At 43.4% G+C, this 144,179-nt stretch overlaps 1 non-coding gene across 1 annotated transcript; it reads left to right on the plus strand.

Annotated features, from left to right (window-relative positions):
• Positions 1 to 7,447: 7,447 nt before the first annotated feature.
• LINC03041 (long intergenic non-protein coding RNA 3041) lies at positions 7,448 to 86,106 on the plus strand. Its single transcript, XR_009211168.1, has 4 exons — positions 7,448 to 7,530; positions 74,217 to 74,344; positions 74,833 to 74,896; positions 86,000 to 86,106. It is a non-coding gene; the product is annotated as a long intergenic non-protein coding RNA 3041 (transcript).
• The last annotated feature ends 58,073 nt before the right edge of the window (positions 86,107 to 144,179 follow it).

Consider the following 144,179-nt stretch of genomic DNA (forward strand, 5'->3'; position numbering starts at 1 on the left):
ACGGAAAGCAGGGAGTGTGGCAAGAGGGAATCAGCTCTACTTTAAGGATCATTTCCCAACAGAGCTGGGTATGAGCTCCAGAACTGGCTCAAAAATACCACGGACTTACATGCCGGTCTCTGGAAATCCTCCCCTAATGGAATCACATTTGAGCGGGCGAAGAGTCCACAGCAGGCAATGGGGTGGCAAGGCAGGACTGGGTGAAAAACTGCCTGCCGCCACGTGCCTCTGTGGCCCCAGCCTCCTCGTCTGTCAGGGACAGGTGTGGGACTGCGCCTCCAGAGACTCAGTGAGTCCTAAGGCCCACCTGAAATTCCCAGTCACTGTGGATGTTTGCGGGATGCCCCGTGTGGTGAACACTTTGCTGGCTGGCACACCTTCTGAAATGCTGCATTCTACTTTGAAGATGAACAGTCTTTGTTGACTGGTCAGTTAAAAACTCATCATACTATATATGGAAGCTCGGTATGATTCTAGACAGTTTTTGGGCTCAAAAATGATTTCGTGTTGCAGTATTTCACAGGGTTTTCTACCTCAGGATAAGTCAAGAAGCACCAGATGCCTTAGGTGCGGAAGACCCACTATCACCCGCTGAGCGCCTTCTATTGGCCAGGTGCTTGATGTACGTTTTAGGACAGTTCTATTCTCCTTTTCCCTTTTTGCCTCTTGTGGTCTGTAGACACAAGGCAGGGATACCAAAGGAGACTTTTTTATTTTTTTTTTTTTAAGCAAAATCCTGGTGTAGAAGCGTTGTGGATCTGGGCAGGGTGGAAGGCCTGCTCATATTGCAGAAACCACACTGAGAGAGTACCCTGCCGTCTTCCACCTCCTGCCCAGTGTTCTACTTTCTCAACTCATCCAGAAGGACACTAGACCAAGCTGAAGGACTAAGCAAGAGAAGAGGAAGAACCCTAAAGAAAAGACGAAAAAGAGGAAAAGGCTGGAAGGCTGAGAGAGAGAGGCGAAGAGGAGATGGGATGTCCGGGGTGGAAGACTTCTTTGGCTAACCTCCATGGCTTTGTGGGCTCTCTAAGGGCTGACAGCTAAAAACCCCAAATAAAGAAGAAATTGGGGATAGGACAGTTAGCAGGTTAGACTGCAGAAACTCTCCTGAATGTTTATTCTTTGTGGTATCTGTAGTACTTGGAATGTCCAATTAAACCGACTATAAAATCTATTTTTTAGAGCATTCTTCTAGACCAGGGGTCAGCAAACTTTTTCTGTAAAGAGCCAGAGAGTAAATATTTTAGTCTTTGAGTCCTGTTGCAACTACTCAACTCTGCCATTGTAAGTGAAAGCAGCCATATACAACTCATAAACAAATGGGCATGGCTGTGTTCCAAGAAAACTTAGTTTACTAAAGCAAGTAGCTGGCTGGATTTCGCCACAGATCGCTGCCCCCATTCTAGATCAGAGCTTCTCAAAGGTTCATGCACACACTCATCACTTCAGGATCTTGCTAAAATGTAGATCCTGGACCGGGACCAGATTCTGCATTTTGAACACACTCCCAGGTGCTGCTGGGGCAGAAACCACACTTTGAGAAGCAAGGGTCTGGACATCTCAAACTGCAGGGGCCACAGAAGCCAGAAGTGGATGTGAGTGAGGAGGTGGGTGTAAGGGCAAACACTGGCTGAGATCTGGGGTCTGTGGGACCTGGAGTGAGCTTGCCTGTCTAGAGGAAGCAGCTCCTCATCCTTGCAGGTCCTGCTGTCTGTTGATCTGTGGAAATACTGTCATGTGTGCCCAGATACTCGGCTTCATCTAGAGGAACCGGAAATACAGGTTTTTATGGGAAAATGTTCTGATTTTTGTGCAAGTCAAATAAAACACCTAGCTGGAATGGCACTCACCCACAGACTGCCATTTTGCAACCCTAGTTTCAGACCCTTGAGCAGTTACCCAGGACTGCACTGGGCCTGCCTTCCAATGATAGGAGTGTGGTGTTTGGATTATGCACACAGCACCTCTCAAGCTCAAGTCTTTGAAAAGAAGGAATGATCTTGATTTTCCAGATGTGGCTGATGAGCCTTGAAGAAGTCAGGAAGAGGGCTGCAATTCATGCTTATGGTGACTGAAATTAAAAGCTACATCCTCAGGCCGATGACTTTAGAAAATGCACCTCCTCTGGACAGACAAACTGTACAAAGCCCTCTTTGGCAGGGCAGAAACTCTACAACTGATGGTGGTAAATGGCAAGCAACTTTTCCAAACTCCTTGGGCTAGCAGTGAAGAAGCAGGGATTTGAACCCAGGCCTTTCAGACTCCAAATTCCATGCTTCCTCCACTACCACCCATTGACTCTAATTTGATGGATATTTGAAAGTGAAAAAGTTCAACCTGTCATCTCCCCCTAATCCCGGATCTAAGCCACATTTGTAAGATGCAGGCACAGCCGATGTGATATTTTTATCTGAAATATTTACAGGTGGAAAGGATTAAAGCAAGTGATGGACTATTGAAGGTTAATGCCATCTTTTAATATGGAAAAACTACTCTCTCTACAAGAAATATACTTATGGGATAATCTTGAGATATGTGTGTGCGTGCTCAAAATGTCAGCTAGAGTTTCATTAATTTCAGCCTCCCCCAAGAACACTATGTTATGGTTCTGAGGCTGCGTGTTAGCGTGCTGACACAGGTGGGACCCACAGCACCCGGGCCTCAGGGGTAAATTTATGGTATGATGTGTGAGGAATCCATCATGCAATTTGGCCCATGCCCCCAGCTGCTTAATCAGAGATGAGGGATGCAAGACAAATGTTGTCTCCTGGCTTTGGGTGCTGTGTCTGTTTCAAGCTTTGACCCATCAGGACAAACACTCCCACTAGGAAGGCCAATTAATAAGATGGCTCATTAACAGCCAGCCTCTCAGAACACGGAGTGCTTTGCCCTCAGCTTCTTCTGGGCTATTATTTAACAATTCTCTAGGCTGAAGGATCATGTCCTAGAGTTTTTAGGCAAGCATAGGCCTTTGTGAGGTATCTAAAGCATAACCTCATTTACTCTGAATGAGTTGTGAAGATCATGCTTACAACTGGACCACAGCCAGTGTGTAAAGATGCTGGGTCCAGCAATCCCGTCACGGGCATCTACTTTACAAGCCCATTTGAAGGGCTGATCTTCCTCCCAGCAGAACAGAGATTAAGAGGCAGCCTCAAGGGGCAGCTGGCCTTCAATTCCTCTCCCAACTCTTCCAGTTGTAAGCTGAGTAAATTGTGAGAATACACAAGCCTTACTTTCTTCATCTGTACCATGGGGGCAATAGTAGCAATTCCTACTTTGCAGCATGGTTGGGAAGACTAGAGACCCTGTGTGGTACTTTGCTAGTACCCAGCAAAGTACTTGACCCTCAGTAAACCATTGCTGGGTTGTGTCCTAGGTTTGGAGGTGTCCCTTTCTATGGTTTTGCTTCTGTGTAATGTCCTGGCTAAAAGGACCCGCTTTGGGGCAGCTGGACTAAGGTTAGGGGTTCTACTGTACCTCTTTCCAGCTGTGCAATCTGGGATGAATTATTTAATCTCATGAAGCATCACTTTCCTCATTGGTAAGATACAGATAAAAATAGTTCTTACTTTGGAGAGCTAGGGTTAAGATTGGATGGGCAGTTGTATGTAAAATGCTTATGTTACATTGCTTGGCATAACCAGACACCTAGTAAAGGTTGTAAATAGTAGATAGGATATGTACTTTGGAATCTGTGAAGGCTTTGGCTACATGGAAAGATGATATTTCTGCCCCTTATCCAAAATACAGTTGACCTTTGAATAGCATGGGTTTGAACTGTGTTGATCCACTTATAAGTGGATTTTCTTCTGCCTCTGCCACCCACGAGACAGCAAGACCAACCTCCTCCTCCTTCTCTTCCTCCTCCTCCTCCTCCTTCTCCTATTCCTCCTCCTCTGGCTACTCATCCTAAAGATGAGGGAGATGAAGACCTTTACGATGATCCATTTCCACTTAATAAACAGTAAATATATTTTTTCTTCCTTCTGCTTTTCTTAATAACATTTCCTTTTTCTCTAGCTTACTTTATTATAAGAATATAGTATATGATACACATAACATAAAATATGTGTTGACTGTTTATGTTATTGATAAGGCTTCCATTCATTAGTAGGTGATTAGAAGCTAAGTTTTGGGGCAGCCAAAAGTAACATGTGAATTTTCGGTTATGCAGGGGGTTGGCATCCGTAACCTCTGTGTTGTTCAAGGGTTGAGTGTATATCAAAGTAATATGGAAAGCCTAACCAGCCTCAGGAACTTTGATCTGTAAATTCTGACATTGTACCAAGTGCAAACCTACTTGCACTTACTGGGAAAATAACTTTCTAGGGTGCAGAAGGCATCTTAAAAATCATCAACTGCAGCTCAGCCCCTCTTTCTGAAACAAATACATGAGCCCAATGAACCCAAGTCAGAGTTACTACTTTTTGGGCAACTATACTGTGTGGCATGCGGAGCCGGATGCTGGGTAAATGCTCAGTCCAGCAACCTTGGAAGGCTACTTTTATTATTCGTATCTATGCCGGAGGAGCCCAGGGCTCAGGGTAGATGAGTAACCAGAGCTCAGAAGTGAGAGAGCTGGGACTTGAACTCTCTCACTCCAAACTCCATGGTAATCACCTTTGTCAGCTGTCCTGAGGCATTCAGGAGGACAGGTGTTCGTGTTTCTCTTTTGTAGAGAAGAAAACCGAGGTTCAGAGAGGTCAAGTAACCCACACATGCCCACACAGCTTGGGCCAGCTCCTTGCCCAGAACCTGGGTGACTTCTCCTGTAACCCACTCACAGATGCGTGTGCGTGCTAGCGGAGGGTGATTCTTATCTGGGTCCCTTAAAGAAGTGACATTTTCCCATGATTGTTTTCCTGCTGGCAACCCCTGTCATCTTCAGAGGAGACCCAGAGACTGTGGGCAGGGTGGTGATTCCCCGAGTCAGCCACGGAGGGCAGAGTTCCCTGTGATGCCCAGACAGTGAGCCTGTGTCTTGAGTACACATTTCTCACTATAAAGCAAACAACCCGACTGGCAGAGCACTGTGGGGAAAATGACATCACTGCAGAATTTTAGGGCTAATCATTTAGCTGGATTAGCCCCAAAGTGCTGTGTCTAAAATCAGCATCCCTGCCTCTTTATGTACTCCAGATGAAACACATTAGCAGAAATATGGCAAGGGACACTCACAATACACGGTTCTACACTCTCAGCAGTTTTTGCAAATCTGCAATTAGTCTAAAGGGCCTGGGTAAATTAGGCCTCTTGATAAATGAAGCACCTAGACAGGCCTCAGATTTATTGGATCCCGCTGTCCCGCTGTCCAGAGCCCTTGTCAGCTCCACTGCAGAGCGGGGACTGTACAGGGGAAGAAAACGGAGCCAATTCAGGCTCGGAATTGCCCCCAAGTCTTTGAAAAGCCTGTGTTTGAGGCTGCTGCCTCGGTGGCCTTCAAAGTTTCTGCCGGGAACATAATAGGTGAAATAGGAAGCCTTTGCCAGGAAGTTTGTGAGGGGGTAGAAGAGGCCTGTTATAAACTCCAGGCAGAAGGAGAGATGGGGGAAGGGTTTTTGTTATAGGCAGGAGGGAGGGGGCCACCAAGAGGCCTGCATGTGTCAGCAATTCTTCACCCCATCCCACCCTGGGCCTCTCCAGCCTCCTCATGTCAGAGATTAGCAATGGGCATCGACGGGTATCAATGGGAACCACCAGCCTCTCTCCCAGCACTCCAGGTCTGGGCTCTGGTTGTTAGTTAACACACTCCTTTCCCAAATGCAATTTTCCACATGCTTCAGGTATTAATAATAAATGACCTGGTGTTTTGACAACACAGAAAGGTTACAGAGATTCTGGAAAAGCACCCTCACCTTCAAAGTTGGGGGGTGGGTGTTTGTAATGCCTTAAAGCAAGCGTCCAGGGGCCAGAAGGCTGTGAGTGGTTGTGGCTTAGGTACAGGGGACATATGGGAAGGGGGTAGTATGGGCCTGTTGTTCTGATTTATGTCTCTGAATCCTGAGAAGCGGTTTGCAGCCATATTGGGGTGACACCTGCTAACTTTGCTGCTGGTGCTGCTGCCGCCGCCACCGCCGCTGCTGCTGTGATTGCTGAAGTCAGCTGAACCAGGCCAGTAAGGGGCCAGCAGATGCGCAGATGTTTTTGGGGTGGCGAGAGTTATTTTTTGTTAAGTCTATCTTATTTATTTATTTATTTTTGCAACATTTTCTTTCCTGATTGCTAAAGTAATTGCTGTTTGGGGATAGTGGGGACATGGTCTGAATTTTTAATTTAAAAAGTAGTAAAGGACAATTTGTAGTAGGAGACAATTTGAAACGGAGGTCCCTGTTTTGTCTGTGTGTGTGTGTGTGTGTGTGTGTGTGTGTGTGTGTGTGTGTGTCTGTCTATTTCTTGCTCCCTCCCTATCTCTTTCTGTCTGTATCTTACAATCTTAGGTCCTCTGTCTGTCTGCTTTCTTCTGTGTGTATCTCTCTGTTCTCAGTAACCCAGCACAGCATGTTGTGGCTCTCTGTACCCCCAGCACTGTCCCCACAACTGAGCACTTTGCCACTTAACTCTTGGTGGCTTGGGCAGCTGGGTCCACGGGCTCCTTTGGGGTTAGGAGCACCCCAGGGTGTGAGCTTTCCAACACCACTTTCTCCCAGAGGCTGCAGGAACAGCCTCACTGCCATGCTGCCTTCAGCTGCTGTGATTCAGTGTCTCTGGTCTGCAGATCAGCTGGGCGATTCTCCTGTCAGCCCATATTGATTTTCCTGTAGATTACATAACCTCCAATCACAAAAGAAATTGTGCTCCTCTCCTGGAGTGTCAGGGCAAAATGAATAGCAAACATTTTCCTACAGGCAGCTCAGCTCTCCTGTCAAAGGCCACTTGAGCAGGCAGGACACTGTCCTTGCTCCCCCAACCCCCAAATCTTTTCTCTCCAACTCAGTGGAAAAGTTTCTGGGATAAGGTGGGGCATCAGATGCAACTTGGAGCACACAAGATACCCAATTGTGCCTCAATGAGATCCTTTGGTATCTGAAGACCTTCTAAATTATGGAATTAAGAGGGTTTAGAGGGGGAAAAGAGCGGGTGACACCAGATGTGTTAAGAATTTAGAATGTGCTTTCTCATGTATTAAAAAAAGACTCTTTGAATATCATCAAAGAGATTGAGCAATTTTTATTCCTTTTAAAAATACTGATTGGGGTCTCTGGTCTCTGGCTGGTATGTGTGTGTGTGTGTGTGAGTGTGTCGGGGGGACTGTATCACAAGGGCCTCTCTTCCTACGCTTGGTTGGTGCCAGGTCCACTCTCTGAAACCCTGGCATGCAGGGCGAGCCTTGCTTGTGTGGGCAGCTTTGGCATGGAGTCCTGGCACGGTGGATGAAGAGAGGCGTCAGCACTTTTCAAACAACTGACTAGCAGCAGAAGGCGGGCGCCAATCTCCAAAGCGGGCTTTGTGGGAGAGAGGTCTGTGTCCAGCCAAACAACCTGCTTGTAGAGGCTGGAAGAGGAAATGGCCAAAGACACTTGAAAAGTAAGAGAGAATCTTCTCTAGGGACACTGGGGGCCACATAAACACACATTCCTGCCCCGTCGAGCATGGGTTTCTGTGTATCCCATGTGTGTGTCATGAGATACTTATAGCAAGAATTTTCACTGATAACTTAGCCAATGTTTATTGAACAACAACCATGGGCCAGACACTGGGTCAATGCTCTACCTATCATTGACCTCTCTTTTCACTTGTCATCTAGATTGAATCCTTGCAGTGGGGAAGGCGGTATCATCCCTGTTGACGTGATCTGGAAACAGTGCATTAGAGAGTATAGGAGACTTGCCAAGGTATTATAGATTGAATTGTGTCCCTGACCCCAAGAAATGTGTTGAAATCCTAACCTTCCCCACCTGTGAATGTGACGTTATTTGGATAAAGGGTCTTTGTGGATGATCAAGTTAGGAAGGAGCCATTAGGATGGGTCCTGATCCGATATGACTGGTAGAAAAACCAGGGAGATTTGGACACAGAGGGAAGACCATGTGAAGACTCAGGGAGAAGAAGAAGGACAACCATCTGCAAGCCAAGGAATGCCAGCGATTGCTAGGAGGGAGCCCCAGACGAGATCCTTCCCTCACAGTCCTCAGAAAGAGCCAACCCTGCCAACAGCCTGATAGCGACCTTTTAGCTTCCAGAACCATGAGACAGTGTATGTTTGTTGTTGAAGCCACCTAGCCTGTGATACTTTGTATGGGAGCCCCAGCAAGTAACTACACAAGCTCACCCAGCCGGTGGGTGGTGGAGCTGGTGTGTACGTATCCAGGCCCTGCCTGTCCCCGCGGTTATGCAGTGTAGCCTGCACACTGCTGGTTTCCTTGATGAGTGCCCAGCCAGCGCCTGGATGTGTTCCCGTGGGCCTTGGATGTTTAGGAGTTGGTATGTTGGGATGGTTTGGGGGCAGAGGCCAAAGGGAGACTTTAGGATGAAGCTAGCGTCTTATATATACATTTGCTTACAGGTCTAGGAATCTGCTAATTTTATCATTTATGTAAAGAACTTTAAAATGTCTATATCTTTTGACCTATCGCTAGAAATCTATTAAAATAATGATAAAAATGGTGACATATTTCTGTAGAATTATATATCATAGTACTACTTATGAAACAGGTAGGAACGTTCCACATCCCAGGAATGCATGAAATGCCACATTTCTATATTTTCTAAAGTGAAATGAAATCTGATAGAAGTCGATACTAGCCAAGGGTGGTGAGAAGAGCTCTGAATTCCTCTACCCCAGCTGGGTCGGCAGAACCTCTCTAGCCATAGTGTGTGGTGTCAGCCCGTAGACAGCCACGTAGCAGTGCCCGTCTGAGGTCACCCAGAGCATCGGGCTCAGATAGGGCCATATCTCCACCATAGGTCACAGTTCAAGTCTTATTTCTTTTCCCAGTCTTGGGGAGTCATTTAGCCAGGGAGGAGCCCATCTGTTAAACGTCTGCAGCCCACATCCTTCAACCTCTTCCTTGGACGATGTAGTCTACAGGTGTCAAGGGCCTCTGTCTTTGAAACAAAAAGCCCTCTCACAAAGTACCATAATCTCCTTTAAATAAGCAAAATAACCTTTCAGAAGTACATTTTCTGTCTCTCTCAGGGAAAGAGAGCAGAGCAGTTGTTGAGAAAGATGTTTCATCTTTCTCTCATGTGACCACAGGAGTCAAAACAAACACAAATAACAAAACAACACAACTTCCAAATAACATATCCCTAACACAAATAATGGCTACATTTAAATGCCCAATCATTCAGACTCATTACATTGATTATAATCCAAATACATACATTAGACATAGACATTACATTTTTAGTTAACATTAATAGGAGACAAAGTTCAAGTTGTAATGTGAAGTGAAAAAATAGAACATTATATTATTTTCTATTGCTGCATAACAAATTATTGTAAGTTTAGCCACTTAACAGCAACACCTATTTACTATCTCATGGTTCTGTAGGTCCAAAACCCCAGCAGTCTTGTTTGCATTTTCTGCCCAGGGTCTCATAAGACCAAAATTAAGGTGTTGGCCAGGGTGTGTTCTCGTCTAGAGCTGGGGTCTTCTTTCAAGCTCATTCATATTTTTGGTAGAATCGAGTTCCTGTGGTTGAAGGCCCAAGGTCCCTGTTTTCCTTGCTGGGTGTCAACTGGGGGTTGCTCTCAGGTCCTGGAGGCTTCTAGCATTCTTTGCCATGTTGGGCTCTCTATCTTCACAGTCACCAAAGGAGACTCTTCCTTGTTTCAAGTCCCTCTCATGTTTCGTATCTGTCTCCAGGAAAAGCTCAATCTCTGTCAAGACTCACCTGAACAGGCTAGACCAACCCAGGATCATCTCCCACCCTTAAAGTCATGCCATGGAACATAACCACATCATGAGAGTGACGGCCCATAATAGTCACAGGTCCCACCTGCCCACATTCAAGGGGGAAGGGATTACATAAAGCCATGTGGATTCCGGGATCATCTTAGAATTCTGTCTAATACAGACACCAGTCGTAGATACAACCAGATCTCAGCCATGTAATGTTTATGAGCTCAGAAGAACACATGTATGATATAAACCTCAATATTAATAAGACTTTTCTGTGGGGTAGGATTATGGATGACTTTTATTTTCTTCTTTATACTTTTCTGTATCTTCTAAGCATTTTATAATGAGCACATTACATTTATGATCAAAGAAAACACCCACATTATTTAGATAAAGAAATAATTGGGCCTCAAGCTAGGATAGTAACGCATGACTAGTAGGCATTTGCTCTGTAAAATTAAGTGTGTGTAGCCGAATGGTTTGTTAGTTCATTTATTCTTTCGTTCATTCATTCACTGGCCCCCTTGGGAAGAAGGTGCAGACAGATTGCATTTTCCTATAGGACTGCATGCTGATGGGGTCCCTCTGTTCAGAATATCTCTGGAATCGCTTCACACTTTTCAGCAAAAAAAGATTCCAAAAGACAAGTAGTATTTCTATTTGTTATTACTCCTGGGGAAAAAATAGCAAAGGAAAATTACTCAGACTGTTTGAGAAATACTTTGCAATTTCTATTTTCTCACCAGTATCCTCATAGCTTGATAATGTTTAGGTTTTGAAATTTCATATTGTCTTTGTGAGCAGAAAATACCAGCTTCTCATAAATAACTGAAATGAAACAACAGAACTCTTGGCTCGAATTCACTTTTCAGCCTGACGCGTCAGAAGGAGCTCAATGCAAAAACTCTCTCCCGAAACAGAAGTGTGGCCCAGGGAGACCAGCAACACAAATGATCCAGAAACCCTTATGGTGGGAACTCCCTCCGCTAACAGAGCAGAATTGCTCAAGGATGGGAACATCAGCATGTGGCAAACCATCAGAGGGACATTGACTGGCCATCTCAGGCCATCCTGTGCCAGTAGCAAGTCTAGGGGCTCAAGTCCAGTGAGAGCGTGAAGTAAATGAGGTTGTGCAGAAGAATAGGGCAAGGCTGCCCTGTAGCAAAGGGTGATGTTGGCATGATTTGCCTTTGGACTTCCTTGTCTCCTCTTCCTTCTTCATTCATTCCCCTTCCCTTCACTGGTGCCCACTCCTGCCCTGGTGCCGGCTTCCATCTCCCACCCACTTTCAGTTAATGAAGATCATTAAGGGTTTTTTTTTTTTTTTTTTTTAATGCGGATACTCTCAGGAGTATTTGCATTTTAGTAAGGAATTATAAAAGGTGAAAAGGCCTTGAAGATAGCAAAGAATAGTTTGCTAATAGTGGAAGGACCAGTAAGGAGGTTATTTTTGCTTAGGGGCCCTGCCCGATGCCCCCAAAGTCATCTTCCAAATACTATTTTTTGTACAGTGTTGACCTGGCTCAGGAACGGGCTGCAGGGATTCTATTCTGTCAGCATTAAACGGGTGTTGACAGCTGGAAGAAAGGCATCAAAATATATAGGAAACAGCGTTCTTGAAATGAGAACTAAAATATCTGCTGTGTGTCTTCCACACCGTGTCATGGGGAGAATCAGATGAGGTCATGTATGTGACAGAGTCTCATAAGAGACTCAGAAATGAACACATGCAGAGTAGTATCAGGATACGTGGCTTATGTGGTTGTCCCCAGCACAGTCAGAGAAGAAAAGCCTGGGTGCAAAGATGATCGGGCTTTTGACACGGTCGCCTGCCTTAGAAACTGACACTAATTCATTAGGCCCTTTCTGCAGGTAGTCATTATATGTAAATGTCATGAGCGAATCCACTGAGATATAAAGGAACATTCGCCCCTTGAGAGTTGTTCTGGGTTCCAGAGACTCACCTCATACTATGCCTCAGTTTCTCATTTGGTAGACCTGAAGATGAAAATAAGTATTGGTCTTCCCTCAGCAGAAATAGGAGAAGTGAATGGGCAGCTGGGGTGAAGATCTTTGAGGCCTCCCTGAAGAAGGGGGAAGAAGCTCTTCTTCCCGAGACGGGGTATATTTGGGCAAAGGTGAAATTGTGTTGGTTTTAGTTTTTTTTCAACTTATCAATTATTTTCTAAATATAAACTTACAAACTATGAAGCATGAGAAGTAAATGGAGAGCCATGAAACTTCCACCCACTTAACGATTAATAACACCGCCACCCTCCACTCCATCCCAGGGTCTCTTCCTCACGCTGGGCCCTTCCCTTCCCATCACCTGAATACATGGCAAGGAACCACCATCTGAATGGTGCTTTTATTTTTTAAAGCAATATTCTTTATTCCTATTTCGTATCACAGTTTGACCACATATCCATTAACCATATATCACTTAGTCCTGCTTATCTTTTAAACTCCATATAAATGCCATCACCAGGTATGTATTCTTTCGGGACTTGCTGTTTTCAGCCAACGTTATGTGTTTGTGATTTGACAGTTTTTATGCCTCTAGGTTTGGTTCATTCATTCTCATTCCATTGTGTTCCATTTATGAATATACCACAAATCAGTCGTCTCTTCTCTTCTTGATAGCACAGCTTTAGTCTTTGCATTTATTTTAAACACGCTTTCACTGTAGGATTTAGGGTGCTTGTCTTAGTTCAGGCTGCTGTAACAAAATACCAAAGATATAATCTTTGGTTTATACCACAGAAACGTATTTCTCACAGTTTTGGAGGCTGCCGGTCTGAGAGGGGGGTGTCGGCATGGCCGAGTTCTGGTGAGGGCCCTCTTCCACTTGCAGACTGCTGACTTCTCAGTGTGTCCTCACATGGCAGAAAGGGGCTGAGTGAACTCGTGGGCTGCCTTGTCTGAGGGCATTAATCCTACTCACGAGGGCTCCCTGCCCAGACTTAATGACCTCACGAAGGCCCCACCTCCTAATGCCATCATGTTGGGGGTTAGAATTTCAGCATATGAATTTCAAGGGCAGAAACATTCAGTCCGTTACAGTAGTGTTTATTCCAGCCGAGGTAAAGCCAAGGTGTGGTTAAATAGGACTAGGTGATTGGGCAAAGGAAGTAGGAAACTAACTGTTTTTTTTTTTTGAGACGGAGTCTCACTCTGTCGCCCAGACTGGAGTGCAGTAGAGCAACGTTGGCTCGCTGTAACCTCTGCCTCCCGGCTTCAAGAGATTGTCCTGCCTTAGCCTCCTGAGTAACTGGGATTATAGGCATGCGCCACCATGCCCGGCTAGTTTTTGTTGTTGTTGTTTTTGGTATTTTAATTAATAGTAGAGATGGAGTTTCACCATTTTGGCCAGGCTGGTCTCAAATTCCCGAGCTCAGGTGATCCGCCTGCTTTGGCCTCCCAAAGTGCTCAGATTACAGGCATGAGCCACTGCGTGCCCTGCCAGAAAGTAACATTTTGAAGGTAAACCAGGACCTAGCCCCCAACTCTCCTAATGGTCTTCCTTGTACATGTTATCTCACCATTCTCAGAAACACTTTTTCAGTAAAGAAGTTGAGTTGGATAAGCTTCAGATTCTCTTCTAAGGCCACCTCCTAATTCAACGAGTTGTTCACTCACTGAACACATAATGAACATCTATTTGCCTCCATTACTAGATTCAGTAGAAAACAAAATAGGTACATCACAGAATTTCAGACCACAGAAGATATCAGAGAAAAAAGGAGTAGGCCACTAAAAAGTTTTTTGTTTTTGCTATTGTTGTCTGGTTTGTTTTTAAATTAGAAACTGTAAGTACTATTGTAGAAACACCCATGGGTGAGGATACAGAGCTCTGGATGGATCTATTTTAGGTAGAATTGTCGGGAAAGGCCTCCAAGAGAATGAATAGCTAAGCTTGAGAGGCACCAGCCACACATGGTCAGGAGGAAGAGGATTCCAGTCTCAGAGAACTGCCTGGGCAAAACCTCTGGGTAGAACAAGAGCTTCGTATGTTCTAGAACTTGGGGGAATTATGTGAGAGGGAAGCATGCCTCCAGGTGAGCCCTGACACTTCAGGGAGGGGCTCTGTGGGCCATCAAAAGGATTTGAGTTTTATCCTAAGTGCAAATGGAAGGCGTTAAAGGATTTTTCAGTAGGGGAGTGACATGGTCAGATCTGTGTTTTTTAAAGATTACTGCGACTGTTGTGAAGAGAATGGGTAGGAGGGGGCTAAAGCGAAAACTGCAACTGTCGGGCCTCGAGGGAGGTGACGGGGCTCAGGTTGGAGCGGCAGTCATGGAGGTGAGAGGGAGGGGACGGGCTGGGTCCCAGGATGATGTGGAGCCAAGCAGGGGCATTGCCACGATGTATTTTTAATTAGAAACATAATCAACATTGGGGATAAATGGGGAAATAATCAGAACCAAGCTCACTTCACTAGAGAAGAGAAGGTTCAGAGAAAATGGGGTTGGTCAAGATAAGGAAGTTGGAGGAAGCTGTGATTCTTTAGTAATGGGACACTACAGATCCTCTGCGCATATGCCTCCTTCCCTCCCTCTCTTCCTTCCTCCTTTTCTTCCATCTTCTAACTACGTTGTCTGAAGACTGTCTCTAAAACTCTTCTCAGTTTGAAGATCACCTTCTTTACCAGAATGGAGCAGACAAGAGCCACCTCCCCAGTCTTCCAGAGGAGAGGGGACATCCAACCCCCCACCACACACCCACCTCTACACACACATCCAGACCCAGGACAATGTCCTCACCAGCACTGCTCCACCCCTCCCAATCCTTCCTGGCCAGAAAAAGTGCCTGAACCATTGTGTCAGATCCCAGTCTTGGCACAGGCTTTATATCTCCCTAACAATATACTGCCCATTTAAAGAACCGTAAAACATGACCGAATGGGGAATAGCAGTGGCTGTTTAGTATGCTTTAAAATTCTTTAATTTGCTGTGCCACAATAACTTGCACTTTAATAAAAGCAATCTCTCGTCTTAATAGCTACACAATAAAGAGTTATTTATATGAGTCAGTGTGCAGGCCCGAGCCTTCCAGGTGTGCCCCAGATTTTAAGCACTCCGAGCGATTTGCAGGCTGGCGCTGCCTGGTGCAGCCCATGGAAGGCTCCTGACACTGCCATTTTGCAGTGTCACAACTCCAGGGCCACGGCCCGCCCCAGGCTCCTGGCCCTGCACAGCCCACTCGGCGCGCTGATTTATTTTGGTATTACGTTTAATTGTTTCCTTCTTGTGGAAGCCTTAACATGCAATGCTTGTAAATCTGACCCAAATCCTCCATATGGCACTCTGGTTTTCCATTTTCAAATGCATTCGCCCTGGAATAATGACTGTGGTATAACTCAATTTGAGTTCTGCTGCTGGGGACTTTATTACATAATGCTTTCTAATTGACCCTCATAGTTTAATAAGACAGAACATTTCACCAGAACATTGACAAAAGTTATTAATTTTCACTTCAGCAGAGACCCATGTCCCAATTAAATCCCCTGATAATGCCTGACTGACTGACCTCGTTATGGCTAATGCTTATTAGTCCTGCGGAGGGGATAGCATCACACACTGTTAAAATGCCTAAGTGAGCACATACAACCATCCACTGTGATTACAATTTACATACACGACAAATTTTACTCCCTAATCCTTGTCTGGTGCAATGAATGTGGCATGCTGCTGTCATACCACGGGATCGGCCATTGAGGGTCCGGGAGGTGTAAAAATGCTCTGCGAGTGTGCTAAGCTACACCCAGTTAAATTCTATCTGCCTTTCTAGGAAACTATTTCAAGTGTGTGGGCGTCTTGAAACAGGGAGATTGACTTCTGCCCTTTCCTTTTTTAATGAGAACAACTAGTACTCATTTGTTTGTTTGTTTTTAGCCGACTTCAAAAAATAGAAAACCCACCAGCAGCAGCAGCAGCAAAAGGCTGTGATTTCAGCCTTCCTGCTTGGGTAGCTCATACTCCCTGAAGTGGACTTTTTTCCCTGAGTTTAGTTATATTTTTACATTTTTTCTGAGCTTTCATTTTGCAGGGGACAGTGGGTGGGGGCTTGTAGACTCAGCTTCCAGTTGAGGGTATCGTAGACACCACCCCATTTAACTAATGACAGGGCCACCTACTCAAGCTAGTCCCGTATTGGGGGACAAGCTGTTGGAAGGTCATTTGGAAGAAGAATGTATATTTGCACGTGCTGATAAAATGGAAGCCTCAGACTAGCAAGAAAATGAAGGCGAAAAAGCCTTACAGTGTCTGAGGCTTCAGATTGTTTTTCGACCTTTCTTCTTCTGGTCCACACAGCAGTGTTTATCTTTGAGGCTATCTGACCACGGCTCGATGTCTGTTTTTCCTGCGCAATGTAGTCATTCCCCTTGGGCTATATGATTTGACACATGACAACAATCTAAGAGCAGAAATCAAACTTCTCAGACTCGTGGCAATGTGACAAGTAATGTGTATTGACACAGCAAAGTGCATTCTGGAGATACGAGTGGTTGGGCGGGCACAGCCCCTTGCTCAGCTAGAGATAGCTTAAATCATAGGCTTCAGTTGCCCACAAAGATAAAGCCAAAATTTAAATAATAATAATAACCAGCTGGAAGCTGCAATTCATTGAACTCTTTTCTGTCTCTCTTTTTCTTTTGGTACCATCATGTTGAAAGCAGAAATTTTGTGGGAAAAACAATAGTAATAGTAACAAAAGAAGAAAGTGAAAAAAAGAAATGAAACTAAACCTCCTTAGGGAATATTTTAAAGTACTGCATATTCTCCTCCATCACTCATTCTGCAGATGTCTACTGAGTAGCTCCTTCGTGTTGGGCACTGTGCTAGGTTTCCAAATACTAAGGTGAATGACCTAGAGATAGGGCACATCATACCTACTCACAAGACACCCTACCACGTGATGCTACAGAGGTTTATGGGACTCCCAAGAGGGGGCATGTAACCCACATTTGGTAGTTCGTTCCTCCATGCGTTTGACACATGGGCATTTAGCCCTACTATGTGCTAAGTGCTATTGAGTCTGTCTATTCCCAGTGCTAAAGAGTGACTCCTAGTGGTGACCCAAGGTGTAGCGGCTTCCTCAGTGAGACAAGGATTCAATAGGGCATTGCTTATGAAAGGCTTTCACTGCCTGTTTGTGGCGTCAATGATTGATGGCACATATACCGAGGAAAAGTGAACTCATTTGCCCAAAACAAGATTTTTTAAAACACTGCTGTGGGAGAAGAATCATCACAGAGTTGTGTAATCGCAGGGAAAAGAAGGATCCATTTGAAGGATGGAGGTAGGTTTAGAGAAGATGTTGTGAAGGAGGTGGTCACAGAGTTCTGGGTATGGCTTTGGTGCTTAGACTTGAACCCACATCCTTTTCCCCTGTTGGGGTCTCCTGCTGTTGTGCTGGAGCCAGGTCAAACTGGCCCAGAGAGCCAGTTATGCCTAACTCTTTCCTGCTGCATTTTCAGTTCTGTCGCATTGGTAGCTTGAATTTAGCCATGGTGGGAGTATTTACACCACAGAAATTGGCCAACTCTACAAGCCAGAACTCTTCTTCTGCAGCTACCCCTGCCCCCAGAACCACTTGTTAAACACTGATCAGCACACCACTGTCTGCACACAAGAATCCCTAGCTGTATGAAAAACTCAGCATTGATTTCATTAGATGACTGGCAAAGGCTTATACCACAATGCAAAGCTCTGGTAAAAATTCACATCCATGCCTTAGGCTTGGGGCCCCTAACTTCCATGAGGGCAGTGCTGGGACCCTATGTTCAGGTTGTCCACAGAGAGACAAGAAAGACTTCTAAGTCTGTTGAGAAGATTCTGAGCCAATTCCCTGAAGCAACTGCATGGACGAATTACAGAAGTGGTGTGAACTGGTCAGGACAGGCTGCTGCCCTAGATGACGGATGTCCCACTCAAGGGCACTTTACTCAAGGGAGCAGCTGTGAAATAATAGTAATGGGGATGATCCAGGGCTTCTCTGCGAGAGCCACAAGTGGAATACACCATGCTTGGGGATTTGTGTTTTTCAACTCAGTGACCCCACTCTCTAGGAAACATGACTCACTTAAGGCTGGGCTCTGTCTTCTCAAGCTGAGCACCTTGTCCCATGGAGTGGAACCCACAGGGAATGGGGAGGACTCAGAAGTGTGAGGAAGGTATGTCTCCTAAGGGTTGAGGAAGAAATCCGAGTTGATAGATGCCTCTTCCCTCCCCAGCAATGAAGGCTGAATAAATGGCCACCGATGGGAAAGGCAATAGGGCACTAAAATAGCGTGTGGAAAGGCATAGCATTGTGGGCAGAGGAAACCGTGGAGATTTCTGTGGGACCTACGGTGTGTTCTCAGGGGAGAGGGTGATGGCAAGAGGAGGAGAGCATAGAAAAGAAGATGGGACCCAGACTGTGTGGGCTGTGGTGTTTGTTCTTTATTCTGTAGCCAACAAGGAATCAACACAGATAGTTAGAATAGGGGAACGATATGGTCCAATCTCTTTTTAGGGACATGGAGGGTAGAGAAGTAGGGGAAGAGTTTGATGGCTGGGGGACCAAGACCAGGCTGTTGCAGACACAGTTATTTGCTTATTCAGTATCAGTTCTCATTTTCTTCCTTCCTAACAGAACCTCAATTTTATTCAGAGAGGCAATGTGTGCTGCTTGCGAAAGAAAACAAAAGAAAGAAAATAATACCATTCCCAACCTTCCTTGCAGAGGGAGAGGTCAGACAACGCAGTTCTGGCCAATGAAATGTCAAGTGATATTTCCCTGGGTGGAGCTTCCAGGAGAGCTCTTTGAAAGGGGTCAGATTCAGGAGGCAGTTGCTTCTTCTCCCTTGCCCTTCCCTTTCTTCTAACCTGGAATGTGGATTTGGAAGAAGCGCAACCATTTTGCGACCATGAGGTGACAAGCATACTGAGGACAGCCATATGGCAAGAGTGGCTGATTGGAAAGATAGGAGGCATGCGGGGTCCCTGGAGGCATTGTGGGGCTGCCATATTGGCTCTGGATCTCCTACATCTGGATTTCTTATTGTGTAAGGAAAAAATCATACTCTATTTGGTTAAGCCACGGCAAGTTCACCTTTCTGTTACATCAGCTAAACCTATTCTTAACTCTTTCTGGTACTGTTTCATAGGTCCAGGTGACAGCCCCTGAGTACCTGAACTACACAGCAGCCAGTGGCATGAAGAGGTGAGGAACAGCTCTCAGGTAGACTTGGCAGCAACATCTTGTTAGGGAGAGTGAAGCCTGAAAGACAGTGTAGCTCCTGAAACTGACTGAAATATAGACGGCAGAATCGGCCCACCCCAAGGATTCAGGTTTAAGGGCTGGGTAGGACACATGCCAGAGACGATGAGCTCAGTCAAGGGCAGAATGAGTTTGAAGTGCTCAATGTGCAGTGTAGACGGGGCATCTTCTGGGCCACTGGAAAGGCCTTTCTGCATTCGGGAAAGAGGTGGGGAGAGTTCTGAAAAAGAGATATGGCAGTTACCGGCAAAGCGATGGTGGCTGGATCCATGGGAGTGGACAGGATTACACATGAGACAGATGTGTGAGGAGAAGAGGGGCAAAGAGACAGCTTTAGGGAACACCACCAGGCAATGGACAGGCGGTGCTGGGTTGGGGGATTATGGGGGATAGAGAAGGAGAGTGAGAAGGGCTGGGAGAGAGCGGGGAGAAGAATTCACAGAGGCTGGGTCCCAGAAGCCAAGAGCAGAGATGGTCTCGAGAAGGAAAAGAGCAGTCAGGAGTGCCAGATGCAGTGGAGTTGTCAAGGAGGATGAGGAATGAAAATTAGCCTATGGATTTGGCAATTACGATGTCAGTTTTTCTGCTAAAGCTGCTCCCACTGAGGTCACTAATGAAGCCAGAGAAATAGAATGATTTGCCCAAAGTGACATCGTTAGTAATGAGTCTAGCATTAGAAACTGAGGCTCCCGACTCTGGTTAAGTGCTCTTTCTCTTTTATTACACATACTTTTAGGCCGCCCCAAATCACAAAATCAGGTTTTCATTGAACAGCTTTTGGGTATGATTTATGGTTAGGTGCAAAAACCTTCTAGCCGTCTTTACTGATAAGTTAGTTTAAATAGGTGTCACTTTGTCCTCAGATTAAAGTATCTTCTTAGCTAATATTTTGATGTGCTGAGATCTCCTAATGGAGAAAGAAGCAAGTCAAGACAGGCACTGTCCACTCCCCTGCTTGTCACTCAGGGCTCTCAGCCCTGGCTGGAGGCTGTCTTCGTTTCTCGGTCCATGTCCTGCCCCACAGCCAGAGGCTGAAGAGAGAGTCCGAAGTATTGCCTGGCAGAGGAGTGCTGTTTCTTTCATCTCAAGCAAGAAGGAGCCTTTCCAGAGACTGGCCCATCCTGAGCAGACTAGTATCCAGCTGGACATACAGCATTGACCCCCGTGGGGACCAGAAACAGCCTGGGCATGTGAAGCCAGCGGGCAATATTTTAGCCAGAAGTTCTTACTCTATTTCCAGACCAATCAACATGAAGGTCACAGTATCTATAAAAAGCCTGAGCTATCTATCTACATGAGAGGTGGGGTTCAGAGAGAGAGGCAAGAGAGGCCATCTTGAAATTCTCAAGGCTGAACTTGAATCTGTCTCTCTGTCTTTTTTTTCTCCCCTCCCCAAAGCAGAGGTCAGAAAGGTGTCACAAGGTGAGGACAAAGTTGTCAGAACCCCAGTGTGTTTCAGCCCCTGCTCTCCCAGGCGATCACACACCTATCAGTACTGAGGATAGCACAGTAGGTGCACTGGCAGAAACCCCTCTTGCAAAACCTTCCCTCTCCGACAACAGAAAGTAAAGCAAATAAACATCCTGAGGCTGTGAAACTCTCCAATCGCCACCCCCCCGCCCCAGGCTCACAGGGGGCGAGTCAGCAGCTTGGATATATAGTGGCGGTTGGCAGGAAATCCCGGTGGGCTTGCTAGGGGGGCCCTGCAATCCATAAAGGAAAATTGTCTCAGCAGAGCAAGAGGTTTTTGTTGTTGTTGTTTTTCCTGAGCAAATGAGCACTGGTGTTTTCTCCCATGCAAGAAAGCTGCTACAGATCTGGAGTCAATTTTTCTCCGATGGACAAGGTAGTGAGGGCCTCTGGCTGATTAAAGAGAGTAGCTACCATTCACTATTTCTCAGAAGAGGGAACATAAAGACAGAGATGCAGCCAAAATAAACAGATGGCTGGATCGGGTGGAGGATGCTGTCACGAGCACACACACAGGTAGCATGGGCCCCAGGCAACCACACAAAGCCATTAAGAGGAGCCAAAACTCAGCAAAGAGTTCTAGAACCCTGGGAAACAGATTGTGCCCTGCCCCAGGGGGGTCGCCTTGGAATTGTCACTGATCCAAAGGTAGTCAAGTTTGCACTGAGCAAGCAAGCAAGCCCGGACACCAGGAGGACTGAGAAAAGACAGAACTGAGAGTAAAGGGGTGAGGCAGCGAAGTCAGTGTAAACTCAGAACCCCTCAAGTGGCTGGAAGGTTGAGCAGCAGACAGGATGGTGTACCGACTGGCGGGCTGCTTCCAGAACCAACTCAGGGCCACTGAGGCAATTCCGCAAACATTTACTGAATGCCTTGTAGGTACCAGAGCTCTGCCTTTGAGGATCTTGTGGTCTGGGAGTGAAATGTTTATAAACATATAAATGACACTGCAATACAATGATTATGAACAGAATCCTGAAGGATCATAAGGAAGAGAGCTGTCAGGGAAGGCTTCAGAGAGGAGGTGACACTGAGGCTGGTTAATAAAGACTGAGCACGGTAAAGAAGGAAAAATTGTACCAAAGACTATAGTTGGGTAACCACAAGACTATCATAATGAAGGCTCTGGTTGCAGAGAAAAAAAGTTCAGTTAAACTAGCTGAAGTTATGAGCAGCATTACTACAGAAGTACAACAGAGACTCTTACCAGAAATAAGAGGAAAGAAGTGCTGTGGGTTGCCATGGGGACTGGACCCAGGAAACCATGATCCAGTGTCAGTTCCTGACAGAGGCACATGGACTTGCATCCTCCAAGCTCTGTGCCTCTGTCCACTCCCCGTCTTCCTGAGGTCCATTCTTCTCTGCTTACATGTGGCCTAGGAATCCCATATCTTTGCCTCATAGGCATTCGTGCCTTGCTCTGGCAACAACTTCAGGACCAATTTCCTATGACCTTTCAGGTAAAGTGCCTATCATCCTGTGGGCACACCTGACTCCATCCCTCAGTGTTCTACTTCTCAGGACAGAGAACCCAGTTGGCTCTGATTAAGTCATTGATATCTGATTGGTAAATTGGTGCCCGGAGCCAGAAGGGGTAAGTGCAGGTTGTATATAATGTCACCTTTCTTTCTTTCTTTCTTTCTTTCTTTCTTTCTTTCTTTCTTTCTTTCTCTTTCCTTCCTTCCTTCCTTCCTTCCTTCCTTCCTTCTTTCCATGTTTCTTTCTTTCTTTCTTTCTTTCTTTCTTTCTTTCTTTCTTTCTCTCTTTCTTTCTCTCTCTCTCTCTCTTTCTTTCTTTCCTTCTTTCTCTCTCTCTCTCTCTCTTTCTTTCTTTTCTTTCTTTCTTTCTTTCTTTTTGACAGGGTCTCGTTCTGTCACCCAGGCTGGAGTGCGGTGGTGCAATCTTGGTTCACTGCAGTCTTGATTTCCCAGGCTCGGATAATCCTCACACCTCAGCCTCCCAGGTAGCTGGGACCACAGGTGCCTGCCGCCACACCTGGATAATTGTTTTGTATTTTTTGTAGAGATGGAGTTTCATCATGTTGTTCAGGCTGGTCTTGAACTCCTGGGCTCAAGCGATGTGCACACCTCAGCCTCCCAAAGTGCTGGGATTACAGGCATGAGCCAACACAGCCAGGTGAATGTCACCTTTCAAGGTGTGAGTGGGCGTGGACGGGGAGGTGATGACTGGCATATTTACTAAGGTGCATGTACTCGTGTGAGCACTCTGGAAACACAGGGTATCTGCCATAAGTGTCCAGGATAGACTTTTGGCTCTCTGGGCTGCAATTGTACAAACCTTTATCTTAACACCGAAAATATTATAAAAATTTATCTTAATTTATCCTTTATCACAATTTAAATCTTAAAATAAGGGTAAACACTTTAATCATATGTATTCATGTTTACCATTGCAATTCCAGAAAATAACATAGCATCAGGCACCTGTAAGGCTGAATAAACTTTGACTGTCCCGGTTATTTCTGCCGTCATCTTCATTCTCAATTTTCCATTCACTGTAATCCTCTGTTACCTGCAGCTTCCTATGGTGGGAGAGAGGCATACTCAGTATGCTATTTCAGTGGAAGACTGAGAACAGAGATTTTACAGATGTCAGAGCTGGACTCAACTTGTGTCCAAATTCCACATGTATGCAGAGGGTCCTAAACTGTGACCACTATAGAATAGTATCTTAGTCTGGGCTGCTCTAACAAAAGTACCATAGACTGAGTGGCTTATTTCTCACAGTTCCAGAGCAATCAAGGTGCTGACAGATCCAGTGTCTGGTGAGGGCCTGCTTCTTGGTTTGCAGATGGCCATCTTCTCATTTATCCTAAAACAGAGGAGAATAGAGGGAGAAAAACAAGTGCTCTCATGTCTTTTTTATGAGGGCACTAATCTCATTTATGAGGGTTCCATCCTCATGACTTAATTACCTCCCAAGGGCCCCACCTCCTAATACCATCAACATCGAGGGTTAAGATTTCAGCATATGAATTTGGGGTAGATGCACAAACATTCAGTCCATAGCTTATAGACATAGCTAGGTGTTTTTACCCCGAGTCTTCTTGCAGGAGGTACCAAGGAGACATGTGGGAGAACTCATTCTAATGGATGATAAAATTGGCAGATGTATGTCACCTCAATGGCAGAGAAGCAGACAGTGTCTGAGTGTACCTGTCTCAAGCTGCATGGACTCCTGTCTGAATACTAAGAAAGGGGAGCTGGAAGTTAAAACAAATCAGGGTGCTTCACTGAAAGATCTAGAAAACGTGTGGCATAGGGCATCACTATCTTGGCACCTGAGGATAAAGAATAGTACGGAAGGTAAAAAGGCTCCTACCTTCTACCTTCATGGTGTGGCTTTGGGATCTTAAGAACTGCAGTCTGCGCCACGGCAGTGCAGGTGTCTGGCAGCACCTAGGAGGTGGTGCCAGCCAATGACAATACTCAGCAGAAGTGGCAGCAGTGCCCAGCATCAGTACTAGTGCCAAGTGGTCAGAGACATCCAGAAGATAGACATTGGCTGACGAGTCCAGAGGATACCATTCTCATCTGACTGTCTTGTTAGTGGGATTCACTGTCTGAGATTCACTGAACTATGTAGAAAAGTATTTGGTAGGGCTTGAGGGCCTGGCAGTATCTGTAGAATATTACTGTAAGGCGATTCCATTTGTACCCACAGGCAGTCTGACCCAGGGAAACTTGGGTGACATGTAAACTGAGGCACCTAGCTTCCTCTTGACCCGTGGTCGAATGTCAGGAGTTACTGCTTATTCCGTTATGGGCTGAGTTATGTCTCCTTAAATATACATGTTGAAGCCCTAACTCCCAGTATCTCAGAATGTGACTGTGTTTGGAGCTACAGCCTTTAAAGAGATGATTAAGTTAAAAATGAGGCCATTAGGGTGGGCCCTGATGTAGTCTAACTGGTGTCCTTTTAAGAAGAGGAAATTTGGACGCAAAAAAGAGACACAAGGGATGTGCTCACATAAAGAAAAGTCCATGTGAAGAGGCAGCAACAGGGTGACCTTCCAAAAGCCAAGGAGAGGGACCTCAGAGGAGACCAACCCTGATGGCACCTGGATCTTGGACTTCCAGACTCCAGAACTGTGAAAAAATAAGTCGTTTAAACCACTCAGTCTGTGGTATTTTGTTAGGGCAACCCTAGCAAATGAATACACACACCATATAAGGCTCAGCAGGCATTAGGACCCTCTTTGAAGGACATGCAGGAGATCCCAGATCAAATAAAGTAGTCAGCTCCTACCAAGAAAAGCCAAGGGCGCGAAGAGATTGAAAAGAACAGCCGCCGATGGAAGAGTGTAATCAGAGAGACATGAATAGAAACTGCCCAAAGAAAATATGTGCTACCTAGCAACAAAAACACGAAGTGTAGAGAAGAGGCCAGACAAATAGCTCTAAAGAGGATGTGGTAGTGGTGGGGGAAGTAATCAAAACTAGGAAAGCGAGAAAGTATGAAAAAAATCAAACAGCGATTCAGCTAGAGAAATTATAGCGCAAAGTTAAGAAAGTGCAAAAACATGATAAGGAAAGCAAAGGTGAGGAATGAAAAGAAGATTGCGAGAGAGGTTAAGATAAATAATAAGGCGTTTTTCAAGTGCAGAAGGAACAAGAGGTCAGTACAAGAGCCAATAGGGCCTCTAAAAGCTGGCAGAGGCAATTTATTGACAGAACATGAAGACATCGCTAAAAAATATTAAAGGGCTCTCCCCCACTGCCGCTCCTTGCTTCTCTTTTCACAAAGGAAGGTGGGGACATATGCCGAAGCAGACATACATTTCCCGGGAGTGGAAAAAAGACATATTGAAGGAAATCAGGATCGTGTCAGCACAGGTGATCAAGAAATTAGGACATCAGAAAAATTGCCTAAAGTCTAGAGCCAGGCCAGAGCCTCATGGAATGAGGGACCCAGAGGCCAGCGTGGCCCGAGGCCAAGGCCAGGGAGGGATGAGTACGGGTCCCGGTGCACAGGCGCAGAAGCTGGTGCAGGAAGCAGTCTTGGGCCGCACCTGCAAGTTCATCTTGTAGATGAGTTTTCATCTCTGGTAGGGGGAACGGATTCAGGGTTGAATCAGGCTTTTATACCCAAAGCAGCTGGCATTTGATCATCTTTGATGGGGCCCTTGTTTTTAAGAGCACCTGCATGACCTAAGTTTTGGGCAAAAGTTCACTCCCCTTCCCAGATCATAGTCGGAAGACCTGGGTTCAAGTCACGACTCTGCTACAGACCTGCCTGTGATTTCAGGCTAATCGCTGAGGGTCACAGAGATATAGCTGCCTCTTCTCTAAAAGGAAGGTGAGCATTCCCTTGCTCCAATACGACAAGTAATCTTGAGTGCTTTTAATGTGCCACGCATGTTGTAGGTCCAGGGAGGGAGGAGTAAAGACAGATCCCTGCCCTTGCATAGTTGACATTCTTTTGTGGGGGAAAGAGAGAAATAAACAGAAAAATAAACAAGGTAATTTCAGAGATTGAGGAGAGCTTGGGAACAAATGCATAGCTGTGCAAAGCCCTGCCCCTACTGGTGGTCAGGGTAAATGGCATTGAGTTGAGGTCTGAACTAGGAGGAGGAAAGATCTGGGACAGAACATTCTAGAAAGAGGGCAGCAGGCTTCAGTCCTAAAGTTAATGTGTAAAGGCATTGTTTAGAGCATACGGTGTGGCCAAAATGCTGGCTCTGAGTGACGTTATCAAGAGCCTTTTCTGAGGCTCAGAATTTGATATTTCTCTTCTGTCCCCTTCAATCTGACTAGACTGTAAGGGTTGTCAAATCAAGGCAAACTTCAACAAAACAAACCTGGCAACAAAGAAGTATAAAGCGTACAACACATATAACACTGATTCCTGGAGGAGCTGGGAAGGACACCCTTTTTCTTTGCAAACATAGAGCCTCCCTTGTCACAGGGAGACTGAGGCTATGGTCACTGCTTGTGGCCTGCCAGGAAGTCCTAGACAAATAATCGGTTTCAGGTATATTGCTTACCTTGGGCTCTACAGATTCTGTGTAGTGAATGGGGTAAAACATGAAGATGCGTGGATGTGCTTGCCTGCTAAAAAGGACCAGCCCTCCTTGAAATGGATTCCTTTCCATTCCCACACTCTGCAATATTGTGATTGAGTCATGCAGCAATTAAAGAGAAAAATGTCACTATTGTGCTTCCAAATATATTATTTAATTTTCATAAAACAAATCAAACTCTTGGTCTTGAATGCTGAGAGAAGAAAATAAATGGAACCACAAATCTCTAACATTTCATGTTAACACAATAGTTCAATAAGAGAGAAGTTGAATTTCCTTTCACAAATGTTTACTGAGCACCTACTAGCTTCAGGGCATAGGACGCAAAATAAATACTACCTGGTCCTTGTCGTACACTAACTCATGGTCTCTACTTTGAATCACACTCTTTCAAAATACAGTATCTATTGGATCAAGAGAAAAGCTTTTATAGTGATTTTTACAAAGAAATAAAGCAGAAGCAATTATACTTCATTTAGGAATACTGAATACTCACAGGTGAACATGTTTTCAAGCACACAAACCCCCAGATTTTTGTCTCTAGTAGAGCCTTAAAAGGAGTTCTACAGGACAAGAAGATGGGATTTATGCTCAGACAGGCCGGGACTGAAAGCCTAGCTCATCTCCTCACTAGCGGTGTGATACTTGGCAAGATACATAGCTTCTCAGTTTCCTCATCTATAACATGGGACTCATGGTACTGACCTCATGGAGTTGCTGTGAGGATAAAATAAGATCATGCATTTAGGCTGAGAGCTTGGCTATTGTAGGTGCTTCACAATTGCCCCTTTCGCTTTTTAACTGGGGTCATTGAAAAATAAGCAATTAGATGGTTAAAAGTGTGCAATTGTTTGTGTCTTCCTTTTTAAAAAGGAGCTAATACCAGCTCAATGTTTTGGAACTGATGCCTACAATGTGTTTCATGTCTTTCTGTCTTCAGAGAGAATAACTCGTCATTTGATAGCGTAATCCTCTGATTCTCTGGGTCACACCAGCCTGAGGCAGAACAGCAATAGCAATAGCTCAGCGACAGAAGAGACACTGCCCCTGCTTGTATTGAGGGAAACACCCTTCCTAAAATCCTCCAAGTGGTGCTGCAGTTTCTAAGTTTAGTCATGATGCAGTTCACCGAGTGCCTGCTAGGTGCTACTGAGGATAAAGTGGCAAAAAACAAACAAACAAACAAAACCCATGCAGCCCTTGTTCTCAAAGCACTTGTACCTTGGTTGCTGAGCCACATGACCACACAGATGCATGTTGGTAATCATTTGACTGCAACTTCTTGCAACTGTGGCAGGTCTTAAGAAGAAGGTGTACGTGGTGTTATAGGAATCTTAAATAGGGAATTCATCTTAGGCAGGGAGATGAGAAGGCGATGCTTGAGCTGAGTGGAAGGCCAGGAAGAATGAAAAGGAAGAGGAGAAGGAAAGCATTCTAGTCAAAAGAACCAAAGGAGGCAAGTGCCTGGGGCTGGAGTACAAAGAATGGTGAGGCTGGCACCATGCACAGCCTGGTGGGCCTCGCTGTGAATTTTCTGGGCTTAGGAGCAATAAAAATCTCCTGAAGAGCTTTGTGTAGGTATGATTAGATTGGAAAGATCACTAATGTTGGAAACTGAAAAAGAAGTATGTAAACCTATTAGAGGGAGTTATGAGTATCTCGAGAAGAGTTGATGGTGGCTTGGACAGGGTGGTGGTAGAAGTTGAGAGAGGTAATTTTATAGATTTTAGGTTTATTTAGGGGATGAAAATGAGAGGAGCTTGAAGATGGTTTGTATGGAATTGGGGAGGAGGAAGGCAGGTTGAAAGGTGAGAAAGCCTTGAGAGATTCCTAGAATTCCACCTTGAAAGATGGATGAGAGGGGACGGGAGGGAGGGGGTCACTGAGCTGGGGAACACTGGAAGGCACTGGGGACATGGAAAGATCACGAGTTCTGTTTTGGATGTTTGATCTTGAGACTGCCATTGAGAAATATGAAAGATGTCGAGGAGCAATTTAGATTCTTGGATCTGGAGTTCAGAGAAGCCTGGAATAGGTGTAACAGAAACCATTATTTTTTTTGGAGGAGGTCCTTAGAAACACCCTGAGATGAGGGGTCATGTACAAGTTACTTATTAAGGCTGTGTTCCCCTGGGAGACTGGTCAGGGAGTGGGGAGTGGAGCAGGCAAAGGGAAGAAGCTGAGCACAGGGTTATCTCAGGGTAAGGTATTATCAAGGGGTAAGCCCTGCAGAGGACAGGCTTTTGCCTGATCTCTCAGGGGCTCTGGTGAATAAGCCACAGCTTCCCCAACTATTGCAAAGGAACCTCACTGGGAGGGGCTGTGCAAACTCCTGGGCAATCCCTGAGGGCAATATTCTTCCACCTCTTCCTTCTCCAATGGCTGCAGGTGCAGCTGAAAGCACACCACAGCTGGTGAGGGGTGAGGCACAGAAGCCCTAAAAAGAGATCCCAGGGCAGCTGGGTGGAGTGCTGACATCTTCACTATCGGGGTGGACAAGAATTGCCTAGGGAGATGGAATAAGAAGAGAGATGGTCAAGGCTGCTTTACTGAGGCCTTCCAAAACATACTGACTGATTAGAATAGAAGCTTAGAAAGGAGGCTGAGGACTACCATTTCACAACCACCCTGCAAAGACAGCAGCAATATAAGTATTATTATCTCCATTATAAAGATGGGAAAACCAAGGCTTGGGGAGCTTAGAAATTGAACACAGAGCTCCTGACCCTAAGCCTCGTGGTCCTTTAAACCCAACAAGGGAAGGTTTCCCAGCGTTGGAGCGCCCGAGTAGTGAAAAGAACTGGTCCCCTTTTGAAAGTGTTTATAGACGCCAATGCTCATGATTTAATACTCACCTTGCCAGATTTCAAAACCTGGGGAGAAAGGGAAGCTGGGGGGGTGATTTACAGTGAGTTTTACAAAGAAATAAAGCAGAAGCAATTATACTCCATTTAGCAATACTAGACACTCATAGATGAACATGTTTTCAAGCACATGAACCCTCAGATTCTCATCTGGCGTAGAGCCTTCAATGGAGTTCTACAGGACAAGATGGGCTCTGTGCTCAGGCAGGCCCGGATTGAAAGCCTAGCTCATCTACCCACCAGTTGTGTGATATTGGGCAAGATATGTAGCTTCTAAGTTTCCTCATCTGTAACGTGGGACTCATAGTACTTACCTCATGGAGTTGTGTGAAGATAAAATGAGATCATGCCTTCAAGCTGAGAGCTTGGCTATTATAGGTGCCCCTTTTCCCTTTTAACTGGGGACATTAAAGATAAGCAATTAAATGATTGAAAATGTACAACTGCTTGTGTCTTCCTTTCTGAAAAGGAGCTAATACCAGCTCAGTGTTTTAGAACTGATGCCTAGCAACGTGTTACATGTTTTTGTCTCTTCAGAGAGGTGGGGAGGGGAGGCTGGAGCCATTCTCCTGCATCCCCGGAGACAAAGGTGAATGCGATGAGGGTTTGAGGCAAATGTGTGGGAGTCTGAGCTGCCCAGAGCACAGAGCCCAGCCTGCTTGCTGTCTACCAATGCTTTGAATTTATTTTCTGCCTCTGGGGAAGCTGCTGTTGACTTTGTCCATTAAGCAGGCTTGCAGGATGTCTGCTGACCCCAGGTTCCTTCTCCCCTGAGGAAGCCCCACTGCCTCAGAGATCAGCAGAGGTATGCTCATTCCCAGGGCTTCCCCAATCCAGAGGGAGTGTGTTGGGGGTGAAGTGAGCTCTGGGCTGGGACATAGGGGCATGCCTCAGGGACACAGAGCACGACCCTCTGTTTGCCAACTCTCTGACTCTCTGGCCTGAGGAGCAGTGAGGAAAATCAGAACTAAGAATACCTGCCCCCTGAATAGTCTGGGATTAATTAGGAGACTGATAATGCGCAGTGTATGCCTAGGATGAAAATGACTTATAGTCTCGTTACTAATATAGCTGGGTGGATGATTAGTATATAAAACAAGGCCACTTCTCAATAAGCCAGAGGTCATTAGGTGTCCCCATAGGGTGACTTAAGCCAACCTTGTATTTGTGAGGAATTCCCACGGATTTACCAGGGAGTAAGAGCCAGCAAATCAAAGATGTTTTGCCCAGTTTAGTAAATAAAATGCAAAGACCCTGCATGATGCTTGTGTTTGTTTGTTTGTTTGTTTTTTCCCTTATAGAAAATATTTTCCATGGAATTGAACACCAACATTAAAAGTAAAAAGGGGGTGGGAAGAAGAAACCTAAAACCAATGTAAGTTGGAAGCAAACTAGTATTCATTTCCTGTAGAGGAATTTTATACTTTTTAATGGAGTTACTGTGGCTTTTTATTTCAGTATAAGGTGAAGAGTCAAAGTACGAGGATTTAAGGCTTCCAAGTGTGTGCAGTTATATGAACAGACCCTTAAATTTGCCAGCACGCCCCAGGCACTGCTCCTGCATAACTAATGTCTCCCTCACCAGGTCCAGGGCGGAGGGCCCTTTGACTCCCCTGGAAGTTATGCAGGGATAAGGGGAGTGTCAGGAATGCAGGATTAGGCCTCGTAATTGAAGCTGTCATTAGCTGAAGAGGCAGGCGGGCTTGTGAGCCTTTCCAAGTTTGCATTTGTTATGAGCTGAAGATATGGCTCCTTTGGTATAAAGGGGGTAGAGGGAATTTCTGCAAGGCGGCAATATCTACCCCCCACCACCACCTTTTTAAGTTGGTTTGTTCTACAATATTCATTATGCTCTTCTTAGTAGATCCCAGAAAAATCATCATTTAGAGGATTTTCCTTATCTTTTGAGGAAGGCCAGCTGGAACCCTCTGAAATGATTCCCATTCAGGGTGCAGCCACAGACAGTACCAATGGTAAGGATGAAATACTATTTTTGTAAAGTACATGTGGATACAGCAATGCCACTTAATTAGACACTCCTTATTAGATGATGAGAATAGAGACCATGGGGCTGAGCATCCTCTATGGCATGAACAAGCCAGGAAAGTGAAAGGTCTTAAGGCTGTGGAGAGAAGAGATTACTGTGACCATTCCTCATATCCATGCAGGTAGCACTCTACGTACACCTGTTCTTTTTCTATTTAAGTTTTTTTTACTGTGGTAAAATATAAATAACAAATTTAGCATTTTTAGATGTACAATTCAATGGCATTAAGTACATTCACATCATTGGGCAATTATCACCACCATCCATCTCTAGACCTTTTCCATCTTTCCATACTGAAACTCTACTCATTCAACAACAACTCCTTCCAGGCCCTGGTCCCTGTATCCCTCCAGCCCCTGGTAGCCTCTATTCTACGTTCTGTTTCTATGAATTTTACTCCAGGTACCTCATATAAGTGAAATCACACAATATTGTTCTCTTTGTGCCTGACTTATTTCATTTCATATAATGTCTTCAAGGTTCATCCATGTTGTAGCATGTACCATTCTTTTTTAAGGCTGCATAGTATTCTCTTGTATGTATATACCATATTTTCTTTATCCATTCAGCCATCTATGAACACTTGGGTTGCTTTCACCTTTTGGTTATTGTGCATAATGCTGCTATGAACATGGGTCTATAAATATTTCCTCCAGACTCTGCCTTCAATTGTTTTGGGCATACACCAAGAAGTAGAATTTCCAGATCATACAGTAATTCTATTCCTGATTTTTTGAGGAGGCTCCGTACTGTTTTCCATAGCAGTTGCACCATTTTACCTTTCCACTAACTGTGCAGAAGGGTTCCAGTGTCTCTACATCCTCACCAACACTTGATATTTTCAGCTGGCTTTTTATTGTTGTTAGTAGCCATCCTAATGGATGTGAGGTGGTATCTCATTGTGGTTTTGATTTGCATTTCCCTAATGATTAGTGAATCTGAGCATCTTTTCATGTGCTTGTGTATAAATATTCATTCCAGCCCTCATTTTCAGTTCTTTTGGGTGTATACCAGAAGTGGAAGTATGCACCACTCAAACGTTGGAGCAGCCCCCATAAGACTTGCTGGGCAATACTTTGAATGGGTTATGACAAACCCTGAGGGTATAAGAAAACTTTAATCAACCAGGATTGTAAGAGGTAGAGAATATTCTGGCTAACAGAAGATTTATTAGATCTTTTCATTTTTGTTTCAATCATGCTTACTAAAATTCTTCCCAAAATATTTTATTATGTTTCTTAGATGAGTTCCACAACCTGTCCTAGAAGAATTTTCATTATCCTAGAGGAATAGTATAGGATGACCACCTGGGAACTAGATGCTTAATGTGCTATCCTGGAGTTTTAGAAGAGAAGCATCAGATACGTTTAGCCATGTTATAGGCCAAAAGGTAACTGTTGTATAGGATTGTGAACCTGAAGTCAGTTAAATATTTGGGGTTGTGGTTTCAGAATAAATGGTCTGTAGCTCTTCTTTCTGGCAGTGACTGGAGAGCAGGGCCTGTTGTCTATTAAGGCCACTCCTAGTTCACGAAAATAAAACCATGTCAACTTCGTATAAAAGAATGTTTATCTTTCTGTTCTCCTAGGAGGGAATTGGAGGGGCCAGGCTGGGAAAGTGTCTTGTTGATCCAAATGTGGTAGCATATCATTGATGTTTCAGTGGAAAAAGAAAAGTGCGTTCAGAATTCATCTTTTGTTTCTCCTCATTGCAAATGAGAATTAAGGCGGTTCTGCATGTATTCATAATGATATCCCTAGCACCAGTCTAGTGCCAGGCCATAGTATATGATCAATAACTATTTATTCAATGATCAATGGTGCCTGCTCCTTTAAAAGACTGCCCTGCTAACCCCATTCTTGTGTAATGTCAAGATGGTAGTTCTCTATCCGCATTGGAATAGAGCCTTTGGCTGGCCAAGCTGGGTCCCAGGTGTTGGTAGTGTAGACAGGCCCCCTTTTCACCCCTTATTTGCATCTGTTTGTGACTGTTCCTCTAATTGCATGGGTAACATTTTCTTTGGGAAAGAGGCAGAAGGAAAAGGGAGATATTGGGTAGAATGCAGGAACAGCTATTTTGAGTCTGGTCTGGCAGATAGGGTTTGAACCCACGCCTAGAAAAATGAGAGTTGGAGCACAGGAGAGCTGTTCTCCTGAGAAGGTGAGATTCTGGCATGGATCTGCTGCTTTGGGGCCCAGGTGATCCCATAGCCACAGAAGCTTCTATTCTTCTCTTTCCTGCAAGGATCCACAATCTGCTCTGGGCACATAACAGATGGCAGCCTGGGTGGGAAATGGCACTCTGGGGATGCTCACTGTCCTGGGGCAGCAGGGGCTTCTTTAGGCAGCTCTATGGGAACCATAGAGGAAGGACAGGAAGGAGATGCAGGAGAGGAAAGAAATGCGGGTACCTGGTGCCCACTGAAGCTCCAACAACAAACTGCAGGCTCATGCAAGCTCCTTTCTGGAGCGCATGCAGGGTTCAAAATCATAGCTTGTTGTGTGTGTGTGTGTGTGTGTGTGTGTGTGTGTGTGTGTGTATGATCACCAGCTGGTGAGACCTGGGGTATATTTATTTGTGCTCCAGATTACTACCTTTGTACCTACAAGCAAACAAGCACAAAACAGATACCCACTTTGGTAGCTAATAGACAAGGAAGGGACAACAAACTCCACACCAAAAAGTCATCTATAATTCTAAACAGATTTATTCACAGCTTGGTAGAAAGAATGGTCTTTGTGTCAAATAAAAATCCCAGGTTTGAATAATGATAACAATGATAATAACAGCAGACACTTTCCCACAGTGTTCCCTGTGTGAAAGGTACAATTCTGAGTAATTTATATGTTTTAAATAATTTAATCCTCCCAACAGTCCTATGAGATAGGATATCTTAATACAGCCACTCTACAGAAGAGGAAACTGAGGCACAGAGAAGTTAGGTAACTTGGTCAAAATCACACAACCAGTATGCAGCAGAGTTAGGATTCAAACCCAAGAAGATGGCTTTATACCATCGTGAGATATGGTAAAGATATCATCTTTATTGAGGTATAATTTACATACCATAAAAATCACCCTTTTAAAGTGTATAATTCAGCAATTTTTAGTATGTTCAAAGTTGTACAACCATCACCACTATCTAATTTTAGAACACTTTTATCACCCCAAAAGAAGCTTGATATCCATTAGCATTACTCCCCATTCCTCCTTCCCCCTCCTCGTAACTGCTAATGTACCTTCTGTCTCTACAAGTTTGCCTATTCCGTGTTGCACATAAATGGAATCGTATAATATGTAGTCGTTGTGTCTGGCTTGTTTTTCACTTAGCAAGATCCTTTCAAGGCTCAGCCATGGTGTGGTATGTATCAGAATGTCAATCCTTTTTATGGTCAAACGATAGCCCATTGTATAGATACAATATTTTGCTTATCCTTTCATTAGTTGATAGACATTTGGGTTGTCTCCACTTTGTGGCTCTGATGAGTAATGTTCCTATGAACCAACTATGCTATATTGCCTAACAAAATTGTATTTAAAAAAATAAAACCAGAATATATTTCACATATGATAACTAATAAGCTAATTTTCTGGGAGCTTCAAGGATTGCCTCTCTAAAGCCAGGCAGGCACTCCTGTACCTATCTGTATTTAAGGAGCTGATAAAGGTGGCAGAGATTATGCCAGATGATGTATATAAAAGTGTTTTCTAAAACTTTAAAGCATCAGTCCAAATATTGGTCATGAACAACATGAGCTTGTCCAACAACTTGAGAGTTCCAGTTAGAGGATAGTTAGATGACTAATTGAGGTTTTATTGTTAAAAACACTATTTATTTTAAAAGGTTCTGTGCTGTGTTAACTGGGAGGCAGGAAAAGGGCCCACTTTGTGTCCATAGCCAGTCACAATGGGCTGTTCCACAAATGTCACTGTGGGTCCCAGGGATACTAGTTTCTCTGCTACCATATTCCTCTTTCCTATTTGTTATTCACTTTTGATATCTTATTGATCATTCCTCATATAAAGAAAAGGAAATTTTTAACTCTCTAATCCAGTTACGAATATGTTTAGCTGCATATAACAGAAAACCTAACGGTGACTTAAACAGAATTGTATTTTCTTACATAACAAGACATCTGAAGGCTGCTTTGGCATCCGTGGTGTCGGGACCAATGTCTCTGTGCTGATTTTAACCTTTCTCTCATGTTCACAAGAGGCTTGCCTCACCTTGAGCGGTCATGACTGTGGTCAAGACAGAAAAGGGGCTTGGGTAGGGGTGGTGTCAGGAGAGCTGAAACCCTCCAAGAAGCCCCCAGCTGACTTGTGCTTCTGTCTCTTTGGCTAAGAGATCACCAGAGAGGCTGGGAAATACCATATTTAGATTTTCCAGCTGCTATAGTAGAGAGAGGTGAAGAAAAAGGGGGTTGGAAATAGGTGCCAAGTTATTTTTTTAAATGTGTTAGCCACACCTGCCTCTCAAGAGAAGTTAGGAAACCTAGGCAGGTGAGAGGAAGAGGCAGCAGCTCTGAGCTCTGAAGGAAGAGGCTGGCATGGCCCCCTCGCTTTTCCAGGGGTTTTGCTCAGTGAAGTTCTTCATTTGCCATTTCTGCTTTCAGACTTGTGATTTCACTGAAACCACTCATCTCCCCACAGACACTGGTTTGGCTATATAATGGCTGAAGGCATGTCTGGATGTTTTAATGATGTGACCATACTGCATTGTGACATGATGTGGTCCGGAGACACTGTAGCCAGAACCAGTCTGGCTGGCTGAGCCATGTCTAAATCTCAGCAAGTTTGTCCAGGGTTGAGGGGCCAGCTTGGAGTGTCACAAGTGTTCTGCCACAGGCTTTCTGAATCTGTTCCTCCTCATTAGGATTAAGATGCTGGAGGACAGGACCCAGGACTCACAATTCTGTTCTATTTCCCTTTCCCTGCTACCCTCCCCCACTGTACTGGAACACTCCTGGGCACGTACGCGGGTCTCAATAAATGCTTGGTGGATAAACTCACATTCCTAGTGACTGGTCAAAGATGTGTCACTTCTTATAAAGTGTGCCAAAAAAGTCACTCACTCACTTGTCCAGTAAGCACTTTAGCAATTTCATCTGTGAACCAATTACTTCAATACAGTTTCCAGAAATAGAGTTGTTCATCCTTTGAAGTAGGTTAATTGTCAACCGATATTTTATCTTTGTTGATTCATCTGACAGACAATTAGGGCTTCTAAAGTGTCAGGCACGGTGCTGGGCACAGAGGAGCACAGAGAAAATCATAACACTGCCCCGGAGGCCTCAGAGGGGAGTGGGCTGGACAGGCATGTCAGCAAGGCACCCAGGTCTCTGAAGGGCCGCATCAAAGCTCTGTGGGCCAGTGGGGAGAGTGATTCATGGCAGGGAGGAGTTGTGGGGTTGTGAGGTTAGATCGGCTGCTGGAGTCTCCTTCCTTAGACATTCTAAGCTGACTGCTGGCCTGGTTCCACCAAGGGGGTCCGGGTGCATGACTCTGTCTGCCTTCCCCACTAGATGGGCTCACTGATGAGAGCACACTGTTTTCTGGAGCTTGTCCACATATGCTCCAAGTTGGCTTTTTCAAGAAGCAGGATAAAGAAGAACATTAAGGAGAGTCAGAATGAGGTTTAGGAAGCCCGAGGCCCAGGTCGCCTCTCTGAGGGAAGCTGGTGGCTCTAGCCTTCTTCATTCCCCAAAGACTTTGGAGGGATGGGGTGAGGTGTTGGAGGATGTCTGGGAAGGACTGTCTACAAGATGCTCACTGGTTAAGACACTCTGAGGGTGGAACACTACAACACAACTTTCTTCACAAAAAAATCAATTTAGGAAATAACATCAGTGTAGTTTTGGAGGCATCTTACATTCTCATTCAAATGAAATGGCTTTATGGAGTCCTATGTGGAGGGTGGAGGGGATGCATACTCTTGGGACTTGGATGACCCATTTATGTGAATACTGGAACAGCACTGAGAAAAATGCCACCGCTCTGTAGCCTCTAAAGGGTTAACTTCAGGGCATATTTGAAACTTGGCAGCCAAAGGCAGCTATGTGACCTTTTATTGTGAAATCAGATTGGAAGCTGTAGCACAAAGCTGGGGGTGGAGAGTGAAGCCAGTGGCCCTGAAGACTGCAGGAGCGGGACCCTCACACCATGTGGTTAGTGACTGAGTTCGAAAACCAAGCCAGAATGAAGCCTGTATCTCCAAGGGGCATTTCCAAACCAGTAGTTGAAGACTTTTTACAAATTAAATTTATACTTCTTGCTATCCTTTAATTTTTAGTATGCAATAACAAGACAGATTTGCTAAATCTGGAAGTTGGTAAGCAAGCATGTAATCATTGGTAACTCCTTATCCAAGAATCTCACTGAATATTTCATATGCTGCCTCATTAATGCCTGTCCCTGCCCATTGATCTCTGGCAACTCTAGGATATTGCTTACTCCTATTTTACAGATGCAGAAGATGAGGGAGAGAAAATTAAATACCTTCAAGGAGAATTAATCATGCAACAGAACCAAGAGCTCTAAGTGTTCTGGCTTCCAGTTCTTGGCCTTGACAGTAAAACTGAGCTTTTTTTTTTCTCCTAGGAACAGCTAGAACTTTCACTTTATGGAGCTGACAAAGAAAATCACCATTTGCTGAAAAGGTAGTGAAATGCCAATTCTTTGCTCTCTGGTCAAGGCAAGTTCCTTGAAAGTGCTTAAAGGAGGTTGATGTAAGCCCGATCCAACCGTTTTGTCTCAATTGCAGTGGTGGCCCAGCCACAACTAACCAAAGAAAGGTGGGGGAGCAAAATCTAAGCCTATGACTGAACTGAATTCCCTGTTTCTTTGATTGAATTGACTCTTCTTTAAAATGTTACTGAAGTTACTGGCCAATTAATTACAAGAGTTGAACTGGTAGTGAAACTTCCGTGGAAGACTTGCATCCATGCCTTTCATGTGTTTGGCTTAAAAATCTATACAATGCATAGAGCTGGGTGGGGGGTAAAGTGAGTCAAAGAGAATGCTTTCCAAGCCATATGCTTGTCCTCCAAGGTGACCCCTAGCTACCTCCAAGCTCTCAGACAGTGGAAGGCCATAAAGAGTGAAGAAGTGAATTCTGAGAGTGTTAGAAAAAGCTGGGAGACTGCCTGATTCCTGTTGAACTTCAGACCCAAAATGTATGGCGTAAGCAAGAAACTAGAAATTGGCCTAGGAGGCAACGGGAATCATTTTTGGTCAATTAAGCCTAGAAATAAGCAGAGATTTAAAAAACAAAAATTAGACTCAGAAGTAAGCTGTTAAGAGGCTACGGCCCTAAACCAAGGGGTTTGTTCTTTGTCTGTTGAATGCTGTTAGGTTGGTGCAAAAGTAATTGCACTTTTTGCCATTAAAAGTAATGCCAAAAACTGTTATTACTTTTGCATCAACCTAATATTTAATAAAAGAGAATATTTTTGAACTAATATTTTGTACCAGACTTGGAGCTAAGCCTTCATATACATTATTTCACTTAATCTTCACAACAAGCCCAGGAAAGAAGTACTCTGATTATAATTTATTTTTTATGGAAGAGGAAATGAAGCTCAGAGAGATTCAGTCACATCTCTAGGGTCTCAGAAATTGTAAGGGAAATAGGCAGAATTTGAACCCTGGTCTGCCTGACTCCAGGGACCACACTCTTAACTATTTCTTCCCTGTTTCAATATTTATTAAATATCCACAATGAACAAGGTGCTTCTAATGTGTTGTACAGCTATATGAGCCTCTCAACACTGCCTTAAATGTGACCGTCTGATTTTTTGTCTTGGGCTACGTCACGAAAAGTCAAACATTACAGTCGCTGAGGTATAAGAGACAAGGACCCTGAATTAAGACATTTTTTGCTGAGAATGAAGTGGAAGATTCCTGGAGATCCTAAGGAAGAGAGGGTCTCAACATGACAAATCGTATGAGTACCTTAGGCTTGAAGATTAGGAGTGGGGAATGAGAAAGAAAATGGCCTCAGGCAAAGACAATAAAACTTGATTGCAGTTTGACATGGTGGCAACTTTCCTTAAAAGAAGGAGGGGCTGGGAGAGAGATGGTGGTGAATAGAGGGAAGAAAGTATGTTCAGGTTTTGTGTGTGTGTGTGTGTGTGTGAGAGAGAGATAGAGAGAGAGAGAGAGAGACAGAGATAGAGAGAAAGACATTCCCTGAGTACGCTACAGTTAAAAGTGATGGAATAGAGGAAGTCTTCTAGAAACAAAGTGCAGAGGTAGCACAGAGCCCCAGGGAAGAAAGCGTGGCTGTGGAGGAGGTGAGATTAATCAGATTCCCCTAAGGCAGCCACCATTAAATAAAGGATGCAGGGGGAGGCGGGGAGGCATTCTGGAAAGGCAAGGGTCAGCAGTAGTTTCAGTGACAGCTATTCAGGGGCAAGGGAACAAAGGTGGGAAGACAGTGGGAGGAGCCCAGTTGGCAAGAATGCAGAAACAAACACCAACCAGGAAATCAGTGGAGGGACAAAGGCAGGAGAAGGGCTGTATTCCTCCCTAGCTGGTGTTTAGGGGCTGGAAGTTGCAGGTGGGAGGGTGGCAGTTAAGGCCTATATGACCACAGGAGGCAGAGGAAAGCTTGGGGCAATCATAAAGAGGGTACTTAGATGCCTCTCTAAAAACTGAAGTTCACTGTGGCTATAAACTGTGAACAAATGTGCCCCAGGCATGTACAGCTTTGGTCCATCTGGCCAGCTCAGTGCTTACCACACAGACACCTGATCTGGTCATTAGAATGGCTGCAAACACCAGCCCAAGTCTACCAAAACCTGTTTCTGGGAGTTTGCTTTCTGATGGAGGAGGCATCTGATAGACATGTGTGAATGAGGGTAAAAAAATTAAATGCTACAAGAAATGGCTCGCTTTGTAAAGAAGTCCTTTTTTTTTTTTTTTTTTTTTTCCAAGTTGAAGGCCCAGTGAGCTTCACTTTGCAACCGGGTGGAATAAAGGGGGAGGATGTGGGTTTTGGGTCAGAAAGCCTGGGGATTGTGACCTAGTCCTGCCACTTTTGAATTGAGCCTGGGCTGTGATGTCCTCACAGTTCTCATCAATGGACCCTGTGCAGAGTCAGTGTCCAGACAGTGGCTGGCAGCGGAGCGGGCCATGCCTTTGCTGTGGGAGTGGCAGGGAGGTGTGAGGGCAGAAGAATCTGGTAGGACTCAGCAAAGTTCCCAGAGCCCGATTTTATAATGGTGTTGAGTAATAAAAAAATATAATTTTATAGTTACCCGTCTTTTCCATATAGCCAGGGAGGACAAATCATATCTTGTTTCAAAATAACAGATGCCAAATTTTAGGAGTCTGAGAGCTGGGGATTATGTGATAATAATATGAGGGTCGATCTGTTTTTTAAAAAATAAGTTTATCATGGCATATTTATTTATTATTACAGTTATTCATCTCTCTTTAATCTATCCTATCCTATCTGTCTATCTAGCCATCCATCCATTAATCCTGGCTGGAGACACTTGGCAAACTGAGAGACTCTTATCCCTACCTTCTAAATATGCAAGTGTGAGCTTACGAAGTACAAAAAAAGTCGATTTTATATCTGCTTTTAGTGCCACATTCAGACTGTAAAAGCTGCTGTTAAAAAACCTTTAGGTAAATATTTGAAATATTCTAAAACTGACATTCTGAATGATATTCTGATGCCACTTCAATAATGTTTTATAAAATTCAGAGGAAAAATAGAATTAAGTAAATTTGAACTTTCCCTTTTCCGAGACACTTAAAGGCCGTACTATTTGCATATTCTAATGTGGGATCACTGTAGCTGGAGGTACAAAGCTTCAAAAGAACTGTCCCTAGCAGGCCAAAAGAGCATGAGCCCCTATGGCCTCCAGCCTTTCATCTGTATAAGACAAAAATCAAAGTCTTTCCTTTTCAAAGTGGCTTCTGTGTAACCACTCACCACAGCCCATGCTTTCCAGAGCTGTCTTTGGAAGCACAATTAGAAGGTTTAAAAACCAGAAACACAAGCTCCATCCTATTTACACATTTAAAGTAAAGGTCATTCTCAGAAACTGGGCTTCCCAGATTTCTCCCCCTGAAATCCCTTAAGATATGTAATACCAACATAAAGGGAATCACAAATCCAGTTTTCAGAAAATGGCATTAAATATAGATTTAAACTTTGACCTTTAGTCCCAAGTGAGAGGACAAAAAATTCTCTTTACAGTGAAGGGCATGTTGCTACTAAGCTTCAATGAGTAGGAGCGAACCGGCCTGGTAGTAGCCAGGATTAAGAAGCGCCAATCGATTTACCTCCAATGCAGGTGTGCTGCAAATCCGCTGGGCCCAGATGCAGCGCGTGATTGGGCCAGGCTCATCTATATTCTAGAGTTTGTAGAAGTAGCTTCTGGGAAACGGGGGTCTTCTCGGCTTGGGGAATTGACGTTTCCACGGCAATATTTGAAATGCGTTTGGAGTGAGCAGGAATAAGAGATGGAATACACAGGGTCTCCCACTCCACATTAGGGTCATGAGTAATAGTGGGAAATCCATGGGTAGCAGAGTGACGGATTGGGCAAACAGGGAAATCATGGAGACCCAGAGCATTCATATTTTTACATTCCTTATTACCCTGATTGCTCTGCAGGTGCTGACCGGGGCCCCAGGCTGCTGACCCACTCTGCAGCTCATCTCCCTGCTACATCACTGACAAGTTGATATGGGGGCCCAGGTGACGGCAGGGCAGGGGGGTGTGGATGATGGGCAGTGGGTAATGGAACTTATTGGAGAAAGGGACTATTGGTTATGTGCACACCCAGAAACAGAAGGAGAAATAGTCCCTGACCATGGGCTTTGCTAGAACAATTAGGTAATAAAATATACAGGAAAGAGCACTGGACTGGGAGTCCATTTGTTTTGCTTCTAACTAGCAGGGTGAACTCAAGATGACTAAGAAGCACATTTTTTCATTTCACTAGAGGCAGTGACCTTTAGCACAAACCTGATCTTGCTGATCTTATATCCATGGTTGCCCGCTCTGTGCCTGCCTAATATGGGGTACTTAGCAATGTTTGTTGATTGGATAAATGAGGGAAAGAAGAAAATTATTTGTTGTGTGTGGCCCTGGCACTCATCCATTCTCTTTAAAGAAATGGAAGCGTGAAGAGGTGAAATAACTTGATCGAGACCCCACTACTTGTCAGTTGCAGGAAGAAGAAAAAACAAGGTATGCTACAAATAATAACAATGATGATGACGAGGGTTAAAATAATCAAGCACTTACTATTTGCCAGGAGTTGTGCTGTTTGTGTTCGTGATTTCCTCTTCTGTATCCAGGGCTGGGAAGCCTGAAAACTACATCTCCCAGACATCCTTGCCAGGTTCAGTTCCATTCTGTTGATGGGAAGCACTCACAGAATACAGGGAAATGGGAGCAAAAAGTCATTATTTTGATATTTTAACTGATCTAGTGTCTTGTGCTGGTGGCTGCAGCAGCAGCAGCAGCAGCAGCAGCAGCAAACAACAGCAGGTGACCATGGGGCCCCTAACATAGCTGGTGAGTGATAATGCCGTGGGGTTTGTTGAGCTCCTGGGCCCCTGCAATGACCACAAAGGCCCAGGTCCTTGCTTTTTCATCATGGCAGCCAAGGTAACAACAGCAGAGGAAGTGGAGGCACCACAGCAGCCCCATGGGGCAGAGCTTGTGAGCTACGGGCAACCGCACCTCCCTATGGGCTCCTGTCCCAGAGGGCAGGGTCTTCCTGTAGGTACCTATCTCTAAACAACACTGCCTTCCTGGTTTTACTCCAGCAGCCCTTCCAAAACATTCATACCCAACCCCTTGTATTAAACTTCCTTTGTTGAAATACCCAGGGTGGTTTCTGTTTCCCGACAGGACACTGACTGATAATACTTTTCGTGGCTTATCTCACTGCATTCTCATAGAAGCCTGGGAGAGGTGAGCTGTTAAATCTATACTTCCTATTCACAGATGAGGTAACTGAGGCTAAGAGATTCTAAGTGACTTGCCCCAGGTCACACAGCTATGTGGTGGCAGAGTGGGGACATAAATCAGGTTCGTCCGATGGCTAAATCCATGCATTTAACTCTGCCCCTCAAGAATGCCTCTGTTCCCTGACCCTGGGTGAGTTTATCAGGGCCTTTCTGGTATTCAGGGATGGGGGCTTCGTGCCTGCGCTGTGTGAGACTGGCTTCCGTGGACCCTCTCCAGAATGCCCTTTCTCCAGGGCCCTTGTTTTCTGCCTCTTACCCTGAGCCTCAGGATGTAGTCATTTCCTTCATAAAAAATGTTATAGGGACTGGTCCCTCTTTTAATGCAAAAATAGCACAGGGCATGGCACTTGTTGGCAGGAGAAGCAAGGAGGTTACTTCAAGTGAGGGTTGCGGGGAGGAGGAGGGAGGAGGATGAACAGGCTTAGGGTTATTACATCGTCAACAGGGGCCCCTGTTCTGTCAGGGCAACACTGAGGGCCCTGGGCCCTGGGTGGGGGTGGGGGTGAGCCGAGGGCCAGGATGGAAGGAGCTGGTTCATAGATATTGTTTAGAATGGTGTCGGGCTGTGAGTACTTAATGTGGTTAAAGAAAGAAAGAGCCATGAGGCATTTAGTGCTGCAGGAGACACCAGGCTCAGGGGACACTTGGACCAAAAGGGCTGAGGCAGTGCATACCTGCACTGGGAGGGAAGAGCTGGGGAGCCAGCACAGACATGCTGTCAGGGGTTCCAGGGGGCTAGAAAGGGATAGTGCAGGCTCTGGGCTTTGAGCAGGCTCTGGAGTAAGGGGTAAGATAAGAAGTGGCTGTACGGGAAGGAGCAGGAGAAAGCACAACTGGAGGTATCTTCAGACTAAATTCTAAACTCCCAGGATAAATACTACAAGACTTCCTGTCTCCCTTCTAAATGTCTGAGAGCCACTCTGAGAGCCTTCAGGTGCCGTTCAGCATTGAAGCTTCCTCCACAGGAGACAAATCCAAGGAATAATTTGGCATCCTCTGTATTAGTCCATTTTCACGCTGCCGATAAAAGACATACCCACACTGTGCAATTTACAAAAGAAAGAAGTTTAACGGACTTACAGTTCCACATGGCTGGGGAGGCCTCACAATCATGGCAGAAGGCAAAAGGGATCAAGTCACATCTTACGTGGATGGCAGCAGGCAAAAAGAAGGCTTGTGCAGGGAAACTCCCGTTTTTAAAACCATCAGATCTCGTGAGACTTACTCACTATCATGAGAACAGCATGGGAAAGATGCGCCCCCAAGATTCAATTACTTCCCACCAGGTTCCTCCCATGACACCTGGGAATTGTGGGAGTTACGGTTCAAGATGAGATTTGGGTGGGGACTCAGCCAAACCATATCATTCTCCTTATTCTTTCCAGCCTCTCTCCATCTCTCCATAAGTTCTGTCCACCTCACCCAGCACCCCTGGCCCAGAGCTCAGGACTCCATCTCTGCTGTGACTCAGTAAGGAAGCTCCTTTACATCAGAACCTTGCTGAAGGAACCTCCCTCATGCCCAAGTCCATGTCTCCTCTCCTGTTCCTCTAGCTTCCTGCCATTGGACTGAATAGCTATCTTGATAAATGCTCTTGAATTTACAATATCAATGGCTTGTTATAATTTAAAATGTTCCCCTTCCAAAAAGCATTTGTATTTTAATACAAGCCTTCAGCACTTCATTCAAAGGAGTGAGTAATGTGGAATTTCAAATGTCATTGACATGAAATTTATATCAGTTAAGAATGCCTTTGGCTGTAACAGAAAGCCATACTACAGTGGCTTAAAGAAGTAAAGGTGTTTATGATAGACACACATTCACACCCACACCCATACCTACGCAAATTGTTGATTTGTCTGTCCAGGGCTTATATGGGAGCGCTATCCCATCACTACTGGCCAAACTTCCCTCTCTCTTCCTGCTTCATCCCCATGGTTGCAAGAAGATCACATGAAGTATTACAACCACGATGGGGCAAAGAGGATGGAAAAGGTGGAAGACACAGAGACGACCTCCCTAGGGACTCCTGCTGACATCTCATCGGCTAGAACTGAGTCAAATAGCCAGCCCCCAGCTGCAAGGGAGCCTGTGGAAGAGACCTTTTAATTTTTATTTGTTTTAAATAATTTGGCATAGTGACACTCAAAATCAAAAAGGAGGTTCTTTTAGTAAGTGGAAAAGAGAATGGATGGGGAATTGGCCATAACAGTGTCTGCCATAAACAGCAACATGCTGAAGAGACCTCAGAGAACATGGTGTCCCACCTTCTTCCTCTATGGAAAAGGTGCAGAGGGACGTGCTGAGAAGGGAAGAGATGGACCTGTGTGAAACCACACCAGTCTTTGCCTCTCAGCCCACTGCCTACTCCATCACCCCACGTCTCATCTCCTAGAGCCAAGGGGTGTGCTTTAAAACAAGGAAGAAGAGGTCTCCCTTTCTCCCGTGGCCACCCGCTCTACCCGTTGCAGAAAGCCCCCCCTGCTGTCCTCTGGTACAGTTAGAATGGCTTTGGTTTTTTACATTTTTTCTTTGCCATTTTAACCATTTCTAAGTGTACAATTCAGTGGCATTGACTACGTCTACAATATACTTCATGTGCAGTCATTGCCCCTATTCTGTATTTTGCTTTTCATTGCTAATGTAATGTTGGGTTTTCCAGATGTAGGGTTTAGAGATGGAGATTGGAAATAAAGGCAGCGAAATGTTTAATTCATTCAAAAACACAAAGTGCTTTTACTATTAGATGTGTCTAACAGTTTAGAAAGACATGTAGTTTCTACCTGGGAACATGTGGTTTCTGATCTGGATTATTTATTCCCCTCCAATAAATGTTATGTGTAACTCTCTTGCACAGAAAGCTGGCATCAGGGCCAAGCTGCCCCATCTTTTATTCAAGGGCATCAGTATCAATCCCCTTGTGTTTGTACTCAGATTCTACAAATAAATTATTTTCTTTGAATGTTCTCGGGGCCATTTTGTGATTTGGGGCAGATGAACATACCTCTGGATTCCTAATCCCTATGAATTGGGCCATGACCAGAAAATGATGAGAAATTTGGGGGAGGTAAACAGAGTTTCCAGCCCACAAACAACCTTCCACTCTTGGAAAAATTCCTCTGAGTCTCACGGGCAGAAAATGGAGTCCTGTAACTTCAGTAGACGGTAAGACTCTGGAGAGAGACAACTGGTGCAATTTCCATCTCTTGAAACATTTAAAATGTATCTGATCAAAGGAGGAGAAAATTAACCACAGTGTAGGAAACTGGCAGGGGGACCGACAAGATGACCTAATTTGCCTTTCCCATTACTAATTTCAGTAGGAGTCGTCTCTGGGAATTCCACGCTGAAATTCCAAGGCAAGAGCTCCACAATGGGAATTTGTGGCTTCGGAAAATGACACTCTGGACTCCTGATTTTCGAAGCCTCTGCTGTTGCATCCTTTGGGGTTTAGCGTCGAACTAAATTCTTCTCGGATATACACATGAGGCTCCATTCTTATCTACATAATAACTTTGGAGAAATTTTCCCTTTGGGTTTCAAAGGATGTGATTTAGGCCTACGAAAGTTGGGGCTATGCAATGAATTCATTACTTGCTGAAATAAAAATCAACACAAATATGTCTTTGCCTTAATAAAAAAAAAAAGAACCCATGCCACTTAGTTGCTTTACCAATCTCTGGATTCAATTAATTTTTAACATGGAAGTAAAGTCCCTTTTATTTTTTTTCTCCTTTCAAACCAGACATTTATTTTTAACAAGGGATGAAATCATCTGAGAACAAAACGGGACATCTGTTACTTTATATCTGTTTATTTTAAGTACTTAAATCTGAGTTTGATTTCACACAATTTTGACATTGTTGCTTCATTAATAATCCTTACGTAATTGCGACCTCAGAGTGAGCCCTGCGATTGCAGCATTCACTTCTCATTAGCGCAGAGTCTGATAGGAAAGCCAGAGTCACCCTGGGATGGGAGAGGCTTCCATGTTCAAAGCTGGTCCACACGCCAACCCCAGCAACAGCAGGAAATCACCTCAAAAGGCACAAGGAGAAGGCCTCTGATGGAGCCCCAACATGAGAAAATGATGGCCTGTAGTCTGCTGTTCATGTTTGCATGGTCCGATTTTGCAGAAGTTGTTAGACGGGCAACCTAGTGGCAGCAGTTGTTGCAAGAAAAATACAAGATTGCATACGAAACACATAGAACTAACACCTACATATGTGTACACAGCAGTGTGTTGGAACACAGGTACCGCTTCATCTACCAGATCAACCAACTGCCTTCCAAGAGCCCTGGGATGCAGAGTGGTGTGCAGGTAGGAAGTATGAGAGAGCTGCAGAGCTTCACAGAGAGGGGCTCTCTGGCCACAGTGTGGCTGGCAGATGGGTGTGGCCTGGAACCTGAGGCTGAGAATGGAGAAGTGGGGCTCAGAGATGGGAATGTGAAATAAGGGCAGTAGAATTTTTAATTCATTCAATTCATTAGTAGAACATATACTTACTGAGCCCTATGCCAAGCACTGGATATATGTGGTAAACAGATGATCCTTCCGCTTATGAAGGTTAAGAGATTAGGGAGCTATGAGAATGACAGAGGGGTCTATTTGAGATTTAGTCATCATAGAAGGACACTCAAAGAGATAAAATTTAAGCTGACACTAGAAGGATGGGAATGAGCTAGAAACAGGAAGAGGAAGGGAGAGAGAATTCAAGCCAGAGGAAACAGCCTAATGGAAAGCCCGGAAGGGGAAAGAGATTGGCATGTTGGGGAGACAGAAAGGGGGCCAGTGTGGCTGGAGTACAGTGAAAGACAGAGAGGGAGTGGAGAAGGAGAGGAGGGAGAAGACAACAGAGATGAAGATGGGAGTCATGCTTGGTTTTATAGCCCAAGGCGAGGTGTTTGGATTTAACTGTATATACGCAAGGGAACTTACTGGTAGTTTTTAGTAGGCAACTAAAATGATTGGGTTTATGCCTTCATGCTGGCCACAGAGGAAGTGAATTACAAGGAGCAAGAGCCAAAGCAGGGAGGTGAACTTCTTAAGCTGCTGTTGTGGTCTAGGTATGGCTCACTGCCACATCCAGTCCATCAGCATTCCCAGTGAGGAAGTGTCACAGGATCCTTAGGGTGTCACTTCGCCAGCCAGAAACCTCTGTTGCTGGTGGTGCCTTCTGCCTGAGTATTGCTCGTGCCTGCTGGAGTTGTTCTGACCACTTGGCCCAGCAGGCTGTGCACTACTCACTTTGCACTACTGGCCAGGATCCCACACCTGCCAATCAGGAGCCAGGTACAGAGTGGCAAGGGGTGTGTGGGCAAGCAAGCATGTGGTCCAGCCACTGTTCACAGCTAAGCACACTGGCTGCTGTGGCAGGGCAGGCAACTCCAGGTACCAGCTCTGTGCAAGGCTGCAGCTGGACCAGATATACTGTATGTGGCTTCCTCTGAGGGCACACATTTCTGGACGAGGGGAATGCAGTGCTACCTGGAAGCACGGAGATGCCAGGAACCACAGAAACCCGAAAAGGTGTCACAGCCCTGGCTTGGGGAGCCCATAGGTCTGGGCTCCAAAAGGGCCACAGCTCTTCTTTCCTTGTTGTCCACAACATGGTGAGCAGGGGGACGGCGTGTTTCAGCCCTGTTTGTGTTACAGCTCTTTTAGTCCCACCGTTTGGTGGGTACTGAGTTCCTGTTCTGTGTCCAGGAAGAAATGAGGTACGTGGACAACTGGAGGGTAAGCAAGGCAGAGAAGAGCTTCACCGAGTGGCACAACAGTCCTCAGGAGATGCAAAGTAGGTAGCTCCTTTCTGCAGGCAGGTTGTCCCCATGAGTGTCCAGCTCTCAGAGGAGACGAGACCTGCAGTGGGTAGCTCCCTCCCACAGGCAGGTCACCCCAACATCTGTGCAGCCCTCAGCAGAGAGGAGACCTGCAGTGGGTAGCTCCTATCCTCAGGCAGGTCATCCCGTTGTCTTCAACCCTCAATGGAGAGGAGACCTGGAGTGGGTTCCTGTTCATAGGCAGAACATTCTGTCCTCTGCCTGAGTCTGGCTGAGTCTGGGGTTTTTATGAGCTTCCGAGGGGAGAATGTGTGTGTTGACTGGTCCATGGGTGCCATAGGTGGGCCCAGAAAAAGCACCATAAATTCTCACTCTGGTCCACAGAACTGACACCCTGGCCCTCAGGCTTCAGGCTGTCCCTGGCTTGAAGGTGGGACTTCAACAGGGGCCCACCTCTTTCCACCCAGGAGCCTGTCTGCCTCTTGTTGCCATCCATATGTCATCTACAGTGCCCATGGTCCCCAGGCTGTTCATGGCAAGGGGTGCCTGCAGGCCCATGCCAAGCTGCCCTCAGCCTCCTCTTGGCCTCCCTTCCATGCTCTTTGGTGCCCAAAGTTCAGAGGGGGCCAAGGTGGCAGAGGGCTAGCATATTAGCACTGCCCCAAGCACATGCACACCAGGCCGGGTAGTGATAATGCCTGGGCTCAGTCACAACTTTGCTCTGAAATCAGAGCAGGTGCTGTGAGTGGGGAGAAGCCAGGCAGCAGGAGCAGACACTTTGAGCCTGCAGGGACAGAGGGGTCTCCCTGCTCCCCTAGAGCACAGGGATGCCTGGATCTGCAGCCATGGCTGGGTGGCTGCAGCTACACCTGGGAGGGTGGGGCTCCCACCCCTCCAACTTGAGAGGGGGTAGGACTCCTGCCAGCTCCATGGAGTGCACTGCCCCAGCCACAAGTGCCCCACTGCAGTTGGTGTCATGTCAGCAGCCACTCCAGACAGGCTGTCACTGCCATCAGAAAGACGAGGGACCAGGACTATTGCACAGGTTTCTGAGTCAAACATCTCAGTGAACAGTGGTCCTATTTGTCAGGATGAAAAAAGTGGGATGGGGTAGGCAGGGAACTAGGTTGTTGGGGTAGGTTTGGGGATGAGAAACTAAATACTCCATTTAGGACATGTTGGAATTGAGATGTCAAATTGTCAGTCAAATATTTGAGTCCAGAGTTCTTAAAACAGGTCTGGCTTGCAGATATAAATTTGGAGTTGTTGACAAGTAACTGGTTTTTAAAACCATGGCGATGAATGATGTTACCTGGATTTTGAATAAAAGTGAATAAGTATTGTGCTGGCTAGAGGTCCTCCAGAGAAGGAAGAAAGGTGCCATATTTACTTCACAATATGTTTTGGAATGTTTTAAAGTAAATTATGGACATGATATTTCACTCCTAAATTCTTTAGTGCACATATTCACAAAATAAGGACACCTTCCTACTTAAGCACAATCCCAGAGATGACATTTAGGTTCATCAACTCAGTGCCAGCTCTTGCCCTGGGCTCAGCAGTGTCCATTTATATTTTTCTTCTAATTCTCACAACAACTCTATGAGGAAGGTATGACTGGCCCATTCTGTCAACAAGGACACAATGGCTCAGAGAGCATTTGTAACTTATCCAAGGCCGGGTAACTAGAGATGTGTGCGGCCAAGATTCAAAACCAAGTCTGGCTGTAGAGCTTTCCCTCAGTCACTACTTAGCTGCAGAAAATGGCCTAGAAACTCATCTGCATGGAAGGCATATGATCTTTCTGCCCCTTGGGCCCCATCCTTGACCTGGCATCTTTGTCTTGGGAAACTGTCTTTTCCTTGGAGCATTTGACAGACCCCACAATTTCCATTTTTTTTTTCCCAAGTTCAGAAGGCTATACTTTGATTCAGGCCAGGCCTAGCCTAATGCCCTGAAGGCATTAGGAATCTGGTTGCCCAATGATCACAGATTTTTTTTTTTTTTTTTTTTGAGACGGGATCTTCCTTTATCACCCAGGCTGGAATGCAGTGGTGCAATCAAGGCTTGCTGCAGCCTTGACCTTCCAGGCTTAAGCAGTCCTCCCACCTCAACCTCCTGAGTAGCTGGGACTACCTGCATGCACCACCACACCTGGCTAATTAAATTTTTTTTTTTTTTTTAAGAGATGGTGTCTCACTATGTTGCCAGGGCTGGTCTCACACTCCTGGGCTCCAGTGATTCTCCCACCTCGACCTCCCAAAGTGCTGGAATTACAGGCCTGAGCTACTGCACTTGGCCTTGATCACAGATTTTGAGAAGCCAGCTTTAATTCCTTCTTGAGCTGCCCACAGCAGTCAAGGGATGGCAGGGCAGGCAACAGCTTCTCCCTAAAGCTTGGCAAGGGAGTAGAGGTAGAGTGAGGGGTTCTGACAGTGGTGACAGGATGGGGCAGGATGCATTACCATTGTGTATGCTGTAGTCATATCAATATCTCACCCTCCCAGGCCTACCCTCCAGAGGAAAGCCTGGGGTCGTGTCCCTGAGGGACTGCCCCAGCTTCCTGAAAGCCGTGACAGCGAGGGTAGGGGGTGGGTGGAGTTGACTCAAGTGTACTGCCAGTTCTGATCTCCCTAGGAAGGGTGTCCTTAGCTCACCCCCACCATCCTCCTTATTGTAGATTGTGTAGACTTCAGGTGTAGAGAGGCCTGTACCATTCAAAGGAGGGTGTATATGCACCAGAGTGCTCATGGTGGCCTCCCCATCACTCTCCAGCCCTTACCCTATTTTATTTTTTCTTCATACCATTTATCAGCATCTGCTGGAAACATGTTTGCTTACTATCTGTCCCTACTATAATTTAAGCTTCCCGAGCAAAAACTTTTACCAGTTTGGCTCAGAATTCATTCTCAGCACCAATAAGAGTGCCTGGCACATAGTAGGCACTTAATACATGGTTGCCGAATTAATGATTTTAGCAATCAGTCATGCAGAGCTATAGACATATCTAAGTAATGACCAAGTAGATTCAAAATAGTCCATAGCAGACTTCTGTCTACCTGCACCTCACCCTGAAAAGCTTCAAAACACTTTCCTGTCTCACAAATCTCAACAGTCAAAAGAATGGGAAAAGGAAAAGAAGGAAGGAAAGTGCTAGAGGAGACAGTGAGTACAGGCAACACCAGAGCCAACAAGAGGGAGCCTCATTCAGAGCAAAGTGGAGAACCCAGGCTGGTTTTCAAGGCCTCCAGGTGGGGCACAGGAAGGTTGAATTACTCTGAAGCCAGAAAATTCAAAGAGCTGTAGCTTTTGATCATCAACTTATTCCAGGCTGGCTTAGAGGGCTGGGGAGGACATTCAGGTGCTCTGAAATACAGCGATAATCAAGAGAAAGAGGGAGTCTTAAATTGAGGATGGAGAGCAATATACTCAGGTTAATGGAAGCACTAGCAATATTAAATGAAATTGCTCTACCACTTCTTCATAAGGCGGCACTGGGGAGCCCGCTCTTTGCATAAGCAGGGAGGGTCCTGGGATTTAGCAGGAGGGCGGAGAAACTGGGGAATCAGTCATGCAGCAACCATTACGGTTCATGGGTGCCCAGCTCGCAACCCCTCGGCGCACCTGCCGCATATTTACTCAGACCCACGCAGGAGCCAGGCAAATTTGGGCAGGATTTCAAGGGAGCCTGGAGCCAGGGGAGCCTGCTTTAGTCCAATTAAATGAAGCAGTATCAGGTGGAAAGTAATTCTGAGTATTCACCATTATGGGGAGTTTTGTGTTTAAGCCCCTCAATGGACTTTCTTTTAATGAAGAGCTAAATGCGGGGTCTGGAAGTGGGCAGGAGGAATTGCTCCAACCAGCAGAGCTGAATCTCTCCCTGAGGAAGGCACACAAGGGCAGGCAGAGTTTCCTAAGGGCTACATCTCGTGGCCCCCACTAGACACTCCAACCTGGATCCCGGGACACCTCTATGGACATGTTACTTCCATTTTGTAAAGATAATCGGGAAACCTCACCAGGCCTGGGGCGCTAAGAACCTGATTTGAATCATCACAGGCGGATCCAATGCACTTAAATCTTTGGGGATCTTCTTCCTGCTTCCTGCCTGTCTGTCTGCCTTCCCCAGTGTTGGTCTTCCGAGGCAGTGGAAGCCAAACGAGTGAAGATGAGCTAACAGGGTTGCAGAGAATCAAGAGTCTTATATAACCGTCTTAGGGAAAAACAAGCCCACTAGTGTAGGTAATAAATGAAAGAGGAGGAGAGTGCAATTCACGAATTCGAATAGCACAAAGAGGATGAGCTGTTTTTAAACTGTTGATACCAGAGAAATCTCTCCGTCAGTGTACATTTACAGAGGACTTCAGGTGTGCCAAGCACCTGAGGAGACGGGGGTACCATCCAGAGAAGCACAAAACAGGATTTTGGCCCTCAAGCAGCTCATGATGACAATGCCCTGAAGGTATCTGTAGAGCTAAGAAGACAAAGCAAAATTTCGTTAAATGAAATAACCATGCATAATTTAACTACACAAACAATACCCAGACCCTTATTTCAGGCCCTAATTTTTGTTGCCTGCAACAGTACTCCAGGCATATCTGAGTATCCAGTCCTGCTCACCATTCCCATGACTTTTTAGATGTAGACCTCAAGGATGGGGCAGCCAGAGCTAAAGGCCCCAGTATCACGGTGTTGTTGGCCAGATTTTTATTATCACTGTACACCACTGATTCTAAAAAAAAGTCAGTGATAAAATATGCCTCCACTACCCCCCACAATCCTCTGGTGGATAACGTTAAGCAATTGTTAAAAATTTCTATAGAGTGTTATTTACATATGTGTACATTTTTATTGTTTATAATTTAATAAACTTCGTATTCTACGTGGAAGTTAATTGATAAATTCTCATCCATATGGTCTCCGATACAGGGAGACACATATATTTATCTTCCTTTTGAGAGTAAATTCCTGAAGGTACAGATTATTGGGGTTTACTTTGGGTACAGTATTTGCAGGGAGTCCAGGTTTGTATCTTCCACTCCTGTGATAGAACATACCCCTGCTTTTAAACAACAGATTTTCTTCTTTTTATTATTATTATACTTTAAGTTCTGGGATACATGTGCAGAACAAGCAGTTTTGTAACACAGGTATACACGTACCAGGGTGGTTTGCTGCACCCATCAACCCATCACCTACATTAGGTATTTCTCGAAATGTTATCCCTCCCCTAGCCCCCTACCCCCTGACAGGCCCCAGTGTGTGATGTTCCCCCCATGTCCATGTGTTCTCATTGTTCAACTCCCATTTGTAAGAACATGCGGTGTTTGTTTTTCTGTTCTTGTAATAGTTTGCTGAGAATGATGGTTTCCATCGTCATCCATGTCCCTGCAAAGGACATGAACTCATATTTTTTATGGCTGCATACTATTCCATGGTGCGTATGTGCCACATTTTCTTTATCCAGTCTATTATTGATAGATATTTGGATTGGTTCCAAGTCTTTGCTGTTGTGAATAGTGCTGCAATAAACATATGTGTGCAGGTGTCTTTATAGTAGAATTATTTATAATCCTTTGAGCATATACCGAGTAACAGGATTGCTGGATCAAATGGTATTTCTAGCTCTAGATCCTTCAGGAATTGCCACACTGTCTTCCACAATGGTTGAACTAATTTACACTTCCACCAACAGTGTAAAAGCTTTCCTGTTTCTCCACATCCTCTCCAGCATCTGTTGTTTCCTGACTTTTTAATGATCGCCATTCTAACTGGCGTGAGAGGTTATCTCATTGTGGTTTTGATTTGCATTTCTCTAATGACCAGTGATGATGAGCATTTTTTCATATGTCTGTTGGCTGCATAAATGTCTTCTTTTGAGGACTGTTTGTTCATATCCTTTGCCCACTTTTTGATGGAGTTTGTGTTTTTCTTGTAAGTTTGTTTAAGTTCTTTGTAGATTCTGGATATTAGCCCTTGTCAGATGCATAGATTGCAAAAATTTTCTCTCATTCTCTAGGTTGCCTGTTCACTCTGATGATAGTTTCTTTTGCTGTGCAGAAGCTCTTTAGTTTAATTAAATCACATTTGTCAATTTTGGCTTTTGTTGCCATTGCTTTTGGTGTTTTAGACATGAAGTCTTTGCCCATGCCTATGTCCTGAATGGCACTGCCCAGGTTTCCTTCTAGGATTTTTATGGTCCTAGGTCTTACTTAAACGTAAGTCTTTGATTCATCTTGAGTTGATTTTTGCATAAGGTGTAAGGAAGAGGTCCAGTTTCAGTTTTCTGCACATAGCTAGCCAGTTTTCCCAACATTATTTATTAAATAGGGAATCTTTTCCCCATTGCTTGTTTGTGTCAGGTTTGTCAAAGATCAGATGGTTGTAGATGTGTGGTGTTATTTCTGAGGCCTCTGTTCTGTTTCATTGGTCTGTATCTCTGTTTTGGTACCAGTATGTGCTGTTTTGGTTACTGCAGCCTTGTAGTATAGTTTGAAGTCAGGTAGCATGATGCCTCCAGCTTTGTTCTTCTTGCCCAGGATTGTCTTGGCTATGCGGGCTCTGTTTTGGTTCCATGTGACGTTTAAATTAGTTTTTCCAATTCTGTGAAGAAAGTCAGTGGTAGCTTGATGGGGATAGCATTGAATCTATAAATTACTTTGGGCAGTGTGGCCATTTTCACGATATTGATTCTTCCTATCCAGGAGCATGGAATGTTTTTCCATTTGTTTGTGTCTTCTCTTATTTCATTGAGCAGTGGTTTGTAGTTCTCCTTGGAAAGGTCCTTCACATCCCTTGTAAGTTGGATTCCTAGGTATTTTATTCTCTTTGAAGCAATTGTGAATGGGAGTTCACTCATGATTTGGCTCTCTGTTTGTCTGTTATTGGTGTATAGGAATGCTTGTGATTTTTGCACATGATTTTGTATCCTGAGACTTTGCTGAAGTTGCTTATCAGCTTAAGGAGATTTTGGACTGTGATGATGGGGTTTTCTAAATATACAATCATGTCATCTGCAAACAGGGACAATTTGACTTCCTCTCTTCCTATTTGAATACCCTTTCTTGCTTTCTCTTGCCTGATTGCCCTGGCCAGAACTTCCAATTCTATGTTGAATAGGAGTGGTGACAGAGGGCATCCTTGTCTTGTGCCAGTTTTCAAAGGGAATGCTTTGAGTTTTTGCCCATTCAGTATGATATTGGTTGTGGGTTTGTCAGAAATAGCTCTTATTATTTTGAGATACGTTTCATTGATACCTAGTTTACTGAGAGTTTTTAGCATGAAGGGGTGTTGAATTTTGTCAAAGGCCTTTTCTGCATCTATTGAGATAATCATGTGGTTTTTGTCATTGTTTCTGTTTATGTGATGGATTGTGTTTATTGATTTGCATATGTTGAATCAACCTTGCATCCCAGGGATGAAGCCAATTTGATCCTGGTGGATAAGTTTTTGATGTGCTTCTGGATTCTGTTTGCCAGTATTTTATTGAGGATTTTTGGATTGATGTTCATCAGGGATATTAGCCTGAAATTTTCTTTTTTTGTTGTGTCTCTGCCAGGTTTTGGTATCATGATGATGCTGGCCTCATAAAATGAGGGAGGAGTCCCTCTTTTTTCTATTGATTGGAATACTTTCAGAAGGAATGGTACCAGCTCCTTTTTGTACCTCTGGTAGAATTCGGCTGTGACTCTGTCTGGTCCTGACTTTTTTTGGTTGGTAGGCTATTAATTACTGCCTCAATTTCAGAACTTGTTATTGGTTTATTCAGGGATTCGGCTTCTTCCTGGTTTAGACTTGGGAGGGTGTAGTGTCCAGGAATGTATCCATTTCTTCTTTATTTTCTAGTTTATTTGGATAGAGGTGTTTATAGTATTCTCGGATGGTAATTTGTATTTCTGTGGGATCGTTGGTGATATCCCCTATATCATTTTTTATTGTGTCTATTTGATTCTTCTTTCTTTTCTTCTTTATTAGTCTGGCTAGCGGTCTATTTTGTGGATCTTTTCAAAAAAGCAGCTCCTGGATTCATTTATTTTCTGAAGGGTTTTTTGTGTCTCTATCTCCTTCAGTTCTGCTCTGATCTTAGTTATTTCTCGTCTTCTGCTAGATTTTGAATTTGTTTGCTGTTGCTTCTCTAGTTCTTTTATTAGGGTGTCAATTTTAGATCTTTCCTGCTTTCTCTTATGGGTATTTAGTGCTATAAATTTCCCTCTACACACTGCTTTAAATGTGTCCCAGAGATTCTGGTACATTGTGTCTTTGTTCTCACTGGTTTCAAAGAACATCTTTATTTCTGCCTTCATTTCGTTATTTACTCAGTAGTCATTCAGGAGCAGGTTGTTCAGTTTCCATGGAGTTGTGTGGTTTTTTGTTGTTTTTTTTTTTTTTTATTATACTTTAGGTTTTAGGGTACATGTGCACAATGTGCAGGTTTGTTACATATGTATCCATGTGTCATGTTGATTTCCTGCACCCATTAACTCGTCATTTACCATTAGGTATATCTCCTAATGCTGTCCCTCCCCACTCCCCCCACCCCACAACAGTCCCCGGAGTGTGATGTTCCCCTTCCTGTGTCCATGAGTTCTCATTGTTCAATTCCCACCTATGAGTGAGAACATGCGGTGTTTGGTTTTTTGTCCTTGCGATAGTTTACTGAGAATGATGTTTTCTAGTTTCATCCATGTCCCTACAAAGGACATGAACTCATCATTTTTTATGGCTGCATATAATTCCATGGTGTATATGTGCCACATTTTCTTAATTCAGTCTATCGTTGTTGGACATTTGGGTTGGTTCCAAGTCTTTGCTATTGTGACTAGTGCCGCAATAAACATACGTGTGCATGTGTCTTTAGAGCAGCATGATTTATAGTCCTTTGGGTATATACCCAGTAATGGGATGGCTGGGTCAAATGGTATTTCTAGTTCTAGATCCCTGAGGAATGGCCACACTGACTTCCACAATGGTTGAACTAGTTTACAGTCCCACCAACAGTGTAAAAGTGTTCCTATTTCTCCACATCCTCTCCAGCACCTGTTGCTTTCTGATTTTTTAATGATGGCCATTCTAACTGGTGTGAGATGGTATCTCACTGTGGTTTTGATTTGCATTTCTCTGATGGCCAGTGATGATGAGCATTTCTTCATGTGTTTTTTGGCTGCATAAATGTCTTCTTTTGAGAAGTGTCTGTTCATGTCCTTTGCCCACTTTTTGATGGGGTTGTTTGTTTTTTTCTTGTAAATTTGTTTGAGTTCATTGTAGATTCTGGATATTAGCCCTTTGTCAGATGAGTAGGTTGCAAAAATTTTCTCCCATTCTGTAGGTTGCCTGTTCACTCTGATGGTAGTTTCTTTTGCTGTGCAGAAGCTCTTTAGTTTAATTAGATCCCATTTGTCAATTTTGGCTTTTGTTGCCATTGCTTTTGGTGTTTTAGACATGAAGTCCTTGCCCATGCCTATGTCCTGAATGGTATTGCCTAGGTTTTCTTGTAGGATTTTAATGGTTTTAGGTCTAACATTTAAGTCTTTAATCCATCTTGAATTAATTTTGGTATAAGGTGTAAGGAAGGGATCCAGTTTCAGCTTTCTACATATGGCTAGCCAGTTCTCCCAGCACAATTTATTAAATGGGGAATCCTTTCCCCATTGCTTGCTTTTGTCAGGTTTGTCAAAGATCAGATAGTTGTAGATATGTGGCATCATTTCTGAGGGCTCTGTTCTGTTCCATTGATCTATGTCTCTGTTGTGGTACCAGTACCATGCTGTTTTGGTTACTGTAGCCTTGTAGTATAGTTTGAAGTCAGGTAGCGTGATGCCTCCAGCTTTGTTCTTTTGGCTTAGGATTGACTTGGCGATGCGGGCTCTTTTTTGGTTCCACATGAACTTTAAAGTAGTTTTTTCCGATTCTGTGAAGAAAGTCATTGGTAGCTTGATGGGGATGGCATTGAATCTATAAATTACCTTGGGCAGTATGGCCATTTTCATGATATTGATTCTTCCAACCCATGAGCATGGAATGTTCTTCCATTTGTTTGTATCCTCTTTTATTTCATTGAGCAGTGGTTTGTAGTTCTCCTTGAAGAGGTCCTTCACATCCCTTGTAAGTTGGATTCCTAGGTATTTTATTCTCTTTGAAGCAATTGTGAATGGGAGTTCACTCATGATTTGGCTCTCTGTTTGTCTGTGATTGGTGTACAAGAATGCTTGTGATTTTTGTACATTGGTTTTGTATCCTGAGACTTTGCTGAAGTTGCTAATCAGCTTAAGGAGATTTTGGGCTGAGACAATGGGGTTTTCTAGATATACAATCATGTCATCTGCAAACAGGGACAATTTGACTTCCTCTTTTCCTAATTGAATACCCTTTATTTCCTTCTCCTGCCTGATTGCTCTGGCCAGAACTTCCAGCACTATGTTGAATAGGAGTGGTGAGAGAGGGCATCCTTGTCTTGTGCCAGTTTTCAGAGGGAATGCTTCCAGTTTTTGCCCATTCAGTATGATATTGGCTGTGGGTTTGTCATAGATAGCTCTTATTATTTTGAGATATGTCCCATCAATACCTAATTGATTGAGAGTTTTTAGCATGAAGGGGTGTTGAATTTTGTCAAAGGCCTTTTCTGCATCTATTGAGATAATCATGTGGTTTTTGTCTTTGGTGCTGTTTATATGCTGGATTACATTTATTGATTTGCGTATGTTGAACCAGCCTTGCATCCCAGGGATGAAGCCCACTTGATCATGATGTATAAGCTTTTTGATGTGCTGCTGGATTCAGTTTGCCAGCATTTTATTGAGGATTTTTGCATCAATGTTCATCAAGGATATTGGTCTGAAATTCTCTTTTTTGGTTATGTCTCTGCCAGGCTTTGGTATCAGGACGATGCTAGCTTCGTAAAATGTGTTAGGGAGGATTCCCTCTTTTTCTATCGATTGGAATAGTTTCAGAAGGAATGGTACCATTTCCTCCTTGTACCTCTGGTAGAATTCGGCTGTGAATCCATCAGGTCCTGGACTCTTTTTGGTTGGTAAGCTATTGATTATTGCCACAATTTCAGAACCTGTTATTGGTCTATTCAGAGATTCAACTTCTTCCTGGTTTAGTCTTGGGAGGGTGTATTTGTCGAGGAATTTATCCATTTCTTCTAGATTTTCTAGTTTATTTGCATAGAGGTGTTTGTAGTATTCTCTGATGGTAGATTGTATTTCTGTGGGATCGGTGGTGATATCCCCTTTTTCATTTTTTATTGCATCTATTTGATTCTTCTCTCTTTTCTTCTTTATTAGTCTTGCTAGCGGTCTATCAATTTTGTTGATCTTTTCAAAAAACCAGCTCCTGGATTCATTAATTTTTTTAAGGGTTTTTTGTGTCTCTATTTCCTTCAGTTCTGCTCTGATTTTAGTTATTTCTAGCCTTCTGCTAGCTTTTGAATGTGTTTGCTCTTGCTTTTCTAGTTCTTTTAATTGTGATGTTAGGGTGTCAATTTTGGATCTTTCCTGCTTTCTCTTGTGGGCATTTAGTGCTATAAATTTCCCTCTACATACTGCTTTGAACGTGTCCCAGAGATTCTGGTATGTTGTGTCTTTGTTCTCGTTGGTTTCAAAGAACATCTTTATGTCTGCCTTCATTTCATTATGTACCCAATAGTCATTCAGGAGCAGGTTGTTCAGTTTACATGTAGTTGAGCAGTTTTGAGTGAGTTTCTTAATCCTGAGTTCTAGTTTGATTGCACTGTGGTCTGAGAGACAGTTTGTTAGAATTTCTGTTCTTTTACATTTGCTGAGGAGAGCTTTACTTCCAACTATGTGGTCAGTTTTGGAATAGGTGTGGTGTGGTGCTGAGAAGAATGTGTATTCTGTTGATTTGGGGTGGAGAGTTCTGTAGATGTCTATTAGGTCCACTTTGTGCAGAGCTGAGTTCAATTCCTGGATATCCTTGTTAACTTTCTGTGTCTTTGATCTGTCTAATGTTGACAGTGGGGTGTTAAAATCTCCCATTATTATTGTGTGGGAGTTTAAGTCCCTTTGTAGGTCACTCAGGACTTGCTTTATGAATCTGGGTGCTCCTGTGTTGGGTGCATATATATTTAGGATAGTTAGCTCTTCTTGTTGAATTGATCCCTTTACCATTATGTAATGGCCTTCTTTGTCTCTTTTGATCTTTGTTGGTTTAAAGTCTATTTTATCAGAGACTAGGATTGCAACCCCTGCCTTTTTTTGTTTTCCATTTGCTTGGTAGATCTTCCTCCATCCCTTTATTTTGAGTCTATATGTGTCTCTGCACGTGAGATGGGTTTCCTGAATACAGCACACTGATGGGTTCTGACTCCTTATCCAGTTTGCCAGTCTGTGTCTTTTAATTGGAGCATTTAGCCCATTTACATTTAAAGTTAATATTGTTATGTGTGAATCTGATCCTGTCATTATGATGTTAGTTGGTTATTTTGCTCGTTAGTTGATGCAGTTTCTTCCTAGCCTTGATGGTCTTTACAATTTGGCATGTTTTTGCAGTGGCTGGTACCGGTTGTTCCTTTCCATGTTTAGTGCTTCCTTCAGGAGCTCTTTTAGGGCAGGCCTGGTGGTGACAAAGTCACTCAGCATTTGCTTGTCTGTGAAGTATTTTATTTCTCCTTCACTTATGAAGCTTCGTTTGGCTGGATATGAAATTCTGGGTTGAAAATTCTTTTATTTAATAATGTTGAATATCAGCCCCCACTCTCTTCTGGCTTGTAGAGTTTCTGCCGAGAGATCAGCTGTTAGTCTGATGGGCTTCCCTTTGTGGGTAACCCGACCTTTCTCTCTGGCTGCCCTTAACATTTTTTCCTGCATTTCAACTTTGGTGAATCTGACAATTATGTGTCTTGGAGTTGCTCTTCTCGAGGAGTATCTTTGTGGTGTTCTCTGTATTTCCTGAATCTGAATGTTGGCCTGCCTTGCTAGATTGGGGAAGTTCTCCTGGATAATATCTTGCAGAGTGTTTTCCAACTTGGTTCCATTCTCCCTGTCATTTTCAGGTACACCAATCAGACGTAGGTTTGGTCTTTTCACATAGTCCCAAATTTCTTGGAGGCTTTGTTAATTTCTTTTTATTCTTTTTTCTCTAAACTTCCCTTCTCGCTTCACTTCATTCATTTCATCTTCCATTGCTGATACCCTTTCTTCCAGTTGATCGCATCTGCTACTGAGGCTTCTGCAATCTTCGCGTAGTTCTCGAAACTTGGCTTTCAGCTCCTTTAAGCCCTTCTCTCCATTGGTTATTCTAGTTATCCATTCTTCTAATTTTTTTCAAAGTTTTTAACTTCTTTGCTGTTATTTTGAATTTCCTCCCGTAGCTCAGAGTAGTTTGATCGTCTGAAGCCTTCTTCTCTCAACTCGTCAAAGTCATCCTCCATCCAGCTTTGTTCCGTTGCTGGTGAGGAACTGCGTTCCTTTGGAGGAGGAGAGGTGCTCTGCTTTTTAGAGTTTCCAGTTTTTCTGCTCTGTTTTTTCCCCATCTTTGTGGTTTTATCTACTTTTGGTCTTTGATGATGGTGATGTACAGATGGGTTTTTGGTGTGGATGTCCTTTCTGTTAGTTTTCCTTCTACCAGACAGGACCCTCAGCTGCAGGTCTGTTGGAGTTTACTAGAGGTCCACTCCAGACCCTGTTTGGCTGGGTGTCAGCAGCGGTGGCTGCAGAACAGCGGATTTTGGTGAGACCACAAATTCAGCTGTCTGATAGTTTCTCTGGAAGTTTTGTCTCAGAGGAGTACCTGGCCGAGTGAGGTGGCAAGTCTGTCCCTACTGGGGGGGTGCCTCCCAGTTAGGCTGCTCAGGGGTGAGGGACCCACTTTAGGAGGCAGTCTGTCCGTTCTCAGATCTCCAGCTGCGTGCTGGGAGAACCACTACTCTCTTCAAAGCTGTCAGTCAGACAGGGACATTTAAGTCTGTGGAGGTTCTTGCTGAGTTTTTGTTTGTCTGTGCCCTGCCCCCAGAGGTGGAGCCTGCAGAGGCAGGCAGGCCTCCTTGAGCTGCGGTGGGCTCCACCCAGTTCGAGCTTCCTGGCTGCTTTGTTTACCTAAGCAAGCCTGGGCAATGGCGGGCGCCCCTCCCCCAGCCTCGCTGCCGCCTTGCAGTTTGATCTCAGACTGCTGTGCTAGCAATCCGCCAGACTCCGTGGGCATAGGACCCTCCAAGCCAAGTGCGGGACACAATCTCCTAGTGTGCCGTTTTCCAGGCCCGTTGGAAAAGCGCAGTATTAGGGTGGGACTGACCCGATTTTCCAGGTGCTATCTGTTACCCCTTTCTTTGACTAGGAAAGGGAACTCCCTGACCCCTTGCACTTCCTGAGTGAGGCAATGCCTCGCCCTGCTTTGGCTCGCGCACAGTGCGCTTCACCAACTGTCCTGCACCCACTGTTTGGCACTCCCTAGTGAGATGAAACCGGTACCTCAAACAGAAATGCAGAAATCACCTGTCTTCTGTGTCGCTTAGGCTGGGAGCTGTAGACCAGAGCTGTTCCTATTCGGCCATATTGGCTCCACCCCCCAGTTGTGCGGTTTTGAGTGAGTTTCTTAATCCTGAGTTCTAATTTGATTGCATGTGGTCTGAGAAACTTTGTTATGATTTCTGTTCCTTGCATTTGCTGAGAAGTGTTTTACTTCCAATTATGTGGTCTATTTTAGAATAAGTGTGATGAGGTGCTGAGAAGAATCTATGTTCTGTTGATTTGGGGTGGAGAGTTCCATAGATGTCTATTAGGTCTGCTTGGTCCAGAGCTGAGTTCAAGTCCTGAATATCTTTGTTAATTTTCTGTCTCGTTGATCTAATATTGACAGTGGGGTGTTAAAGTCTCCCACTATTATTGTGTGGGAGTCTAAGTATCTTTGTAGGTCTCTAAGAACTTGCTTTATGAATCTGGGTGCTCCTGTATTGGGTGCATATATATTTAGGATAGGTAGCTCTTCTTGCTGCATTGATCCCTTTACCATTGTGTAATGCACTTCTTTGTCTTTTTTGATCTTTGTTTGTTTAAAGTTTGTTTTATCAGAGATTAGGATTGCAACCCCTGCTTTTTTTTGCTTTCCATTTGCTTGGTAGATCTTCCTCCATCCCTTTATTTTGAGCCTACGTGTGTCTTTCCACATGAGATGGGTCTCCTGAATACAGCACACTGATAGGTCTTGACTCTTTTTCCAATTTGCCAGTCTGTGTCTTTTAATTGGGGCATTTAGCCTGTTTACATTTAATGTTAATATTGTTATGTGTGAATTTGATCCTGTCATTATGATGCTAGCTGGTTGTTTTGCCTGTTTGTTGATGCAGTTTCTTCATGTTCTTTACAATTTGGCATGTTTTTGCAGTGGCTGGTACCGATCATTCCTCTCCATGTTTAGTGCTTCCTTCAGGAGCTCTTGTAAGGCGGGTCTGGTGGTGACAAAATCTTCAGCATTTGCTTGTCTGTAAAGGATTTTATTTCTCCTTCACTTATGAAGCTTAGTTTGGCTGTATATGAAATTCTAGGTTGAAAATTCTTTTCTTTAAGAATGTTGAATATTGGCTCCCACTCTCTTCTGGCTTGTAGGGTATTTGCCAAGAGATGCACCGTTAGTCTGATGGACTTCCCTTTGTGGGTAACCTGACCTTTCCCTCTGGCTTCCCTTAACATTTTTTCCTTTATTTCAACCTTGGTGAATCTGATGATGATATATCTTGGGGTTGCTCTTCTCAAGGAGTATCTTTGTGGTGTTCTCTGTATTTCCTGAATTTAAACATTGGCCTGCCTTGTTAGATTGGGGAAGTTCTCCTGAATAATATCCTGAAGAGTGTTTTCCAACTTGGTTCCATTTACCTTGTCACTTTCAGGCATGCCAGTCAAACATAAATTTGGTCTTTTCACATAGTCCCATATTTCTTGGAGGCTTTTTCATTCCTATTTATTTTTTCTCTAATCTTGTCTTCTCTATTTCATTAAGTTGACCTGCAATCTCTGATATCCTTTTTTTCTGGTTGATGGATTCGGCTACTGATACTTGTGTATGCTTCATGAAGTTCTGTGCTGTGTTTTTCAGCTCCATCGGGTCATTTATGTTCTTCTCTAAACTGGTTATTCTAGTTAGCAATTCCTCTAACCTTTTATCAAGGTTCTTAGCTTCCTTGCATTGGGTTAGAACAAGCTCCTTTAGCTTGGAGAAGTCTCTTATTACCCACCTTCTGAAGCCTACTTCTGTCAGTTCATCAAACTCACTCTCCATCCAGTTTTGTTCCCTTGCTGGTGAGGAGTTGTGGTCCTTTGGAGGAGAAGAGGCATTTTGGTTTTTGGAATTTTCAGCCTTTTTGCAGTGGTTTCTCCCCATCTTTGTGGATTTATCTGACTTTGGTCTTTCTTTGATGATGGTGACCTTTGGATGGGGTCTTTGAGTGGACGTGCTATTCCTTTCTGTTAGCTTTCCTTCTGACAGGCCTCTCTGCTGCCAGTCTTCTGGAGTTTGCTGGAGGTCCACTCCTGACCATGTTTGCCTGGGTATCACCAGTGGAGGCTGTAGAAAAGCAAAGATTGCTGTCTGATCTTTCCTCTGGAAGCCTCATCCCAGAGGGGCACCTGCCAGATGCCAGCCAGAGCTCTCCTATATGAAGTGTCTCCCAGTCAGGATACACGGGGGTCAGGGACCCACTTGAGGAGGCAGACTGACTCTTAGCAGAGCTCGAATGCTGTGCTGGGAGATCCACTGCTCTCTTCAGAGCTGTCAGGCAGGGACGTTTGAGTCTGCTGAAGCTGCACCTACAACCACCCCTTCCCCCAGGTGCTCTGTCCCAGGGAGATGGGGGTTTTATCTATATGTCCCTGACTAGGGCTGCTGCTTTTTTCTCAGAGATGCCCTGCCCAGAGAAGAGAAATCTGTCAGTCTGGCCACAGCAGCCTTGCTGAGCTGCAGTGGGCCCCACCCAGTTCAAACTTCCCAGTGGCTTTGTTTACACAGTGAGCGTAAAACTGCCTACTCAAGCTTCAGCAATGGCAGATGCCCTTCCCCCCACACCAAGCTCAAGTATCCCAGGTGGATCTTGGGATTCTCTGCTGCTCTGCTGGCAGCGAGAATTTCAAGCCAGTGGGTCTTAGTTTGCTGGGCTCCATGGGGTGGGACCCGCCGAACCAGGCCACTTGGCTCCCTGGCTTCAGCACCCCTTTCCAGTGGATTGAATGGTTCTGTCTTGCTGGCCTTCCAGGTGCCACTGGGGTATGGAAAAAAAGAACTCTTGAAGCTAGTTTGGTGTCTGCCCAAATGGCTGCCCCGTTTTTTGCTTGAAATCCAGGGCCCTGGTGGGGTAGGCACTGAAGGGAATCTCCTGGTTTGTGGGTTGTGAAGACCGTGGGACAAGTGCAGTATCTGTGCCAGAGTTCCTTGGACTCAGTCCCTCATAGCTTCCCTTGGGTAGGGGAGAAAATTCCCCGACTCCTTGCACTTCCTGGGTGAGGCAACGCCCCAGCCTGCTTTGGCTTGCCCTCCATTGGCTGCACCCAGTGTCCAACCAGTTCCAATGAGATGAACCCTGTACCTCAGTCGAAAATGCAGAAATCACCTGCCTTCTGCATGAATCTCGCTGGGTGCTGTAGACCGGAGCTATTCCTGTTGGGCTATCTTGCCAGCCTTAACAACAGATTTTTTTTTTTAAGGGAAGGTAGTATGTGATTGTAAGGATGAAAAAACAAAACTTGGGTTATATCAGTGTTGTCATTTTACGTGACCTCTTGGAGTTTTTGTGTTTGAAATTCAAGACAGTGAAACAGTGCAAACTCTGAGATGTTTTTGTTTAATAAATATAAATTTTAGTACATATATGAAATATTTTGCTGACTTTGACTTGTATCTTTAAGGTTGATATTTCTCCTTTTTAAGTTGCTAATTGTTAGTTTTAAAACTAAACAACAAATAAAAATTTTGTAATTGAGTGCTACACGCTGATTCCTAAAAATTAATGTGATATAGGGGATGGTGTTAAATAATGACCTGCTCTGAGCGTAAAATATGTTAGGACATCCCTGCTTTCTAGAAATTCCAGAACCTGTCCTGGAAGAATTCAGACCTGAATTCATGACCTGGATGTTGCTTAGGTTGGTAGAGTTATCATCTTTTTCACATGCCATGGCAATTCAGGTCCCTCTATAATCCCACCTCCACGCTACCTTTCTCCTCCCTGTTCCCCAAGACTTTCCACTCTGGACTATCGTTCTCCTATCTATCTCATATTCCACAAAAAGAATTTTGAAAAACAGAGTTGACTGTTTTTTTCTTGTACGCCTGCTACTTGTTTAACCTCTTTCCACCTCCTGCTTGCTTTATGGCCCCGCCTTAGTTCTTTGATATCTATAAAGGAAGCCTAAAGAGAAAGGGTGCTCTTGGGGAGTACAGATCAGTAGATTTGAAAGAATTGCCCTTCCCTGCCCCCAAATTAGAAACTGATCAAAACAATTGCTTACGAAGTGAACTTGTTAAAGGACTGAAAAATACGAATCACTATCAGGGGATTTATCAGAAGTATGAAAAGAAGACATGTGGGACTGATTTCCAGAATAGGGAAGCATTATTTCCCTGGAAATAATCCAGGGAAAACACAGAACTGGGAAGTTCAATGTTTTGCAAGAAAAGGGAACAAATCTTAAGAGAAAAACCTCAGTATCTACAAGACAACAGGACAATGAGAAATTAACATGGCATGTTTCTGAAAAACTGAGTTTGCCAAACAAACTTGAGCTCTTTGCATACTTCAATTTCACGAGTTTCAGGATTAGCAAATGTGGTGGCTTTAAACCACTTCACCTATCTTCCTTTCTTTGTTGGATTTGATGTGAAGACTAGAATAGGGTTTGCAGCAGTGAGAAGTGTAAAGACCCTCAAATACGTGGCACAGCCCCAAACTCAGAAAAGAGGTTTTCAGCAAAGTACTAAAAGGATCTCTCTTTGGCCAGGGTTGTTTTGTCGACATTCTAGAAAGAGAATCAAATAGCATAGTAGTGGATGTGGGAATCCAGGTTTAAGAATCATCCATGTGATCGGGACCTAGGAGAATTAGCAGAGCCTGTGATCAATATAAATCTAGCTCTGCACACCTAGGCAGCTGAGAGTGTGAATTCAACTGGAGCTGACATGGGGAAGTAGGGTCCTCTGAGCCCAGCTGGCAGGGTGCCACCCTTTCAGGCACTGACAAAGAGAAGAGTGCATTCAGAAGAGACTCCCAGGACAGAGGAGTCTGGCGAAAATTTGGAGGTTGTTAAACCAGAAAAAGAGAAGCTTCAGGGATCACACAAGTGACTGACTTATCCATGTGTCTAAAGCACTGATTTGCAGACAAGAGGCTGTTATGGTTTGAATTTTCCCCCCTTATATCCCCAAATTTATATGTTGCAGAAAGCACAAGGAAGAGCATTCTAACAATTCAGACTGTCTGAGAGTGGGCTGAGCTGCCTTTTGGTGTAGTGTGCTTTGTGGTATTGAGGATGTGTAAGTGGAGACGATGAGATGACCAGTTTCTGGAGCTATTATAGGGAAAATTCCCGCAAGCGGGGGATGGACAATCTCCAAGGTTTCCTTCAATTGTAAAATTCTATGCTTCGAACTCCAAAAGTATTCAGAAACAAAAAATTAGCTGAAGATTTTAAATTAGGAATTGTTCTGTTTTTAGAAAGGACAGAGTCTAAACAAGCATTAAAAAAAGAACCAGTAAAATGTAATTAATTCTACACAAGAAAAAGTGCAAGTTTTTGTTGGTTTGTTTTGCTTTGTTTTTTTGAGATAGTCTCACTGTTGGCCGGGCTGGAGTGCAGTGGCACGATCTCAGCTCGCTGCAACCTCTAACTCCTGGGCTCAAGCAATTCTCCTGAGTCAGCCTCCCGAGTAGCTGGGATTACAGGCATGCACCACCACGCCCGGCTCATTTTTGTATTTTTAGTAGAGAAGGGGTTTCACCACTTTGGCCAGGCGGGTCTCAAACTCCTGACCTCAGGTAATCCGCCTACCTCACCCTCCCAGAGTTTTGGGATTACAGACATGAGCCACTGTGCCCGGCCAAAAAGTGCAAGTTTTCTTTTACTCTTAACCTAAGATCTACCCTCTTAGCAAAATTTTAGGTATGCAGTACAATATTGTTAACTCTAGAGACTACACCATGTAGTAGCTCTCCAGGACTTATGCGTATCACACAACTTATGCACTTTGTCTAACTTCTCCCCATTTTTTCCCTCCTTCTGACCCTGGCAACCACCATTCTACTTTCTGCTTGAGTTTGACCATTTTAGATTCCTAACATAAGTGAGACCATGTAGTATTTGTCCTTCAGTGTTGGGCTTTTTTTTACTTAACACAATGGACTCCAGGTTCATCCATGCTGTCAGAAAGTGAAGGGGCAGGGTGCAGTGGCTCATGCCTGTAATCTCAGCACTTTGGGAGGCCGAGGAGGGCAGATCATGAGGTCAGGAGTTTAAGACCAGCCTGGCCAGCATGGTGAAACCTCGTCTCTACTAAAAATACAAAAATGAGCCAGGTGTGGTGGGCGCCTGTAGTCCCAGCTACTCAGGAGGCTGAGACAGGAGAATCGCCTGAACCCAGAAGGTGGAGGTTGCAGCGAGCTGAGATCGCATCACTGCACTCCAGCCTGGGTGACAGAGCAAGGCTCCATCTCAAAAAAAAACAAAAAACAAAAAACAAAAACAAAAACAAAAAGGCAGGATTTCCTTCTTTTTAAGGCTGAGTAGTATTTCATTATATGTATACACCACATTTTCTTTATTCATTTGCTGATGGACATTCAGGTTGCTTCCATGCCTTGGCTGTTGTGAATAATGCTGCAGTCAACACTGGAATGCAGATATCTCTTTGATATCCTGATATTCAATTCCTCTGGAAAAGAGCAAGAATTAACAGGGAAAATATTTCAAGAACCCAGCGGGCAGGAGGTACAAAAAGAACAATGATGCTGGGAAACACAGGGCATTGAATGATATTAAATATGTTGGATACCACATGGCTGCAAAACAGGGTGGCTTACTATGAGCAGTATCTGTAGCTTTAAGCCAGGCAGGTTCCTGTCCTTCCACTTAAGAGCTCTGTGGTCTTGGCCCATCTATGTAACTTGTCTGAACAAGAGTTTCCTCATCTCCAAAGTGGGACGATATCACCTGGATCACAGTGTCAGGAGGATAACATGAGACAATTAATGAAAACTGTGAGACATGTGGTAAGCATTCAATAAAGAACTATGAATTTCATTATGAAATTAGAATCTTCAGAGCCAAAACCAACGGCTTATTACACACACACACACACACACACACACACACACACACACACAGAGAGAGAGAGAGAAACGCAAATGACAAAATTAAAGCTTTAAAGGAAATTTCTTTGTTAGAGTCCATGACGTAAATAACAATCTTTCCTATGTCACTGTAAAGTTTCATTTCCTACTATTTTATCTACATTAAATGATTAGAAGTCATGATTTGCCACATACAACCAAGTGGAATGGTAGATTTTGATTTTTTTTTTTGGTGGGTATCCAGCTCATTTGAAAGTACTGAAGGCGGGCCCATGTTTGAGACCTTTGGTCTGATGTATGGCCTTGTATAAACTTCTGTCATTCTTGGTTTTCTCATCCGCACCTAACTCATCAAGTTGCTGGGATGATGAAACGGGACTAGGCTTGGGCAAAGTGTTAAGTAGATGGCTGATGAGCATGTTACCATGGCATCCTCGTAGCTTTGGGATGGTGATTGTCGGTACTGGCTCTACCCCGAGGATAAATGCCATAAATACCATGGGAAGCAAGGGTCAATTTATCCTGATAGAGCCAGTCAAAACAAGGAATAATGCGTGAAATTAAGGTAGATGAGGCTTTAAGGAAAGGAAAAACTTCTGTTCAGCAGGATCTTTTAGATAATGAAGTGGTCTCTAAGGAAACTTGAAGGAGCTCTACACTGGAAGAAAAACTAAAATGGGCAACCACTCTGCCTACTGAAATATGAGTGATTTCAAAGCTTCTGCCTTCTCTTAGTCTTTGCCGCTTCTCCTTCCTCTTTTAGTTTTATGCTTTCCCCAAGGATGTTCCTTGATCCAAATTGCTCTTTATTCGAGGCTGTGATTCATTCCTGGTGTGGTTTAAATTGGCCCATGTTTGTAGTATCTGATGCTAGAGAGTCGTGTCTTAAAAAGGCAACGGCCATCTTTCCCCCGGGTTCACCCTCGGTGCCTTCCTGTCACCCCACTCCATGTTTGCAGCAGGCAGTCCGCAGCCTGGCCTGGCTCTTCTGCCTCAGTGTCAGCCATCTCATTAGGCATGCTCTGGAGCTGGCTGGTGTCAGAGCCAGCCGATGCATCAGAATGCAGGGCATGCCTCCGGCTCCTGGGAAGCTGCACATTCTGCATGAAATATGAAGGCAACAGCCAGCCCACGGGAGACCCAGGGTGGATTTAGAGGAAGAGCAGCAAAGGTGGCTGTTGGGGGAGGGGCATTCTGCAGGGCCAGAGAGACAATGTGGGCACCTATCACATATTTTAAAGGCACTGCTTTGGTGGGGGAGAGCGATGCTGGGAGGGGCACCTGGTTTATGTATCCTCTTGGCTGCTCCTGACACACACTCCCTCGGTACATTCTTTCTGCATATGCTCATGGTATATCTGTGATTATGGTGATGTGCCCTTTTGAGATAGGCAGCCGGCTCATTCCCCGCTGTGCTCATCACTGATTCTTGAGTTTCTCTTTTGGGATAACTTGAAATCATAAGAGCAGTCCATGTGGATTTCGGAGCACCTGACAGTACGAAACATAATAAAAAGTAATGATTGTCCAGCAAGCCCTGGGGATGCTTGTCACACACCACCTTGGGTCCACAGAGGTTAAGCGTGCTTAACAGGCGGTGGCCTCAGATGGTTCCGAGGCCTGACATTAGAGTCTGTCCTCGTCGTTGTCCAGAATCCTCTAGTTTCCAGCCAAGGCTCCATGCTGGGGTTCCACCCAGCCATTCAGAGATGAGGAGAAAATCATTCATCCCCACCATAGGCACTAAGAGATTACTGCATGCCTTAACATGTCACAGTGTCATGTGCTGTGCACAGACCCTTAGAGCACTTACCCACTGTAGTGTGCTTGGTTTATGTGCAGGTCCCCGACTTAGCCACTCTATCCATGAAGCAGAAATGCTGTGTTATTTGTTTTTATATAACCAGAGGATTGGTACATAGTAGGCCCTCAATAAATACTGAGTAAATTATATTTGATGAGGCTGTCCTCCCACACCATCACACATCCAAGTCATCAGAAAACACAAGTCTACTGGTCCCTCCCAATACAGAAATTTTGGGAGGCCACCGTTTCTCCCCTAACCTAAATCCACAATGCCCATTACAGTGTACTCAGGGTGTAATTCCATTTCATATCATTGATTACAGAGTATCCCACTTTCTTTTGATCAGAGAACATATATACACATACACACACACACAAGGAAGCAGTCTGCAGTCCTTGTGTGTGAGATGAATGTGAAAGTTTTCTGCAAGAAACTCCGAGGCAGTGATGTCTCCTGAAAGCCCCGGCCGTTTCTGGTTGGCAGTACTGCCTGCTGCACACCTTCCAGAGGTGCCATTCAACAGGCGGGTTCCACACTGAGGCTGCCCTGCTGGCTGGAATGCGAGACAATATGTATGCTTGCTTTACATGTGGGAACGTTCAGTGTACAGAACTGTATTTGACATGTGGGAATGTTCAGTGTACAGAACTGTATTTGACATGTGGGAATGTTCAGTGTACAGAACTGTATTTGGTGACTTTCTGTTAATTTTATAAAGACATTGGCTTTTTTGTGAACAGAGAGGACTCTGTACTTCTGTTTGGTTCTTGATGCAGAGTAGCAGGTAGTAGCAGGATTCAACTAAAATGTTGGCTCTTCACAAGACCATAAGCTGCCTGGGAGCCGGGCATCATCTCCCCTGTCCACTGCTGTGTTCCCAGTGGCTAGATCGTAGCTAGAACGGAGATATGAACGGAGATATGAAAACATTGGGTTGAATGGAGCCTTGGACCTGCACTGTCATTTAGAGAGGGTGTCACTTAAACAGATCTGTCTAGATCTGCACTTTCTGTAGCAGAGAATGTATAGCGCCTTATCCTCTAGCCAGTAATATATTCAGGGTTGGGTCCATTAGAATCCGCCCTGGTTTTGATATGCCTATGCTGAGAGATAGAATTTCTCTGTTGGAGCTACCAAGTTGAGAGTAGGATGCTAATTCGAAAGAAAGAGTAGAGAATTAGGCTATTAGACAAAATATGGACATGGAGAGAGAAAGAGAGCCAGCAAAGCAGCTAGCCCTCCCAGCATCATACGACTTTGTGTATTCAGCCCCAGCTGGAGCTCTAACCCAGAATATCTTGGTTATATGAACCAATAAATTACTGATTTATTTATTTGCTAGAGGTAATATAGAAGAAGGTTTTCATCACTTAGAACTAAAAGCAGTCTGACTGACAGACTTGTTTCATACTATCCCCGTCTACTTTTAAAGCTATTCATCTGCTCCATGCTAACAGCTAATCTTCTCTTTACATTTAATGCATGCGGATCTCCTAAATGTCTATTTTCACATGGTGGTTATTTTGCCCAGTCCTTTTGCCTGCTTTAAGCAGAACTGTGTTTAAGCCACATACTCAGGCTAGGTATATCTGTCCCACATAAAGGCTATAGAGAGAAGGAACACTTCCAATTTCTGGATAACAGACCTAACAGTTCCCACTGGTGTCGGATCCCCCAGCACTACAGCACACAGCACCCCCTTGACAGTACACATTAACTCTGCAGTGGACCTTGGTGAGGACACCCTGCTCTGGACTCAGCTCTGGTGTGGCTGCACTCAACTGTTTGTAACTTGTTTTGTAGGAATGGGGCTTGGCCCCCAGCTAGAGGCGAGATGGCTAGTTTTCAGAGAACAAAGGAGAAGGAAGAAGACAGATGTTCCTTGAACATCTACTACGTGAGAAACACCACCCAGGGCACTGCACCTGCCTGTGAGTTACATAACTTCTCTTGTCCATAGCTGTGAATGCAAAAGGCTCAGAGTAGTTCAGCAGTTGCTTGCACGTGGGCTGAGCCGTTCAAGTGACATTGCAGGTCTATCTAAATGCAAGCATCCATGCTTTTTCTGCCACCACTAAGTTGTCTCCTGGGACCATATTTTGATTTGTGCAGTCCAGACCACTCTGCACCATGCTGGCCACACTGTAAGTCCAATGATGACAGCGCTGTGTTTATCGCCATTTCATATGAACCTAATGAGGAGGGAACGTTACAGAACACCCCCTCCATAGTGTGAGAGAATTGCTTGACATGGAGATGCACAGAAATAAGAGAAGTTTGGAGTCCAATTTCCTTCCTCTGTGGCCCACCCAGCCTCTGGGGTTGAAAGCGTGGCCAGGGAAAGCGTTCTGTTCCCGTACACGCAGGGATGCCTCTGGCTGGGTGACAGCTACTGACCCACCTCGTTTTTGTTCTGCAGGTGTTGGAAAGAGGATGCAACCATCCCCAACAGGGAAGGGTGGAAAATGCTGCACTGTGCATGGGTGAATGTGCACATGTGTGTATGTGTGGTCCTGGGAGCAAGGGCCGGGCAGGGACCAGTCTGCAAAACAACATTAAGAAACCGAAACATTTTCCACTGAGAAACAGAATTACTGCCCATGGAATTCTTACCCAGCCTGAGAAGCTAGCAGCAGCCCCTCCTTTTCATTAGTTAAACAAAGAGGGTTATTTTTCAAATGAAAACTTTCAGTGTGGAAAACAATCTAATTCCCGGGGCTTTTTGAGAAGTGAGATTCTCACTGCTCCAATAAATATGTCTATGTGGATATGCAGCTGCAAAGGCAGTGTGGGTGCCCTGACCAAACGAGAGGGCAGGCCTGGCCAGTGGGGGACACGGGGACTTAGCTTCAGGCCTCTCATAACAATCCCAGGTAGAAAGGCCAACAGAGGGAATGATCCACAGCCTGGAAGATTTGAACTGTTCTGCGAGAGAAAAAAAGCGAAAACAAAAATATTTTCTGTAAGTCCATTAAATGATCTCCTTTCTTCCTCCAAGTCAATGAACTCCTTCTGGTCGGAAAATAATCTGCAAACTCAAGCCCTGCTTGGTTCAGTGGGGTGTGTTCTGCCTTATTGAATTCCTGGCCTTCAGAGATCTTTCAAAAAAAAAAAAAAAAAACTTGCGCCCACTTATGAACCCATGGGGTAATGTCACAGCTTTCTTTTGAGGGGCTTTCTTCATGAAAGCTCCTGGGTACTTGTATTTGTTTAAGAGTGGGCAAGAATAGGAAGGCAGACTGCCAGGGTTCAAATTTTAGCTCTACCACTTACTTAAAAACAGAGTGTGCTTACTCTCTCTGGACCTCAGCTGGCCCATCTGCAAACAGGAGTAAGAATGGTACCTACATCACAGAGTTTTCAGAAAGATTAAATGAGAAGGTGCTTACAAAGTGCTTATCACAGTTTCTGGACAAAGGAAGACCTCAATAAAAGTGTGGCCATTATTATGAAGTTAAAGGCACATGGCATATGGTCACAGACCTGAACATTTTAAATTAATAAATATTCTTTGAGGTTTCTACTTTTCCCATCTCACTAATGGAAAGCATGTTGTTTAAAAAAATAAAAGCAGACACAAAATAGCCTCTCTTCAAATCGGAGCTTCCTTCTCTAATCAGTCCGTGAATGTTTCGGGGAGTGCTCTATTTAACTTGGCTGGCCCCTGGTTTTGCCGTGAGTAATACATTGGGCTTAATTTCAAACTCCACACAGCCAAGATCACTGGATACTTGAGCTTCCCCAAGCTGAGTTGATACAGCTGCTCTGCCCCTGGTCACTGGTGAGTTGTCCCTGTGGATTCCAAAGGGTCTGCATGAAAACAGGCCAAGGTGCATGGGCCAGCCGAGATGGTCAAGGACATGGGTTCCCACTGAGCAGGTGTCCAAGTGAGACAAGACTGAGGAGGCCAGGGGAGCCCTACAGTGAAGTCAGAAGAAACTGAGACAGACAGAGGGTGGCCAGAGATGATGGAGAGAGGGGCCTTGCTGACACTGGGGGAGAGTAGTGTTGCTTGGTGCATCCTTGCTATTACAAAGGCAGCATAGGTGGTGAAAAAGAAACCATCCTGATTTTGACATTGCCACAACGATAAATGAAGGGCATGAACTCTCTCCAAATTAGGGTCTCCGAGACCAATTAGGTCAGACGATGAAGATTTGCTTGAAAAATAAAATCGAGTATGGCTTTCTTTTAAACAAGGCTTACATTTCAAATGGAACTGAATAAACCAAATTCAATTCAGACATGTTATTCCCCAGGAACTTAGCTCTGGCATGAAATAAGGCTTGCCTGAGGCCACTTGAGAACTGCAGTCTGTGGGACAGCCCTGTGATGGACAAATAGAGCAGGGTGTTAATTTTGAGGGCTGTCGAATCCCAATGACAGGCGGGCTGGTAAACAGATTGAAGAAGCTAATGACTATTTAGTGCTTTCCAGGATAGGAAATGCCTCTTTGGCTTCTGAGGTAGCAACACCCTTACCTTAAAAGGTTTGGATTGATGATCTGGGCCCAATAAAAGCCCCTTCTGAAATCTGTTGGGAAGCCCAAGCATTTCAAAAGTGAAAGATAATGAAGATGTTCTAGAAGCAATATCATTATGAGTATACATTATAAATGATAATTACAATTAATCATATTAGCCTTCATAATCTCCCAACATTATAACTCAACAATGGTAGATTCATCTTCCTTGTGTTCTTTGGAAGAAGATTTTGCCTTGAGCTACACATTTTCTTCTTTAATTTGGCTTGCGGTGGTTTCTGCTTTCTGACTGATTCTCTGTCTCCTGAAGACAGGCATGTGATGGGGAGGGAGGTTTGGGAATTAGATGAAGTTGTGGGGTCATGATGCCCGGCAAGTTCTAGAACCCCAGAATTTACTTGGCCCCCAAGGAGACACTCAAACAAACAGCCCATCTTGTTATTTCAATGCTGTCAGAACTCTTTCATGCCTCTACATATATGAATCCGTGGTCAGGCGTTCCCCAATCCCTGCTGCAATCTAAATCAGCCTCCTTCTTTTATTCTCTCTCATAATTCCCTCTTCTTTCTCCCCAAGCACTAGTCATGGTTTTTAATCATTTCTTTATATTTATTTGATGTTTAGCTCCTCATTAGATATGAGCTCAACAGGAGAGGGGCCATGTCTATTATTTTGTTCACTACCATATAATGAATACCTAGCTTTGTGACTGGAATAGGCAGGCAACCAATAGATAATTGTGAATGGAAGACAGAGTGGGTTGCACAGCTTGGAAAAGCATGCCCCTTAGAATGAAGCCCTCTCTTCTCTCTCTTCCCATTGACATCAGACATTTACTACCTCCCTATATTCCACAAAGGCCCACAGTGACTTCCCGCGTGCTGAGTCCAGTGGCTTTCTGGGTCCTCATCCCTCGGCTGAGTTGTAGAGTCTGATACAATGAACTCTGCCCTACTAGAAAGCCTGCTTTCTTGGCTTCTGCGGCTCCAGGCTCCCCTCTCTGGTCTATGCTCACTGACTCCTTCCTCCTCTTATGCTGTAAAGGGAGTAAAGCCCATGGTTCTGGACACAGCCTGATCACATCCTCATGCTGTTCCTTGTCTTGACAGCTCCTCCACTGTCTTGGCTCCAGCCTGCAGCTTTTGACTGGGACCTACAAAGTCTACATTTCTAACCATGAAATGCTCTTCCTCTTGCCTTCTTTTTCTTCTCCCAGTCACCAGGCTGGACAACTTAGTGTCTTTCCTCAACATCATTCCTCATATTTTCCAAATAGTCAACATATGAAAATATTGAAAATATGAATTCAGTGTCTTCTCATTGTCTATGACTCAAATCTCTTGATTGTCCAGACCATCCCATTTTTTCCCAATTTTCTGCTACACATTATCCAAATTTCTCTTATGCCAATAATGCCTTTTCTATTAATACTGTCAACATTCTACCTTTCCTTCAAGGTTTATCTCAAGTCCCCTGTGAGCTTCCCAATCAATCAATTACAATTTCTCCTGCTTTTAATTACCAACACACTATATATCTTTCAGTTGGCATTCTCTTAACTTTTTATTGAATGATGAATTTCTATGTATTTGTCCATATTTTCAGGGAAAGCCTAATAAATAGATCCCTGGAGAGACTGATCTGGATAAATCAAAAGCATAAACTACTAACACACACCCTAAAGACATTAAACAAAATATTAAGATGATATTAAGAAGAATTTTATGTCAGTGGCTTTGAACATGCAGGTGAAATGGACACACACCTAGAAAAATGCAAAAATTGACATAAGAAAAAATGGATAATTTGAATATTCACATATTTGCTAGAGAAATTGAATCTATAATTTACAATTCCTACAAGGAAATATCGAGGCCCAGACATTTGAGTGAGGAGTTATTTCAAACATATGAGGAAAAAATGAGTGTTACACAAATTCTTCCAGGGATTGGAAAAAGGAATACTTCGCTACTCATTTTATGAGGCCAGCATTACTTTGATACTGAAACTTGTCAAGGACATTCCAAGAGAAGAAAATTATAGACCAATCCTTCATCGTAATATAGATCTAAAACTCTTGAGCAACATAGTGGCAAACCAAATCTAGAGATATTTTAAAAGGATCGGATATCATGACAAAATAAAGTTTCTTTTAAAAATGCAAGGTTGGTTTAACACTTAAAAATCAATCAATCAATATAATTCACCACAGAAACAAAATAAAGAAGAAAAACCCCATGAACACCTCAAAAGACGAATAAAAAGCATTTGTTAAAACTCAGAACTTGTTCATCACTGATACTATAACTGGTATCAAATTAGGACTAGAAGGGAACCCTTTCATCTATAAAAGTCTATACTTAATAATGAAGTATGAACACTTCTACTGGAGACCAGCAATGAGACAAGGATGTTCACTCTTACCACTTCTATGTAACAGTGTACTGGAGGTTCTAGCCAGAGTAGTTTAGTTTAGACAAGAAAAAGAAATTTCAAAATTTAAGGATTAGAAAAGACACAAACCTGATATTATCTGTGGACATGATTGTATGCATAGAATCTACAGGTGAATTATTAGAATGAGTCAGCAATTTAGCTAAACTAATGAATATAAAGTCAACATACAAAAATCAGCTATGTTTTTGTGTACTAGCAACAAATATTAGAAAATAATACTTTAAATTTGATGCCATTTATAATAGTATTTAAAAAAATTAAGCAACTTGTTAGGAATAAATTTAGCAAAATATGCACCTGACCAATGCATAGCAATGCAGAACATTGCAGAGAATAGTTTTTAAAGACTTACATAAATGAGGAGATACAACATGTAAATTGGATTGGGAGACCCACAGTTGTAAAAATGTTAACGCTCTTCAAATTGGCCTATGCTTCCATGCAATACTAGTCAAAATCCCAGCAGGTTTTCTTTCTCTCTCCTTCCTCCTTTTTCCCTTGCTTCCTCTCTCCCATCCACCCTCCCTTCCTCTCTACCATCCACTCTCCCTTCCTTCTTAAAATTGGTAAGCTAATTCTAAAATTTACGTAGAAATACAAAGTGTTAAAAATCGTCAAGACAAAATTGAAAAAGAAGAAAGCTGAAGGACTTGTACTACCAGCGATATCAAAACTTATACAGCCACAGTAATTAAGGCAGTGTGATATTGGTGTAAATAGAGACAAATGGATCCATGGAACAGAGTTGAGAGTCCAGAAACAGAGCTGCATAGAAATCACCTAATTTACAACATGGGCACCACTGCAATGTAGTGTGTGAAAACAAATGGCTGGGTTAATTGGATTTCCAAAAGAAAAAAAATTCTTTGACCCCTTATCTCACACCATACACAAAAGTCCATTGCAGATGGAACATAGGCCTAAGTATAAAAGGTTGAACAATAAAGCTTCTAAAATACAACATATGAGAATATCTTCATGAGCTTGGGGTAGATAAATCAAAACAATATATAAAATTTACTAACCATAAAACTAAAGATTGATAAATTGGTCTCACTAAAATTAACAACTTCTCATGAAAAAAAGTAAAGAAAACACAGGCATACGTATACCATTCATAGAGTGGGAGAAGGTAAATATATCCAGAATATTTAAAGATTTCTTATATAACAACAACATGACATATAATGTATTAAAAATGGACAAAAAATTATTGAACAGTCCCTTTACAAAAGAGGATGTTTAAATTTGTAACGAACTTATGAAAATATACAAAATTAGGTATGCAAACTTAGAATCACAATTCAGTATTAACCACTTTCTTATTAGAATATAAATTTCAGATAAATTGACAATGCTGAATACTGGTGAGAATCTGAAATGACAGGAATTCTTACGTGCCATTAGCAGGCATGGAACCTGATGTCATGCTTTGAAAAATTGTTTTTGTGGTATCTACTAAAGCTAACGTATGTGCATAGTCTCTGACGCAACCATTCTTGTTGATATATACACAAAGAGATCTGTGTATAAGGGCATTAAAAGTCACGCACAAGAATATTCATAGCAGTACTATTTCTACTAGCCAGAGCCTAGAAGTGACACAAATGTCTATCAACAGGAGAAAGGTGTTCATTATGGCATATATACAATGGAATACTATATAGCACTGAGAATGGACAAACTACCGCTATGTGCAACAGTATGGATAAAAAGTATAATGTTGAGTGAAGGAAGAAATAAAAAAAAATTGTATGACTCTATGGACCTTCAATGGCAGACAAAACTAATCTATACTGATGGCTGTCCAAAGAGGGGTCACTCTTGGAATGTGTGAGTAAAGATGGTAGCCTTACAGTAATGGCATTATTCCATGGCCAGGTCCAAATGGTGGTCATGTGGGTGTGTCCACTCTGAAAAATTAATCAAACTGTACACTAATGCTAGGTATCTTAGTTATACTTCAAATTATGAAGTTTATCAAAACAACCACAATAGCAAAAACCCTTTACCAGAGGATCTGTATGAATTCATTTGAGGCTTAGCATTCATTTTTGCGGACTGTTTTGTGTCTCTGTAGTTCTGGGGCTGTCTGCCTTCATAGTTGCCATTGCTTCTGTCTGTCGATATGGTTCTATCAATCACTTTCTTCTATTCAGCCCTTTGCTTTCAATCTAAACTTGATATATTCATCCTGATCCTTCATCTAGTTGTTTTGCCCTTGGAGCTAATTTCTCATTCTCAACTTCTGTTTCAACATTTCATGGCTGGGCATGGTGGCTCACACCTGTAATCCCAGCACTTTGGGAGGCCGAGGCGGGTGGATCATTTGAGGTCAGGAGTTTGAAACTAGCCTGGCCAACATGGTGAAACCCCATCTCTACTAAAAATACAAAAAAATTAGCTGGGTGTGGTGGTGGGCACCTGTAATCCCAGCTGCTCGGGAGGCTGAGGCAAGACAATCGCTTGAGTCCAGGAGGCAGAGGTTGCAGTGAGCAGAGATCAAGCCATTGCACTCCAGCCTGGGTGACAGAGAGAGACTTCATCTCAAACAAACAAATAAAAACAATAACAACAACAACCAAAATCACATTTCACTAATAATGTCCCATGTCAGGTAGTTCTACTTCTTCTGTATATTTTGTTAATGGCCTTGGTTTAATTTTATTTCTTAAATGTTCACTCTTTCCTTAATTTTTTTCTGTTTTGGCCTAATGATTTTTATGTTCTTTTTATCAATAATTTCATAATTACTATTACATTATCTGCTTGGCAATCTTTTTTTCCCTCCCAATATCACAACTTTTAAACAAAGCTTTCTCCTCTACTCTTCTGTCTAATGGGGTAGGAGTATGGGATATGGAAGAGAAACTCTTTCTCATTCTTTACCCTTTACATCCGGCAAAAAGAAAGAGCCAGGTGATCCGACATGCAATAGGAAAGGGGGAAAACGAAGATTCACAAATGATAACTAATACAAGTGCTTCCCAGTTGCCCAAAGTGGTTTAACAGATTACTTTTCTTACAGATTTAGCTAAGAGGCCGTCTGACCTGAGCTCTTTTATGGAACTTTTCGGCCTCGCTTTCATTATTTCTTTTTAGAAATAAATCCTCTCGTCCTCAATCAGAGACACTGAAGAAAGCAGGGAGTTTGTATTTTTTATCTATATGAAGGTTTTGGCCAGGAATTTTTCAAACACTAGAATAAATTTTTAATTTGGACTTTGATATCCAGACAAGCCCAGCTCAAGTTCTCTTGGGTCTCCTTCCCAAAGAACAGACTTCAAACAGACACTGCTCGCTGTCTTAACAGAAAGGCACCACAGCAGCTGCGATGGCCGCGGTCAGCAGAAACTGCTGCACATCCTGCCTGTCCGGGTGGGACCTCCATTTGCTACATTGCCCTGGGAACCAACACATCCTATTCCGTGGTCCTGACGCAGCAGTCCTCAGAAAAGAAGGAAAGAGCATGGATACCATCAGAGCAGGAAATGCTGGGTTCCCTGCTGAGAGCATTCTCCATAACATGAGATTAAAATATTGAAGGGAAAAAGACAAACACTATTTTATTCCACATTATGATTTGCTGCTTATGCTTTTCATTTTTGACTTTGTCTTTGGAGTTTGGATTGTAGAAGAAATAGATGAGTTTCTTACAGATGAGACCCCAGAGAACCTTTGGTTTAACTCTTAGTTTAACTTCCTGAAACTTGACTGACAGAACAGAAACTGGGAAAGATAAAAAAAAAAAAAAAAAAAAAAAAGTAACTGATTTTCTGTGACAACTATAGAAGCAGTTCATTTCCTTTTGGGGACTTAGATGAGATGGGAGACTCTAAGTAACTGAAACTTAATACGCAGAGTCCCTCAGAAAAGTGACCACCCTGGGGCTGTTAGCATCATTTCCTGTTAATTGTCACCTGAAATAACCAGTTGTGGAAATGGCACGGAGGGGGGCCTGAAGCAAAGGAATGTAGTCTAGCCCACTCACGGCCCACAATGAAATACAAATGATTTAACAGCAGTACTGACAAGGTTCTCAGAATAAATCATTTCCATTCTCACCACTTCAGATCACTTATTGTAATTGCCCTAAGACAGAATGCGGGAGTTGGCCATTGGTTACCTAAGCTCTGCGACAATTCACCCCCTTTACCCATGAGGACAAAATGCAGTTCTGACCTAATTTACTTCTCTTCCCTAAGGCTGAAGCGCAAGTACTTTCTGTATCCCAGGAAAATCTAGAAGTTAAAGGTAGCCAGAATAATTGCAAAGTTCTTCTGCGAATCCTGTACCTGTGTGTTGACTCCGAAGTGGCCTCTCGCAGGCCCGAGTGCTCAAATGAGCTGCTGTGGCTGGGCTTGCCTGGGTTTTCTACCAAATCACATGCCTGGATGGATCTGCTGTAGTTTGAATGTTTGTGTTGCTCCAAAATGCATGTTGAAAATTAATTCCCAGTGCAATAGCATTACAAGGTAGGGCCTTTTGGAGGTGATTAGCCCTCATGAATGGAATTAGTGCCCTTATAAAAAGGGCTTGAGGAACCAAGTTCACCCCACCCACCTCTGCTCTCCCTTCCGCCATGTGAGGACTCAGCACAATGGGCCATCTTTGAAGCAGAGGCAAGGGCTTGCCAGACACCAAACCTGGCATGTTGGTCTTGGACTTCCCTGCCTCCAGAGCTGTAAGAGACACACTGCTATTATTTATAAATGACATAGTCTGAGGTATTTTGTTGTAGCAGCACAAATGGACTCAGATAAGACCCAATCATACCCTTCTGTGTATTTCTTCTATTTTCTCCCAATCTTTCATCCCACTGCAATGAGTAAGGTTTGGAACCTCTCTTGCTTTTTTGGAGAGGCCAAGTTCCTCTGTACCCTTGATCAATAGGGAGTTATGAGTCTCTGTGAACTATGCTTCTCATTTGAGTTAGTCATCCTGTTCTCTTGGCCTCCTCTGCACTTTGGCCATGGCTGCATATCAGTTTGTCTCTCTCCTTTGGGCTGAGAACATCTGGGGCGAGGAACCTGGTGTGTCTCATCATTGTATCTCCACCGTCTGCCAGAGCACACAGAGAACAAGTATCTGAGGAAAGCAAGGGAGGGGAGGGATAACAGGAATAAGTCTTGGCCTACTGGCCCAGTTCCCTGGATGTGGTTGCAAATTGATAAGACGCACAGAAACAGAACTTCCAGGGAAGCTTCCTGGAAAATCTTTATGCTCAGGTGGAAACTCTGTTATGAATGCCACCACAGTACTCACAGGATCAGGATGGCTGGGCAGCCATCTCCCCCAAGACCTGCCAAGACCATATCAGTTCCTTCTCTGATGCTGAGAGTCTTAGCTCTGGCCCTTGATACCCAACACAAGGTGGCCATCCTGGACAAAGCATGTGTCTAGGCTCCTGCTGGCCCACTCGCCGTCACTCCACTATGGCCAAGTAATCATTCCCAAAGGACAGATCCTACCACTGTCCTATTCAAGAATCACATGCTCATTCCCAGGCCCCACCTGGCCTTTGAGGCTCTCCAACAGTGCCCGTGGCACCGCACAACCCTCCAGACTCCCCAAGGATGCTCAGGCCAATCCTCTCGTCCCCAGTGTGCTTAGTCCTAGCTTGGACTTTTAAATGCTTCTGGGCCAATAGGTATCCATCTGTTATTTCAAGAAACCTTTCTGAGGAACCATATCTAGCTCATCTTTCTCACACTTTGTATGTCCTCCTTGCTTGGGTGCCCCATCTGGACCACATCCTGCCCATCCTTCTCCTCCCTATGCATTCCTTCTGTCGATGCCTATTTTGAGAACTTTACCAGGTGCTAGGCCCATACCTTGTGAGAGGCAGAGCTGAGATTCAAATCCAGATCTAAACAACCCAAGAGACTGGCTCTCCATCACAACACTCCATGGCACCCCCTGCCCCTGAGGCCTCTTTGACCTTGCCTTAGCTTCCTTTCTCAGTGAAAAGAGACGTCACTTTGGCCAGAAAAGCAGGAGTCCCACCAGCTGGGCTGCAGCCCCCAGGATCCATCTCTTCAATAGTTTCCACACACCAGTTGTGGAAATAACATCACTTTGCAGGCCTGGGAGACACCTTTCTTGGAGTGCAAGACAGCAGAAGGGCTTCAAAAAGAGACCTGAGATCGGGATAGAAAGAGGAAAGCATTCCTCCCTCTTATCCAGTGCTCCCTCACACAGTAAGTAAGTGGAGACCCTTCCTTTGGGAAGAAAGGAAGCAAGTAAAGGAGATGGAGGCAGTGGTGAGGAGGGGACTCTGCCAGCCAGAATGATGAGTCACCATCCAGATCCATGGCACAGCAGCTGGACCAAGAAAAGGATAAGGATTTGGACATAGGGGCTGGTACCCTCTTCCCTTCGTAGCTGGCTGGGCCTGTGGAGAGGGAATCTCTGGACGTGGGCCTGAGGTTTTGAGTTCACTCATAGTGGGTGACAAAAACGAGATGGTTATTTGTTTTATGTTAATGATCTCCATGAGGCTCCAAACTCTAGGACTGCAGTCGGCACGCCACGCGGCAGGCCTTCCTTCGGGTGCGAAAGGATTTCCTTGGTTTGGTGGGATTCGTTTGTTTTTTAAATGAGGCTGTTTATTTTATCTTCTTTTAATGTTATGATTTTTTTTCAGACTCACAAGGAAGATACATAATGTACAGCCGAATCTACAGTCTCCTATTTTGTCAGCTGCTTGTGTTGATTAAAACTTCAATAAAGATCATCCTGTGATAAAACAGAGCTATGTTCAAAGGATCCTGTTATGTTTTTAAAGGGCTGAGCTTGGCAGAAAACATGTAGAGTATAGCTTTGCTACCTTGGTATATTTCCCCTTTTCCAGGTTAAAGAGGGAGAAGTGGAGGAGACATATACAGTGGTTTCTAGTACCTGTGGGATCGTTAGACAGCACGTGTTTAACCAAGTCCCAAATAATAAGCAGGGTCCAACTTAAATTGTTTATCAAACTGGTGTTAAATGTGTGACCAAGAGCAGACCTCCTCCCATAGGTCTGACTGACAGCCTCTCTCTGCAAGAGGTCCCAGCCTAACAGGGAAGGGGAGGAGGCAAGCCAGGGGCAAAGTGAGGACACAGAGCTCCAGGAATTCCATACCCAGTGATTCACCCAACTCGCCTAAGATGATCCATTCCAGCAAGATTCCAATAAACTGCCAGTAACACATCGTTTTAAAGCTCAGAGATCACTGAAGGCTCTCAAGGGAGAGGTGTCAGTGGTGCCATCTACTCCCCAACCCCTTTTCCCCCTTCCCTCCAGACAGCCCATTCCTGGCAGCCGCTGAAGTCTCTCAACTCTCATTCTGAAAGAGGCCGAGAAATGGATGTACGTGAACATCAGGCTTGCCAAAGTCGCTGACTTTATGCAAAGCAGGCAAGTGCAGTCAAAACACTTACAGCAATCAATTCGAGTTGTTGGGTAAAGTTTTTTCCATGTCCCATACATTATTGAACAGTTAATTTCGTCTTTGTGCCTGCAAGACATTCCAGCTCTCAGATGACAGCTTTATCCATTAAGGAGTGCCTGGTGACAGCCGTGCAGCAAGAGCTTTGCCAGCCTGGCCTGCCGGGAGGCGCGCCTGCATCACCACCGAGAAATCCTGAGACACATCAACATCTTAATCAATATGCGAGAGTCAATTACCGGGGAAGCGAGGGCTTCAGCAGGAGCTGATGATGAGGTTCACGTGCAAATGGACTTGATCAATACGCAGCTGAATCTCACACGTGGATTCACATCAGTCCTCCCACGGCACCCAGTCCCCAGATGGCAGGCCAATCACACCGCTCCTAGCCTCCAATCATCTGCTTTACTAGATTCATTACTGCTTTTCTTTGATTCATTCCTTTGGTAAAAGTATTGGGAACAGAGAAGCAGAGTTGAGAGAAACAACGAAAATGTGATGACTGGACTCACGGAGAACTCATGGAGAGTTCTGCACAGAGCCTGGATGAACTAGCTCAAAGACCAAGGGAGAGGGTTTCTGCAAAGATGTGTTCTCTCCACATTCTTTTTTTTTTTTAAACAAACAAACACTTCTTAAAGGAAAAACCAATTCAGCTTCTGAGGGAACAATATTTCTTTTTTACTGATGAGAAAGCTGAAACTTAGAAAGGCCAGGAGCATAGGGTTACACAGAGTGGATTCACAGCAGGGACTAGAACCAAGGTCTTTAGATTCCAATATCTACCTAATCTAATTGAATCACATAGCTAAGGGTTAGAGGACTGCAAAAAATGAAAGAGCCACATGAACTAATAAAGTGAAAGGGAAACTGTGTTTTCTTGGTTGCAGTAGGAATTTCCAGCTGGACCTTGGAGAGTGGAGAATGACTTGACAAGTGTTGGGGAAAAGGCAGTATTCTCTGTGGGATGGGGGCCTCCGTGTCTGATGAGCAGCGCAGAGCCACATTAATGGCAAATGGCTGCACTAATGCGGAAGGGGATGCACTAACAGGAGGTGAGGTGGATGGGCAGGGCAGGGCAGGGCAACGTTATTCAAGTCAAGTTAGTCATTGTGTTTGGAACACCAAGGCCAGGATGACAAACTTTGACTTTCTCCTCCAGGGCAGTCTTTCTTAAGCTAGTATGCCATGGAACACTCGCCCTCTAAGATGCTTCACAAAAGAAGAGGGCAGCAACATGAAGGACACTTGGAAGATGCTGTGTACAAAGTCATCCCCTCAAAAAAGTTATACTACATTCTAGCACATCGTCACACTCTGAGAAGACCTAGAACAAAGACGTGTCTTTAGCTTTCCTCAACCCAGTATACACCCACAAACAGCATCTGGATCTTCTTCAAAGAAACCTCCCTGACCAGCCAGCTTGGTGAGATTGGCTCACCTTTCAGGGGCTCCCAAAAGCATTCTGCATTTTTCTTTGAAACATTCATCACCTATGCAACTTTCATCCAATGTCTACTTTTTTATTACCATGAAAGCTCCATTCATTTGTCTCATTGACTTCCTGGCACAGAGCAGATTCTCACTCCTTCAACAAGGGGAAGTGTGCGGAATACTCCAGGAACATAGTTTGGGCAAGGCTGCTCTCCTGGGAACCACTGGAGTTTGCTTCTTGCTCAATATGGTAAATACAGCACCTTAAGATGAGCTCTTAACGTTGTTTCTGATGGAAAAAGGTTGAAGCCAGGGAAATCATGGTGCTGGGGAAATCAGTCCAGGAGAAAGGTGGTGAGGGACAAGGTGAACTGGGAATAGACCAGTGTTTATGACTTCAAGAGATATTTCTTGGGAAGAACTGACGGGGATCTGCCTGATTGCCACAAAGTATGGAGAGATTGTGAGTGTAGGCGCTGAGGAGGGGCAGACCAAGATCAGAATTGAAACCCACCTCTTGTGGCACCACAAGCAGTGAGGTGACCTTGGGCCAGTCCCTTCCCATCTCTGAGCTTGTTCCTCATCTTTAAAATGACAATGGCATATGGAAGAATCTAATTAAAGTTAGCTATGATTATTAATACACGGCAACTATTGTTACTATTAGGAAAGACAGCAGAGTGAGAATGGTTTCGGTATTTCAGATGTGTGTATCCAGAAAATTGGGGACATTGGCTCAAGTATGAAACTTTGGGAGGAAAAGGGTTTGTTTTGGGGCATGTTGTGTTTGAAATGAGGCCAGCATGTTTAAATGTCCCACAAGCAGCTAAGCACATAGGACTGAGACCCTAAGGAGGGGTCAGCATAGGGCATGGCTGAAATTGAGAGAATAGATGAGCAACTCTATAAAGGGAATAGAAAGAAAGGGCAGAGAGCAAGAGGCTGCCTTGGGCAGCTGCCTTATTTTGGGAGCAGGAGAACGAAAAGAAAAGTCGACCTTGTTGCTGTTATGAGAAGATGCTGTGGTTCTCAGGCTGCCTTAGACAGCTGAGTAGCACCGTATCAGCCTGAGCTAAGGAAAGGCTGCTGTGTGGGCTAAAGCTTATGTGGTACTCACAGAATATGTGGAAAGTTCCCGTGGCAACTTCTTATTGAAAATCCTCACCCCAGTTATTTTCCATTCCTGCTGAGACATCTCTGTGTCCCTCAGGTTATGGTATAAATATTTTATGAAGTACAGAGGGTTGAGATATCTTAACACTTTAACTGAAAACTCATTTTTCTGAAAGTTAAAGGATGAATTTTCCACTTACAAAAATATGAAACTCTAGATTGGACAAAGAAATGGACATGTCACATTGCAATATTTTATGCAGTGTTTTTCAGGGTCTCAAAGTACTTAAGATGTTAATTCCATTCCTTTCTCCATGAGACTTGTAAGTTTCATTATCCAAGTTTAAAGGTGGGTAAGGACTAAGCACAGAGCCCAAAAGATAGTAGGTGTTCAACTAATGTGTGTCCTCTTCCCTTCTTCTATGATGAAGGTCGAAATGGGGTCTGTAGACTCAGGGAGGTAAATAATCTGAGATATTTCCAGGCTACGCTTAATGCCATTAGCAGGGGTTAGAGGAGAGAAAAGAGAAGAAACTTAATTAGAAGGAGAATAGGCCGGGCGCGGTGGCTCATGCCTGTAATCCCAGCACTTTGGGAGGCTGAAGCGGGCGGATCACGAGGTCAGGAGATTGACACCATCCTGGCTAACACAGTGAAACTGTGTCTCTACTAAAAATGTAAAAGTTACCCAGGCGTAGTAGTGGGCGCCTGTAGTCCCAGCCACTCAGGAGGCTGAGGCAGGAGAATGGCGTGAACCCGGGAGGCGGAGCTTGCAGTGAGCTGAGATCACACCACTGCACTCCAGCCTGGGCGACAGAGTGAGACTCCGTCTCAAAAAAAAAAGGAGTGGAATAGAAAAGATATTCTGAAAGGCAACTATAGAAAGCTTTATGATGAAGTGGAACTGCAGGACCCCCAAATAGAGAAAATGATCCATAGTTTATGAATTAGTGTAGACCTTAATACGGACAAGTGGTCCTTTCGCTAACTGCCCAGAAAGAGTCACACAGACTCTGCCAACCCAAGTTCTGGCAAAATCATCTTAGCCCCAGTTCTCTCTGTGGATCACAACCACCTTATAAAGAACAAGAACACGTGAAGGGACCAAGGAATGAATGTCACCAGGCTACATCGATCCTGTGCCCTCTCACAACCTCTACCGAGGTTTGTGTGTCTAGAATCCTGTTCCTACTTTATTATACCTGTGGCTTAGGGAATTAAGCAGCTGGGGGGAAACATGGTTTTTGACACCAAAGAGCATCCTGCTAACTCAAAGGCTGTGTCCTGGGTTTCATTGGCCTTTGTTTTTATCAGAAGTGGGTGGGTAACACGTGAGAAAAAAAAAAAAAATTGGCCCCATAAAGGGATCCGGAAAGAATGACATATTTGTCTGTTAAGTATAAATACGAACAGCCATGGAGATATGGTCCTGTGGTGCTAGGTTTTCACTCCAGCAACATTCATCTATTGCCAGGAAACGCTAGATTTAGTACCTGAGGGACTGGAGTTTCAAATACCTTATACTTTTTTTTTTTAATACTCTGCCAAGAATTTAAATTGGTAAAAGCTGGGGACTGACAAAACTTGATCCCCAAGAGCTTTTCTGGCACTGGTTTATCAGAGAATATGGTGCCATTATTTTTATTATAATTATTATTTTTTTCTTTGGTGGGGAGAGAGCTCATTTATAACCCAATGACTTCTACTCCCACATGTATTTTTCTTTTCTTTTAAATCCCAATGCTTAAATAAACAGAGCCTTTGCCTTTTGTGGTGGCCTTAGAAGCTGTCATTGGATTTACATGCAAGGGGGTGGCTGTGATCCTTCTCACATTTTTAGATCACATCAGAAGGAGTTGAAAGGAGAAAGCTAATTTTAGGAAATGTGTTTCCACCAGCTCCATACTGCACACACCTTCCTCCCAAGCCTCAGGTCTCCACCATGCCCTGACACCAAAATCACTTAACAGGGCTTTGCAAAGAGGGCCTGCTGGCCCTAAACTGGGACAGCTGTGGAAGAGCAAAAAAGGCCAACATGAGTTAGAAAGCCTGGGTTTGAGTCCTGGCACCATCATTTTTTAGCCATGCAAATTTGGACAACTTAGCCTCTCTTGGATTTTTCATCTGTAAAATGCTAATTGGATTTTCCTGGGAGGGTCGTCCGGAGGATGAAATTAAACGAGACAAATTATGTGAAAATGCTTGGCGCTGTGAGTTTTTTAAATGGCAACCTATAAATGACGAGTCCAGGGAAGGAGGAAGAAGGGAGAGAACATCATGGAGCAGTACTGTGGATTTCTCTGCAAGGTTAGGCTCTTGACATAGACATTCTAGCGGAGAAAACAACTGCCACCACGGAGACACATAAAGCAAGAAGATACTATTTACGGTACAACATCTTTATGGTCGCTCATTGCTCCCCGCAGCCATATTCCCGACTGCCTTCAGATCCTCGGCTGATTTCACCCACAAGCAATTTCCAGGGTCAGCTCACCTCTCTCTTGCCCAGGGCAGCGGCGGCGGCGGCGGCGGCAACGGCAGCAGCAGCCCTGGCATGTCCGATCTGGCTGGAAATGATTTGAGTTTTATTATACAATTAGATCAAGTCTCTTAGGTGTAGTAGCCTTCCAAATACTTAGAAGAATAGATTAGCCATTAGGACTTTGTATATTTTTCCCAGTAATTGACACCACATCCCATTTTCCTCACCAAAGGGAAAAATAATCACATGAAACAATCATGATTTGGGGGGCAGGAGGTGGGGAACCGGGGCATTCACAATGCAACAATGTCTCAGTCCCACCTCAATCTCCTTCCTTTGCCCAGCTTTGCATGTCTCTAGGAGCCAGGCAGAGCGGGCCTCCGGTTTGTTTTGTTTTGTTGTTTTTCCATTCCAGAGCCCCTCAGGCTCAGTGTCCGCACTTTACTAAGAATAAACCAGGCATCATCTCTGCCACCGAGAAACGGCAGCCACCACTGGACGGGAGCCTGGACATTCTTAAAAAGCCCACATAAACATCACCAGAACAGAACTGGTTTTCTTTCTTTCTTTTTCTTTTTTTAGTGCCTCCAAGGTAGCCCAGGATGCGTCTATTAGAAACCCTTTCCGTCAGGAGCCCCTTTCTTGTCCTGGTCAGAAAAGGAGTGGGGCTATTGTGGGGTGGTCCAAGCAGTGGTGAGTTGAGGCCCTTTGGTATCCAAATTAGGAAAAGGAGAGAAAAAAAGAGTTCAAAGTCCAGAGGGTTCAAACCACACCTCTGTTTTTTTGTCCCGTCTCTTCAACCACTGTAAGTTTAGATTTGGAATAGAACAGGGGGAAACCCATCTTACTGAGGGATTTAAACAGAGACCAGTGCAATCCCCTAGGCTGGCTTTGCCTGTATTTGGCATGGTGCATGTCTGCAACGGGCCTCCACGTTGCATCTCAGCCAAAAGCAGACACCTCAGGCCAGCAGTCTGCATCTACACGAGCAAAACAAAACAGATGTTCTCAGATGTCTGGTCAAACATTTGTTTCCTTTGGTCATGTTCTAGCAGCCCAAACTCAGATGCCAACTGCAAGGCCTGGTGGCACTAACAGACATTTTTTTTGTTCCATCCATTGCTGCAAAACATCTGTGAGCTAAAGGTTCTTCCCAGTTGCAACAATCTTTGTGCCAAGGCTTGGTGGGTCCTTGACAGCTTCCGTGCCTGCCCATAGGCCTGTGAGGCTGCTCTGGTGCACACATAGGACTGCAGAGAGAGGCGGTCACTGTTCCCAGTCCCTCCCTTTCTTCTTGGATGGACCATCAGACAATGCAGCTAGCAGTACCAGAATCGGTAGACATGAAGTGTTTTCATACATTTTTCAGCTTGGGTCAGTGTGTCCAAAGGGACTCTTTGCTGACATGTCTGGGCTGGTTCCCTGGAGAGAAGCTGAAATGCCCATTTTCCAATAAGATCAATAAACCCACTCAGCTCTGACCACAGACCTTTCCTCAGGTATCCTCCAGCAAGTCAGGGTGTGCTGGACTTTCATTGTGGCAATGTGACCCAGTGTGCCACCAGGAACTTGTACTTCAAGCTGAGTTTACTTTCCTGAGGACAAAGGCAAAGCCCTAAAGCTTTCAATTTGGTCCCCAAGGACCGTGGAAAATCACAAGACAGAAAGTGACCTTTGTTTGGCCACAACTGGTGATGACTTGTGAACATGTCTCTTTTGCCCAACTTGGCTTTAGCTAAAACCTACTGTTTTGAATAAAACTTGGGCCATTCTCCACCCTCTTCTTACCCTACCTCTAGGCACCCACTGCCAAGTCCTGAGAGGCCCTGCCTCTTTTTAACAAGGAACACAAAATGAAGCTGTAATCATAACCTCCCTTGCTGGTTCAGAAAATATGCAGATGTGATTTTTCTTTTTTTTTTTCTTCTCAACATACCTATGTCCCTTCGTTATTTTTTAAACTTTCTCATACTGTTCCCCCACTCCCACCCCTACTGTTCTTAGCTGGGGGCCAAGTTCAATCAAACATCCCCCAGTGGGCACCAGATGGGCACCTGAGGGTAACAGGGCGCAGTGGCACTTTCCCACCTCCTTCTTTCTCCAGTTGCCAGAAGAAACCCAGCTGGGTCCCTCAGCCAACACAGGCCCCTAATTTAAGTTTAATAATACAGCATTTTTACTACTTTTGGCCAGGGCGTTTTGAGAAACGGTAATATATGTGAAAAATATACCCTAAAAAACTCTGTTTAGAAAACAATTCCAGTCTAAGCGCTCCATGCTCTCAGTTGCTGGCCCTCTTTTCAGGAAAGCAGCTCCAGCAACCACACAATTTAGATCCATTTTGGGGTGGGTAGGGGGGTTCCATTTCCTTCCTATGGGATTTTTTTACTAGGTGTTTTTTGTTTGTTTGTTTGTTTGTTTGTTTTGCTGTTTTTCTTTCCCTATGCTGGTTTACTGCCTTGTATCTATCTATCTACCCCCAAGGAGTTTAAAAACCTCAAGTAAGTATTATTAGATTTTTCTTAGTGTATTTTTGGATATTTCTGGTTGAGAGTGTGTGGTCAGGATCTGTGTGTCTGTGCTGGGAGGCTGGTGGGCTGCATGCCCAATGATGATGGCCAGGAAGGCCTGGGAGAGTCAGCAGAGCCTCCCGAGCACGCGTGGAACATGGAATTGCCCCTTGCTTTCACGGTAGTGAAAACCCTACTGCTTAAAGGTTGAGGCACTTAGTAGGCTTTTAACAAGTATCCATTTTGTAGACAAGGGAAAGAGAGAACATTAGGTACCATTTCCTGAACTTCTACTTTGCATTTCATAATTGGTGCTCTAGGTAGTTTAATTTCATTCAACCCTCACAATAGCACTGTGATGGTGACGTACTCCACTACACAAACGAAGAAACTTCAGAGGTTAAAAGGGATACGGTTACTTCCTGTAGCACACGTGGAATAAGGCAGGATTCTAATCCAGGTCTGCCTTTCTAATGGAAAGAATCTAAACTGGGTGAAATTATTGAAAACCATGATCCCCACTCCCCAAAAGACAAAACATATTGACTGGGAACCACGGGTAAATGTTTGGGCCTCTTAGAAAGAGGCAACTGGTTGTAGAATCATTGCCTTGAGACATTTGAAAAGTTCAGTTAATTTCTCTGGGCTTCCTCCTCCTCTGAAAAAGGAGCATGTTGGGCTTGATTCAAGAGAGCAAGGAGACCTCATAAGTTGCTGTTACCCCCAGCAACCCCCAGTGCTGCCCCGTGCGCCATGGCAGACGTCACTAACAGACAACGCATGGGGCCTCAGACTCCTTCTCTACACAACATTCTAGGCAGCTACTAACAATATTCTCAGTGCCCTTCAAGGCAGCACAGCCAGCTGTGGCATCCCCCAACCTCCAGTCATCTGTTCATCTCCTTCATGATTTTTACTGTATCTGTCCTCCCTATCATCTCAATATATTTACTTGATTTACAGTGATTCCCTTTTTTTAAGCCAAAGAATAGCCTTTTTCTAAGAATAATATCCATGGTTTAATGTGGTAACAATAAGATTTTGAATATGTTTTTAAAGTACATAATTATATAATTTTTAAATAAAGTTGTCCAGGATCCATTCAAGGTTAACTTGGCATGTTTTCAACACTTTCTATGATGCTGGCATGGCAGGAAGACCAGAGATTTGAGGCTCAAAGAGACTTAGTTGGAACCCCTGCTCAACCCTGTACCAATTCTGTGGCCTTGAGCAAATTATGTAATCTTTTTGAGTCTCAAGTCCCAATTATGGGAATAATAAGCCTTTCTTTGCTATACTGTTTTGAGGGTGAAAGTTAACTTAATGCAATAATCTGCACAAAGCTCCTGGCATAGTCTTTGGTTCAAGGTAGATGTTCAATAAATGGCCACCATTGCAACTGTTTGTATGCTAATACACTGTGTTGCTGGTATCACAATCCCCAGTGCTGTGTCAAAGTCCCTTTCTTTCCTGAAACCCAAGCTAGATCCCATCTGTCCAAGTGCCTGGAACTCCCAGAATATAGGATTGAGGGTCCTCAAAGATGATGTTCTTTAGGGACAAATATTTACCCAAAGAAGGTAGGTCCTTAAAGAATTCTGTCATTGCTGTCCTCTCAGAGGAGCCTGACAGCACTGTCACAGGAACATGGCTTTGGTGATAAGACTCTGTCATCATTAGGGAGCCATTTTATTTTGGTGATACTGTCATCCCCAGGGCCCAGCATGCCTGATTACATAAGTGGCTTTTCTTTCCTGCCTCGTCTCTGTTATTACTTCTAATGCTTTTCTGCTTCTGAAGGATGGGAAAAATGAAGCATATCTATGAACAAGGCCTCAAAGTTGGGGACTGGAGTAGAAAATACAGAACAACCTTTCCCTGTCCCTGTGACCAGCTGGACTGCCAGTGAGTCCCTGTTTTTATTTCTCCAAGCCCAGCTGAACATACCTATTTTATCGGTTGACTTTGTCAACGCAAAGCAGCAAGTGACACTGAAGCACCTGCATTTTGAGGCCCTGGTCATCCAAATTTGCCGTGAAAAGTAGATGACACAGTAGCACAACACTGAATCCTCCCCCATGCTTTAGCCTGAAAGATGCCTTTGCTTATTTACTTAAAGACAGGAGGGAAAGGCGTGGCAAACTGCCTGTGTCCTGAAAGACTTCAGGAGTTATTCCTGGCACTCTCTTTCTGTGAACTCGGAGGTTTGGGGATGGGAGAAATGAGAAGAAAAGATGTGTCTCCAGAGTACATGGTGAGATCTGCTCTCTCTGCCCCTGCCCACTCCCATATTGTATTCTCATTGAGGTCCTAACCAGCTGTTCTTAGAATGGGGGCCGAGGAGGGTGAGAAGTCTGCGGCCTCACTGATGCCGCTGGGGACAGATGTAGGTCCAACGGTGATCATTTCTGCCAGGCAGAGGGGAGGGAAATTTCTGATAAAAACATTACAACTCAAAGAGAAAGGGAAGAACCAAAATCATGCCTGGAATGTAGGGAATTCACAGGGATGGGAGAGAAGATGAATAAAATGTCTGAAAAAGACACAGGAGGACAGGCAACAGCACATCTCCACCTCTGATTCTGCTCAACAGAACCCATCTCTTCCCATCAGACAACGGCAAATACCTGGGCAATCGTCAGCCACCTCATTCTCTGACCGGCTGTGAACCTAGACGCTCACAGTGTGTGTGTACATGTGTATGCAAAGCAATTAAAAAGGAAGACTGAAGACGAAACAAATCAATGTTTACAGATTCATAATAAGTTCCTTTCCATATATTTATTTATTTTCTCTTTCGCCACTAAAGAGGCAACAGCAAACTTGCAGGGAGCAGTTGTTGCCAGAGGGTGAATCATGGCTCTATTGATTTGATTATGTAAAAGCTCAGAGGAACCTAAAGCCAGATACAGAAATATCTCATAGCCCTGAACCCTGTGGGACACACACTAGTAAAAAAGCAATCTTTATATTGTTCCTGATAAAAGCATCATTAGTTTCCTCATAGTGAAACCATTTCTCTGCTGATACAGTGTATGGTTTTCTTTTTCTCCAGAATCCACTCAGACGTAATTAACACTCAGTTACTAGACTTGAGGTTCCCCGGGGTGACCTGCTCAAGTTGGGGAGGGGGGTGAGGGGCTAGAGATGGAAAGAAAGAAAGACGGAGAGAGGGGTGGGAAGGGAGGGAGGGGGCAGGGAGGAGAGAAGAGATAGGAGAAGGAGGGAGGCAGAGGCGGGTGGGGTGGGGGTACAGTATCGAATAGATCCTTCCTTGGTCTTCCTGAACACCGCCCCGTTGCCTGCACTGCGCGGGAGAAGAGAGCCAGCGCGGTGGCGCCCTCTGCTGGGCCTGCTTACCCTCCTCGCCACGCAGTCTGGACCAAGCCCCAAGCCATGCAATTCCGGGGACGACTCTCTCCACCCCTTGTTCTTTGCTTCCTTAGGAATAGCACTCTAGCCATCGCCTTCCCGTGAGAGAAGTCTGGACTGACCTCTCTGCAGACAGACAAATGCCCACAGACGTGCTCACAGTTTGTGCTAAAACTGCAGCAGCGGCAGCAACAGATAGCAATATGCTCTGCCTCCTTGTCCCTGTCAGTGTAGGCAGTGGCTCCCTGAAAAGCCCTTGAATAAACAGTGTTGCTGGGGTCAGCAGGGCTGGCCTTGGATGGGTTCCTAAGATTTAAAGGTTTGGAAAAATGGAACCTGGAGGGTCCTTCCATATCTCTGTTTGATAGCTGGATGGCTAATGCCTAGGAGCCCCAGGGACAGGTCCTGGCTGCCCACAGGAATGGGCTCTGGCTTAGAGAGCCTGCATACCAGCGGACTCTGTGTTTGTCTCCAACTGGGCCTCAGCTTCACTAAAGATAAGAGAAGAATGCCAAATGTATTGCTCATCCTATGGACTTCTAAGCAAATAATGGCCCTTTCAGGAAAAATAAAAATTGTTGATTTTAGAATTCCTGGATGTGAATTTGAATTCACTAAGAAGACAGAAACCAAGTCACTTTACAAGGAGGCTATTCTTGCACCTTTCATGTATATTAACAAGCCCATGGATGTATATACAAACACATATATGTGCACACACACACACACACACGCACATGCATATGGTGGGTATTAGAACATAAATGCATGAACACTTTCACACACAGGGACACCCAACCAGAACCACATGTACACAGACTTCCAAACACATACATACAGATGTCTTCATGTAATCCCATATGGACTGCATCTTCCAGCCACAGACTCACCCTCCCTGCCTTCCTCCCTCTGCTCCCAAGTTGTGTGAAACTTGGGAAATTTCCTCTGGGAGTCATTCTGTTGCTCTATTGTTCCATCCTGAAGGCCCTTCCAGGGACCACTTTCCAGACAGCAAAGTCTCTGTGCTCCCACTGGTACCAGATCTCTGTACATTCATTAGTTTAGGCAGATCGCAGGGGATTTCAGTAAAGATTGCTGGAAAAATTTAAAGAACAAAGCTCTGAGGTCAGGCAGGCTTAGTAGCTAACAGTATGGATTCTGAGCCAGATTGTGTGCATGCACCCTAGTGCTGTCATGCACTAGTGGTGTGCCTTGGTTGCCTCATCTATAAAATGGAAATAACAACAGTACCTGCCTAATGGGGTTGTGATGGTCATAAAATGGGTTAATATTCAGAATCTGCTGGAACAGTATCTGACACATAATAATCACTATATAAATCTTTGTCAAATAAAAGTACATAACCCAGGCTGGTTCTGCTATTTCCTGAGTAATCCTGGGGGCCTCTTCCCCTATCTCTCATTAGGTGAAAGGAAGAAGAGAACACAAAGCAATGATGACCAGTGCCATGCACAGTGGCTCACACGTGGAATCCCAGCACTCTGGGAGGCCGAGATGGTGGATCACTTGAGCCCAGGTGTTGGAAACCAGCCTGGGCAACATGGCGAAACCCCGTCTCTAAAAAAAAAATACAGAAATCAGCCAGGTGTGGTGGTGCATACCTGTAGTCACAGCTATGAGGGAGACTGAGGTAAGAGTATCACCTGAGCCCAGGAGGTCAAGGCTGCGGTGAGCTGGGATTGCACCACTGCACTCCAGCCTGGGTGACAGAGTGAGACCCTGTTTCAAAAAAAAAAAAAAAAAGGAAAGAAAAAGGAAAAGACATAATAACCAGACAGACACATCCTTCATACCTTTTCAGTCTTAGGGACCCTTTCCTGTACCTCATTGATTAGCTTTATTATATGTTATAACAGCATCATGACCTGCAGTCAGTTTGAAAATCTGCAATGCCTCCTCATCTGCAAAGCCTCTTGAAAATCCCTTTTAGTGTACATGATTTTAAAAGTCAGATATAGGCAACTTTTAAACCTCATTTTTATTTTTATTTTACTGTAAGTTCTGGGATACAAGTGTAGAACTATTTGTTGCATAGGTATACGTGTGCCATGGTGGTCTGCTACACCTATCAACCAGTCATCTAGGTTTTAAGCACTGCATATATTAGCTATTTGTCCTAATGTTCTCCCTCCCCTCACCCCCACCCCCCAACTGGCCCCCATGTGTTAAACCTCATTTTAAACATTCATTTCAACCTTCTCCATTGATTTTTACCCCCTTTTAAAAGTTAGAATTGTCAAAAAGTAGAATACTTGACTGTTTATATTCCCTTCCTTATTTCTTTTTTATCTTTCCCACTTTCTCATGGAAGTATAATTAACAGTGAAATAGCAGAAAGCATGGTGATTAGGGTCACAAGATAAGTTGGCCAGTGAGCTTTAAACCATCAGTGCATTAAGAACAAAGCCAGACGCTGACATGATGTTCTTAGTAGGAAGCCTAATAATGGAACATGCCTCTATATTGATTTTCTTTAAATATCTGTTCAACATTTTTGTGGAGGAGTAAGGGAAAGACAAAGAGGACAGCTGATAAAAGTGATAGGCCTTTCCTTTGCTCTTCTAACAATTCTGCTCTGCCTCAAATTTGCATATCCCACTCAAATAAACAAAAGCTCTGCAGCAAACTAGACCTGATTTCCTTTGAAGATGAAAAGACATGCAAGTATTGTGAAACCCCAACCCACTGCAAAGAATATTTAATTGAAATATTCCATCTACACATGTACTTTTGATGAATACAATTTTTCTCATCTTGTTACATTTCTAGTAAGGTTTAGCATTTAAGTGATACTTCAGTGCTCCTATAGGAAGCAATGCCCCTGGCAACTGCACATAGACCCTACTCAGCAGCTGGTTTTGATTAGGAGGGAATTTTTTTCATAGATGCCTTTCTAGCTCTGGGTCAGAGAAGACCCAAGACAGTGTTTATGGTGGCATCTGTCCTCTGGAATGGCCCTGTGTTGCTTTTTGAAGGTCTTCTTATTCCAGGAATAACCTGGAAGACCCATGACTTCCTAAGTTGACATCCACACTCAACCCCCAGAGCAAGCTTGGTGGTTTCCACAGGAAAACATTCTTTGCCCTGTTTTTCCCTCTTGGCATCATATACCTAATTTATCTTTACACCACGGACTTTAATAACTCACAAAATCTGCAGTGCTTTCTTGGTAGTGAGTCTTGATAGAAATATTAAATCAATGTGCAAAAATCACAAGCATTCTTATACACCAATAACAGACAAACAGAGAGCCAAATCATGAGTGAACTCCCATTCACAATTGCTTCAAAGAGAATAAAATACCTAGGAATCCAACTTACAAAGGATGTGAAGGACTTCTTCAAGGAGAACTACAAACCACTGCTCAATGAAATAAAAGAGGATACAAACAAATGGAAGAACATTCCATGCTCATGGGTAGGAAGAATCAATATCATGAAAATGGCCATATTGCCAAGGTAATTTACAGATTCAATGCCATTCCCATCAAGCTACCAATGACTTTCTTCTCAGAATTGGAAAAAACTACTTTCAAGTTCATATGGAACCAAAAAAGAGCCCACATTGGCAAGTCAATCCTAAGCCAAAAGAACAAACCTGGAGGCATCACACTACCTGACTTCAAGCTATACTACAAGGCTACAGTAACCAAAATGGCATGGTACTGGTACCAAAACAGAGCTACAGACCAATGGAACAGAACAGAGCCCTCAGAAATAATGCTGCGTATCTACAACCATCTGATCTTTCACAAACCTGACAAAAACAAGCAATGGGGAAAGGATTCCCTATTTAATAAATGGTGCTGGGAAAACTGGCTAGCCATATGTAGAAAGCTGAAACTGGATCCCTTCCTTACACCTTATACTAAAATTAATTTGAGATGGATTAAAGACTTACATGTTAGACCTAAAACCATAAAAACCCCAGAAGAAAACCTAGGCAATACTATTCAGGCCATAGGCGTGGGCAAGGACTTCATGTCTAAAACACCAAAAGCAATGGCAACAAAAGCCAAAATTGACAAATGGGATCTAATTAAACTAAAGAGCTTCTGCACAGCAAAAGAAACTACCATCAGAGTAAACAGGCAACCTACAGAATGGGAGAAAATTTTTGCAATCTACTCATCTGACAAAGGGCTAATATCCAGAATCTACAATGAACTCCAACAAATTTACAAGAAAAAAACAACCCCATCAAAAAGTGGGCAAAGGATATGAACAGACACTTCTCAAAAGAAGACGTTTATGCAGCCAGAAGACACACGAAAAAATGCTCATCATCACTGGCCATCAGAGAAATGCAAATCAAAACCACAATGAGATACCATCTCACACCAGTTAGAATGGCCATCATTAAAAAGTCAGGAAACAACAGGTGCTGGAGAGGATGTGGAGAAATAGGAACACTTTGACACTGTTGGTGGGACTGTGAACTAGTTCAACCATCGTGGAAGTCAGTGTGGCGATTCCTCAGGGATCTAGAACTAGAAGTACCATTTGACCCAACCATCCCATTACTGGGTATATACCCAAAGGATTATAAAACATGCTGCTATAAAGACACATGCACATGTATGTTTATTGTGGCACTATTCACAATAGCAAAGTCTTGGAACCAAGCCAAATGTCAAACAATGATAGACTGGATTAAGAAAATTGGCACATATACACCATGGAATACTATGCAGCCATAAAAAATGATGAGTTCATGTCCTTTGTAGGGACATGGATGAAGCTGGAAACCATCATTCTCAGCAAACTATCACAAGGACAAAAAAACCAAACACCGTGTGTTCTCACTCATAGGTGGGAATTGAACAATGAGGACACATAGACACAGGAAGGGGAACATCACACACTGGGGCCTGTTGTAGGGTGTAAGGAGGGGGGAGGGATAGCATTAGGAGATATACCTAATGTTAAATGACAAGTTGATGGGTGCAGCACACCAACATGGCACATGTATACATATATAACAAACCTGCACGTTGTACACATGTACCCTAAAACTTAAAGTATAATAAAAAAAAAGAAAATTCACCACTCTCCATAAAAAAAAAGAAATAATAAATCATGCACAGAGTTATTTCAGACCAAGGTGGTGTTTAACTGGATTCCAATTATTTGAAAATCAGTAAGGTATTGACGATCTCTGTGTAACCCTTAGTTAAATGAAATAGTCAATTAACCACCACAACTTTACTTACTCAGTCATGCTAAGTAGGAGTTTGCTATGGCCGTGGTGTGACTTTTCCTATAGATATATGGTTTCTGTCATTAACATGTGTGCTTTAAGGCTTCTCAATTATCCCCAGTAAAATGGATGGAACTTACCCAGCTTGAGCATGACCAGCCAGATGCACTAGTGGGACAATTAGCTAGTGGTGGTCACTGTTTGCGGCAGGCATCAAAGAAAGCAAACCAGACCATGTGGGAAATGAAATCAAGAGACTGACTTCATTCCCAGTCTGCCCAGTCTAACTAGATACAGCCAACATGAAGATATTTTCCTCTTTCTCCCATACCCACCATGTCTCCTCAAAGGCCTATTGGTGTGGGAAATTCTATCTGGGGAGGGACCAAGATCAGACTGTGGGCATGACCTGTGTAAGACTCAGATGAAAACACTATAGAAAGCCTGTCTGCATCTACCTGAACACATGAGGGGCCTGTAGGAAAATCCCAGCAGCTCTACACAACCTAACCTCAGTAGTCACAATTCCCTGCCCCAACTGTGTTCTCTTCTACCTTGTCTGCTCAACAAACTTCTACTCATTCTTTATAGTCCAGCTCAAATATCTCCTCTTTCAGAATGGCTTTCAGGACTCTCACCCCAACCCAGGCAGAAAGAGGCTCCTCCCACCTGGAGTCTGCCAGCACTCTGCTCATGCTTTTTTAAAAAATCCCAGCTCTACCAATTATGAGCTGTCCTTGTAAGTAAAATGGGGATAATGTCAGTACCTATCTCATAGTGTCATTGTGAGGGTTGAGTTAATGCAAGCAGAATCTCTCTGGCGATGATGGGCACACAGTAAACTATCAATACATCCTGGCCATGGTTGTTAGTGCACTGTATGCAATGGACTGTAATCATGTGCCTGCTATATTGAGGACTGTGTGCTTCCTGGAATGTTTCTCAGAGCTCCATCAAAACAATCCTATAATCTAGTCTAATGAGGTGCATAACTAAGATAAACCTTCATCCTTCTGGTTTTATTAACTGACAATTGTGAGAGTCACACATTTCTTGAATGTTGTTGAGATTTCTCAGTGCTCCTGTGGGCCTGCGTGGTGGTTTTTAAATATCCACAAATAGGCTGGGAATGATGGGTCACACCTGTAATCCCAGGATTTCGGGAGGCCAAGGCAGGAGGATTACTTGAGGCCAGGAGTTCAAGATTAGCCTGAGCAACATGGCAAAACCTGGTCTTTACAAAAAATTTAAAAAGTTAGCCAGGCGTGGTGCTGCTCACCTGTAGTCCTAGCTACTTGGGAAGCTGATGCAGGAGTTTGAGTTTTCAGTGAGCCATGATCACACCACTGTACTCTAGCCTGGGTGACAGAGTGACACCCTGTTTCAAAAAATGGAAAATAAAATAAAATAGAAATAATAAATATCCACAAATACTTTGACATTCTTTGCTTCAATAGGTACACCCTAATTCCCTCTCTGAAATGCAAGCTGTACTTACTGACTTGTTCTAAGGAATGGAGTGTGCCGGAGGGGCAGTGTGGGTCTCCCACGATTCAAACATAAATGGCACCAGGACTTCCTCCTTTACCTTGGATTACGCACTCTGGGGAAAGCTGGCTGCCATGTCATGAAGACACTCAAGCAGCCCCAGGGGGAGGTCCATGTGGCAAGGAAGTGAGGCTTCCTGCCAACAGCCAGCAAAGAACTGAAATCTCTTGCCAATAGCCATTGGGTGAGCCATTTCAGAAGTGGGTCCTCCAACCCCAGTCAAACCTTGGATGGCTGCAGCCTTGGAGAGACCTGGAGCTAGAACTCCCAAGCTATGCCGCTCTGAAACTTCTGACCCACAGAAACTAAGATAATTAATGTTTATTATCTTAAGCTGCTAAATGTTGAGGTAAGCTGTTATGTACCAATAGATAACTAATATAGATGATGACAGTACATTTTGAGTCAGATTTCTGTCTGAAAGTGACATGCCTTTGAGTGGAAAGAGAAGGCAGAGAATAGGATTGGTAATTTCCTACAAAACTTTATGTGCTAGGGAAAGGGACAACTCTTGTCATCTCTCCTGAGGGCTGGCCAGGCTGCTACTCCTTGGGGGTGCCATGGCCTCCTGGAGAGGGCTTGGTCTGCTCATGGGGGAGGGAGGGCCCACTGCATGCTGTTACCCCTGAATCCTGCTGGCTGCTGGTCACTGGCTACAAAGCCAACCTGAAACAGTTTGTGAATATCTTCAGTTCCCTGGAGAACCCACCTAGAATAGGAAAAAAACACCCAACCCAAGGACTCGAGTCACACCTAGACTCTGCCCCTTAAGTCTAGAGCTTGGAAAAGTCATGCAATGTCTCAAAGCCTTGGTTTTTCTCCTCTGAGAGATGGGAATAATAAAAGTATCTATCTTTTGTGTTGGGGGGAAAAATGAAATACACAAAGAATTTTTAAAACCACAGATTGATGGTGTCATATCATATATCATATTATACTATATCATGGTTTTGTTTTGTTTTCTCCCACAGTCCACATAGATGCCCAGTAATCTCAAAATCATTCAGCAATTCCCTACTGCCCTAGAGAAATGTTATTTGATAAGTTTATATAAAGATCGAAAGAGAATGCCTGGAGATAGGTAGCCCAAACAGATGACTTTTAACTTACAAAATTTTAAGGCAGCAATGGAAGAGAGATTGGAAGAAAGGGCAACTACCTGGTACTCCTTCAAATAGATCAGATATCAGGTCTACTCTCCTTGACAAAGGAGGCTTTTGGCAGCATGAGCAAAATGGCCTAAATATATAGAATGCCCTTGTTGCCAGTTTGAAACAGGAGGTGCATCTCCCCCGGTTTTAGAACAGTCCTGCCTGCAGAGGGCCTGTAGTGTCTGACCCTTTGAATTCCTTCCAGTTTTATGATTTCATCTTCACCACATCCTCCTCCTTCCTCCCCTCCTCACCTCCACCTCCACACACTTCTACTTTGTCAGACAAAACCCAGAAATATTGAAATGTGGTTTGAGTATCACGGCAGCCAGGAAGTTGAGAGAACAGGTTAAAACTAAACTCCCAGCTTCTTTCCAGGAAATACAGCACTTAACAATATATAGATAAATAGCCAGAGCCATTTAGATAATTCCACTTGTCCTTTCCCACTTGTCAAAGCATTGAGCTACCAGCATGTCGGGCCCTATTTAAGTAAACGGACCCTTCCCTCAGCCATAAACAGTGGCTCTTCCCTGGGGTTTTGTTCTCAGAATTAGGCCACAGGCAATTCAGAGGATTCCCAACCAAGCAAACTCTGCTTATCTGAATTAGTTACGAGGCGTGCCCCTTCTTAAGGGTTAGTTCTTAGGAATAACACTGTTGAGGTCATAGTCAAGGTCATACCCAGTGGAGCCAACTTCAATTTCCAGACTTCTAAGACAAATTTTAGAGTCAGCCTCTCAAACTCTCTGCCTCTGAAAATGGCCTGACAGGGCAAAACATCCAGCAAAACAAGGAGGGTTTATTGTGAATATCCACGGTCGTGGGCCGGAATTGGAAAACTGTTAGCATTAGAGACAGTTTCATCAGTTTTAGAGACTAGTTCTTTCTTGTCTCTCTCCTTCTTTCTCCTTCCTTGTCTCTCTTTCACTCTCTCTGTTTCTCCCTGTACATCTCTTTCTCTTCCATCCTTCAGTGACCTACATTCACCTTGTGCACCACGTCTTTGCACCACATATTTTCCCTGCCTCATATCTCCTGTGTCCCTGTAATATCTACTTCCTCATCTCAGAATTTGTTTCCCCAGGATCTTGTCCAGCCTAATTCTACCCCAGGACATCCTTTCTACTTCAGCTGTCATCGATGATACCTCATTGCGTTCTCTCAGCTCAAATGAAGATCTTGGTTAATTCAGCTCATCTTTTGGAGGGCCAGACCATGCCTTGTGTCTTTGGCTTGGCTTCCTTAGAGCACTGCCCATCCCTGGTCCAGTCATCCATACCTGATCCAAGTCGTATTGTATCAAAGATGACAGCCCTAAGTCTTTTAAGCAGAAGCTGCAGGGAGGGAAGGTTCTCCAAGAAGGGGAACGTGGGCATGCCAGGTGGTCTTAGTGCTGTACCAGCATAATCAAGGTGAGGCCTGTGACTAAGGCAGGTGACTGGTCTCATCTGAGAGTCATCCAAGTTTCCTTCATTATCCCTATATTTACAAGTAAAGACCATTAAATGGCTGGGCGCGGTGGCTCATGTCTGTAATCCCAGCACTTTGGGAGGCTGAGGCAGGCGGGTCACCTGAGGTCAGGAATTGGAGACCAGCCTGGCCGACATGGTGAAACCCTGTCTCTACAGTGTTCACACTAAGTATGTATTAGGGCTGTTCTATATCAGGAGAATAGGATTCCGAACTGGTTAACCCCAGGCCTCAGGAAGGCTGAGTCTGTTTAGTATTCACAACTGGTCATCCGAGTACCTTGGTACCCAGAGTAAAGCCAAGTGCTTCCTGAGGCTGGAGTTGCAGCTCTGAGTATCAGTGAAGCCTGATTTATTGATTTGCAGATTCTGGTTATTATACTACTTGGGATCAGATTCCCTGTGTGTCATATAATAAACCCATGGCTTAATTTTGAAACTCCTTGAAGCATAAGCGTATACCAATGATGTCCCAAAGAAAAACCATTTTGTAACTGTCGTACAGATGATGGAATGGTTAAAAGGACAGGAAATCAGCTATGCAAATTATGAGATGTAAGTCACACTTCTATTTGTACCATGACAGTGTGAAAATTGGAATTATTTTTTGTCAATATAGAAAAATAGTCAGAGACTATTGAGCACTGTCTTATGAAGAAAACTACTGTTCTATGTCCAAATTATCTGTGCCGGGCCTCACTATCCCCTTGATTTTTTTTTTCTTAGCCAATGGCTCAAGGACTATCAGTATTGGGCTGAATTTGGTTTTTCAAAAACTTAATACAATGAAAGTATACATGTGACTATTGATAAACACTGCCCTGGTTGATAATGAAGAAACAAATCATGCCATATTCTGTTGATAATCAATTGGTTTAATTCTGCCAATTCAATTTCAAAGATGTGGAAAGTAATGAAAAACTAAACCTGAAGTTCAAAATACGTCACTATCAAATAGATACGTTGGTTAAAAGATCCAGACCACTATGTTAAACTATAAGTTTCATGGCCTTGAAGTGGCATTCAACTACTTTATGGAAGATAGCATAGTCTTACATTAAGAATACGGGCTTGGCAGATACACATTTCTCCCACTAATTATATAATGCTTCTAAGCCCTGAGTTGCCTATTTGTAAAACAATGACTATGACAGCTTGTTCTAGAATTCTTGGAAGGACTTCGTTGAGATGATGCCTATGAAGTACTCAGCACAGTGACTGGCACATGATATGTACCTAACAATAGGCAGCATTCATTATTATTTTGCCCATTTTCCCTTTTTGAAATAAAAAGTACTTAAAGAGCAGCTCACCTCAGAAGCAACTCAAAATATAATAAATAACACAAACCCCTGTTATTAATCACAGCCTCATTTAACTTTAATTCAATTTAAAAATATATTTGTAATTCTTCCTGAATCTTTATGGTAAAATCAGATATTTCCCAGGTTGGGATACTTGGCATAAATGTCTCACAGTAATCAGCAATGTGTTCTTCTTCAGTTACTGGTGGAAAAATAATGATATCACAGCAACAGCAGCAGTAACAGCAGTAGCAGTAGTAGCAGCAATAATCTGCTTGACTATTGATCTTTATTAAACAAAAAACATTGGTCTGCCTTTCTAGTGTCTTTCTGAAACTCTTGCCCTCCAAATTCCTAAGGGCACAGGAAAGTGACCATCCATAGGCATGAGCCAAAGAACTTCCTGGCAAATAGAAATTCACCTTGATGCTTCCTGTTTTATTTAAAAAATTCATGTGGGTTTTGAATTCTTTTTATAATATATTGGTATTTGTTTTAAAAACAAAATAATGTTCATCTTTGACTTTTGTCTAACTGCACTACACCAACTCAAACATCAGTGTGTCAATTAGAAAGGGTTTCGGCTGCAGGTAATACAATACCTAACCATAGTGGGTTAAGCCATTAGTACCTACATTCCAACTTAACATGTTTAAGTGGTTCAACTCTGTCATCAGTGACCTGACTCTTTCGAGCCTAAGTTAATACACCATCTTCAATGTGCTGGCTCTCCATGATTGTCTTGTTTTGTTTTTTCATGATCACAAAATGGTTACCATAGCTCCAGGCATTCCTTTTCACACTGTCATTCCAAGAAGAACGAAAGGTAAGGGACAGGCCCTCCAAAATATATATATATATATACATAAATCTCTTTGGGTGACACTTGCTATGATTCTTTCTAGCTACCAGGGAGGCTGGAATGTAAGTTCTGGCAAAGGGGAATGGAGTTCCCATGACTGGTTTAGACTAATCCTGATTCATTTAACTGGCTAACTGGGAATAAGAAGGCAGGAAATGTCTATTGAATAGACAAATATAAGAGTCTTCCTTTATCCATAGCTGACAAGTTCCAAGACTCTCAGTGGTTGCCTGAAATCACGGGTAGTACAGAATGCTATATATACTATGTTTTTTCCTACACATGCGTTCCTATGATAAAGTTTAATCCATAAATAAAGTAAAAGATTAACAGCAACGAATAAAACAATGATAACAATATACTGTAATAAAAGTTATGTGAATGCAGTCTCTCTTCTCAAAATATCTTACTGTGTTGTACTCATCTATTTTTGAAGGCAGTTGACCGTGGGTAACTGAAACCATGGAAAGCATCACAGCAGATAAGAGGGGACTACTTAAGAACGTCTGCCACACTCAGTTTGCAAAACACAGAGTTAGGAAATTTCACCTTTCCTGCTTCCTCTGAGTCCTCTGTTTTCAGGCACCAAAGAAGAAAAAAATTGTTTAACTGTCACATGAAATCTATACAGTTTCTTTCTCTCTCTCCAAATATGAAAGGAACAATATTCTACTTTTTCTTTAAAGAAGAAAGAAAAATATTTTACTTCCCAACAGAATTGTCTAGCACCGAATGGTGCCATAGGAAACCTTACAATTCAAATACGATTAGAGAAGAAAACCTGCAGATTGAGCGAGGTCTATTGTTGGAGCCTCAAGGGCATCTACATACATTGAGACTTTGGGTTCTTAAGAGGAAGTGCCTATGAGGGGCCAACGAAGGGTAGCTTTTCTGAGCCATGTTTTTGACACTAAAGGTTGGTGGGGAGGAGAGCTGAAGGATGTGGTCTGGCTTTGAAGGGCTCAGCAGGTGAGATCACTTCTCCCCTGGCTGCCTAAAGGGGATTCCCCAGCTGAGCCAGTGGATTCTGCAGCACAGGCACAGAAACTGCCCCATCGGTTTGCTGGGTGCAGCCCTGGGAAACATCTGTTCATCTCATTGGTTCTGGCTGCCTTCAAGGGCAACAATCTTGGAATGAACAGCTTCCCTTCCATAGACTTGAAGACAGCGCTTCCCTGTCAGTCATGGAGAAAAATAAGATCTTGGGGCCGGGCACAGTGGCTCACGCCTGTAATCCCAGCACTTTGGGAGGCCGAGGCGGGTGGATCACGAGGTCAGGAGATCGAGACCATCCTGGCTAACACGGTGAAATGCTGTCTCTACTAAAAATACAAAAAATAAGCCAGGCATGGTGGCAGGCACCTGTAGTCCCAGCTACTCGGGAGGCTGAGGCAGGATAATGGCGTGAACCCGGGAGGCGGAGCTTGCAGTGAGCACAGATTGCGCCACTGCAGTCTAGCCTGGATGACAGAGCGAGACTCCGTCTCAAAAAAAAAAAAAAAAAAAAAAAAAAAGATCTTAGAGGGCTCCCCATGCCCCAGAAAATAGGACTCAACTTGCTAATCTGTCGGTAACTAACTGGTGGAAAACATAGTCCTCTTTTCCCTTTGTTCACTTGTCAACCTTCCACTATGTATACATGCTCAGTAAACACTGGTAGCCTTACCTACGCAGGTACCAAAACAACTCACATACACTAATAGAAAGATTGCAAGTAAAATCAGTGGACTCCAGAAAAGCAGACCAAGCTAAAACCAGGATACATGGCTGCTATGGAGGCTGATTTAATGATAGAAAGAGGATATAAAACAAAACAAAATATAAAACTAAAATGAAAACTCTTAAAATGATAAAAGATGAGGTTGCAATGGAACAACCCAAGAACATAAATGTTTCTGGAATAAAAATATAATTTCTAAACATTAAACTAGAACAGGAAAATTGAACAATAAACTGGACCATGATGAATACTCAACTAGTGACTTGGAAGAGTAAATGGACAGATTATCTCACAAGACAGAGAAAAATATAAAGAAATGGTAATAATGAATAAAAAGATAAGGGATGTGGACGGTGGATCCAGGACATCTATCATGTGAAAATAGTAGTCTAGAAGGAGAGGAAGGAATAGTTTGAAGAGAATAATCAAATGCATTTTAGAAGACAATTCCTCTTACATAAAAAATGACTTGCATTTTCAGATCAAAAATGCTTGCCAGGCAGATTTAATAAGACAAAACAAACAAAGCTAGCTATATCCGGATGATAAAGTATCTGAAATCAGATAATAGAGGGAGAATGACTTACTTAACAGAGAACAGAATGAGGCAGGCATTGGTTTTCTTATCTGTAAGAAAAGGATTATAATTTCAAAATTATCTACCTGACCAAGATATTGGGATGGTCAAAGAAAGACATTTCCACACAAGCAAAGACTCTTGTACTTTTTATAAAGGAATTACTTAATAAAATGTGAAAGTCACATAAAAATAAAATCAGAATGCAAATCTCAAGGTAGCAGATAATGGAGTATAAGAATTAGAGGAGACCAAATGCAACAATGCAATGGAGTTTACAATTCAATCTAAATTGGATGATGATGATACTACCTTACAGATTTTGACTACCTACCATCTGTCAAGCATTTTCCTAAGTACATTATATCTATTATTTACTATTACTTTCCCGACATTAGAGGCAAATATCACATTTTGCTATTACTTTTCCTTTGGTAACTTGTCCAAGCTCATTGAACCAGGATCTAAAGTCGGATAAACTGATTCCAGAACCTGCATTTATCCTGTATATGGTAATGCCGTGCATAGCCTCAAAATAATGCAAATATAAATGATAATGTCAATGATAAAAAAGAATGTTTGAAAAGAGATGTATTATAATAAAAGTTTAATAGCTTGTCAGAATTAAAATCCCATATTAATTAAACAATACTCAAAAGTGGGAGTGGGGGTGGAGGTATGTGTAGAAATTAAGAGTGAGAAGGCAAAAACCCTGCTGAAGGTCCCGTGCTTTTTAGGAGGGGGGGCAGGCGTGAAGTTGTTATTTAATTTTGGCAGAGACATATGTTTAAAAATGACTTTTAAAGATATAACTTTATAAACAAAATTAGAAACATAGCAGAATTTCATACTGAAGGAAGAAAAAAGGATTTAAAAATATTCAAATCAGGGAAGAAGAAGAAAAAATAAGAATTAAAGAAAATATAAAATGGAAGGCATCAGAACAAACATATCAGATATCACAATTAATGTGAATGGCTTTATTTTTCTCATTAATAGACAAAGACTCACAGATTAGGTTAGAAAAACCAACCAACCAACAAAAAACAAAATTTAATTGGGCACTGTTTAGAAGATTATAGATACCTGAAACAAAATGAAAATGTTTAAAACTAAATGATAGCTATAGTTATATCATCCAAACACAAACCAAACGAAAGGAAGAATGCCAATATTAATGTCAGATTAAGTAGTACTTGAGGCCAAAACATGAAATTAGGTAACAAGGAATATTTTGAGTTGTTGAAATGAGCAAAATATAGAAGCAATAAGTTATATATAAAAAACATTTTAACCGGATACAAACAATTTGGTAAAACCATAATCATAGTGGGGAACTTTAGTTCTCTGAGATTCCAACAGATCAATTTTGGCAAAAAAAGATATAAAGGAGTAAAATAATAAATTCTAATATTTCATATGTGTATGTATATACACACACACGCACATATATAATGTATGTTACAAAGATTCACTTTTCCTCTTATGTTATATACACATATATAAAAAATTGATAGGGTGCTTGACCAAAAAGAAAACTGTAAAAATGTAAAATGTTGAGTTCATATGGGTCATATTCTCTCAGTATAAAGAAATAAAGCTAGAAACCAGCCATAACCACAACAAAAAGGTAACCGAACGAAACTTACTCATCTGATAATTAAAAGGAAAATTTTAAACAATTCCTGAATCAAAGCAGAAATCAAATCAAATAATAAATTACACAGAAAATCAGCAGAAAAATGACATGATACAAATTTATGAGTAGTGGCTAATGCTGTATTCAAAATAAAATGTATAGTTTTAGTATTTAAGGAAACAAGCAAACTAAACATGTAACTTAAGGAAATAGAAAAATGACAGCAAAAAATCAACTAAGTTGGAAGAGAAATTATATAAAAATAAAACAGCAATTTTAGAAATTGCTATGGTTAATTTTAGAAATATAAATAGCAAAGTATAAGTGACTAGTAAAACCAAAGTGGGTTCTCTGAAAAGACAAAATTAATCCCTGGCAAGCCTAAGAAATAAAGAGAGAAAACTAAAACCTACAACATGAGGAATGAAGAATAAACGGCACAGTCACAGATACTGAAGAGACTGAATGCATTTTAAGAGACAAATGCAATCACATCTCTTAACTGCTGAGGTTGCCTCAGAAAATTTCAACTTAATAACTGCCTTAGATAAAGACTTCTTTGTCTCCAGTTCCTCAGAATCAGTCTATAAATGAATTTGTATTTTTACCAGAATGAGACATTTAAAAACTGCAAAAACAAACCATAAGAAGGGTTTAAACAGAGTATTGTAGGGATTTTATGACATGTTCATACAACTTCATTAAGTGACATCTGTCTTACTAGATTTCCAAGTAGAATCAAATGCCCTAGGCCTTGCTTTGGAAGGAAAATCAACACACTGTTTTTATATCCAAATCGTAATGGTCCAAATCCATTTAACTGCCAGAAACTGAGCCCCCTCATAGTGTTTCTCAGCTACTTCTGGGAGTTCCCAAAGGGATGCCTTTCATGTCCCAAACTGTGACAGCAGCAGCCACCTGTGGAGTTGGCCCTGTTAGTTGTCTCCTGCTGTCTCTCTGTTACCCTGCAGAGAGCACCCAGCTTTCTATTGTTTCTGCCACCTGTTTTTCAAACACCTTCTTTTCCTCTGGGTAACCATCTGTCCTCTTTTGCCAGTGCCAGAAGTGGGCCTCTCTCCATGGTTGGGTCTATGACTCAGGCCTGACCAATCAGACCGTTCATTCACCTGGACCTTGCAATTGATTCGAGAGGGTCAGGTGGCCCCATCAGAGGCAACAAGATGCAAAGGCATTTTTGCTGGGTAGGCTGGGAGAGAGGCTAGAATTCTTTCTACTGGACTTGAACTGCTGGCAGCCATCTTGCCACTGCATGGAGTCTGGTTATGAAGCCAACTAGTAGGGAACAGAGCCAAGAGAAGGGGAAGGGTGACATCATTTGGGCCCCGGGACAATCTGAGAGCTAAAACCAGGTAATCCCTGTCAGTCACATGAACCAGTAAGTTATTTTTTTCTTTTCCTTAGTCTAGGTGCCACTAGAACTAAGAATACCGAGCCTCAAAGCACTTAATGCTTGCATCCAGCAACTTCTCAAGTCTATTTTTCCTTAGCACATTGTTATTTATTTACTGTGCATATTTAAGATATATAATGTCATGCTTTGAAATACATAAACATCATGAAATGATTACTAGTCAAGAAAATTAACATATCCATCATCTCACATAGTTAATTTTTTTGTGTGTGGTAAGACTATCTAAAATCTACTTCCAGCAAATTGCCAGTGTACAATACGACTAACTATAGTCCTCATGCTGTATGTTAGATCTTTAGATTCATTTATCCTATATAACTGCAACTTGGTACTGTCTGACCTCCATCTCCCCATTTCTCTTACTCCTGATAACCACCTTTCTACTCTCTGAGTTGTTGTTGTTTTGAAATTCCACATATAAGTGAGGTCATGCAGTATTTTTCTTTCTGTGATTGACTTATTTCATTGAGCATAATGTGGTCTAGGTTCATTTATGTTGTGTTGTTCCAAATGGCAGGATCTTCTTCTTTATGGATTTTTATATATATATATATATATATATATATATATACACACACACACACACACACACACAATATGTATATATATAAAATATGTATATATATAAAATATGTATGTATAATGTGTATATATATAAAGAGATTATATATCTCTCTATATAGGTATATATAGGTATATAATTTAGCCTTAAATTATATATATTCATATATATGTATATATATATATACACACACCCCTATATATATATATTATATATAGGTATATAATTTAGCCTTAAATTATATATATTCATATATATGTATACACACACATATATATATGTATACACACACACATATATATATATATATACACACACACGTATCTCAATTTCTTTATTAATTCATCCATTGATGGACACTTTGGTTTCTTCCATATCTTGGCTATTGTGAATAAGGCTACCATATGATTTAGCAACACAAAGGAATATACCCAAAAGAAATGAAATCACCACTTCATAAAGATATCTACACCTCGATATTCACTAAGCCTCTTTTGAGCTGTTCTGATGGCTTTTGCCTTTAATCTGCTTTCCCAGAGAAACTTAAAACTAGCCCAAGGGAGTAGATGGAAACCCATCTCCTCTCTCCAAATCACCCCCTGGCTCCCAATTTCAACTAACATGCCTCTCACCTTTCCCATCTATGCCCACTCATTTCAGAGGATGCACACGGATGTGGTGAGCAGGGGGGCTGGTGGCAAGCTGTCGGGGCGGTTACTTGAGCAGCATCTAGACTCTTGCCAGGCCAGCTAAGGTATCCTAGTTCACCATGTTCTCAACTCGCATGACACAAAATCTGTCCCTTAAGCACAAAATGCAAGTCCATAGAGAATGACTTTCAAGAGAAGAGTGAAATACGTAGAGGAAGATCTCTCTGAGCTCACACAAATCTTTTGGTTTAAGCTACATATTCATCTTGAAGGCCTTTAAAAATCCTTTCTAACATTTAATAACTTTCAATTCACTGACTCAGACTTTTTAAAGATTAATAAACCTTCACAAATCTGCTCTGGTCAACTATTTTAATAGATTTGTCCTGCAGAGGTCTCAGCCCCACCCCCTCAAAATAAAACAAACCAAACAATAAATCAAGACCACTGAAATGAAATCCAGTCTCACATCACAGAGCAACAGTTTTATGGGTGGAACGTGTGTTTGCTAATTTCGAGAACAAATTATTGTGTTTTATTTAGTGCAGTTCCATGTATACACTTTTAGCTACGGGAAATAAAAAATAAAGCCCACAGGCCAATTTTAGTTCGGTCAATTTTTTCTTTCACGAGCATCCCCATGGCAGAAGAAACTGGCTAACATCAAGTCAGAAAACCCCTCTCTAGTATCTTGCCTGACAGTAAACACAGCCACTCAAACTGAGACGTTATTCCACTTTCAGTATCAATGATGTTTAATAGAACTGCATTATTAACGGAATAATGTTTCTGCATGGCAAAGCTGGAGCCAATATTTAATAGATTTAGGCCCTATTAGCAACTGGATTTTGGAGAAACCTGACAAAATTAAACATAGCATGCAAACTAACAGAGTAGATTTAAAGATGACAAAATAAACGTTTCCATAAATATGCATTCCTCATAAATATTTGAGGCAACGAATGGAAGGAGATTCAATATCCTTTAATCATTTCCTAATTAATATTCTTTAGATTGGGCAATCCTGAGTAAATATTAGGCTTCTGTTAAAGAGTTCTGTTGAAGATCAAAATATCCAACCAAATGTTTTTGTTGTTTTTGTTAAGGAAGTATTAGCAAGGTTTTTCTAAATAAAACAACAGCCTCCATGAGAAGAAATTCCTTCCTACATTCTAAAGACTGTTAAAGAAAAATGAAGTCAGCATTTAGGATCAGAGGAGATGGCTTGAAGGAAGCTTAGAAATCACCAAGCTGAGAATTTCATTTTGCAGAGGCTCAGCCCTAAGAGATCTGGAGTCACCAAAGAAGCAACTGGGGTTCCAGACTCCACTCTGCCCTGGCCAGCTACGCTTGGATATCACTTAAGCTCTGCAGTCCAGTTTTCTTGTTTGTAAAACGGGAATCATAATTCTTATCCCGCTTTCTTTCCAGAGCTAAGTGGAGAAGTTGGTGAAATAGCTTTTGTGAAAATCTTTGCAAACTGTTTTAAGACTCTAAACAAAAGTCACACTGCCTGGATCCAAAATCCAGCAGTACTTACTACTGACCTGCTGAGTAGCTTTAGGTGAGTCATTGAAACAACCTGGGCCTCAGTTTCTTCAAGTGTGAAATGGGGATGATAATAGCACCTGCATGACAGGGTTCTTGAGAGATTTAGATGAATTAATTCAGGAAAAGTGCTTCGGTGGTAATAATCTCTTCCATAATGAGAACACCATACATATTAGCACTTATTATTATTATTATTATTATTCTCGTTATTGTCATTGTTATCCATGATGAGGATATTCAGTCCCAGGAAAATTCAAGGTCATAATTCCATAGAGAAAGTATGATGCCAGGTGACGAACCTGTGCATTTAAGTCACTTTCTGGACCATGAGGTCTGCTTCATCCTGGCAGACTCTGGCATGGGGCCACCCAGAGTGGCACTGATGGTGCCTTCAGAGAAGAAAGCATGTCTGATGGAAACAGCGGTCAGCTGAACTCAAATGAGACTCAGCCACAATGAGCCCCTGTGAGGGTTGCCACCCTCCCAGCCAGGACTGGGCATTGATCAGCAGCAGCCCAGCTCAGAATGAGCAGAAAAAACCCTTCAGGCGGCCTGGTGGGAAAGAGCAAAGGAAGGTCACCTGACATTCTCGGAAGGACGGAAAACAAGAGAAGCCCAGCTGCCCTATCTCTGACCCTGGCCTGGGAAGACAACCATAAAAAATGTCATTGTGATTGATGAAGAGCTGATAAGGTGTGAAGAGCCAACACCAGTTCAAGGTTGGTCTGTGTTCTCGGGGCTTCCCTCCTAAGGGGCAGGCTTATAAATCTCAGTCGGTGCCAGCCATTGTAAATATAGGGTTTTTCTGGAGCAAGACAACTGCTTTCTCCTCTAACATGAGTACTTGATGGGAAGGGACCCTCTGCAGACGCCGAGGAACTTGCTTGAGAGCATGACAGTGTCCAAGCTACTTCCCAGCCCACCCACGTGGCCATGGTCTTTGCCCTCTGCCCATTTCCAAGCTCCATCTACCGCGCTCACCACCTCCTTAAAATCCCACTTCCACTCCCTCTCCCTTCATAACAACTGGGTGCCTAGCATTTTTGCCTCCTGAGAGAAAATAACTAGGTATCACCCAGAGATGCCAAGCATATGTGGAGGGGATCTAAAACACCAGCTACTTTTTTGCCTGTGGGCTGACGGCTTTCACACAGTTCTTGGTTCAAGGGACCACTTCCCAGTGGCCAGGACAAAGCGCTGCAATATTTGGGAGGCAGGTGATGTGAGGACTCAAGAGTATGTATGGTATGGGAGTTTCTCTATTTTCTTTGTCACCCTCTCCTCTCTCTCTCATTCCCCATCTTTTCCTTCTTCCTTTTTTCTGACCCTTTCTCCGACTTTTCCTCTTTTCCTTTCATGTATCATTTTCTCCAAAATGTGGGTATCTCAGGAGTTTCACAGAAGGTCAAATTATTTCTCTTCTTTTCTAGTGTTACCTGAACAACACCAAGCTAAGTCGATATTTAAAAAAACTTTAACTTGATATTCAGCTCGTTTATCAGGATGTAGTGTAAGCTGGAACCCCTCCTCATCTACAAAAAGCGGTACTAACTAAATGCAGGATCTCAGGTTCCCTCCAGCTCTGCTTTCCCAGGTAGTTTTCAGAGGTCACTCATGCCTTTTCCCCACCTGGGCCTCTCAAGACTTTCAGTTGCTTTCCAAAAGGAAATTTACCCCAAACGATGTGAAGTTAAGGAAAGGCACACAAAGTCATGTCAAGTCCTTTTGGGGAAAAACCCTTTAATGTTTACCCAGGACTGCCTCTTAGGAAGATGCATATCAGAAAAATATTGCACAGTTTTCCAATGGAAGTCACACAGTGTGGCAGCAAGACACCACCTCCCTTCCTCTTAACCTCACTTACTCTGGCTTCGAGACCTCTTCGACAAGGTGTTTCAACGTCAAGGCTGTGTTTCCACAGTTCATCTGGGCTTTGTTTGAAGCCAGGGCAATAGCTCAGAGATCCCACAACTGGAATTGATTGGATTTGTCTAGAAAGTCGCCTGCCTCTGAATTAATATCCCATGGGAAATGAGATATTCTTTGGCTGAGGTCCCCTGTGTTAAATGTAGACCAAACCCACGGCAACTATCCTTTGGCCACCTGAGAAGTAGGTAGAAATTCCAGTCTTCTTATTATAAGGCAGCAAACATAACCAATAAATGTATTCCTTCTTGGAATGAAAGCATACATAGCAGGTACTATTACTGCTATTAATAATACATTAAGTGGATGTGAAAGCGCCTGCATACAGAAACAACAGCCCAAACCCCAAACCAATGAGAATTAACTTTGAACCTTTGCAGTACACAGTATATCACACTCACACAACCAATTAAAAAGGCATGTCATCTTGTTTGGAAAGTATCTATTGATTTTCCAGTTCATCAGATCAGGTTGATGTGTCTTTCAATGGCCTCGATGACATCATCAATATTTTTCTATTTAGAATAATGACTTATTTTATATGCCAACAGCTATAAAAAACAGCCCACCTATATATATTTCTACTGACACCAGCCTAAGAGCCATCTGGTTTTCTCTCCTTAACATATGATATTGGTAATCTGAGGCAAAAGAAATGTTTTGGTCTTGTCATGAGACTCATTTAGAGACCACAGTAAATTTGTTTAGTTTAAAAACCAACCACTAAATCATATTTTCTCTATTAGAGGCTGATGCTCTCCACGGCATTTGGTGTCCAAATTACTTTCATTTTAGAGTAAATTACTTTCATTTCAGAAGCAGCCCCCAACTCCCTTCTCCCTCCTGTCCAAGAAGGCAATATACTCACCAGCTGTGTGATCTTTGGCAAGTGACTTAATCTCTCTGAAACTCATTTTTCTCATGTATTAAAAGGTGGGATAAACATGAGGTAACTTACGCATGTAACTACTTTTTACTCTCACAGTAGCCCCACAAGGTCGATACTATTAGCCCCATTTTACAAAGGGGGAACTGAGGTACAGAGAGGCTAAGTAATGTGCCCCAAAACAATACAGTTTGTACAGGATGCAGCGAGATAATCTGACTGCAAATGTTCATAACCAGTTGTACTTGCCTCACAGGGATGTGTGGGGATTCAGTGACACAGTTAAAACACCAAAATGCCAGTGCTGGCACTTGACAGGTGCTAAGCAGACATTAGGGCAGAGGGTTGGGAATCATACCACTCAAGTTCAAATTCCAGCTTTTACCATTTAGTACCTATATAACTTTGGGCAGATGGTAACCTTTATGTGCTTCAGTTAATTAATTGTAAATGGCAGTAGGAATGGCACCTGCCTTGTTGGGTGGTAGTGAGGATAAAATAGCTCACAGCATGCACAGGACTTATATTAGTGCCTGACACAGTCAGTGCTCAATAATGGCAACTGGAGTTATTAATATCCACTCCATAAATGCTATGCTCCCTTTCCCCCAAATCCTTTGTGTTCCCATAAATATTTTCAACATACATTTAACCTCAATCTATGACCTATGGATCAGAAATTCAAGCATCATTGTGGCCTTGCAGGAAGCACCCTGCTGGAAGAATTTATCTTTCCCCATCAAGGGATAGCATTGAGGAGTGGGGAGGAGGATCTTGGCTGAGCCTCCTTACATTTTTCTTCTCAAGTCAAAACATCCATCATTAGTGCATGTAAAATTGAGTGATAAAAGCATGTCCTTCAAAGCCCTGTTTGTGCAGGGTGGTGCCATAGTCTGAACTGGAAATGAAAAGCTTGTAGTGAGACCGGTGTGGCTTAAGATCTGGCTCTAAGTGAATTAGCTGTGTAATTTCCAGTATTTGTGGCACTACACTGAGTTTTAACTTCCTTCTCTGTAATCTAGAATAAATGCTATTTCAACTCATAGTATGGCTGTGGGAATTAAACAAGAGAGCACATTGAAGCTAAGTTCCCAACAAATGTCAGCTCCCTTCTTCTGGTCACCGTCCATGAAATTAATCTGGGGGATAGGTGATAAGGGGTCTGTACCTTTTCCAAGTCAGGAATGAGTTTCCATTCTAACTGGAGTGTGGAAGGGGTGAGGGCTTGCTTTGAGTGGGTCTGATTAGAGAGTGGGAACATCTCAACAAGTCATTGGGGGTGATATTTTGGGGAGTCTTGAGATTTTTTTCAGTATAAGGGCTAATAAAATCAGACCGAGTTTTAGGATACAACAGACCATTTACCAGCCCAAGAAATATTGCAGATGAGATCTCATGTGCAGTTCTCTGGGGAACTGCCCCAGTGGGATTCCGGCCAGAGACTGGCAGTTAAGCAGCTCTGATGACAGTCTTGGTGCATTTTTCCATATCTTCCCTGTCTGTTGCCCAGGCTCGCCATTCCAGTTTTTTTTTTCCTCCTCTTTTCCAAGTCCAAGCCTCAACAATTCAGTGTTTGCCTCTATAAAAATGAGCCCAGTTGGCCTCTCTGTTTCCCTCCCAGTCGGTGGGAAAATGAGGCTGAAGTCCTGAGGCCTTAGGAAAGGCATCTTGGGGAAGAAACTGAAAGGCACCTGGAATCTCCATCTAAGCTCTGTCCCTAATAGGCCAGGTCACCCTGAGCAAGTTGTTTCACCTTTCTGGGCCTCAATTTCCTTATCTCTAAAGAGGGGAGATTGGAGCAGCCCCATGGTCTTCACACTGTGTTCCACGGAGCCTAGGGCCCCATGGCAGCACCTCTGAGGCTGCCACAGGGGCCTGGGACAGAGGTCAAACTCCAGCACCTCATGGCTGGCCTACAGATGAGTGTTTATTGATCTGTGCAAAGATTTTTTCTTTAAATATTGAAGTAGTAGCTCAAATTTCAAAACCAGGAGGTTTTTTTAATATACATGTTATTTATTTATTTATTCTGAGATGAAGTCTTGCTCTGTTGCCCAGGCTGGAGTGCAGTGGCGTGATCTCGGCTTGCCACAGCCTCTGCCTCCAGGGTTCAAGCGATTCTCCTGCCTCAGCTTCCCGAGTAGCTGGGGCTATAGGCACGCACCACCATGCCTGGCTAATTTTTGTATTTTGAGTAGAGATGGGGTTTCACTATGTTGGCCAAGCTGGTCTCACTCCTGACCTTGTGATCCACCCGCCTCGGCCTCCCAAAGTGCTGGGATTACAGGCATGAGCCACCACACCTGGCCCACTTTATTTTTTAATAGCAGTTTTAGGTTTATAGAAAAATTGAGCAGAAAGTACAGAGAGTTCCCACATATTTCCTCCCCACTTCCACGTGGACCCTCACACCAGGTTTTCTCTATTTTTCTCATCTTGCATCTTGTAACAGGTATGCCTGTTACAGTTGATGAGCCAATATTGGTACATTATTATTAACTAAAGTTCACAGTCTACATTAGGTTTTACGCTTTGTGTTGCACATTCTATGGGTTTTGCAAATGCACAATATCGTGTATCCACTCACAGTATCATACAGAAGAGCTTCAAAGCCCTAAAAAAAACCCTGTGTGTTCTGTCTAGTCATCCTTCCCTTCCCTGTACCCCTGGAAACCACTGATCTTTTTACTGTATCTATAGTTTTGCCTTTTCCAGAATGTCATAGAATTATAAAGTATGTAATATTTTCAGACTGGCTTCTTTCACTTAGCAAAATGCGTTTAAAGCTCCTCCATGTCTCTTCATGACTTGATAACTCATTTCATTTTAGTGCTGAATAAGAAGTATATTGTGTGGATGTGTCACAGTTTATTTATTCATTTCACCTACTGAAGGACATCTTGGTTTCTCACAAATTATGGCAATTATGAATAAGGCTGCTATGAAAATCTATGTGCAGGTTTTTGTGTGGACATACGTTTCCATTTCATTTGGGTAAATACCAAGGAACACAATTGCTAAATCATATGGTAAGACTGTGTTTAGCTTTGTAAGAAATTGTCACACTGTCTTCCAAAGACAGCATATCATTTTGCATTTTTACCACCAACGAGTAAGAGTTCCCATTGCTCCACATTTGTGCCAACATATAGTGTTTTCAGTTTTTTACTTTAGCCATTCTCATAGGTGTGTAGTAGTATCTTGTTTTAATTGGCAATGTCCATGAGTTACAATATATGATGTTGAACATCTTTTCATATGCTGATTTGCCACCTGTATATCTTCTTTGGTGAGGTATCTGTTTAGATCTTTGCTCATTTTTAAGTCGGGTTGTTTTTCCATTGTTGAGTTTTTTGGTATGTTTTGGATACAAGTACTTGATAAGGTATGTGTTTTGCAAATATTTTCTCTCAGTCTATGGGTTTGTTTTTTTTTTTTCACTCTTTTAACAGTGTCTTTCACAGACCAGAAGTTTTTAAAAATCAGGACATTTCACATAACAATCTGGCTTTCTGGCTTCTCTTGGAAGTGCATCTGGTAACACTGGGACCCATGCCTGCAGGGCTAAAGCCACTGGCGGCTGCCTGTGTAGACAGCCAGCTCTCCCCAGTTCTCCGGAGCTGCATCCCTCCCACTTCACTCAGCTGCATTACCTGCCTGGCCCCCTGAGATATATGCCTGGGATGACTCTGGTCTAGAGAAAGCTCCACCTTCTTCTCCTTTCTACAGTGGGTTTCACATACGTGCTCCTTGAGTAAAACCATCTGATGCTTTAAAAGAAAAGTTTAAACATGACTGGCTTAGATGACCTTCCTGCTCTTTCACATCAGTCTTACCCTTCCGTTGTCACATTCAACTTGAACGAGAGGAGAGGCAATTTCATAAACTCTCTCTCTGTGGCCTGTTGTGCTCACTCCAATCCGCGTCATGGAGTATGATGCCTACATGAAGGTCACCACCACCAATGCCACTATGCTTACCAGAAGTGCCTCACACCAGCTGGATCAATAAGAAGAAAACCTTCACATGCAGCTGCCTTCTATATGGGGATGGGGGTAAAGTCATCTTATACAGCACAAGTATCTTAAACCCCAAATCACCTCGAGGTATGGAAAATAGACATTTGCTATAGGTTGTTTCATTTGACCCTTCCAAGTCTCATGTTGAAATTTGATCCTCAATGTTGACAGTGGGACTTAATGGAAGGTGTTTGGGTCATGGAAGTAGATCCCTCATGGATGGCTTGGTGCCATCCTTGTGGTAATGAGTGAGTTCTCACTCTATTAGTTCCCATGAGAACCGGTTGTTAAAAAGGGCCTGGCACCTCCCTCCTCTTTCTTGCTTCCTCTGTTGCCATGTAATCTCTGCACATGCCAGCTCCCCTTTGCCTTCTACCATGAGTGGAAATTTCCTGAGGCCCTCACCAGAAGCAGATGCTGGTGCCATGCTTCTTATACAGCCTGCAAAACCAAGAGCCAAATAAGTATCTTCTTTATAAATTACTCAGCCTCAGGTATTCCTTTATAGTAACACGAATGGACTGAGATGGCATCTTTATAGATAGGAACCACTCTTGCCACAGAAAGATGCTCTTGCATGAAGGCACATGAGACCTGAGACCAGGAGAAAACAGCAGATTGGAGCCACAGATTTCTGCCTCTCAGCTCATACTCATTCTGAGGCATAAACCTATTGAGTAGGACGGTGGGCTAACTCTCAGCATTATCTAAATTTCTGTCTCTCTCTTTGTCCCCTGAATTGGTGTAGTCAACTTTCTTTAAGGAGTATGTGTATGGCATGACTCAATTTTCACCAGGGTCACTAATGCATCTGGAAAACTGCTTCTTGAGTTCTAAAAAGCATCAGCAAAGACAAATCAAAAGGGCCTATCCCAAACTTCACAACAAATTAGAGGTGAGGTAATGATTTTTGTATAAGTTCCCTGTCCTCTGGCCAAGCTTGGTATCTTATCGTGTATACTTGTTGGAGTTACATATGTAGAGGACAATGTTATTTGCTAGGGCTTATATGACAAAGTTCCACAGACTGGGTGGCTTATATGACAGAAATTTATTGACTCACAATGCTGGAAGCTAGAAAACCAAAATCAAGGTGTTGGCAGGATTGTTCCTTCTGGGGGCTCTGAGGGAAAGGAGGCGTTCCAGGCCTTTCTCCTTGGCTTGTAGACGACTGTCTTCTCCATGTTTCTTCACATTACCTTCACTCTATGGGTGTCTCTGTGTCCAAATTTTCCTTTTTTATAAGGATGCCAGTATATTGAATTGGGGTTCACTCTAATACCTCATTTTAACTAATTACATCCACAATAATCTGGTTTCCAAATAAGGTCACATTTTGAGGTATAGGAAGTTAGGACTTCACCCTGTGAATTTGTAAGGGGGGCATAATTCAACCTATAATAGGGTAGGAGGACAAAAATCCCTTGTCTCCATCAGTCAGTTAACTCATGGGGAAATAGAGGTCTTGGGAAAGTGAATTAATAAAGAAAGTCCATAAAAGTAAAAACCTTAATGCTGGCATTCCCAACGTTCTTCATCCAGAATCTTTCTCTTCTTTTTGAGATCACATAGTCATGGTAGAAACCAAGAGGTGCTAAAAATCGATGGAAGATTATTGAAAGTCTCAAAACTCTTCTCCAGTCTTCCCCCAATCCTCATGACATCTTCATAAAAGCTGTTCTTAATGACTCCACCATGAATAGCTATCAAGCAACTATCTTGGCCAAGTAAATAGAACTCTGAAATAAAGACCAGTCCCACTTCTTGTGCAGACTTCACAGATGCCAGTGGCCTCCCAGAAGTTCCTCACCTAACTTCATGGGCTCTTGAGGCATTCCTCTTTCTATTCTCCCAGCAAACCTCTACTACCTGCCCAGCCATCACCACACCCCACTGTTTCATCTGTGACTTGTGTCTTCAGGGAATCCCAATTCCCTTTTCCTGGTGAGCCCATTCCACCAACTTTTGGGCTCAGCTTTGTTTTAATCTTAAGTCCTTTGATGTACCCTTCAGAGTTTCTACCCCTAAGGCACTCCTTTCTTACATGATCTCTCTCTTGGATGGAGGCATGTTTTGTTTCTCTTCTCTAGTGAAATGGTGAAGGCATAAATTAAAGTTGAAACAGGGTGTGGAGAGAGAGGAAGGAGAGGGAGGAATGAGCAATGGGTCTGGAAAGGCAGACCAGCAGGTCCTAGATGGCTCATGCGGCCCAATGGAAAGAGCCTAAGCTTTGTGATAACACAAACATGGGCTGAGGGATCTTAGTTAGATCAGCACCTGGAACAAGTTCATTACATCTCTATGTGTGGTATTAAATCTCATCTCAGCATCAACAACTCCCCAATTTGTATCTCCAGCCCTGATTTTCCTACTAAATTAGATGGTAAAATTCCAACTTCCTTCTAGACATTTGTATTTGAATGTTTGATAGGCAGTTCCGACTCAGTATATCAAAAAGCAAACTCAATTTCATCCCCAAATATGCTCTTTACCCAATCTTCCTCATCTTGGTAGATAGTAAGTCCTTTTTTTTTTTTTTTTTTGTATTTGAGCCCAAAGTTTTAGGAGTCATTCATGACTTCCTTTTCTCTTTCTCCTACCTCACATTTTTACCCATCAGCAAATCTATCTAACCTTACCTTTAAATATATCCAGAACGTGTACACTTCTCACCATCTCCTGCCCTGTCACTCTAGTCTGTGCCATCATTATTCATTACCAGAATTATTAAAATCACTTCCTAACTACTTTCATTAGAGTAGCTCCCCCCTACTGGAATTCTACCCCTGGCCTTCCAGACTATTTTTTCATCTGATGTTTAGAGCAGTTTTATTAAAAACGTAAGTCAAATCACGTCACTCCTTCCCTCAAAACCTGTGACAGACTCCTAGCTATTCCCCAACATCTATTCTCCTTTCTTCCTTAAGAGACAGATCTTCCAAATTTTACCCAATGACTAACAACTCTATTTTCCAGCCTCTGTTGTCGTTGATGTGCCCATGTGACTGGGCTGGAACTAATGGGATGTGAGCAGAAGGAACGTGAACAAGGTGCAGGTCATGCTCTAAAGGAAGAGGAAGTTCAACCTCTTTCTTTCCCCTCTTGCTGGTTGTTCACCATCACACCCTGGGGAAGGGTGGACCGGAGCCACACTAACTACTCTGGACTGTACCTGTGGATGTGACTTGAGTGAGAATTTGATTTCATGAAATTATTACAGCAGCTGAACATGTGCCCTAGCTATACTCCCCCGCCCCTGCCCCCCCCACCAATTCCTTGCTTTTGCAATTAGACTAAAATCTGAAACCTTTCCAAGGCCCACAAAGTCCTATAGGATCTTGCCCTTGACTAGCTCTTTGACTTCATTTCTTTTCCCCCTCCCTTGTTCTCTCCATTCCAGCCACTTGGCCTGCTTGTGCATCCTCAAATACATCAAGGACACTCCTCCTCAGGGCTCTGCTTAGATGTCACCTCATCAGGGAGCTCTTGACCACCCAATGTCACCTCACATCCTGCTTTATTTTTCTTCACCATCTTATCCCTCCTTGACATATAACTACTTGTTTGCTGGCTGTCTTTGCCCTGCCCCCACTAGAATGTGACCTTCCTAAGAAAGGGACATTATGGTTTTGTTCATGGCTTTAAACACATCATAAACTTTCCAAAAGTATTTATTGGCTGAATGAATGAACAAACTTCTGTTTCATCATCTGTGAGATGGGGATAGTAACTTCTGCCATGGAGGCTTGTGATGAGAATGTGGGAACACAATGCCAATGGCTTCATGTGGTGTCTGGCACTTGGTAGATGCTCAGGACACATTAGCTACCCAATTTGAGAGATTTCTTACCTGCACACACATGGGTGCATTCAAGAAGGATGTTTTCCCATTCAGATCTGGTTGTTTTTTTTTTTGTTTTCTGAATCAAAGAAGTCCTTTTCAATTAACATTTTCTGTGTTGTAATCTCTCTCTGTTTGTTCATTACTCCCTCCCAATCTCCCTCACATCTGTCTCCATTCACTGGCAATATCCATTTATTGGCTCTGTCATTGATCCAGACATCTCTGAAACTGGCGATCCTGTTTCTCATCATTGCTATGCTCATATCCAAGCCTGAAACCTTGAGAAACAAGAGACATCCTTGAGACACAACCTCAGGGGACACTCCCTGCTGACCGTCTCTTTCAAGTTGGCAGAGGGAAAGTGCATTGTGTCTTGTATTTCTCCGTCTTGAGCATAGCTTTGCTGATTTAGCACAAATTTCCCATAAAAAGCTGGCCTCTAGGGAGCAGAGACTGAACTTGGAAACTTTTATCCCAAAAGGAGAATTTGTTGTAAAGTTATGAGTGGCTGAAATATGAGGGGCTGGAACTGTTGGGAGCGGGGTTGAATGGCAGTGGTTTTACAGCTCCTGAGATTCTATTTCCTCCCAGGAATGCTCAACTAGTCCCCCATGAGCCACCCCTCCCCATGACCCTTGGCAAAAAGCATCATTACCCTATTTGCCCGCTGAAAAAGAAGATTAGGACTGTTACCAACAAAGCTACTTCCCATGGCAAAAAGAGCCTCTTGGATCAAGTTTTCTCTCTATGGTCACTGAAAATGACAATTCATTTCTTCTCCACCAGCCAAATGCTATCTCCAGATACACACATGTGTATCCCATTGAAGTCAGAGAGGCCCGAAACACATTTGAGGTCTTTTCTTGGTGGCAAGAAAGTGGAGCTATAAAGACAAGCTCCAGAGCAGAAGGGTGTGTGTGTGTGTGTGTGTGTGTGTGTGTGTGTGTGTGTGTGTGTGTGTGTGCATCTGTGCACACACGGAAGGTTCTTACCCAAATCTAAAACTCATTTGCCTTCATAGCTTGAAAGCAGCCAACTCGATTGTCCTGAGAATCCTCTAATGTCTATGTGCCAGTGTAAGAGTAAAGATGATGGGGCCGGGCGCGGTGGCTCACGCTTGTAATCCCAGCACTTTGGGAGGCCGAGGCGGGCGGATCACGAGGTCAGGAGATCGAGACCACGGTGAAACCCCGTCTCTACTAAAAACACAAAAAATTAGCCGGGCGTGGTGGCGGGCGCCTGTAGTCCCAGCTACTCGGAGAGGCTGAGGCAGGAGAATGGCGTGAACCCGGGAAGCGGAGCTTGCAGTGAGCCGAGATTGCGCCACTGCACTCCAGCCTGGGGGACAGAGCGAGACTCCATCTCAAAAAAAAAAAAAAAAAAAAAAAAAAAAGAGTAAAGATGATGGAAATGTTCTGCTGATAGCAATTGTCTAATTTATAAAACCATATGATGTGCAGGTCAAGAGGTAGAAGGCACAATGTGTACAGCAACATACACAGATATTGAGGGCACAGACCTGTGTTCAAATCCAGGCCCTGTCACCTTTGAGCTCCATATTCTTGGACAACTTCCTCTATTTCTCTAAGCACCAGCTATCATGGCTTCCTACCTTTTTGTCATTTGTAAAATGGAGCTAATATATGTAAATGCCTGGCATGTCATAAGTACTCAAATGGTGACCATCTCATTTAAATTAACAAGGACTAGAGGATACCATGCATGCTGTCCCTACCAATACCACACCTCCCCCTACATTTGCATGGCTCCACACAAATGTACTCATTCAAACACATACACCTAATAGAACTACCAAGCCTCTCAGGTTTGATACACTCTTGTGAAAATCTGCTTTTTGGCCTCCAAGTCCCTCCCATTCACAAAGCTGGGACCTCTTACCATTACCTCAGTCTGAAAGCCTCCGGAAAGCCCAGAGCAATATCTCAAGAAATTTAGCATGGAGTCATTTTCAATACCTAGCTCAACTTGGAAATAGAAGAACTGAATTCTAATCTTGCTTCCACTCTTGCTACCCATTGTAAACTTTGTCCATTCTACCTTAAACATATGATGATGAATACTTGTCTGTAACCTTGACAAAGGTGTAAATATCAAGTAAAATGTCATAGAGACTCTCCAAGTAATCTCTTCCTTTCATGTACAGGACTTGTGTCTGCAGTTTTAATGATCCATGCAATGATTTGTTTAAAATCTGCCTCCTCCACTAGACTGTAAGTTCCATGAGGCCTATTTTGCTCACCATTGTAGCTCAATATGGCACCCCATAGCAGAGTGATTACAATATAGCAAGCCTTTAATGAGTATTAGCTGAACAAATATAACAATGTAAAAGTACTTTGAAAACTGCAAAGCACATACTAATGTCAAATACTATTATTATTATGAGACATCATGTCAATACCAAGTGATTGGTTACTAGGTTGCCCTGTTCAACCAATTTACATATGTATTTAAAAGAATTTCCACTGTACAGTTTTTAGGCATACCGTTTCCTTGAATGAGTATGATGCTTTTAGACATTTCTATAGAAATTCAGCACAGAGCCCTGATTCAAGTGTATAAAATCCTGCATTTAACATTGCTTCCTTGGAAAAATAGATTTTTTTTTTTTTTGCTGGGCATGTAAATGTGAGGATTACTTGTTTTTTTATCTTCATATATCCATTCATCAATTCAGTCACACACTTAAGAACTATTAATTAAATGCCTACCCTGTGGCAGGCACTATAGTAAGTGCTGAGGATACAATGAAAGACGTGACTGGTAGTTCTTGAATTCGTCTCACTGTCTACTGGGGAAGCCTAACCTATAAACACAGTTACAACTATGTGATGTGGACCGTAATGGAGAGGTGCACATGTGCAAGCAGTGCTGGGAGCACAGAGGAGGAAGCTCTTATTCTTCCTCTGCAATGGTGTGGAGTGTTGTAAGAGGCCTTTCAGAGGAGATGATATTTGAACCTAGTCTTGAAGAATGACTATGGGTTTTCTAGGTGAACTAGATGCAAAAGATGTATTCAGGTATTGGGAAGAGCATGTGATTTGGTGAATAAAGGATGATAGATGAGTGAAAGAATAGCTTAAGCAATAAAGGAGATAAACCTAAATTATCCGCCACCTTGAATTTCAACTGTGTGGCTATTTGTGGATAGAGATGTGTGCAATGAACTCCTTTTAACTAATATGCTGCCCAAGTAGCCAGAAAGGACACCTGGAACTATGGGAATAAGAGGAAGGGTCCTAGCAAAGGAAAAACAAAAAAGGAATCTTAGGCAGATACTAGCCACTTGCCCACTTCCAGGAGGAGGATAAGAAATAATCTGCAATGCTGTTACCGATTTGGAAATGTCAAAACGTGACAGAGGACTTAATCTTCATATGTCACAAAGATGTTCCAAAGAATGGATGGAGTGATGGACATTTTCCTGCTCTCTAGGATGCACAAATGCACTTTGGTTCAAAGCAGGGGACATTGTTAAAGACAACGTTATTCTTCCAGAAAGCCAAATCAAGCGCTTTTGAAAGCCTCCGACTCCGTTCTGAATGTGTTGCAATCTATGCATTTAAAATCATTTTCTAAGCTGGGACAATGACACAAACATCCACACAACACAAGCTGCCGTGTATAAAGTTGGGCTGCCTGGTCACGTTGAGCTGAAAAGTGCTGGTGCAGGGTGTTTTCATTTAAAAATTCTTATTATTTTTTTAAAGAATTCTTGTTATAAATAAAAAAATTATTATTATTCAAGTGCATGCTGAAACTGAATCATGCCATTCTTACATAATTTTTCATTGGATTGTTGCAACCCATAAAGAAATCCAATTAAATTTCCCTTGCAGGCACAGGCCTTCATTCAGGGGGCCTTGAAAAAGCTGGTTTGTTGTATTGTATGGCAGGTCGATGAATCGAGAAGCAGAGAGGGCCTGTCCTGTTTCTTGTCCTGTGTGACATGATGTGAAGAGAGTCCGCCAGCAATGTTTCAAAGAGCTGCATTATCAGACAACATAAAGGCCCTCCATCCTTTCTGCTGCTGTGCTGCGGAATATGCACATACCAGTGTCTCCATCTGATGAACAGTTTTGAACACCGTATGGTTAACATATTGCTTTCTAGATCTCATGAGCATTCACCATCATTATCCCAGAGACATCGGACTCCGGGTTAAGGCCAGAGTGTGCCAGAGATAAGATAACGTTTTTGAAGATGTTTGAAAGGGAATGTCCTGGAAACCAGACTACACAAACATGTGTTTTCACTACCTAAAAAGAAGGCAGAAGACAATGTGTTGCAGAATTATGTTATTTTACATTAATCTGTTTCTTGGTTGCTATCTGAATTGTTTATGCATTTCTCTTTATTGATTTATATATTATGTGGGATCTCAATTATTTCCAGACATCTAGGGTTTTTGTTTTTAAATAAAAATCCTGCATGAGTAGACATACAAAACACACATACGCACTCTTTTTTCCTTTTCTTCCCTCGAGTACAGCAAAAAGCTCCTCTAAACTTCTACCATGTAAGTGAAACTTCCTTTAAGATGTCAACCATGTGGTAGAATTCAGTCTTCTTGCTATCTGTCATACTAGATGTGGAGAATTAAGGTTATAGTCAAAACAAAGAGAAAAACACTGAGAAGCATGTGGAAGAAAGGTACTGCTCTTTGGATTTTTTTTTTTTTTTTTTTTTTCCCCCGCAATGCTACCTGAAAACTATTTTACATTCTCTTCTCCTGCTGTTTTTGCTTTGGTTTGTTTTTATGTTACTTTTCACAGTGTTTCAAAAGAAGTAGCAATTGCCTAAATGTTTTCTACCATTACCTAGCAGCAAACATGAGAAGCTGATTTCACTACAGCTGGGATTTTATAGGACAAGGATGGTCATTCAACTCTGCCTTTTCTGTTTGTTAAAGGGAACAGGCATATCTCACAATCAGATTTTCAAAATAATTCACTTAGGCTATTTCCCTGCACAAGGAAAGCAGGCATGTATTTATCTTGCTTTAGCACAAAGCAGTGATTTGATTGGTGACAAGATACATAGGCAGATCTAATTGTTTTATGTAAAAAGATTCTCCGGGACCAAAGCACGCCTGAGTGTCGATCTGTGCTTAACTGGAAGCTGCACCGGGACTTTTCCAGCCCTAGTGTTTGCAAATTATTTGTGTGTCAGAAATGTTTCTTTAAAGTTGGAGTTCCAAAGTGACGGCTAGTGATCATCACTGTTCATCCCAGAGGGGCCTAGTTAAAGGTATAAAAATGGGGCTGATGTTTCCCACGGGGGAGGCAGCACACTCCCTCCTTTGTTTCTGGTTTCTGAATGTCTTACAACAGAAAATTTCCTTTTTTAAAAAAAAATAATAATAAAGTACAGTTCTCTGAGCCTGAAAACATCAAAGTGAAATGCAGTTGGAAGAGTCCCTCACATGCAAACCTTGTAAAACCCAGATAAGGTGTTTGTCTGTGTCTGTATGTGTGCATGTGTGTATGGCTTCTCTTTACAGAAACCCAAAATTGTTCTTTAGATCATTAGTAAACCCTCCTTGCACATCAAGTCCTAATTGGACACAGACTGTCTCCCACAAACTGACCTGGGGTCCCCAAGAAACCACTCCTGATGAACTATCAGATTTGCCCAGCCCTAAAGGGTCGCAGCCGCAAATCAGCCTTTTGCTGAATTTGGCCCAGGTTTTGGGTTTTCAGTGAAACTTGAGCCCAGGGAAGAGCTCTCAACTTTGAATTTAGCTGTGGACATTTCTTCCAAGATGCTTACAGTTTTGTTCTTTTTACCAGGACTCCAAGACACCACACACACGCGCACGCACACACACACACACCAGCCCCAGAGTCACACTTTCACTAAAAAGGAAAACTTCAAAAGGAATTGGATTTCAGTGACTCTATCTTATCCTTGAGAAGAACTGTAACTGACTGTTAACTGAATTATTTCCCGAAGAAAAACAAGTCACATTCTGAGAGCTTGTTAGAAACTTAAAAGTAAGATAAAGGCTCTAATGTTGTTGCTCTTTGCAACGTGAGTTTTTCATTTTCATGGAATAGCATGTATAAAATGTCCCTCAAGTAGTAGGGGAAGTGGAGCAGAATTTAGATGGAAAGAATGGCTCCCCTCTTTTGTGGGATCTAAGAAAAAGGAAAAACTGTAGAGAATGGGACCAAATAACTCATGCACTAAAAGATTAACTCCATGTCTAATCAAGCCACTAATTTGTTCTGAGGAATCTATCAGTCCTTCATTTTGCCATTTGTAAACCAGAGCTCTTCATTATCGTGAAAGAAAATTAAATTACCTGGAGCCATGCAGTGAGCGGACAAGGCTAGGTAAAGACAACATCTGACGTCGAGCAGTTTGCACACTGCAAACCCAAAGGGATGAGAAGTCACATGCACCAAGGTGCAAGCATTGAGCAAATAAAAAGATTAAAGAATCTTCATTATGTGAAGGCTGAGATAGCTGGAAGGAAGAAAAGACATCTGTGCATTGGATGTCAAGATAAGTCACCAGTCCCCTCCAATGGGCAGAACGGTCATTGGGAAGAAAATGGGATTTCAGGAAATCTTTGACAAATAAAAGAGGGAGCTGGGCAAATTGTAAGGAATAAAAAGGCATTTCCAGCACAGGCCCAGAAAGAGATAGAGGACATGGTAATGGCATTTTCTTGGGGGGAAAGAAGGGGAGTATAAGGTTATGAGGTTTTTAAAGATTTTGAAGTTGATAGTAGGAGACATGGTCCCTCTGTAGGTCTAAAAAAGGAAGAATTTTGGGGTGGGGTATTGCAATGAAGCTGTATTGAAAAAAAAAAAAAAACAACAACAAAACATGTTTCCAAGGCCTGTGAGAAGTTTGCAAAGCCAAATCCTAGAGAAACAGAAAAACATCCAGGGGTAATTGACAGTAAACTAAAACATCAAAACATCAAAACATCAAATAGAGGTGAGCCACGGGCTCATCTTTGTTCAGCAATTTCTAGCAAATTTTCACAAAGAACCAAAAATACCCAAGGAACACACACACACCCCCACGCCCACACACATCCGTCAGCAGAAAAGTACTGAAATCCAGATTGCAGTAAACACCTGAGAAGTTCATGTCCTCTGGTGCTAGGGACCTAAGATGAGTTTAGAACCTGAGATGTCCCTCGGGTAGTGACATATTTGATTAAAGAGGATTCCCAAGGCAGACTGTGGGTAGGTGAGAGTTCCCAGCCATCTTCCCCCACCTGAAAGGAGAGAGTCTGAAGTTAGGAAACGGCAGGTACTCGGAGAGACCCACTGAGGTTAGCCTCTGAACTGGCCTGCCAGAAGTAGCTGGGCCAGAAGGGTTGATCTAGAGTGTGGGGCAAAGGTAAAGACAAAGATGGGAGTCGGTCTGAGATTGGAGCCATTTGAAGATGTCATCAAGTCATTCAAAAAATTCCAAGCCAGTCCAGTTCTCCAAACAAGCCCAAGCAAACCCCGCCCGAGAGACAGCTGGGCCTGCCAAGCAGTGACCAGACATTATAAGCAAAATTAGCCAGTTAATGGGCTCTCCTGTCTCGTGGCTGGCTCGCGGCGCTTGCTGCTGCAGCGTCAGCGTGGCGTCGGAGCCGCACAGCCGCCCCCTGCCGTCCCCGGGCCGCGCTCCACCAGGTGAGCGACAGAAGGGTGGAGGGAGCGGTAGCGCGCCAGATGGCCGAGCGGCGAGGAGCTGCGCTCAGCTTTTTCTTTGCTGCAAGTTACTCTCAACGCACTCACTCTGTAACGTTCCGGAAGTGATTCTCGATCTCTTTTGTGAGTTCCAAGTGTTACCTTAAATGGGTGATTGACACATGATGTCTTTTTTCCCCCACTCAAAAACTTTTTTTTTTTTTGCAAGATTTTCCAACAATGAACTGAGACCTCGACTCGTGCTTTGGGTTACTATAGCAACTTTTTCTTTGGAGGATTAGAACATGTTTGAACGATCTTCTTTTATTCATCTTTACAACACAGCTGACAAATGACCATCAGGAAGATGGACATTGTCCCCAGTTTTAGCTGTGGGGAGACCAGGATGAAGAATGTCAAATCACTTGGCTGGGTGTGTGCAGAGAGCTAGGAATGGACTCCCGCTCCCACTTACAAACTGGACAACATCTTCCAACTGTGCATTTTGAACTCTGGTAAAGAACGGTTTTAAGAGCAAAGAGGCAAAAACACTTTGCTCCTAAATTAAGACAAGTATAGCTGTTCGTTTTGTATGCTACAGAGGTAAGAAAAAAATCCTGCTTTGTGTGACATCTGTAATGTGACTGATCTAGGAGGCTGAATCAATGCCGCTTCAAAATAGGAAGGAAATATCATAAGAGTATCAGTTTTAATATTAATGAAAATAGTCCAGTTCAATTCAAGAAATATGTATTGCAGGCTTTTTTTTTTTTTTTTTTTTTTTTTTTTTTTTTTTTGGCAAGGCATTGAGCCAGGCTTTTTAGAAATTATTATTCTTAAAGGGAGGCATTATTCCCACATTTTCTCTATGAGGAAGTTGAACAAGTAAAGGCTTATGAAGGGATAATTGGAAGAATAACCAGCTTCCTGCCCCATTTCCCACCACCTACCCAGAGCCAGGGAGGAGGAGGGGACCTGGCCCAAGAACTTCATTTGACCATTACAAGCTTTGCTTTGGGGCCTCTGCGAAGAGAAGGGACAACCTCAGCTGAGGGGATCAGGAGACCAAGAGTTTGGAGCTGAGGCCAGAAATAAAGAGAGTGGAAGCTCACAGTGAAGCAAAAAACAAAGGTGGGGTGTGGGGAAAGGAGGCTGGGAAGAGGGTGGCACCACCATTCACTCGGCTGTGCTCCCACCACCATCACACCACCATGAGCACTCTCTGCAAATTATTAGAGGGAGATGATCCTTAAGAAGGAGGGGTAAATGGATCTCGGTTCCCAGGGTTGAGCCACTGTGATTTACTTTTTCCATGGGGCTGCTCAGGGTGCCCACAATCAGCAGGGAGCAGTGGCAGCCCACCTTTGGAAACTCTGGAACACATAGAGGTTGCATGACTCTTCAAGACACATGGCACCATGAAGGATGGAACCAGTATAATGATCCAGAAAGGAATGGTCCCATCTGCTACAGAAATACGGAAGCTACACACAGAACGCCAGGGAAGGAGCCACTCAATGAAATGTCAACTTTCCTGAATTTTAAACCAGACAAACAAGGAGCCAGAGGCGCATCCAAGTCTCCTGCGTTGTTTCCTTTTGAAAGAATCCTTCCTTAAACACAGGCCTCTTTCCTGACTAAATATGTCATTTCAGCCCTGCTCATTCTGCTTGTTACCACGATGGTGCTAATTCGAGCATGGCTCACTTCAAAGTTGACACTGATCCTCCTCATAAGCAATTGTTTTTCAGCCAGACCAATCAGTGGCTCCCGTCAGCCCCTTTCAAGCATGGCGCCAGCTCTTCAAAATGCTGACAAGAGTTCCCCTCTGTTGCCTAGGACAAGCCATGGTTGTCCTTTTCTGAGCATGTAATTGTCTCCTGGGGAGAGCAGATCCCCTGCCCCATAGGCCCAGCCACCTGTCTTTCCCATCGCAGCAACTGGTAGTTCAGACTCCGGCAAATGCCGGGGAAAGCTGAAACATTTTAGAGGTTGGCGCCAGAATTAGGTTATGAACCAGAATAAATAGAAGACTGATTTGTGATATCCATGGGAATTTTAAACTGCTGCCCTCGAGTCTAAGGCCACGGGACTAGAAGGACTGCCATTTCTGTTTCCAGGGAGGACCAACCTGTGCCACCCCAAGAGCCATCGTACTCCTTTTTAAGGCAATGATTCTCCAGCTTTCATTTGCACTGGGGAAACTTGTCAAACATACAAATTTCTGGGCTCCATCCCCAGAAGTTCTGATACAGCAAGTCTGGAGAAGCCCAGGGAGCTGCGTGTTTGACACGTTCCCCTGTGATTCAGACGCAGGTGGTCTTGAACTATGCTCTGTTAAACTCTGCTTTAGAGCTTTAAGCAAACAAAAGTCCTCCACCTCCCTTAGGAACCCATCTGAGAATTTCAAAAGCTTCAGAAAATTCTTCCTTCTATCTATTCCTGTGGGTGTTTGAGACTCACGATGACATTCCTTGAAAACAATATAAATGCATCTAAGTCAGAGGAAGATAAGCACCAGGTGTCAGCCTCTGCCTCTCCTCCCCAACTTTCCCATCTGTATTTTCTCACAGGTATAATCTTCTGCTGGGCACCTCCTGCAGGTCCTGGAGGACCTGTAGCCTATCAGCATTGGAGGAAGGAGTGTGTTTGTGGCCTCAGTCCCCACATTGAGAGAGGATGGATTTGGAATTAAGTTATCCACCATCTAGATGAGATTCCCAGGGGCAGCCCTAGGTGGCAGGGACATCATGCCTCTCTGCCACTTCAGGCTTCCCAGCTCCACTTTGTGGGCTCGCGTTCACATTCTGGGCTTTTGCCATGTCCCTCCCTTCCCCCATTTCTCCTCCCTCATATTCTCTGTCTCAAACTACCCTGGACCTTGGGCACTGAGTTGGACAATGTTCTCTTCATTACGGCCTGAGCATCCCACAGGACAAGGAGGGGGCTGTGCTGGTCATTAATGCTATTCACCAACTATTTCCAGTTCTCCCTTCCACCTACCTACTTGGTAAAATTGTACTTCCTGGATCTCTTGGGTAAGGCCCACGAATCTAGTCCTGGCCAATGAGTTGCGTGGGGGTCATTTCTTGGATAGAGCATGTATTTATTGATATAAATCCCCTACCCCAAGATCTCTTTTCTCTCAGGCAGGGTGACTGGCAATCTTTAAGATGGTGACTGTCACATCAGCCTGTATCCCTGAGTGCCAATGATGAGCTGAGTCCTTTGCTGTTGCAGTGGTTCCATAGTACAAGCAGGAACAAACTTGTGGCTCTAAGTTGCTGAGCTTTGAGGTTTGTCATCACAACATAACTTAGCCTCTCCTGGCTAATGTAAGGTCCTTGTGCTCTTTTCCGCTCTTGCTAATCTCCTTCTCTGGGACTTGAGTCCTCTACTTTTATCCCAAGATATTGGCTGAGAAACTTCCACAAATCAACAGATAGACAGACTCAGCGGCCTGTGAGTGCAGCTCTGACTGCCCACAGGGTCGTGATTTCCCCACTTCCCACTGGCATTCTTGACTCGGTATCACCTGTGTTTTTATTCTCCTGGGACACCGTGCTCCAGGCTGTCTTGCTGGAGGTGAATTCCCTCCAGCTGACACCTAACACGCTGGTAGGGAGGTTCTCCCCGGGTCACATTTCTTTCTCCTCCTCTTGGTCTGTTGTTGCTGCCCTGTCTGATCAAAGCTTCCTCCCAGCCTGTTCTCACCATGACAAGGGAGATAGTTATTTTTATGATTTCTGGCGATATCTTCATCATTAGAAGTTTTTGCCTAGAGTTGGGAAATTTTTACAAGTATATCCAACCTCACTGCCTCCTCCATTTTTCACGACAATGATAATATAACTGCTAGAAATAATTCATTTCCAGCAGTTGCCTTGTCTAGCTTGTGTTCCGATTCCTAAGGACAGTTGGCAAGTGAACCTGCTCCACTGCAGGCCTTGGCAGCTCACGTGACTATCTGGTTTTGCAATGATGACAAATGAAATTACTGCAGGTCCTGGAGCCTTAGTCCCTGGAAACCATCAACAGGATGACAGCTCCTTCTATTTGGCTTGTAACAAGCTCTTCCAGGCAACTAATCACCAGACAGGGTCTTCCATCCAGAATGCAGAGTTTTTAAATCTTATTTTGAAGAATTAATTGTGTGAGCTCAGTACTGGGAGTATTCCTCATCAAGAATTCCAAAATTGCAACTCAATGTAAAAGGGTAATTATAATCCCAAGGACACAATGACATAAAAAAGGAAAAATTTTACAAAGCAACATGCTTAAAAACAAAATGAAGTTTCAGGACATATGTGAGTGCAAAGAAATAATTTCTGATGTAAATTTTTTGCTACAATTACAGTAAGCAAAATAGATTTAGTGAAGATTCAGTGGAAGGAGGGCTTTGCTGGAGAGTGCAAACCATTCTTATTTCTTTATCTAGAACTTTCCTCTAGCCCCTGCACCTGGTAGGGAGCTTTACACTTACAGCATACTCAGTTAATGCCTAATAAATTTGAATTTTATGAATCTGACCTCATGGATAAATGTTTTGTGCTTAGTGTGATAGATGATATGTGTATATTTGTGTGTAGGAGTGTGTGTGTGGGTGGGTGTATACTTGGAAAAATATACAGAGTGTGAGATAAAGATATGTGAACAATAAATATGAAGTCATTCGTTCGTTTCTTCTATAAATATTTATTGAGCATTCACCAGGTGCTAGGCACTACTCTAGGGGCACAGACAAAATTACTAGCCTTGTGATATCTATATCTGAATGAAGGAAACAGAAAATAAACAATAGATAAATAGATCAGTGTTACAAAGAAAAGTTGAGGGAATAATGACGGATGGGGTGAATGGGGGGTGAAGGGAGCCTCTTTGAGCAGAAACGTGAATAAATCAGGAGTTAGATATATAGCTATTTGTGCAGAAGACACTGTAGAAAGATGAAGCAGCAAATGCAAAGACCCTGAGGCAGGGACTATTTTGTGTATTAGAGAAACAAAGATGCCAATGTGACTGGAACAAAATGAAAGACAAGTGAAGCCATGAAAGTAGGTAGGGGCCAGGTTATGCAGGGCTTTATATGCCATGGAGGGAATGCGAATTTTGTTCTGAGAGTGAAAGGAAGTCATTGGAACATTTTCGAGCAAGAAAATGATATTATTTTATTTAAATTTCAAAAAAATTTGGAAAGGATGTGGAGAAAAGGGAACCCTCGCACGGTGCTGGTGGGAATGTAAATTAGTACAACCACTATGGAGAACAGTTTGGAGGTTCCTCAGAAAACTAAAGACAGAGCTACCATATGATCCAGTAATTCCACTGCTGAGTATATACTCATAAGAACAGAAAACAGTATATCAAAGAGGTATCTGTACTCCTGTGTTTGTTGCAGCACTGTTCACAATAGCCAAGATTTGGAAGCAACCTAAATGTCCATCAACAGATAACTGGATAAAGAAAATGTGTGACATATACACAGTGGAGTACTATGCAGCTGTAAAAAAGAATGAGATCCTGTCATTTGCAACAATATGGATAGAACTGAAAGTCATTATGTTATGTGAAATAAGCCAGATACAGAAAGACAAACTTTGTATGTTCTCATTTATTTGTGGGTGCTAAACATTAAAACAGTTGAACTCATGGAGCTAGAGAATAGAAGGATGGTTACCAGAGGCTGGGAAGGCTAGTGATGGTAGGGGGGTTGGGGAGTAGGAGGGAAGTGGGGGTGGCTTAATGGGTACAAAAAACAGAAAGAATAAATGAGACCTAGTATTTGATAGTACAGCAGGGTGATTGCAGTGAGTAATAATTCAATTGTATATTTAAAAATAACTAAAAGAATATAATTGGATTGTTTGTAATACAGAGAACAAATGTTTGAGGGGATGGATACACCATTTTCCATGACAGGATTCTTTCTTACTGCATGTCTGTGTCAATGTATCTCATGTACCCTATAAATGTATATACCCACTATGTACCCACAAAAATTTTTTTTAAAAAATGGTCTCGGTGCCAGCTCAAACTGGTAAGGAGCCAAGATATCAGAAAGCTCACTCTTTATTAATGCTCAAAACTGGAGATGCTATAAATGTTATCTTTTTTTAGAGTTGACAATTATTAGATATAGCATTGAGGGTGGAGAGGCTAGGAGGGTAGTAAAAATTCTACTCTTAACCTTACCCTCTTCTGGGAGCCCAGGAATTTCCCCCTATGTTCTCAAATCCATATGTAACAATCTTTGGTGTCCTTGTTCTTTGGTTTTATTGCAGTGTTCCCATGATGAGATTTTGAGAGAAAAGAGTGATCACACACAGGCAGGAATCCATTTGAAAAATCAAACATGCAAGAGTTCCCTTAATCTTCCCCCTGCTTTTCTCAAACAGAAGGAGTCTTTCACCACAGCCACCACAGCTGGGAATGTGCTGGGTCACACCTGAAGCCAGCATATCTAAGAGCCCAAAGCCCACGGCATATTACCTGGGTATCATTTTTGGTTATTCAGGGCCCAGGGAATCTTTAGTTAGCAGATGATGAATCCTGACAGGTCTCCACTGTAACAGGACAGCACTGAGTTCAATGCAAAGTCCCCCACCCACTGCACTCTCCCTCTCCCAAGTTCACAGATTTCTCTGTGCAGCAGGATCTGGGGGCCGGGGAGGGGTGGCACAAGCACTCCCTAAGCCATCTAGGCTGGTGTCTCAGCAGGTTGTGGGTCCCCCCCTTCCTCTGCAGTCTACTGGCTCTGAGCCCAGCTCAGCACTAGGACTTGCCTAGGAATTGCAGTCCTTGTGGCCTAGACTGTCTCTCAAGTTCACTTAAGGCCCCAGAGCACTCCCGCCTGTGGTGCTGAGACTTGCCAGAACTCAAGCCCTGATGCTGAGATGGGTGATGACCCTCCAGCTATGGCCAATCCAAATGCTTTCTCGGGGAGCACCAACTGAATATAGCGGGTTCCGCTTTCTGTGACAGGGCAGCACTGAGTTCAATGCAGAGCGTCACAATCACCGTGCTCTCCTTCTTCCAGGCACACAGGTTCTCCTTACTGTGCAGTAAGGAGAGCCTGGAAGAAGGAGAGCACAGGGGGTGAGGGAGGGGTGGCATTGGCCCTTCAAGATGGTCTTTCCTTTCCCTCTTCAATGTCTCTTTCTGTGAAATAAAGTTAAAACCTGGTACTGTGATTACCCACCTGATTTTTGGTTCTTGTGATGGTGCTTTTTGTGTGTGGTTGTTAAAATTTGGTGTTCCTGCTCAAGGGACAAACGACGTAGGCTTCTATTCCGCCATCTTCCTCCACCCCCTCCCTCAACATTTCCAAAGGGAGGATCAAATATTTCTCAGGGCCTTCCCAATTCAGGTTTTTATTTGGCCATTAAGAACCTCACAAGAGGCTGGACACAGTGGCTCAAGCCTGCAATCTCAGTGATTTGGGAGGCCCAGCTAGGAGGATCAATTGAGCCCAGGACTAGCCTGGGCAACATAGCAAGGCTCCTCCTCTGGAAAAAAAATAAAGATAGAAAAATTAGCCAGGCACGGTGGTACACACGTGTAGTCCCAGCTACTTAGGAGGCTGAAGTGGGAGGATCACTTAAGCCCAGGGGATCGAGGCTGCAGTGAGCTGTGATCATGTCACTGCACTCCAGCCTGGGTAATAGAGCAAGACCCTGTCTCTAAAAAGAACAAAAACAAAAAACACCTTACAAGATAGGTTGTCCAACACCGGGATGCCCTTGCAGCCTTTTGCAAAATACAAAAGACCTCCAAATCCTTTGTTTTCAAAGCATGAGCCTGGAGGGAAAGAGACAGAGAAAGGGAAGTCACCCACAAAAGGAAGTGAGGTCATGGGGCTAGTGGAGGGCTCTGAAAGGCTTTCATGCTCCACCAGGAAAAAGAGGGCTTTCTCCCCCGCAATCTGCAGTTGCAACTGGTATCACTTTTCCAAACTCAGACTTTAGGACTTGTCTTGTCTTTGTGATGATTTTTAAGAATCTTAACTTCTCTGGTCTTGATTTCCTCCCTTTTGAAAGGTAAGGGGATTTGACTAATTTATCCATGCTCAATTTAGCTTTAAGTTCTGCTTCTTAGACGCGCACACAAAGAGAATCCAAACCAACATATTCCAAGATCAGTGACCCAGTCCTATAACATGGAGATTCAAGCGTGAATTTCAAGACCCACTCTAAGCAGTTTTGCTTACTATTACACACTTCACTGTAGATATGGTTCTATTTTCATGAAGGCAGAAAAGCAGAAGGAAGAAAGGAAGTGAGAAAGGGAAGGAGAGACCTTAAAAATATGCCATAAGATAGAGCCTTCTTTTCCCAGTATTGGTGGAAATGTAAGTTTCCTGCCATCCTCCAATATAACCCATGTGTTTGTGCGCTGGAACATTTGGCTCATGTGTCAACCTTCCCATTCACACCACTTTCTTTAGAATTTAGTTGTTTTG

Source organism: Hylobates moloch, unplaced genomic scaffold (assembly GCF_009828535.3).
Source record: "Hylobates moloch isolate HMO894 unplaced genomic scaffold, HMol_V3 SCAFFOLD_19, whole genome shotgun sequence".
Taxonomy (NCBI): domain Eukaryota; kingdom Metazoa; phylum Chordata; class Mammalia; order Primates; family Hylobatidae; genus Hylobates; species Hylobates moloch.